Source organism: Podarcis gaigeae, assembly GCF_964106915.1.
Source record: "Podarcis gaigeae genome assembly, chromosome: W".
In the NCBI taxonomy this organism is placed as follows: Eukaryota; Metazoa; Chordata; class Lepidosauria; order Squamata; family Lacertidae; genus Podarcis; species Podarcis gaigeae.
The window spans coordinates 5,028,757-5,172,935 of NC_139695.1; positions in this window are offsets into that span (position 1 = coordinate 5,028,757).

A 144,179-nucleotide genomic window follows, 5' to 3' on the forward strand; every position below is an offset into this window, starting at 1 on the left:
TGAACAGTCACGAAGTGAAGGGCTGTCCAGCCAGGAAAGGTTTAACCAGGCTACCTAGCCAGGAGTGGCGGCAACTTACGCACGAGCAACCCCATATAACCATTACATTTATTTAATTGTGCTTTCTCTTCTTCTTTTAATCCTTTTATTCTATTTTCTTCTAGATATTTCTTTATTCCTGTCATATCTTCTTTTTCTTTTTTGTATAGCTTTTCATAAAATTTAATAAAGTTTTCCTTTATTCTCTTGGGGTCTTCCACAATTTGTTCTTCTATTTTTATTTTGTTGATCACATTTTGTTTTTTGCTCTTTCTTAGTTGCCACGCTAATAATTTCCCAGTTTTGTTTGCTGATTCAAAGAATTTTTGCTTCCATACCTTAATTCTCCATTCCACCTCTTGGCCTATTAACATTGAATATTGTGTTTGTAATATTCTATAGGTTTGTTTGGTCTGCTCCTCGCTTGGGTTTATTATTAGTTTTCTTTCACATTCTCTTAATTGTTTGAGTATTTCTTCTTTTTTTTTGTTCTCTTAACTTTTTCCTGTAGCTATTCTGATTAATTAGGAATCCTCTTAACACTGCCTTGCTGGCATCCCAAACTATGTCAATGTTTGTTTCTTTATTTATATTCACGTTGAAGTAATCTTTTACAGTTCTTTTGGCCTTCTCAATTATCTCCTCATTTTCAAAAAGGTAATCGTTCATTCTCCATCTATATGTTCCCTGTACTCTACTTTTTAACTCCATTATTACTGAGCTGTGGTCAGAAAGGGTTCTAGGTTGGATTTCACATTTCACTACTCTTGTTGTTAATTCTCTTGAGACCCATATTTGGTCCAACCTAGCCCAGCTTTGATGTGGTTCTGAAAAGTGGGTAAATTGTTTCATTAATGGGTTTTATGTCTCCAGATATCTATCAAGTCTAGATTTTCCTCCAGATTATTAAATGTTCTTGGCAACTTCCCTTGCTTGAGTTTTCTTCTTTTCGCACTTCTATCTAATTCCGGTACTGGCACAGCATTCAAATCTCTGAGTAAAATCATTTTTTTTAAAAGAATATTTATTAAAGTTTTCAAGAAATTATATAACATAGAAACAAAAAGAAAGAAAAAGAAAAAGAAAACAAAGATAACAATAAGATAAACATACATACAAAACAAATAACAAGTATAATTTCAATCCCTTATAGTCATATAACTTACTTTCCCGACCTCCTCATACCTCCCCTCTCTGTATTCCAATCTCTAATCAAGCCAATTCAGCAAATCCTTCCCCTAATTTCTGTTTAATTTTTTATCTTTCTTTTCTTAATTACATAATCATTACAGCTAGAAACCCCTTAATTTCTAAATCAACATCGTTCTAACATTCAATAATCTTACAATGTTTCTTAAGATAGTCCTTAAATATCTTCCAATCTTCTTCCGCCGTCTCTTTTTCCTGGTCTCGGATTCTGCCGGTCATTTCTGCCAGTCCCATATAGTCTATAACCTTCATCTGCCATTCTTCCACGGTGGGTAATTCTTGTGTCTTCCAATACTTTGCGATAAGTATTCTTGCTGCTGTTGTAGCATACATAAAAAATGTTCTATCCTTCTTTAACACAGATTGACCTAACATACCCAGGAGAAAGGCCTCTGGTTTCTTCAAAAAGGTATATTTAAGTACCTTTTTTATTTCATTATAAATCATTTCCCAGAAGACCTTAATCCTTGGGCATGTCCACCAAAGGTGAAAGAATGTACCTTCGTTTCCTTTACATTTCCAACACTTATTATCAGACAAGAGGTAAATTTTTGCAAGCTTGACTGGGGTCATTTACCACCTGTAAATCATTTTCATAATATTTTCTTTTAGGGCATTACATGCCGTAAATTTAATACCGGTGGTCCACAACCGTTCCCAGTCCTCAAACATAATGTTATGACCAATATCTTGCGCCCACTTGATCATAGCTGATTTAACTGTTTCATCCTGTGTATTTCATTCCAACAGCAGGTTATACATTTTTGACACATTCTTAGTTTTGGGTTCTAACAGTTCTGTTTCCAATTTTGATTTTTCCACCTGGAAACCTATTTTCCTGTCTAACTTGTAAGTCTCCACTATTTGATAGTAATGAAGCCAGTCTCGCACTTTGTCTTTCAATTTCTCATAACTCTGCAATTTCAATTTATCCCCTTCTTGTTCCAAAATCTCCCAGTATTTTGGCCATTTAGATTCCATATTAAGTTTTTTAATGGCCTTTGCCTCCATAGGGGACAACCACCTTGGAGTTTTGTTTTCCAACAAATCCTTATACTTGGTCCAGACATTGTACAATGCTTTCCTGACAATATGGTTTTTAAAAGCTTTATGAGCTTTAACCTTGTCGTACCACAAGTATGCATGCCACCCGAAAGTATTGTTAAAACCTTCTAGATCCAAAATATCTGTATTCTCCAGAAGTAGCCAATCTTTCAATCAGCAGAAAGCTGCTACTTCATAATATAGTTTAAAGTCTGGCAGGGCAAATCCACCCCTTTCTTTAACATCAGTTAATATCTTAAATTTTATTCTGGGCTTCTTGCCCTGCCAGACAAATTTAGAAATATCTTTCTGCCACTTCTTAAAACAATCCATCTTATCAACTATTTGCAATGTTTGGAATAAGAATAACATTCTAGGCAATACATTCATCTTTATAGCTGCAATTCGCCCCAACAAGGAAAGCTTCAAGTTTGACCAAATTTCCAAATCCCTTTTCACTTCTGTCCAACATTTCTCATAATTATCTTTAAACAAATTCACATTTTTAGCTGTCATGTTGATCCCCAAATATTTCACTTTCTTAACCACAGTTAAACCTGTCTCATTCTGAAACCTCTCCCTTTCAATACCTTATTCAATTTAAATCCTGCTACTTGACCAAACTCTTGAATTAATTCTAAAACTCTTTTCGTACTAGATTCTGGCTCTTGTAATGTAAGTACTAGGTCATCTGCAAATGCTCTCAATTTGTACTGTTTGGCTCCGACCTGTATACCTTTAACCAACTGGTCTCTTCTAATCATGTTCAGCAGAACCTCCAGGACTGATATAAAAAGTAGTGGGGAGATTGGGCACCCCTGACGTGTCCCTTTTTCTATCTTGAATTCCTCCGTAACCACATTATTTACAATTAACTTTGCTTTTTGTTCAGAATATATTGCACTTATACCATTTTCAAATCCTTGGCCTACCCCCATCCCCTGGAGATTTTTCCTCATAAAACTCCAAGAAATATTGTCAAAGGCTTTCTCCGCGTCCACGAAAATCAAAACTGCTTTAGTATTTAAATTTACTTCTAATTTTTCCAAAATGTCAATTACGTTCCTTACGTTATCTGACAAGTGTCTTATTGGGAGAAAGCCCGCTTGGTCTCTATGGATCTCCTCCATCAATACTTTTTAAAGTCTCTTAGCCAAAATGTCAGCAAATATTTTGTAATCCACATTTAATAACGAGATAGGGCGGTAGTTCTTAAGTTGAGTCTTTTCGGTCTCTGTCTTTGGTATAAGTGTAATGTATGCTTCTTTCCACGATTCTGGTGCTCTTTTCCTCTCCAAAATTTCATTGCAGACTTCCTTCAATGGTTGTAATAACCACTCCTTCAAAGCTTTATAGTATCTGGAAGTCAGCCCATCCGGTCCCGGAGACTTGCCCAGTTGCATGTTTTGAATGGCACCTTCTTTTTCCTGGTCAGATATTTTACAGTTCAACTTTAGTTTACTTTCTTGTGATATTTTTTGTAATCCATTTGACTTCAAAAAGCAGTCAATGTCCATTTCATTCTGAGGCCCTTGTGCATATAATTGTTTAAAATATTTCTGGAAACAGTTTCTAATCTCATTTGGCTTATAAATATTCTTTCCTTCCACTTCTAGATTTGTAACCGTATTCAATTTTTGTCTTTTCCTCATTTGCCAAGCCAATAGTTTTCCACATTTGTCTGCTGATTCAAATGTCTTTTGTCTCATTTGTTTAATTTTCCATTCTATTTATTGGTTCATCAGTTCCATATATTGTGTCTGATATAATTTAATTTCTCTCAGGATCTCTTGAGATTTTGGTTTTGATCTTAGTTTCCTTTCCCCTTCTTTTATCTTTTCCAAAATCTTGTCTTTTTTCTCATTCTGACTTCTCTTTTTTATTGCATTTTGTTGTATCAAAAATCCACGCATAACGGCTTTACTTGCGTCCCAGATTACTCTTTTTTCAACGTTGGTCTTCATATTTATTTCAAAATAGTCTCTCAAAGCCTTTTGGGCCTTTTTGTAAACTTCTTCATCTCTAAATAAGGTGTCATTCATCCTCCATCTGAAGGAACCAGTTGCTAATTGCTTCATCTCCATTTTTACTGCGTTATGGTCGGAGCAAGTTTTTGGGCAGATTTCCACTTTCTTTATCTTTGGTGCCAGTCCTCTAGTAATCCAGATTTGGTCAATTCTGGTCCATGTCATCTTGGCTTCAGAGAAGAAGGTTCCCTCTCTTTCAAGGGGGTTCTTTGTTCTCCAAATATCAATTAAATCCATATTGTCAGTCATTTCAAAAAAAGTTTTAGGTAGTCTTCCATCTTTAGTGATTGTCTGTCTTTGTGCTTTATCCATATTTGTAGATACCACTCCATTCATATCTCCCATCAATATTAAATTATAATCCAAATAGTCCAGCAAGATCTCATGCAACTTCTTAAAAAAATCAGATTTCCCCTCATTCGGTGCATAAATTCCTACGATCAAAAATTTTTCTCCTTGGACTTGAATTTCAATTGCCAATATTCTTCCTTGTTCAACTTTAAAAATAAATTTCGGTAGCAATTTTTCCTTTGCGTATATCACAACTCCTCTTTTTTTGACTTTGTCAGCTGAAATAAATTCTTGGCCCAATCTTTTATTCACCAATATTTTCCTATGTGACCTCATCACATGTGTTTCTTGTAGACAAATCAAGTCCAATTGTTCTTTCTTCAATATATGAAAAACTGCTTTCCTCTTTCGGGGCATGTTTAAACCATTACAATTCCAGCTTAGAAGTTGCAGAGCCATGATGAGACTATTTACTTACTCCTGTTGCTCCAAGTAGTTGGTCTTCTTCTATCGGTAGTTTCAATCCAAATGATAAGTTTGAAATGTCCAGTGTTCCTTTTCCTGGCAGCGTCGATTCCCCTCCAGATTCCACCTCCTTCACTAAATCTTCTTCGTGATCTCTCAGAAACTTGTCTTTATCACTCACTGTTCTTATTCTTATCTTTCTTCCTTTGTATTTAAAGGATAGGCCTTGTGGAAATTCCCACCTGAAAAGTATCTTTTTTTTTCCAGTAAAACAACCAAGTCTCTATAGTAGGTTCTTACGTCCAAGATATGCTTCGGAATATCTTTAAAAATCTCCACAAAGGAATTTTCAATCTCCAAAGTTTTTTGATAGTGCAGATTCAGAATTTTATCTCTTTCTTCTTTTGATCTTAATGTTATCAAACAATCTCTTGGCTTATTCTTCTTTTGTCTTATGCCAAGCTTAAATGCACTCACTATCTTAAATTCTTCCTTCTCCAAACCCTGTTGCCAAAAGTCCAAAAATTATTTTGTTAAAAAGTCCACCAGATTGTCTCTCTCGTTTTCCGGAACTGACCTGATCCTTAAATTTCTCTCTTTCCTTTGAAGTTCAGTCATAGAAAAAGTCAGGTCATGGTCCTCCAGCTTCTTGATAACCGGTGGTATCCTCTCTTGAGTGGCAACAGCAATTTCCTTTGCTTCCTCAGCAATCTTTCGAGTTGTAGCCGAATCCTCCAAAAGTCTTACAATAGTCTCTGTGTTAGAATTCACCTTCCTTCCTAATTCATCAATGCTTTTCGTATTCAAATCAATTTTTGCTGAGACCTCAGCTACTTGTTTATTAGTTTCCGCAACTTGTTTCCTTGTTTCTGTTCCCTGCTTCGTTAAATGTTCCAAAGATGCATTAATTTTGCCAAGTGCCTGTGCCAAGGCATCCTCTGTTGCCATTGTTCTTACTTTTGTTTGAGAGGCAGCAGCTGTTCCCGTGCCTCCACTTGTTGAAGCTCTTCGCTGGTGGGAAAAGTCAGTCTTGTATTGTCTACCGGATCTTAAACTTGCACTTTTTTCTTCTAGTTTCCCCTTTTCTTTATCCATAACACTCTCATTCAGAACCAAGGTCACGTCCCACACCTGTGCCTCTGTTTTTAAAGGAATTTCCCACTAGATCTTACTTCAAGTGGCTTAGTTGTTATTGTTGCAACAAAGTCTCCACTAGGGGGGAAAGTTCCAACTTCACTTTACAATTTTTAAACAATGTCTCTTTAGAAACCCCCTTTTTCCAATAAGCCACAGTTTCAATTCTATCTTCAATGCTATTTAGTATAAAAGTCTCTCCACAGACAATGTATCTTTACGCAGAGCTATTACTACAAACAGTCTCTTTTTTTAAAATATCTTTTTATTGAATTCTTCGCTACACAAAAAAAGACATAAAACATTAGAGATACAAACATAACAACACACAAACAAAAAAGAAAACACCAAAAAAAGAAAAGACCAAAAACTAACACACAAACAATTTACAAACAAATCTACTTTAAAAACAGTAATTGACTTCCCTCCATCTCAGATTGGGCTGTTCAGACCCCATATCTCTCTGCAGTTTATTTCACTAAATCTTTACGTCACCGGTTTTATATTTCACCTACTGTGATTTTAATGTTTCCTAAATTTGCTTCTGTATATGTTGTAAATTTGTTCCAATCATTAATAAATTTTATATTTTTCTGATGTCTGATTTTCTGTGTCATCTTGGCTAGTTCTATGTACTCAAATAATTTGGTTTGCCATTGTCTGACAGTTGGAATGTTGGGGTTTTTCCAATTTTGCGCTAACAATATCCTAGCGGCTACCGTTGCGTACTGGAATAATGTTTGGTCTTCTTTTCTGATCTCATCTCCTACCATACCTAGAAGAAAAGCCTCGGGCTTTTTGGGAAAGGTATATCCCAGTATTTTTTTTAATTCATCATAAATACATCCCCAAAACCTTTTCACTTCTCCACAGGTCCACCACATGTGGTGGAAACTCCCTTCTTTGGTTTTGCATTTCCAGCACGTCTTGTCCCCCGTCTTATACATTTTATCTAGTTTCACTGGAGTGATGTACCAGCGGTACATCATTTTTTCCATGTTTTCACGAAGTCCAGTACATGCTGTAAATTTCATACCCTTGCACCAGAGTTTCACCCAATTATCGTACTCTAGATTGTATCCGAGGTCTATGGCCCATTTAATCATGACCTCCTTTACTTCTTCATCCTTTGTCTCCCAATCTAACAACTGATTATACATTTTGGATAGGAGTTTGACATCACTTTCTATAATTTCCACTTGGTATTTGGACTTTTTTTCATTCATCCCCATTTTTTTGTGTTCGTTCCATAAGGCATTAATTTGGTGGAACTGTAACCATCCTGTTAATTTATCCTTTAAGTCTTCATATGGGTTTAATTTCCATCCTTTTCCTAACCTTACCAGGAGGTCTTCATATGTCCATCTTTCTCCTTCCATGTTTAATTTTTTAATAGTGAGAATGTCAATTGGTGATAACCACCAGGGAGTATCCTTTTCAATAAGTCTTTTGTTCCTATCCCAAACTTCCAACAGCGAACCTCTAATGATGTGATTAGAGAAGCCCCTATGTACTCTCTCTTTATCATGCCACAGATAGGCATGCCAGCCATATCTGGTATTAAATCCCTCTAAATCCAACAAGTCTGTATTTTTCAAAATAATCCATTCTTTGATCCAGCATAAACACGCTGCTTCGTAATATAATTTCAAATTCGGGACTGCAAAGCCCCCCCTTTCTCTCTTATCTGTGAGTAGCTTAAATTTAATTCTTGCTCTTTTCCCTTGCCAGATAAATCTGGAAAGTGTTTTCTGCCAATCCTTAAAGTTTGTCGTTCCTCTAATCACCGGGATGTTCTGAAATAAAAACAACAATCTCGGAAGTATGCTCATCTTAATAACGGCAATTCTTCCTGACCATGAGAGTTTTAACCTACTCCAGGTATCTAGATCTTTTTTTATCTCTCTCCAGGTCTTTGTGTAATTATCTTCTACTAGGTTTATGTTTTTCGGGAAGATCCATATTCCCATATATTTCACCTTTTTTGCCACTTTGATTCCTGTTTGTGACTCTAGCTGGTTTCTTAAGTTTTCGGCCATATTCTTGGTAAGAATTTTAGTTTTCGTTTTGTTCAGTTTAAACCCGGACAGTTTCCGAAATTCCTCTAATAACTCTAAAGCTTTATCGGCACTTTCTATTGGATCCTCCAAGGATATCACCAAATCATCGGCGTAGGCCTTTAGTTTATACTCTTTTTTCCCTATTCTAATTCCTCTTATTTCTGCTGTTCTTCTTATTTTGTTTGCAATTATTTCCAGGACCATGATGAATAATAGGGGAGACAACGGACATCCCTGTCTTGTTCCCTTCGAAATCTCTTTTTTTTAAAAATAAAAAAAATATTTATTAAAGGTTTTTTAATTATGACACAAAAACAAAACATACAAAAATATCACATTTTATAACATATTTTCTTATCCTCTTTGGACTTCCTCACATCTCCCGCTCCTACGTTCCAAAATTATAAAAAAATTAGTCCAGCAATTTATCACCTTGTCCCCACCTTACAATCTAGTTTTCCAATGTTATATCATAAACTTTAGATATATTCATTTCACTCTTTAGAACATTTAGCTTAGCCTAATCATTATCTAAAAATTGATTTTTTCATCAATTTGACTTATCTTCATAATTCACTTCATCTGATTCGATGGTGCCAAATTGTTTATACTCAAGCATCCTCCTTAACATTCATACAGTTTACAATATTTTTGCAAATAGTCCTTAAATTTCTTCCAGTCTTCTTCCACCGTCTCCTCTCCCAGGTCTCGGATTCTGCCAGTCATCTCGGCCAGTTCCATATAGTCTATCAGTTGCATCTGCCATTCTTCCAGTGTGGGTAGATCTTGGGTTTTCCAATGCTTAGCAACGAGTATCCTTGCTGCTGTTGTTGCATACATAAAAAATGTTCGATCCTTCTTTAACACCCCTTGGCCAACAATACCCAAAAGGAAGGCCTCTGGTTTCTTAAGGAAGGTATACTTAAATACCTTTTTCAGTTCATTATATATCATTTCCCAGAAAGCCTTCACCTTGGGGCAAGTCCACCAAAGGTGAAAGAACGTTCCTTCATGTTCCTTACATTTCCAACACTTATTATCAGACAAGTGGTATATTTTTGCAAGTTTAACTGGGGTCATGTACCATCTATATATCATTTTCATTACATTTTCTTTCAAAACATTACATGCAGTGAAATTCAGCCCAGTAGTCCACAACTTTTCCCAGTCCTCAAACATAATTGTCAGGGGCTCAGGAGCAGAGGCACAGGAGAGGGAGGAAATGGAGAGCGAGGGGGAGGAATCCGAAGGGAGCGTAGGAGGTGACAGTGATCAGAGGGATTCCATGAGCCTCTCCAGCGAATCGGAAGATTCACAGAAGGGAGCGCTGATGGCCAGGGCAAGGGGGGTGCCAAGGGGGAAACCCCAGAAGGAAGGGGCCAGCGGGGACTCCCAGAGCAGCAGTTGGAAATCAGGACCAGCTTCCCCACCAGAGCGCAGTGGGGGGGAGGAGTCCCAGGCATCGGGACCAGTGTTTTCACCACCAGCGAGAGGAGATGAGTCAGGATTGGCCACGCCTCCATCGGAGAGGAAAGTTACCGGCTGGGCGCGCGCGCCAAGTTCAAATGTACAGGCGAGCGGCACAGCAGGTAGCCCGGATAGGGAGCCAGGTCCTAAAGCCCGCCGGAAGGAGGGGCAAGACTCAGGGGGGTCAGCGTCAGAAGAGTTCAGAAAGGAGGAAACCCCAGGGGGCAGAAGGACCCAGAGGAGGAAAGAACAACGGAAGAGGTGGAGTAAGGCTAGAGTCTTAAACTGGCGTGTAGGAGGCGGAGACTCAGATGGAGCTTCGCCGGTCTAGGTTCTAAGACGTAGAGTTGCACGCTGCGGTTTGGAAATGGAAACTAATCTTCAATAAAGACTTTTATACGTTATTACTGACTAGCGTTGGTCCTCTGTGAGCTGGGATCTGGAGGCAATAATATTATACCCAATGTCTTGTGCCCACTTTATCACAGCCGATTTAACCATTTCATCTTGTGTGTTCCATTTTAACAGCAAGTTATACATTCTTGAAAGTACCTTAGTCTTAGGCTCTAACAGTTCCGTTTCTAGCTTCGATTTTTCCACCTGGAATCCTAACTTTTTATCAAGTTTAAAAACTTCTTTAATCTGAGCATAGTGTAACCAATCCCGCACTTTGTCTTTCATTTTCTCCCGACTCTGCAATTTCCAGTTATCTCCATCTTTTTCTAAAATTTCCCAATACTTCGGCCATTTGGCCTCCATATTGGGTCTTTTCCGGGCCTTAGCTTCCAATGGTGAGAGCCACCTTGGAGTTTTATTTTCCAATAAGTCTTTGTATTTTGTCCAGACATTAAACACTGCTTTTCTGACAATATGGTTCTTGAAATTCTTATTAATCTTAACCTTGTCATACCATAAATATGCATGCCAGCCAAACGCATTGTCAAAGCCTTCCAAATCTAATACATCAGTGTCCTCGAGAAGCAGCCAATCTTTCAACCAGCAGAAAGCTGCTGATTCATAATACAGCCTTAAGTCTGGCAGGGCAAAGCCCCCTCTTTCTTTCGCATCAGTTAATATCTTAAACTTAATTCTGGGCTTTTTGCCCTGCCAGACAAATTTGGAAATATCTCTCTGCCACTTCCGGAAACACTCTGTTTTGTCCACAATCTGTAATGTTTGAAATAAAAAAAGCATTTTCGGCAATACATTCATCTTTACAGCAGCGATTCGGCCTAACAAGGAAAGTTTCAATCTTGTCCAACTTTCTAAGTCTCTCTTAATTTCTGCCCAACATTTCTCATAATTATCTTTGAATAGACTCAGATTTTTTGCTGTTATATTTACCCCTAGGTATTTTACTTTTTTAACCACGTTTAACTCTGTCTCTTCCTGAAACCGTTCTGACTCTGTAACTGTCAAATTTTTCCCCAGTACCTTGGTTTTCTGCTTGTTTAACTTAAATCCCGCTACCCGACCAAACTCTTGAATCAGTTGTAGTACTTTTTTCGTACTAGATTCTGGCTCCTGTAAGGTCAAAACTAGGTCATCTGCAAATGCTTTAAGTTTATATTGCTTCGCTCCGACCTGAATACCTTCCACCAACCGGTCCCCTCTGATCATGTTCAAGAGCACCTCCAGGACAGAAATGAATAACAGTGGGGAAATCGGACAGCCTTGTCGTGTTCCTTTTTCAATTTTGAACTCTTTTGTAATCACATTGTTAACTATCAGTTTAGCCTTTTGTTCTGAATAAATTGTGTCAATCCCATTCCCAAAACTCCGTCCCACCCCCATCCCTTCCAAATTTCCCTTCATAAATTTCCATGATATATTATCAAAGGCCTTCTCCGCATCTATAAAAATTAAGACTGCTTTTGTATTGATATTTGTTTGCAAAAGTTCCAAAATATCAATTCTAATAATACTTGTTCCAGTTTTTTAAAGAATTCTGCTTTGTTTGTATTCGGAGCATAAACAGTTACCACATTGAATTTTTCCCCTTGGTAGTTGATTTGTATTCCCAAAATTCTTCCTTCATCCCATTTCTCCTTGACGTAAATCACCAGCCCTCTTTTCTTACTTACATCTGAGTTGATGAACTCCACCCCCAACCTTTTATTTATCAAGATATGTTTGTGTTTTTTAGCCACGTGTGTCTCTTGACAACAGATCACATCATAGTTCTTATTCTTCAAAACCTTCTCAATTTTATTCCTTTTAAGTTTTTCATTCAAACCATTCACATTCCAGGACAAAAATTTCAACGACATTATTATGTTTAGTTTTTGTTTGTTGTATTCGGGTTTCCGGACTTATAACCTAGAACTTCTATTCCCTGTCGGATCCTCCTCTTCTACTTCTTCTCCTCCCACTGCACCTTCTTCCTCTTCTTCAACTTCCTCCTCTTCATTCTCGTCCCCCCCTCCTTTCCCTTATCCTCCATTTTTCTTCTTTCCTCTCTCTTTCTCTCTCTATCTCTTAGCCTGTCTTCACTCTTACCCAGTTCTTTCTCGTACCTTCTCAAAAATTTCTCCACCTCTAAAGTATCCGTCAACTTGAACCTTTTATCTTTATAAAAGAAAGCAATCCCCTCAGGGAACTCCCATCTATATTGTATAGCATTCCTCTTCAAGACTCCTACTATTTGTCTATATCCTTCCCTTTTGCGCAACAGTCTGATTGGTATTTCTCTAAAAATAATAATTGGTTTACCTTCAATTATTATTATTTTTCTATAACTCATTTTCAAAATTAGATTCTTCATCTCTATTGACTTCAGAATTACTAGGCAGTCCCCGGGGATTTTTTTTAACTTACTTTGTGAAGATCTTGTTCTTATTCTGAAAACATTTTCTATAGCATCTACCACCTCTTCTTCTTTTATTTCCAACTATTTAGTTAATTCCTTAATCATTTTTTCCTTTATGTTCTCGTTCGCTTCTTCTCCTACACCCCTGAGTTTTAGGTGAAGCTGCTTCTGCCGCATTTCTGCCATGGCTAAGCTGTCCCACATTTGGTCCTGCGTTTTATTCACCTCTCTCATTTCTTCTTTAATTCTATCCGTCTCCCTCTTCTGTTCTCTCATCTCTTTTTGGATTTTTTTATTAGTTTCTTCAATTATTTTTGACTTGGTTGTCAGATCCTGGATCTTAGTCGAAAGCTCTCCTACTGCACCTTGTATCTTTTTGTCTATCAACTCCTGCACTTCTTCTAGTTTGTTTTCCATATACAATTCGTTTTGTTTAAATTCCTCCTTGATTTTAAACCATAAAATATCTAGATCTTTAATTTCTTCTTGTCGGGATGACTTCCTTTCCCCGGGTGTCCCTACACCCTTTTTACCATTTCCCCCCGACATTATACTCTTAATTACAGTCCCTATCTGTTTAGAAATCAGACTGTTCCCTTGGGGGGCTTATAATCTCTATCTTAGTATTCCCAAAAAAGGAAAACCTTTTATGCTAAATTCAGGAGGCCCCTTCTGCACAGTTGTCAATTCATGCTATTCCGGTCGCCTCCCAAAGGAAAGAAAAGAGGGGGGAAATTAATTATATTATACCCTGGATTGAACCCTTTAAATCCTTCCGAACCCTCAAACCCAAAATTCAGTTCGCCCCTTTCTTCTATTTAGTTCAAATGTCCCCCTATGTTCAATCAACTAGACCTTTCATATTCAAACAACTAGACCTTTCATGCACAGATATTAAACAAAGGCAGTAAGAGTAATTGTATAGCTATAAGAGCATTCTATTCCACTTTTAAATAAAATACTAGTCTATGGTAGTCCAACAGACCAATAGACACCAGGTCTGCGAACCACTCGCCTCTTCAGCCACTTGTCGGCCCAATCCAATATGAATGGTGTATAGAATATATAGATAGTATGTGGAATATCCACAGTCCCACCTAAATAATGTCCAAATAATATCCAATTAATGTCCAGGTGATATCCAAATAATGCCTAAACAATGAAAAGGGGGAAGCCCCACTTCTTTAGGGCTTCTTGTTGGTTCAAGTTATTAAGTTGTTCTCCAAAAGACGAGAAAGGGAGGGGGGGGGAAGGAAGAGAAACCAGCGAGGAAATAGAGTGAATATAGTGAAACAAATAATAAAGTATGTTATCCTCCGTTCAGTTCCCGCTAGTTATATCGCCCCCAAATGTAACAGGAAGAAAAAAAGGGGGGTTAAGGTTCAGAGGTTACTCCCCAATTTTACTTCCAACATTATAAACATCAGAAATAAAAATCAAAAATCCACTATGTCTCTCTCATGAAAGTAGATATAAGACCCGAAAATTCTCCTCTGTTCCTTTATATGTTATATGTTATCTTGTTCTGAGGAAATTAGGTATGGTGCTTAAAAAGTCAGAAAGTCAAAAAAAGGGGGAGGACTAATCCCAAACAGGGAGAAAGGCTGGCGATGTCTTCCCCTCTTCACTCCAACCCCCGATATCTCAGGTTTCATGTTCCATATGCAACGTCCTGGAATTAAGCTCCCTCTGCCTTTTAAAACTCGTCTTCCTGCTCGTCTTCCTGCAGCCCCTGCGGGGGGGGGGGGTTTCTCCTCCAACCGCTGAGTTTAGAATGTTAAGTTAATGCAGTTCCAAGAGAAGAGCGAGGAGCTAAGTCCACAAAGAGATAAAGGCAGTTCCAGTCAAAACGTCTTCTTAGTTGCTTTACTTTGCAACTTTGTTTATTTTGGTTTTAGAATGAGTTACTTTGACGCCACTGCCTTGCGTTTCATTCAGTACTCACTCAGTCAGGCGTACAGATATTTCCTCTCTACTCCAGCGACTTAGTATCCTGCGCCATTTTCCGCCCTCATCCGGATGGAGTCCCGATAAGAATCTTAAAACATCCAGGATTCTCCTAGCTCAAACACCAAATTTTTCCATCATGAAAGGTCAGGACACGCTAGGTAATCCATTCTTGTAATTACGGAGATTGGTCGCCTTTCTCAGCAGAAGTTAGAGGCATCACAACACGGAGTCGGTGCTCTCCCCATTTGCGCTCGCAGTCCCGTCTCCCCCCGGATCTCTTCCGGAAAAAAACCCGGAGAAAGCGGCGGAACCGCTCCCACGCTGCTGGGTAGCCAGTCCCCCAAGGGTCTCCCCCTTGGGATTTTTGGGGGGTGCAGTGCCTTTGCAGCTCCCCCAAGCCCCCGTGTTGCTCAGAAAGCCCCAGCCTGGGCTTTCTGCGCTTCCTCGCTGTCTGCGACCCAAACCGGAAGTCCTACTACAAACAGTCTCAAAATGCTGACAGCTCACCATTCAATTTCCCCATCAAGGCAGTCCGGCTCCAGAGATCAGGCAGCGGATGTCCTTTTAAATTTTAAATTCCTTCCTTCCTGCAGGCATATAAAGTTCAATTTTCCACCCCCCACCGCTCCTGCAAACCAGGGGGGGGGGGGGGAGATGCTCTTCCAAACAATAGACTCCCAACTTCAGGAAAAAGTTCCCTCTTAAGTTACAGCTTACAGTCACTTTGCTTTAGATTATCTGCAGGGCGGAAAGGCAGACTTCCTTTTTGTACCTTTCCCGTGCTGGTGCCAAAATTCTTATAATTTAACTCAAATTAAGTCCCTTAATCCTACTCACGGGTAGTTGCTTTTAAGTCCGAATTCTTGGGAAGAAATCAGCGCTCTCCGATCATGGCGACGCGGCTTCACTCCGCAGGCTGGGTAGACGACCCTCAGCACCGCGCCGCTCACCTGCTACCGCTCCGCAGCCTTTAAAAAGGCTCCTTTGCGGTTTGGGGGGGCGCAAAAGGTGCCCGCCGGGTCTCCTCGTTCATAGGCATCCGCGCCTGTGACTTTTAGGGGTCCCCGCTTCGCCGTAGCTGCGGGACCCGAACCCGTGGAGCAGACTTCCCCTGGAGCTCGGAGGCAAGTCCGCCATTAATCGCTGGCGCTGACCGGAAGTCCAAATCTCTGAGTAAAATCAGCTTGTAATTCTTCAAATCTAATAACATTTGTTCCAGTTTTTTTTTAAGAACTCTGCTTTATTTATGTTTGGTGCATAAACGTTTATTACGTTAATCTTTTCTCCCTGGTGATTAATTTGTACTCCCAGAATTCTTCCTTCATCATCCTTACATATTAATATTGGTTCCCATTTCTCTTTCACATATATCGCTACCCCTCTTTTTTTATTAGTATCTGAATTCACAAATTCTACCCCTAGTCTTTTGTTTGACAAAATATGTTTGTGTTTTTTTGCCACGTGTGTTTCCTGATAACAAATCACATCATATATTTTTTTCTTTAACACCTTTTCAATTTTATTCCTTTTAGATTTTTCGTTCAAACCGTTCACATTCCAAGAAAGAACCTTTAACGTCATTATTCTATTTAATTTTTATTTATATTCTTGTAGACCTCTTCTCTGTTAATTCTTCCTCTTCCTCCTCCTCTTCTTCTCCGCCTATTGCTCCTTCCTCCTCCCCATCTTCTTCTTCCTCTTCTCTCCTTCTCTTTTGTTTCTCTGTATTTTCTTCCTTCTTTTCCTTCTTCCCTTCTGTGTATCTCCCTCCTCCTCCATACCATTCTTTCACTTTTCCAAGATCTTTCTTATATCTTCTCAAGAATTTTTTCACTTCTTGTGTATCTGACAATCTGAATCTTTTATCTTTATAATAGAAGGAAATTCCTTCCGGGAACTCCCATCTATATTGTATGGTATTTCTCTTTAAAACACTTACTATTTGTCTATATCCTTCTCTAATATTGTATTTTTCATCTCAATTGAGTTAAATATCACCAGGCAATCGCTGGGATTTTTTTTTTTTATTTAAGCTGTTGGGATTTCACCCTTATTCTAAAAGCATTTTCAGCTGTACTAGCTACTTCTTCTTCTTTTATTTCCAACCATTTTGCTAGTTCCTTTATCATTTTTCCTTTTACATTCTCGTTGGTTTCTTCTCCCACTCCTCTAAATTTTAAATTGAGTTGTTTCTGTCGCATTTCTGTCATAGCCAAACTATCCTCCATTTGTTCTTGTAATTTATTCAATTCTCTTATTTCCTCCTTCATTTTTTCTGTCTCCTTCTTGTGTTCTTTCATTTCTTTTTGAATTTTCTTATTTGATTCTTCTATTATTTTTGACCTGACTGATAAGTCTTGTATTTTATTAGTGAGTTCTCCTACCGCTCCTTCAATTTTTTTATCTATCTGTTCCTGCACCTCTCCTAAGTTGCTTTCCATATGTAATTCATTCTGTTTAAACTCCTCTTTAATCTTTAACCACAAAATGTCTAAATCTTTAATTTCCTTCTGTCGTGAAGTCTTTCTATCTCCAGGAGTTCCTCCTACCTTTTTTCCGTTTTCCCCTGACATTTTGTGGTTATTTACACAATATTCTATGCTAATTTTCTGTCTCTCCCTTTGAGGGCGCACAATCTATTTTTATTTTTATTATTTTTCTTTGTCTTAACCACTCTCCTTTGATTTATTATTACTCCCCTGCAATTTAGTTTTTCTTATTTTATGTTCTTACAGTTTCCTTTATATATCTTAATGTTATATTTTCCTTGTTTTCAAGCAAAGTATTACCTTTAAATTCGGTTATTTCAACTGTATCCTAACTGTATCCTAACCAACCACCATTATGTATCCAAACACCATCAATATCTGATGGAAAATGTATACTAGTTTGTAGGTCCAGTTAAATAAAATGATGTCCCGAAATAAAAAAGTATAGCTTCGCTTACAATCTCAATATAATTCAACCTTGGTAATTTTAAGTTTTGTTCACACACCTAAATGCCTTCATTAAACTCTTATTTTTCTTCAAATGGTTCTCTCCTCCTAGAATACTATCAATGATGTAAGACAGTATAGTTTGTATTTTACCAAACCTTCCCTTAAAGCATTAAAAAGGGATTGAACCCCAAGGATGGGCTGGCAAGGACATTTAAAACTTCCCACCACATCCCAGGATATAGTTTGAAAACATCATCACTACATCACTACTACATCACTACTACATCATCACTACATCAGAAAAGGGGAGGGTTATACATGATTAACATAAGGGGTATGTGGGGGGGAACATGCAAATACAGGATATGTATTGAGAAGCACATTCTCAGCACCTACAAGAAGAAAACAATAGGACCTTGATTTGCATAGTCTGCCACCTGGACAAACCGGGAGGAAAGGGCTTGGCCAGCGATTTGGCATCAATGAGTCCTTTCCTGTGCGTACATGATCTCTTGCTCGGAGGATTATGCTGGGGACCGAGTGGTTTCCAAGTCCTTAGCCAATGAAGTAGATTGGCGGCAGAATGGAGAGAATCAGTGAAGCCAGTGATTTTCTATGAATTTCTAAGTGTTTTAGGCTTTTTAAATGCAGTTGCTTCGTTTCGGAAGCAACCTGGCCTGATATTGCTACATTGTATCTAGTTTTGATTGGATTAACAAGGTTACAAGGCTTCAATAGACTCAGTGCATTGTTCTCACAGCGGGAGCTGTCAACACCTTATTGGCGGTTAAATGAAGCGTGCAAGAGAGCTCGTGCTGAGCTGCTTCTGCAGAGCCATGGCATTACGGTGATTGGCTGGAGGCTGTATTTGACATGACCTGATTGGCTAGAACACATCTTTATGCAAATACCTTTTTCATTCATAAAATGTAGAGTTTGATGGTTAATGGGTTAACCTCTGGTATGCCCTGTACCTGGGAGGGGCTTCTATGGGAAGCAAAGACGGAAGTCACATCATCTCTTTGTCTGTGTGACTCACTTTCAGTTTTAGGCTGAGAGCTACTCCAGACAGACTGAGAGTGCTTCGGCACGGAGTGGAAGATGTCTGAATGTTCTGATGGTAATTTGCTGCTGTAAATAAACACTTATAGATAGAAGAACTGTCTCTGGACTATATCACTCCCTCTTCTCCTACACGGACAGCAATCTGCTGCATCTCTGCAATTTTTCCTACCTAGGTCATTTTTCTCAGTGTGTGCGCGCAGAGGAAATGGCTGGGCGGAGGAAGACATAAATCTTCAAATAAAATACCCTGGTCTTTCATACGGTCTACCTGGGTATAATATAGTGACGCAGTGAAGAAAAGACACTTTTATTCTTGGGGCTCAGGATTTGTGTGGTGCTTGGTGCAACTTTGTGAGGGGGGGGGCTAGGGGATCTCAGCAGGGCAGGGTTCCCTTGAGGTCATTGCCTCGAGCTCTACGCAGTCATACTCGGGAGTAAGACTTCATTCAGGTGCCCCCCTTCCATTCCATAACAATTATTATTATTATTATTACTATCGCCGTTGACTATTATTTAAGGAAATATTGGAGCAGATTTTTTTTACTTAAATTGGATTTTTAAAAACAAAGTGCTTTGAGAGGAAAAATCTTTCTCCAGATTTTCTCTTTAAGTGACATCAGAGTCCAAAGGCTATTCCTCGGGAAATAAGGATTTAAGTTATTCACGTGTGCTAAAAATCAGTAAAAATAATCATAATTGTTTAACCACATCAGTCTTGCTCTTTCCCCAGGGCTCCTGGCTCTGGCTGTCACCGACGCAGCGCCGGGCCAGTGGTTGTGGCACACCCAGGGCAACGGCACCGCTGCCTGGGAGCACACCACCGTGGCCCTGGGTGCCCCTTTCCAGGTGTTACGGAAATTACAGGGGGGGGGCACATCTTTAAAGTTGTTAAATGTTACAAATATTATGCATAAATGTATCCTTTTGACTTGACAGCTCAGGGAAGTTACCTAGCTTTTTTTATATAAAAATAATTTTTATTGAGATTTAAGATCACCCACCAACACCCACCAACACCAGTAAAACATCAAATCTTATTACATATATCCTACTTTATGCTCCGTAGAGCTGTTGACTTCCGTCCTTCCCTTCCATCAGTTTTCCTATTCTATTCTATAGTTCACAGTTTCTTTGATTAGATATTACGACATGACATAAGATTTACTTCAATCCTGCCAAAGTTTTCAAATTTGTACAGTTCTCACTTATATAGATCAAAAATTTACACCATTCTTTTTGGTACTTTGTCTCCTCCTGGTTGTGAATTCTGTGTGTCAATTTAGCCATCTCAGCGTATTCAACCAGCTTTATCTGCCATTCTCCTATTGTCGGCATCTCCTGTTGCTTCCACTTTTGAGCTATCAGAACTCTAGCTGCTGTTGTTGTGTACAAATATAATCTTTGATCAGTCTTCTTAATATCTTCGGCTTTTTGGGAAAGCTATACTTAAACATCTTTTTTAACTTGTTATAAATCGATTCCCAGAACTCTCTTAATTTATTACATGACCCCCACATATGAAAGAAGTTGCCATCCTTTTCCTTGCATTTCCAGCAAGTTTTACTACTAGTTCTGTACATTTTTGCCAATTTGGTGGGAGTAAGATACCAACGATAGACCATCTTCATAACATTCTCTTTTAAGGCAGAACAAGCGGTGAATTTTATACTCTCATTCCAGAGTTTGGCCCATACATCATAGTCTATTCTGTGTCCTAGATCAGTAGCCCATTTTATCATAGCCTCTTTTATAAGTTCGCCTTTTGTATTCCATTCTAATAGGAGATTATACATTTTTGAAAGTAGTTTAGACTTACTTTCTATAATGTCTATTTGAAATTTCGATTTTTTTGTCTTCAAATCCTAATTTTTTCTCCTCTTTAAAAACATTATTGACTTGATGGTATTGCAACCATCCTGTCAATTTTCCAGCAATACAATCATAAGGCTTCAATTTCCAACCTTTTTCGGCCTTCATCAGAATCTCCTCATAAGTGGCCCCTCTCCCTTCTATGTTCAGTTTTTTAACTGTTAACATATCAATTGGTGACACCCACCACGGTGTTTTCCTTTCCAACAAATTATTGTTTCTGTCCCAGACTTCAAATAGAGCACCCCTTATCACATGATTTGTAAACCCTTTATGCCTTACTATACCAAAGATAGGAGTGCCATCCAAATCTATTGTTGTGCCCCTCCAAATCTAACAAATCTGGGTTCTCCTGGGTTATCCACTCCTTTATCCAACATAAACACGCTGCTTCATAATAGAGTTTCAGATCAGGTACAGTGAACCCCCCTCTTTCTTTCTTATCTGTCAGTATTTTAAATTTGATCCTTGGTCTTCTCCCTTGCCATATAAAACGCGAGAGAGCCTTTTGCCACTCTTTAAATTGTCTTAAACCTCTTATTATCGGGATTGTCTGGAACAAAAATACCATTTTCGGTAATAAGTTCATTTTGATCGCTGACATTCTTCCAGTCATTGACAGCTTTAGTCTGTCCCATATTTCTAAATCTCTTTTAATCTTCCAGACTGGTTGGTAATTGTCACTGAATAAATTAATGTTCTTTGCCGACATCCAAATTCCCAAATATTTAACTTTTTTGACCACCTTGATTTCAGTTTCTTATTCTAACCTTTCTACTTCACTTTTTTCTAATAATAATAATAATAATAATAATAATAATAATAATAATAATAATAATAATAATAAAAAATTTTATTTATATCCTGCCCTCCCCAGCCAAAGCCGGGCTCAGGGCGGCTAACAACAATAAAACAGTACAAAAGTACAGCACAAAAAACATTCTAAAATCATTCATTATAAAATTAATTAAATTCAAGCCACTGGCCACCATTGGGCCAGAGCTCCGTGAAGATTGCCGAGGGAGGGAGTCAGGCTGTGCCCTGGCCAAAGGCCTGGCAGAACAGCTCTGTCTTGCAGGCCCTGCGGAAAGATGTCAAGTCCCGCAGGGCCCTAGTCTCTTGTGACAGAGTGTTCCACCAGGTCGGAGCCACAGCCGAAAAAGCCCTGAATGTGATCTCGCAGTGAAGACCCCATAAGGAGTCTTGCTGCAGCATTCTGCACCAGCAGGAGTTTCTGGGTCAGTCTCAAGGGCAGCCCCACGTAGAGCGAGTTACAATAATCCAGTCTGGAGGTGACCGTCGCGTGGATCACAGTGGCTACGTCAGGGCGAGAGAGGTAAGGAGCCAACTGCTTAGCTTGGCGGAGATGGGAAAATGCCGCCTTTGTTATAGCTGCAATCTGCGCCTTCATGGAAAGGGAGGTGTCGAAGATTACACCCAAACTCTTAACGGACGGTGCTGGCACTAATTGCGCCGCCGCAAGAGATGGGAGTTGCCCCCCCCCCAATCCCATATCGTCCTGTCCCAGCCACAGGACCTCTGTCTTCGAAGGATTTAGCTTCAACCGGCTCCCACGTAACCATCCAGCCACAGCTTCCAAACATCTGGTCAGTGTGTCTGGGGCCGAGTCAGGATGGCCCTCCATCAACAGATAGAGTTGGGTGTCATCAGCATACTGATGGCAACCCAGCCCGAAGCTCCGGACAAGCTGGGCGAGGGGGCGCATAAAGATGTTGAAAAGCATCGGGGAGAGTATCGCACCCTGAGGTACTCCACACACCAAGGAGTGGCACGATGACAATTCCCACCCCAGCACCACCCTCTGTCCCCGACCAGAGAGAAACGAGCGCAGCCATTGAAGGACTGTGCCCTGGATCCCCACGTTGGCAAGGCGGTGGTCCAGAAGTTCATGATCGACCATGTCGAAAGCTGCTGACAGATCTAGAAGAATCAGCAGCCCCGACCCGCCTCAATCCAGCTGTCTACGAAGATCATCTGTTAGGGCAACCAGAGCCGTCTCAGTCCCATGACCAGCGTGGAAGCCGGACTGGAATGGATCCAGAGCCGATGTTTCATCCAGAAACCCACCAAGCTGTTCAGCAACCTCTCTCTCAGTCACCTTACCCAGGAACGGAAGATTTGAAACCGGGCAGTAATTGGATAGATCTAAAGGATCTAATGATGTTTTCTTTAAGAGCGGGCACATCACTGCCTCCTTCAGTTCCCCATGGAATGTCCCCGTGCCAAGGGACAAATTGATGATATCCCCCAGGGGGGCCCGAACCTCATCTGGACACACTCTAATCAGCCAAGACGGGCACGGGTCGAAAGGACAGGTGGTGGGCTTTCCAGCTCGGAGGAGTCTGTCCACATCAGCTGGGGATATCCGGTCGAAGTGGTCCAATACTGGACCCGAGGACAGTCGAGGGGCCTCCAGTTCCTTTATTGTATCCAATTTGGCAGGGAGGTCATGGCGGAGCAACAAGACCTTCTCCGCAAAAAAGCTCACAAATGCCTCACAGCTGTGTGTCAAATTGTTATTTAAATTTGGCTGTCCTTCAAGGGACGTTAAAGACCTAATTATACTAAATAATTGCGCCGGGCAAGAGCTAGCGGAGGCAATGGAGGTCGAGAAGTAGGACGTCTTAGCAGCCTTCACCGCCATCTCGTAGGTTTTCATAAAGGCCCTATAAGATGTTCTTGAGGCTCTGTCACGTGCACCCCGCCATACTCGCTCTAGCCGTCTGAGGTCCCGCTTCATTTTCCGGAGCTCCTCGGTAAACCAGGGAGCCCGGTTTCTGCGGGGTCGCAGAGGGCGCTTCGGTGCGATCTCATCGATGGCTGCCAGGAGCTGGATATTCCAGCCCTCAACAAGCTCAGTCAATGAGTCGCCAGGGGGAGCAAGGTCCCGCAAGGCTTGGCGGAATCTATCAGGGTCCATGCAAAGAAAATGAAGGTACATTTTTTTCACCTTTGGTGGACGTGCCCAAGCATTAAGGGAAATGATTTATAATGAAATGAAAAAGGTATTTAAATATACCTTCCTGAATAAACCAGTGGCCTTTCTCCTGGGCATAGTCGGCCAATTGGTGCCAAAGAAGGACAGAACTTTTTTTATGTACGCTACAACAGCAGCAAGAATACTTATCACAAAGTACTGGAAGACAGAGGATTTACCCACTCTGGAAGAATGGCAGATGAAGATGATTGACTATATGGGATTGGCAGAAATGACTGGCAGAATCCGTGACCAGGGAGAAGAGTCGGCGGAAGAAGATTGGAAGAAATTCAAGGACTATTTACAGAAATATTGTAAAATTAATGAATGTTAGAATGATGTCGGATAGAAATTAAGTGGTTTCCAGCTGTAACGTTTTAAGTGATAGGGGGGGGGAGCTATAGAAATAGGTTAAAACCTATCGATAAGGATTTGCTGAACTAACAATTTGAACTGGAATACAAAAAAGGGAGGTATGAGGAGGTCGGGGAAATATGTTAATGAAAAATAAGTATTGTGAACTTTATGTGTTTTTAACTATTTTGTATTTTTGTATTTTTTGTTATTTTTTCTTTTTTTCTTTTTGATTTTCTTTTATTGTATTAATTTTAAAAACTTTAATAAATATTATTTTTTTTAAAAAAAGGGAATCTATCAGGGTCCATCAGCCTCTGCGGGCGAGCCCAAATCGGCTCGCCACCTAAGCAGGGTGGGGGTGGAAAGTCAATCCTGGCTTTCAGAGCGTAGTGATCAGACCATGGCACCTTCATCGAAGGAGACATGATCACATCTATACCTACGCCAAAGATCAAATCCAGCGTGTGGCCTGCTTGATGTGTGGGGCCCGAAACAAACTGGGAGAGCCCTAGTGTCGCCATGGAAGACACCAGGTCCAGAGTCTGTGAGGAGGGAGTGGCATCAGCATGGATGTTGAAGTCCCCCAATACCAATAGGTTAGGGAACTCCAAGGCCCAGCCGGCCACCTCCTCCAGTAGGCCTGACAGGGTGGCTGCTGGTGCGCTAGGTGGCCGGTACACCAGCCAGACAGCCAAGCTTTCCTCGGAGCCCCACACTAGGCCAACACATTCAATACCGGGGATCGATGGTGATGGTAGAGCCCTGAAAGGATAATCTTCCCGGATTAATAATGCCAACCCTCCCCCCGGCCCACAGTCCGCGACTGGTGGAGGATGGAGAAACCCGGAGGCGCCATCTCTCGTAAGGTAACTGTTGCCCCTTCGCGCACCCAGGTCTCCGTCACACAAGCCAGGTCAACCCCCAATCTCGCAGGGTGGCGGTTTTGTTGCCTATAGACCTGGCATTGCACAGCACCAGTGACGGAGGTGAGTAATCCTTGCTCACCCTAACCTCGTCGCTCGGGATGAGGCGCAGATTGGAAGGGGTACGAGCATATCCATATCTCGATCCCCTTCGCCTATAACATCTGCCCCCACCGCCATACCTCCCTCGCCCCTCCACGGTAGCAATCCCAAGCCTCATAGTAGCCTCCATTGATGGCAATTAATGTTATTCTTTCACAGCCTAAAACAATAAAACCTTAAAACAATAAAAACAAAAAACAAAAACAACCCAGAAAACAATAAAACAATTGTCAGGGGTTCAGGAGCAGAGGCACAGGGGAGAGAGGAGATGGAGAGCGAGGGGGAGGAATCCGAGGGGAGCGTAGGAGATGACAGTGGTCAGAGGGATTCCATGAGCCTCTCCAGCGAATCGGAAGATTCACAGAAGGGGGCGCCGGTGGCCAGGGGTAGGGGGTTCCCAAGGGGAATGCCCCAGGAGCAAGGCAGCAGCAGGGACTCCCAGAGCAGTAGTTGGAAATCAGGACCAGCTTCCCCACCAGAGCGGAGTGGGGGGGGGAAGAGTCCCAAGCATCGGGGCCAGTGCATTCCCCACCAGGAAGAGAAGACGAGACAGGGCTGACCACGCCTCCATCGGAGAGTCAGACAACGGTGGGGAGGTCAGATCCGGCCAGCGTCCCGGAAGGGGGAAGCAGTGACACAAGTAGTGTGACGGTTAGGAGAAAGGTCACTGGGTTGGCGCGAGAGGCAAGTTCAAATGTACAGGAGCGTGGGACAGCAGAGAATGAGGATTGGGAACCGGGTCCTAAAGCCCGCCGGAGGCAGGGGGAGGAGCTAAGCGACTCAGCGTCGGAAGAGTCCAGAAAGGGCAATGCCCCAGCGGGCAGAAGGACCCAGAGGAGGAGAGAGGAGAGGAAGAGGTGGAGCAGGGCTAGGATCTTAAACTGGTGTCAGAGGGGAGGAGACTCAGACGGGACTTCACCGATCTAGGGTTTAAGACGTAGGGCTACGCGCTACGGCTTTGAAATGGAAACTGAACTTCAATAAAGACTTTGTACATTACGACAGCCTAGTGTTGGTCCTCTGTGAGCTGGGACCTAGAGGCAGCTCTGACAGTAAGTCCCGTCTCAGATAAAACCTCGCAACGTCAGTGGGCGCAGCGAGGGGCGAAGATTGGTGCTTCGCGAGCTCACGACAGCAGGGCAAGATGACTACCAAAGAACAGGTGGCAGCCCTGCAAAATGCAGTGACACAGCTGAACGCGGAAATATTAGCTTCCAGAAAGAGAGAAGACGAAGCAGCCGCTGCCTGCCGAGATCTGCAAGCCAGGTTGGAAATGTTGACTAGACAGGGGCTACCGGGAACCAGACCAGAGGGGATTGGTCTAGGAAAGAGAGGGGAGAGCCTTGTGTCTCATTTCGATGGGAACCTGCAGCTGTATCCTAACTTCAGAGCAGACGTGGTTTTTGCACTTAAGTTGCTGGAGAAGGACTTTAGAGATGAGCAGGAGAAAGTAGGCTTCATACTAACTCATCTCCATGGAGAAGCTAAAGCGTGGCTGCACAATCTGTGGAGAGATAATGACCCAGCCCTCCAAAATGCGAATGCCTTCCTTAAGGCGATGGATGCTTGTTTTTTATCAGCGGTGGATGTAGGTGTCGCCAGGAAGAAGATACATGGATTGAAACAAGGCAAAGCCACTGTAAGGCAATATCACTCCTGCTTTTTTGCATTGGTCAACGCACTGGGATGGGAAAAAGATTCAGCTGCCGTCAGGGACCTGTTCTGGGAGGGGTTGAACGGGGCTGTGAAAGACGAAATTGCAAGGGAGGAGAGACCCCAGAGCACTCAAGAAGTTGTCCAGAGAGCGCTGACGATTGGGGTGCGTCTGGAAGAACGTCCTTGCAGCAAAGATGAAGGGCGTTGGGGACGCACGCCAGCGAGAGCACCTCCTTTCTTTCCCAGGGACGCAGCGCGCGCTCAATCCACGCCTCCACTGGGAGGAGGAGAGGAGCCGATGGAGTTAGGTGGTGCCAAGGCTCAGTCAGCAGCCAGAGCCCTAACACCGGGAGCAGTCAAAGCGAAGCCTCCTAGAGGGAACAGGAAGTGTTACATCTGCGAAAGTGCTCAGCACATGGCGAAAGAGTGCCCCCAGAGGCTCCACAAGCACACTGCAGCCTCAGCAACAGTAACAGAAGCAGTTCAGCAGAGAGAACCACAGCAGGGAAACGACGGAGTCTGGCTGGAAGCGCTGGCACTGGGGCCCAGCCAGACGAGTCAGTGAAGCAGTCCCCAGGAATTTTGCAGCCCACGGACCCCCTCCCACCCAAACCAGTGGTGCAGCTCACCGCATCACTCCAGCTTCCCAATGGACTCACCATGGAAGTCCCTATCACCATTGACTCTGGCAGCAATGCAGACTTTATAGGAGTGGAGTTTCTCAAGCAACATAACGTAGCGCTCCTACCAGCCACGATGCCCCTGAACGTCGTCACGGTAGACGGCAGAGAGCTACTGGGAGGACAAGTGCTGCAGCAAACGCCGCCAATGGTGATGCGAATTGGAAATCACCGCGAAGTCATCAGCTTCAACGTCACCCACCTGTCGGACACGCCCATAGTGTTGGGCATGAGTTGGCTGGACAGGCACAGCCCGGCATTAGCATGGTACCAGCGTCAATTGACCTTCTGCTCATCCTACTGCGCAGAACACTGCATCCTCGCTAACCAAGAAGATGAGGGGCACGAGGATGGACCACAGCTACAATTAGGCATGTTGCAAGCGGTACCCAACAAGTACAAAGAGTTTTTGGAGGTCTTCTGCGAGAAGGAAGCGGACAAGCTGCCTCCCCACAGGCCATACGACTGCAAGATTGACCTCCTGCCGGGGGCGACGCTGCCGACGGGGAAACTGTATTCCATGTCTGAGGATGAACTGCAGGAACTCAGGGAGTTCATAGATCACAACCTGAAGCGGGGATTCATCCGAGAATCCAAAGCAGTGGGGGGCAGTCCTGTGTTCTTCGTGAAGAAAAAAGACACGCCCCAAAAGAGGCTGGTAGTTGATTTCAGAATTTTAAATTCGAAAACCAAGCCCACGGCCTTCCCCATGCCCAAGATCGACGACCTGCTCGCGACGGTGAGGAAGGGGCGCATCTTCACCAAGTTGGATCTACAAGGGGCGTACAATCTTATACGCATGCGGGAGGGCGACGAGTGGAAAACGGCCATGTTTACACCCCTAGGCACCTATGAATATAGAGTTATGCCGTTTGGCTTACAAAATAGCTCCCACTGTTTTCAAGCCTTTATGCACCACGTCTTAGCGGGACTCCTCTACAAGAAGTGCGTCTGCTTCCTGGACGACATTCTGATTTTCTCGGAATCGCAGGAGGCTCACGAGAGAGATGTCAAGGAAGTCCTGCAGAGACTACGGGAGCACAGACTTTACGCCAAACTGGAGAAGTGCCAGTTCGACGTGACGGAGGTGGATTTCCTGGGCTACAAGCTGTCCGACAAGGGACTCGCCATGGACAGCGCCAAGGTCCGCTCGGTACTGGACTGGAAGAGCCCGCGCAATAGGAAGGAGGTCCAGAGGTTTGTCGGCTTTGCCAACTTTTATCGCAAGTTTATCAAGGGTTTCGCTATGCAAACGGCGGCCATCACGGACACCCTCAGCTCCAAGAAGAAGAGGTTCATCTGGACGGAGCAGGCGGAGCAGTCCTTTCAGAAACTCAAGCGTCTCTTCGCGTCTGAAGACCAACCCCATGTGAACCCCAACAAACCCATGAGGGTTGAAACGGATGCCTCCGACAGAGCCGTGGGAGCAGTCCTGTTGCAGCAAGATCCGCAAGGGGACTGGAGGCCGTGCGCTTTCTACTCCAGGAAACTCAGCAAGTCAGAGCAGAACTACACCATCTGGGACAGAGAGTTGCTGGCCATTCATGCAGCCTTCAAGGCGTGGAGGCACTTCCTCATCGGAGCCAAACACACAGTGCAAGTTCGCACGAACCATAAGAACCTAGAGTACTGGCGCACGGCGAGGTTCCTGAACCAGAGACACATCCGCTGGGCGGAGTTCTTTGCGGATTTCGACTTCAGGATAGAATATATCCCGGGAGACAACAACATCATGGCCGACTTCCGGAGGCGGCGCGAATGGCAATGGCTGCCCTCTTCTAACCGGGAGAGGGAAGCTCCGCTGACAAAGGGTCGTCCGCTGCGGCGAAGCGGAGACCCGTTTTGGAAAACCACAGGCGGCAGAAGCCTGTGGTCTTGAGACCCAGCGGGCGCCAGGAGCGGCCCCCAAAACGTTGAAGGAACCCCGTAAGGGGCTCCGGATCGCGGAGGGGGTAGCGGCGCTGTGGGTCGTTTCGCAGTCAACGGAGCGAAGCCGCGTTGCTGTTGCCGGTGAGCGCTGACCTCTCTTCCTGAAACTTCTGATTCGGAAAACAACAACCCGTGAGTAAATAAGGACTTTACAAAATTTTGAAGACTCAAAACATTGAATTTGGCTGAAAGCGGAGTGACGAAAAACAGGAAGTCCGTCTTCCGCTGACACTGAACTTTAAAGTAAAGAGCTGGAGGAGTGGAGGCAAAGAGTGAACTTTTTACTTAACTGATCTGGGCACTCATGGAAATTATTTCTAAGCAGAATAAGGACTTTAAGCAATTGATTTTATGACTTTCACTTGAACTGTGATACCTTTCTTCTATTTGGATTACAACTTAAGCAAGAAACCCAGGTGCTGGAACTGCCTGAGGAACTGAGCAGCCAGTCTGCAGGGTTGGATACTTTGAACTTAAACTTTGAAACAATCTGAGGGAGTTTGAACTGGCTACTTTGAAGCACTTTTTGGAATACCAGTAAGCACTGTCTGAAACATTGTGGCTTTTTAAATGCTAACTCTGCTAAAACCTATTTTATTGAAGGTTCCTGGACATCAAATTAGATTTTTACAAATTTTATTGGAATTGATCTCTTCCCCAAAGACATTTTAAGCTCCCCCTAGAGGATTTTGGGATTTACAGCAGTGACATTGTTTTACTTTCCTTTTCCCGGCCTCCTGTTTGACTGCCACCATCTGGGCCGTTGTTTTCTCATGGGAACAACTCAGCTTGACCTTGACTTTTAGATAACTTTGGAATGAGTGGCGCTAGAAAAAAGGGACCAAGAACTAGACAAACAACTTTAACAACTTTAACCGCAGCCTCTCAGGCACGTAGATCATCTGTGCCTACTTTGCCTTCTGAGGAAGAAGCTGCTTCTCTGCCACGGGCAGGGGAGGGAGAAACTGAGGAACTACAACTGGAAGATATGGCCTCAGGAGCAACTGGCTCTATTTTGGAGAAAATTCTTGAAAAATTGGAATCTTTGGATAAAAAAGTCGATCAGCAAACAACTAAAATCGATCAAAACACAGAATGTTTGAATAGATTAACTGGACAAGTTGCACAGAATGTACAAGCAATTGGAGAATTGAAGGAGACTGCAGGTGAAAACCGGAAATTGGCTGAGGATACCAGCCAAAGACTGGGAAATTTAGAAAAAGAGGTTAGACCACTCAGTAAACAAGTAGGCGAACACCAGACCTATCTTTCCATGATAGAACTGCGGAACAGGGAGACCAACTTAAGGATAAGGTCGGTACCAGAAGTGGAAGAAGGCAACCTAGCTGAGTTTTTGACTAAAGAATTTTCCAAGTTTTGGAACTTAGAGGAAAAAGATTTCAAAATCATATCAGCCTTCAGGCTTGGAAGACTTATAAAGAAAGAGAAGCCCAGAGACTGTTTAATAACATTGAGATCAAAGGAGGAAAGGGACAAGATTCTGGGCCTGCATTACGGAAAGTCACTGGATATTTCGGACAAAAGAATTGAAATTTACAAGGATATTCCTAAACAACTGTTGGACTTTAGATCTGACTATTTGGAACTAGTAAGACTGTTGAGGAGCAACTCAATCATCTTCAGGTGGGATTTTCCTCAAGGATTATCTTTCACTTTTAGAGGGAAGAAGATTAAAATCAGATCATTGGAAGATAGAGACAAATTTCTGATCGCGTACGGAGAGGACCTTCAAAAAGGACTTGAACTACCCTCGGGGCCTGAACCACCAGGGGTACCTGCACCCTCGGATCCTGAAGACCCGGAGAATAAAGTACCACCCCAAGGAAAATAACCAGATTTATTCAGGATGTCTCTGCAACTTTTGAGCTGGAATATAAATGGCTGTAACATCCCGGAAAAAAGGAGGAAAATTTTTCATATACTAAAAAGGGAACAATTGGACATTATTTGTTTACAAGAAACACATGTGACTAGGCTCCACAGAAAAGTGTTAATAAACAAAAGACTTGGCCAGGAATTTATATCTTCAGACATAGTAAAGAAGAGAGGCGTTGTGATATATGCAAAAGAGAGCCTGTTACCTAAATTTTTATTTAAAGATGAACATGGAAGAATTCTGGCAATTGAAATACAACATCAAGGAGAGAAGATTCTGATATTAGGAATTTATGCACCAAATGAAGGGAAATCGGAATTTTACAAGAAGTTGCACGAGATCATGCTGGACTATCTGGACTATGACAACATCATTATGATGGGAGACATGAACGGGGTCGTATCAACCAACATGGATAAGTCACAAAGCCAAAATGTTACAAAAGACGGCAGACTACCAAAGACCTTTTTTGAACTGACAGACAATATGGACTGGATTGACATTTGGAGAACGAAGAACCCCTTGGGAAAAAAAGGAACATTTTTCTCTGAAGCCCAGCTGACTTGGACAAGAATCGACCAAATATGGATAACTAGAGGTCTGGCACCCAAGGTCAGAAAGGTGGAAATCTGCCCAAAGACATGCTCCGACCATAACGCACTGAAAATGGACATGACACTATTACCAACCGGCTCCTTTAGATGGAAGATGAATGACAATTTGTTTAGAGATCAGGAGATTGTTAAGAAGGCCCAGAAAGCTTTGAAGGACTATTTTGAGATAAATATGAACACTACGGTGGAAAAAAGAACCATTTGGGATGCAAGTAAAGCTGTGATGAGGGGGTTCTTGATACAACAGAATGCTGTAAAGAAAAGGATACAAAATGACAGAAAAGACAAGATTTTGGAGAAAATAAAAGAATTAGAGAAGAAGTTAAGATTAAATCCGAAGTCACAGCCGATTTTGAGAGAAATCAAACTCCATCAAGCACAATATTCCAAATTGATAAATCAGGAAATAGAGTGGAAGATTAAATTAATGAAACAAAAAACTTTTGAATCGGCAAATAAATGTGGGAAACTGCTAGCTTGGCAGTTAAAGAAGAGACAAAAATTAAATACAGTTACAAATCTGGAAATTGAAGGAAGAAACATTCAGAACCCCACGGAGATCAGGAAGTGCTTCCAGAAATACTTCAAAAAATTATATACTCAAGGGCTGCAGGACGAGGCTGAGATTAAACAATTTTTGGAGAAAAATGGACTTAAAAAATTGTCACAAGAAAATAGATCACTCCTGAACAGCAAAATAACATGTCAAGAGATTGAAAAAGCCATTCAGAACATGCAACTGGGCAAATCTCCAGGGCCAGACAGCTTGACCTCCAAGTATTATAAGACATTAAAAGACTATCTGATCCAACCAATGATGGAGGTCAGCAACGAAATCATGGAGGGGAAGAGGGCGCCGGAATCGTGGAAGGAAGCTTTCATCACATTGATACCAAAATCGGAAACTGAAAAGACACAACTCAAGAACTATCGTCCCATCTCCCTTTTAAATGTGGATTACAAAATATTTGCAGATGTTTTGGCAAGCAGACTTAAAAGAGTTTTAAATGAAGTAATCCATAAAGACCAGGCAGGCTTTCTCCCAGGTAGACACATGTTTGCTAATACAAGGAACATTATTGACATCTTGGAACTTTTGCAAACAGACATAAATACAAAAGCAGTGTTAATTTTTATAGATGCGGAGAAGGCCTTTGATAATATCTCTTGGAAATTTATGAAGGGAAATCTAAAAGAAATGGGAGTGGGACGGGGTTTTGAGAATGGGATTGATGCAATATATTCAGAACAAAAGGCTAAATTGATAGTTAACAATGTGGTTACAGAAGAGTTTAAAATTGAAAAAGGAACACGACAAGGCTGCCCGATTTCCCCTCTGCTATTTATATCGGTTCTGGAGGTGCTCTTGAATATGATTAGAGGGGACCGGTTGGTGGAAGGGATCCAGGTCGGAGCGAAACAATATAAACTTAAAGCTTTTGCAGATGACCTAGTTTTGACTTTGCAGGAGCCAGAATCTAGTACAAAAAGAGTATTGCAACTGATACAAGACTTTGGTCGGGTAGCGGGATTTAAATTAAATAAACAGAAAACCAAGGTGTTGGGGAAAAACTTGACAGATATAGAGTCAGAACGGTTTCAGAGAGAAACAGAACTAACTGTGGTTAAAAAAGTAAAGTACCTAGGGGTAAACATTACAGCAAAAAATCTGAGTCTGTTTAAGGACAACTATGAAAAATGTTGGTCTGAAATTAAGAGAGACTTGGACAGTTGGACAAAATTGAAGCTTTCTCTGTTAGGCCGAATTGCTGCTATTAAGATGAATGTATTGCCAAAAATGTTGTTTTTGTTCCAAACATTACAGATTGTGGACAAGACGGAGTGCTTCCGGAAGTGGCAGAGAGATATTTCTAAATTTGTCTGGCAGGGCAAAAAGCCCAGAATTAAGTTTAAGATATTAACTGATGCGAAAGAAAGAGGGGGCTTTGCCCTGCCAGACTTAAAGTTGTACTATGAAGCCGCAGCTTTCTGCTGGCTAAAAGACTGGCTACTTCTCGAAGACACTGATGTACTGGACTTGGAAGGTTTTAATAATGCTTTTGGTTGGCATGCATACTTATGGTATGATAAGGTTAAGAGCAATAAGGCCTTTAAGAACCATATTGTCAGGAAAGCAGTATTTAATGTCTGGATAAAATACAAAGACTTATTGGAAAATAAAACTCCGAGGTGGCTTTCGCCTCTGGAAGCTAAGGCCCAAAAAAGACCCAATATGGAGGCCAAATGGCCAAAATATTGGGAAATATTAGAAAAAGATGGAGACAATTGGAAATTGCAGAGTTTGGAGAAAATGAAGGATAAAGTGCGAGACTGGTTACACTACACTCAGATTAAAGAAGTCTTTAAAAATGATAAAAAGTTAGGGTTCCAGGTGGAGAAATTGAAGTTGGAAACAGAATTGTTAGAACCAAAGACTAAGGTATTATCAAGAATGTATAACTTGCTGTTAAAATGGAATACACAAGACGAAATGGTTAAATCGGCTATGATAAAGTGGGCTCAGGACATTGGGCATAATATTATGTTTGAGGACTGGGAAAGGTTGTGGACCACTGGGCTGAACTTCACTGCATGTAATGCTCTGAAGGAAAATGTAATGAAAATGATATATAGATGGTACATGACCCCAGTTAAACTTGCCAAAATATACCATTCGTCTGATAATAAATGTTGGAAATGTAAAGAAAATGAAGGAACATTCTTTCACCTCTGGTGGACCTGCCCTAAAGTGAAGGCCTTCTGGGAAATGATATATAATGAGTTGAAAAAGGTGTTTAAGTATACCTTCACTAAGAAACCAGAGGCCTTCCTTCTGGGCATTGTCGGCCAGAAGGTGTTAAAGAAGGACCGAACATTCTTTTTGTATGCAACAACGGCAGCAAGGATACTCATCGCTAAGAGTTGGAAAACTCAAGATCTACCCACGCTGGAAGAGTGGCAGATGCAGCTGATGGACTATATGCAACTGGCCGAGATGACTGGCAGAATCCGAGACCTGGGAGAAGAGAGGGTTGAAGAAGACTGGAAGAAATTTAAGATTTATCTACAAAAATATTGTAATTTGGTTGAATGTTAAGAAGGATGCTAGATCATAAATAACTGCCTACCACTGAATTAGATCCGAATTTGACGATAAGTGAGACTAAGGAAAATATAATTTTTTTGGAGAACTGCTAGATTTTATTTAAATGAGCGGATGTAAGATTGTAAACAAGATGGTAATTTGCTTAGAAAAACCTTTTTTAACGATGTAAGTGAGAGCGGGTGACGCGAGGGAGTCCAAAGAAGTGATGAAATTATGCTATGATATAAATAATGTTGTTTATTATTTATGCATTTGTATTTGAAAATCTTAATAAATATTTTTTTAAAAAAAACAACAACAACATCATGGCCGATGCGCTATCCAGGAAGCCGCAGTATCTCGAGGAAGAGGCACCAGCGGCGGCCAAGCACATTTTCACGCCGAAAGCGTGGGCATGCGCCTCAGCCACGGTGGACCTGGACGCGGCACATCGCGCGCTGCAGACGGATCCCTTCGCACGATCCAAGATGGAGGAGGTGCGAAGCGGCACAGCGAAGGACGACGAGTTCCAGATACGCGACGGGCTGCTCATCCGCAAAGGGGCCCTCTACGTGCCAGGAGACGACCTACGCGCGAAGGTACTGCAGCAGTTACACGACGCGCCCAGCGCGGGGCACTTTGGCAAGGATAAGACGGTGGAATTAGTAGCCAGAGACTTTTGGTGGCCAAAGATGAGGGGAGAAGTCGCGGATTACGTCACTAGGTGCGACACATGCCAGAGGGCCAAGCCGGTACACAAACCGCCGGCGGGACTGTTGGAACCACTACAGACCCCGCTCGAACCGTGGGAGAGGGTGGCCCTGGACTTTGTCACTGATCTGCCCAGCTCGAGGGGCAAAACAGCAGTACTCGTGGTCGTGGACATGTTCACCAAGATGGCCCACTTCATTCCTTGCGCGAAGGTGGCCACAGCGGAACAGACAGCCAAGCTGTTCATAGACCACGTGTTCAAGGTGCACGGTCTACCACGGTCTATCCTGTCCGACCGGGGGTGCCAGTTCGTCTCGAGTTTCTGGCAAAAGCTGATGGGCAGCCTGAACGTCAAGGTCAACCTAGTGTCAGCAAGACACCCGCAGACCAACGGACAAGCGGAGAGGGTCAACGCCATCATGCAGCAGTACCTGAGATGCTACGCGAACCAGCAGCCCTCGACCTGGGTGGACTACCTGCCGCTGGCCGAGTTTGCCTACAACAACACGAAACACGTGTCCACGGGGGTAACACCGTTTTTCGCCAACAATGGGCGGCATCCCAGAACCTTCCCGGGGTTAGAGAAAGTGAGGGAGGGGGAGCCGCAGGGAGCAGAGGCCTTGGCAGCGGAGTTACAGGAGGTCCACGAACAGCTCCGAAGGCAGTTAGAGCTAGCAAAACACGCTTACAAAGTGCAGGCAGACCGACACAGGAGAGTTGGGGAGGACATACAGGTGGGAGACTGGGTCTGGTTAGCGGCCCAGGCAGTACCGACCAGATCGTTAGCAAAGAAAAAGCTCGGACACAAGCAGCTAGGGCCTTACCAAGTCGAGGCACAGATCAATCCAGTGGCCTTCCGGTTGACACTCCCGGAGGGATCCAGAATGCACCCGGTCTTTCATAGATCAGTGCTCACGCCCTACAAGGCACCTCACAGGTTTCAGGCGCCAGAGACAGCACCAGACCCGCTCAGGGAAGCGCCCACGAAGGGGGGGTCGTCGAGGGTGGAGCCACTCAACGAGGCCACAGCGATTTTGGACTCGAGATGGGGGGAGGAAGGGATTGAATATCTACTCGCCAGGGAAGACACCCCGGCCAGCGCCAACAGCTGGGTACCGTACTATGCGGTAGAGGAGCACTACCTCAAAGACGAGTTCCACGCACTTTTCCCACACAGGCCCATGCCGGCAGATTATTTCGACGAATATCTTTTCACACCCACACTCTCAGCCAGCACTTTCCAGGGTTTCCCTTCAGCTGAGGAGACGGCGCCGGAGACTAGCTCCCCAGAGGGATCACTCTCAGGGTTTGGCACAGGCGGATCTTATTGGTGGGAAGACCAACCTGAGGCACAGGGGAGAGAGGAGATGGAGAGCGAGGGGGAGGAATCTAAGGGGAGCGTAGGAGATGACAGTGGTCAGAGGGATTCCATGAGCCTCTCCAGCGAATCGGAAGATTCACAGAAGGGGGCGCCGGTGGCCAGGGGTAGGGGGTTCCCAAGGGGAACGCCCCAGGAGCAAGGCAGCAGCAGGGACTCCCAGAGCAGTAGTTGGAAATCAGGACCAGCTTCCCCACCAGAGCGGAGTGGGGGGGAAGAGTCCCAAGCATCGGGGCCAGTGCATTCCCCACCAGGAAGAGAAGACGAGACAGGGCTGACCAGGCCTCCATCGGAGAGTCAGACAACGGGGGGGAGGTCAGATCTGGCCAGCGTCCCGGAAGGGGGAAGCAGTGACACAAGTAGTGTGACGGTTAGGAGAAAGGTCACTGGGTTGGCGCGAGAGGCAAGTTCAAATGTACAGAAGCGCGGGACAGCAGAGAATGAGGATTGGGAACCGGGTCCTAAAGCCCGCCGGAGGCAGGGGGAGGAGCTAAGCGACTCAGCGTCGGAAGAGTCCAGAAAGGGCAATGCCCCAGCGGGCAGAAGGACCCAGAGGAGGAGAGAGCAGCGCAAGAGGTGGAGCAGGGCTAGGATCTTAAACTGGTGTCAGAGGGGAGGAGACTCAGACAGGACTTCACCGATCTAGGGTTTAAGACGTAGGGCTGCGCGCTACGGCTTTGAAATGGAAACTGAACTTCAATAAAGACTTTGTACATTACGACAGCCTAGCGTTGGTCCTCTGTGAGCTGGGACCTAGAGGCAGCTCTGACAACAATACAAATAAAAACTGCAAAAATTACAAATTCATCAAAATCTAACAGATTCCCAAGCCCACCCAAACATTCATCCCACCCCCATATATAAAAAATCTAAAGGGAAAGGAACATTTTAAAACATGTTAAAAAGAACTCTGCACCCCTCCGGGTCCTCCTGGGCAGTAGCAGCATCAGTAGCAACAACCGTCCCTGTGAGGCCCCACCTGGGCCAGATGGTAAGTGGCAAGAGCAGGGCCCTCAGACACTCACAGGGGAGTCCTCCTGGGCAGCAGAACAGACCTTTTGAGGCTTCAGGCCCCGCCCCAGGCCAGATGGTAAGTGGCAAGAGCAGGGCCCTCAAGCACTCACTCAGGGGAGTCCTCCTGGGCAGCAGAGCAGACCTTTTGAGGCTTCAGGCCCCGCCCCAGGCCAGATGGTAAGTGGCAAGAGCAGGGCCCTCAAGCACTCACTCAGGGGAGTGAGTGTATCTGAAGAAGTGTGCATGCACACGAAAGCTCATACCAAGAACTGACTTAGTTGGTCTTTAAGGTGCTACTGGAAGGAATTTTTTTTGTTTTCACTCAGGGGAGTCTTCCTGGGCAGGAATTTTTTTTTCCTAAATTTTTGCCTAACATTTTCATCTTTGTCTTATTCAATTTAAATCCTGCCAGTTGCCCAAATTTTCCCATTTCTTCCAATGCTATTTTTACACTTTCTTGAGGTTCTTCTAAGGTTAATACCAAGTCATCCGCGTAGGCCTTAAGTTTGAATTCTTTGGCGCCTATTTTGACCCCTTTTATCTCTGTTCTTCCTCTCAGGCAATTTATTAGTACTTCTAATACACTGATAAAAAGCAGCGGAGATAGTGGGCAGCCTTGTCTGGTACCCTTTGTAATGTCAAATGAGTCTGTTAAGGTGTTGTTCACAATTAATTTTGCTTTCTGCTCTGAGTAAATTTCTTCAATTCCTCTTAAAAAGGTGCCACCGATCCCCATCTTTTCTATACTCTTCTTCATAAATGACCAGGATACATTATCAAATGCTTTTTCAGCATCGATGAACATCAGTATGGCTGGCTTATCATTTCTTACTTCCAGGTATTCCAATATATTAATAATATGTCTCACATTATCCTTCAATTACCTACCTGGCAAGAAACCTCCCTGGTCTTTATGAATTAAATCATTTAATATTGTCTTCAATCTGTTGGCCAAGATGTCCACAAAAAGTTTATAGTCATTGTTTAAAAATGATATCGGTCTGAAATTTTTAACACTCTGATGGTCTGTATCTTGTTTGGGGATCAACGTTATGTAAGCCTCCTTCCAGGAGTTTGGTATTTTCCCTTTTCCTTGTAAAATAGCATTCATTACTTCCCCTAGAACTGGTACTAGCTTCTCACCAAGTGATTTATAATACTTAGAGGTTAACCCATCCGGTCCTGGGGCTTTACCTTGTTTCATCTTCTGTATTGACTTTTGGATTTCTTGATTGGTTATTGGGGCGTTTAATTGTTCTCTTTCCTCCAATGATATCTGTTTTCCTTTGTAAATTTCCAGATATCTTTCTATCTTTTTTATATCTTCTTTTTCTTTCCTGTAAAGTTCCTTATAGAATCCTTGAAAGGCTCTTCTTATTTCTTTTGGATTTTCCGTCAGCTGTTCCCCTATCCTGATTTTATTAATTAAATTTTGACTTTGACGTTTTCTCAGCTGCCATGCCAGAAGCTTCCCAGTTTTATTTGCCGATTCAAAGATTTTTTGTCTCATTAACTTTACTTTCCATTCCACTTCTTGATTCACCAACATGGAATACTGAGTTTGTAGCATTTTGATAGTCTGTTTAATTTGTTCATCTTTAGGTTTTATTATCAATTTTTTTCTCATTTTCCATAAGTTGAACCAGAATTTCTTCTTTTTTTCTTTCTCTTTCTTTCTTTTTATGGCTATTTTGCTGGATTAGGAAGCCTCTCATGACAGCCTTACTCACGTCCCATACAGTGTCCAGACTGGTTTCTTTATGTAAATTCCATTCAAAATAATCCTTAATTGTCTCTTTCGCTTTCGCTACTATTTTTGGGTTCTCAAATAAAGTGTCATTCATCCGCCATCTAAATGAGGATTGTTCTCTACCTTTTAGTTCCAGATAAATCAAATTGTGGTCCGATAGAGTTCATGGAGTGATCTCAATTTTATTTACTCTGGAAACCAGTTCTTTAGAGACCCAAACATAGTCTATCCAATTCAAGCTTTGGTGAGGTTCCGAAAAAAAGGTGAACTGTTTTGTAATTGGGTGTTTCCACCTCCAGGTATCTATTAAGACAAAGTTTTCAACCAATTCAAAAAAAAATTTGGGGAGTTTACCCTCATTTATATTTTTTCTCTTTGACAATCTATCCATTTCTGGCCTGACCACCCCATTACAGTCCCCCATCAGAATTATTTTCTGATCTATAAATTCCATCAATCTTTCCTCTAATTTTCCAAAAAAATCAGCTTTATTTCCACTAGGGGCATATATTCCCACAAGAATTATCTTCTCACCCTGTAATGAAATTTGCACCACAATCACTCTCCCCTCATCATCTTTGGAAATCAGTTTAGGATCTAATCTCTCCTTTATATATAGCACCACTTTTTTTATTAACATCGGAGGTTGCAAACTCTTTTCCCAATCTTCTATTAATCAAAACATGTCTTTGTTTTTTAGCAACGTGAGTTTCCTGTAAACAGATTACATCAACATTCTTTTTTTTTCAAGACGTGTTCAACTTTATTTCGTTTAGATTTTTCATTAAGCCCATGAATATTCCAAGTAATCAGTTTCAACGTCATTTCTCTCTTTAATATGTAGAGAGAGAAAGTTAAATTCGAGTGGTTTTGCTAATGTCCTGTTCGTCCTCTTCCTCTTCTTCCTCTTCTTCCTCTTCTTCTCCTTCTCCTTCTCCTTCCCCTTCCTCTCCCTCCCCTTCTTCTTCCTCTTCTTCTTTATTTCGTGCTTTCTTTTTCTTCTTTTTGTTTTCATCTTCCCCATAGAGGTCTGCTCTGGTAAATCTGGGCTCAACAAGGCTTCCTTCCATCTTGCCTAATTCCTTCTCATATCTTCTGGAGAATTTCTTCACCTCTTGTAGATCTGTTAATCTGAATTTTTTATCCTTGTAATAAAAAGAGATTCCTTCAGGGAACTCCCACCTATGTTGGATTCCATTTTTCTTCAGTGAAGTCACCAGTTGATTGTATCCAACTCTTTTTCGAAGGAATCTAATCGGGATCTCTTTAAATATGATAATTGGTCTTCCATCAATTAATAACCTGTTATTATAACTCATTTTCAAAATTGCATTCCGCATCTCTAATGAGTTAAAAATTATCAAACAATCTCCAGGTAATTTTTTGGTTTTGGCTTTTACAGAGCTCACCTTAATTCTAAACACATTCTCTATTGTGTACTCAATTTCTTCTTCCTTCAGATCCAACCATCTTGCCAATTCCTTAATCATTTTTGTTTTAATATCCTCATTTGGCTCTTCTACAACACCTCTGAATTTTAAATTTTTCTGTTTCTGCCTCATATCCATCAGAGCCAAATTGTCCCAGATCTGTTCTTGCATTTTACTGACCTCAACCAGGTCCTCTTTTATTCTGTCTGTCTCTTTTCTATTTTCCCTAACTTCTTTCTGAGTTCGTTTGACTAGCTCTTCTGTTGTTTTAGATCTAACCGTCAAATCTTTAATTTTACTTGACAATTCCCCCACCACTCCTTCTATTTTCTTATCTAGAGTTTCTTGCATTTCCACCATTTTTTTCTCCATATATTGTCCATTTTGTTTAAATTCTTCCTTTATTTTTAACCAGAGAATGTCTAAATCCTTAATTTCCTCCTGTTTTGACTGTCTTCTATCACCTGAAGTTACCTAGCTTTAACAATCATATAAAACCAACTCCTTTGCCAGTTTCCTCCATTTCAACACTATTTTGCCCTTGGAAAAAGGACTCTTTTCCCTGCCACCTCCCCAAGCACGAGAACATGTATACACACCTCCTACCCCAGAAAGTGCCCAGAGGTGACAATTGCTGAGCTGTTTGTTGGCCAAGGAAAGCCTAATCCCATCACCAGATTTGCCAAGGGGTCCAGACATGCAAAGGAAGTTATATTGTACTTTGGGTGGTGGGACTTCAGAGGTGTTTTCCTATGCTAATCTTATACCTGGGTCTTGCCCTGACATGTCTGCTTATGCTAATCTTGTACCAAGGACTTGTCTGGACATGTTTGCCAAGGTTAAACTAGTGTAACCCCTGTGTACCCCTCCCCTTTTGTGACATGTCAGTGATGTAGCAATGATGTATCAATGATGCTGTATGAACTGTATTCTGGGATATGGTGGGAAAGTTTTAAAAGCCCTTGTCACCCCATCCTCCGGGTTCAAAATTCCTCTTTGAAACTGTTGCGCAATAAACTTTGGTCTACAGTTATTTGCTCCGGTTGGTGGCTCGACTCCTTCCTTTATTCCGCAGGGACCCGCGGGCTCTGCCTGATGAGCTGGGTGGCTGAGGAGCCTCGCACCTAGATTTTTCTGTAACACCAGGTGAGCCAGCAGCTCCCCCCCCAGGTGGGTGGCAGCGGGTTGGGCTGGATGACCCCTGGGGTTCCCTTTTCTGTCTCCCTGAAGCTGGAGACGGAGGAAGATCTTGCCCTGGCTGTCGGGAACGTGGCCTTTCTGGACTGCGGCGCCTGTCTCTCTCGCCCCTCAGGTAGGTTGCCACTGGGGGGGCACTGATTCCCCTTCATCTGTCAGAATCATTCTTCAACATTTTCCAAATTTGGGGCCACTAATACTACTACTACTACTACTACTAATAATAATAATAATAATAAATGTTATTTATATCCCGCTCTCCCAAGCCGAAGCCGGGCTTAGGGCGGCTAAAAACAATAAAATAGTGCAACATTCTAAAAACATTTCATTATAAAAATTAATTAAAATCCAATTGATGGCAACCATTAAGCTTAAGTTCTGTAAAGATTGCCAAAGGAGGGAGTCAGGCTGCGCCCTGACCAAAGGCCTGGTGGAACAGCTCTGTCTTGCAGGCCCTACGGAAAGATGTCAAATCCCACAGGGCCCTAGTGTCTTGTGACAGAGCGTTCCACCAGATTGGGGCCGCAGCCGAAAAAGCCCTGGCTCTAGTTGAGGCCAGCCTAACCTCTCTGTGGCCTGGGACCTTCTGTATGTTTTTATTTGAAGACCGTAAGTTCCTCTGTGGGACATACCAGGAGAGGCGGTCCTGTAGGTACGAGGGTCCTAAGCCGTATAGGGCTTTAAAGGTTAAAACCAGCACCTTAAACCTGATCCTGTACTCCATCGGGAGCCAGCGCAGCTGGTATAGCACTGGGTGAATGTGATCTTGCAGCGAAGACCCCGTAAGGAGTCTCGCTGCGGCATTCTGCACCCGCTGGAGTTTCTGGGTCAGTCTCAAGGGCAGCCCCACGTAGAGCGAGTTACAATAATCCAGTCTGGAGGTGACCGTCGCGTGGATCACAGTGGCTATGTCAGGGCGAGAGAGGTAAGGAGCCAACTGCTTAGCTTGGCGGAGATGAAAAAATGCCGCCTTTGTTATAGCTGTAATCTGTGCCTCCATGGAGAGGGAGGTATCGAAAATTACACCCAAACTCTTAACGGATGGTGCTGGCACTAATTGCACCCCCGCAGGAGATGGGAGTTGCCCCCTCAATCCCATATCGTCCCGTCCCAGCCACAGGACCTCTGTCTTCGAAGGATTTAACTTCAACCGGCTCCCACGTAACCATCCAGCCACAGCTTCCAAACATCTGATCAGTGTGTCTGGGGCCGAGTCAGGATGGCCATCCATCAAAAGATAGAGTTGGGTGTCATCAGCATACTGATGGCAGCCCAGCCCAAAACTCCGGACAAGCTGGGCGAGGGGGCACATAAAGATGTTAAAAAGCATCAGGGAGAGTATCACACCCTGAGGCACTCCACACACCAAGGAGTGGCGCGATGACAATTCCCCCCCCCAAGCGCCACCGTCTGTCCCCAACCAGAGAGAAACGAGTGTAGCCATTGAAGGACTGTGCCCTGGATCCCCACGTCGGCAAGACGGTGGTCCAGGAGTTCGTGATCGACCATGTCAAAGGCTGCTGACAGGTCTAGAAGAATCAGCAGCTCTGACCCACCTCAGTCCAGCTGCCTGCGGAGATCATCTGTTAGGGCGACCAGAGCCGTCTCGGTCCCATGACCAGCGTGGAAGCCGGATTGGAATGGATCAAGAGCTGATGTTTCATCCAGAAACCCACCAAACTGTTCAGCAACCGCTCTCTCAATCACCTTACCTAGGAATAGAAGATTCGAAACCGGGCGGTAATTGGCTAGATCTAAGGGATCTAATGATGTTTTCTTTAAGAGTGGGCGCACCACTGCCTCCTTCAGTTCCCCTGGGAATGTCCCGGTGCCAAGGGACAAATTGATGATATCCCCCAGGGGGGACCGCACCTCGTCTGGACACGCTCTAATCAGCCAAGATGGGCACGGGTCAAGAGGACAGGTGGGTAGGCTTTCCAGCTCGGAGGAGTCTGTCCAACTATCCAACTAAAACTATCCAACTATCCAACTAAAACTATCGCTTTATCCAGGCATCCCCAACCTTCAGACCTCCAGATGTTTTAGACTACAATTCCCATCATCCCTAACCACTGGTCCTGTTAGCTAGGGATCATGGGAGTTGTAGGCCAAAACATCTGAAGGGCCGCAGGTTGGGGGTGCCTGGATCCATCAGTTGCTGGAAGTCTGGGGGGGATGTATACTATTAATAATAATAATGACATTGATGATGCTTCAATTTGAAGAATCGTTGTTAGTTTTGTAATGATTTCCCCATCCTTAATTTCTCTGTAAGCTGCCTGGGAGGAAGGCAGGGTATAGTATAATATATAGACAGACAGACAGACAGACAGACAGATAGATATAGATATATACTCACACATAATAAATATATACATAAATATACATGATAAATATAGGCATCATATCAATTTATACATAGCAATAACAATAATAGAATAGTGCGCCCAATAACAATCGTAAGAACAATAACATGATATTGGGCCCAATATAATACAGGGTGAGTCCTTTAAAAGATGCCCCGTGGAGCAATCTGGGACGCAAGTAAAGCGGTCGTGAGAGGGTTTCTGATTCAACAGAATGCAATAAAGAAGAGAGCCCAAAATGAAAAAAGATAAAATTTTGGAGAAAATAAAAGAAGGAGAGAAGAAATTAAGAGTGAAACCAAAGTCGCAAGAGATTCTGAGAGAAATAAAGCTATATCAAGTACAATATATGAAAATGATAAATCAGGAAATAGAATGGAAAATTAAACAGATGAGACAAAAGACATTTGAATCGGCGAACAAATGTGGGAAACTGCTAGCTTGGCAGATGAAAAAAAGACAAAAATTAAATACTATCACAAATCTGGATGTGGAAGGAAAGATTATACAGAATCCATTGGAGATTAGAAAGTGCTTCCAGAGATATTTTAAACAACTATATACACAAGGGCCACAGAAAGAGACTGACATAGACCAGTTTTTATTTTTTTTTAAAGATATTTATTAGAATTTTCAATATTAATACAATAAAAATCAAAAAGAAAAACAAGAAAAAAATAACAAAAATACAAAAGTAAAAATAATTAAAAACACACAAAGTTTCCATAACTTATTTTCCTTTAACTTATTTCCCAGACCTCCTCATACCTCCCTTTTTTGTATTCCAATTCAAATTGTTAGTTCAGCAAATCCTTATCAATAAACTTTAACCTGCTTCTAAACCTTTTTTCCATATTCTCTTAAAACATTACAGCTGGAAACCACTTAATTTCTATCCGACATCGTTCTAACATTCATTGATTTTGCAATATTTCTGTAAATAGCCTTTGAATTTCTTCCAATCTTCCAATTTCTTCCAATCTTCTTTCCAACATTTGTTATCGGGCAAATGATAAATTTTTGCAAGCTGGACTTCCGGGTCAGCGCCAACGATTAATGGCGGATTCCCTCTGAGGGACCAGCTCCGTGGGATCGGGTCTCGCCGCTGCGGCAAAGCGGGGACCCTTCAAAAATCGCAGGCGGAGGAAGCCTGCGAGTGTGGGGACTCGGCGGGCACCATTTGCGCCCCCCCCAAGTTGCAAAGGAACCCACTTAAGGGCTCCGGAGCAGGAAGGTGGTTGAGACGCGGTGCTGAGAGTCGACTGCTTCTTCCGCGGAGCGAAGCCGCACAGCCGTTATCGGAGAGCGCTGACTTTTTCCTGGGACATTCGGACTCAAAAAGCAACTACCCGTGAGTAGGTTTATTGAACTAATTGGAGAAAAATCAGAGAAATTTTGACTAAATTGGACGCCGAAACGGGAAGGCATAAACAGGAAGTCTGCCTCCCCGACTTGTAAATAGATCAAAGCAAAGAGACTGTAAAGCAGAAACTTTGAAACTTTGAAAGACTTTTTAAAATACGCAAATCTAGATATCAAGAAGGTTGATTCCCCTCCAGATTGCAGGAGTGGAGGGGAAAAAGAACTGAGAATATTTACCTGCAAGAAAAGGGGGGGAAAGAAAGTTAATATCCGCTGCTTAAAACCTGGGGACGGGCTGCCCCCAGACAGGGAAAGCCGGCCAGTGGAAAGCCTGTCTGCAAGTTAAGAACCTGAGAATTGACTCTGCGAAAGGGATACAGTGTTTCTGGACTTCTCCTGATTTTAAAGTAACATTGAATTACGTTGAAACTGTTGTTTTTCAAGGGAGTTGGGGGACTTTAAAGGACTATATTTGTTTCAAGAAAGCTGCAAATTTTGGACTGTAACTGTGTCCCCCTAGAGGAACATTGCTATTGTTGCAACAACAACTGGGCTTTAGGAAATTTTCCATTCAAAACAATCTCCACCAGCCATGGGAGTGACCTTGGACTCTCATGAGAGTGTTATGGCAAATGATAAAGGAAAATTAGAGCTGACACAGGAAAAGACTACGAGGACACTACACATCAGCGCAGGGCTTCAACATCTGGAGCACCTGGTACATCAGGGGCTGCACCTTCACAGGCTAAAATAAAAGTTATGTCTGAAGACGTTTTGGCACAGGCACTTGGAAAAATTAATGCATCTTTGGAAAATTTGGCTAAGCAAGTAGCTGAGACAAACAAACAAGTAACTGAAGCATCTGCCAAAATCGATGTGAACACTACAAGTATTAATAATTTGGGACAGAAAGTGAACTCCAACACACAATCTATCGAAAAATTACTAGAAGAATCTGCCTCGACCCGAAAGGTAGCTGAAGAAGCAAAGGAAATTGCAACGGCTACTCAAGAGAAGATACCACCAGTATACAAAAAAATTGGAGGACCATGATCTGACACTTTCTATGATTGAATTAAGAGATAAAGAAAGGAATTTAAGAATCAGGGCGGTACCAGAAAGTGAGAAAGATAACTTGGCTGACTTTCTTACACAGGAATTTACAGACTTTTGGCAACAGGAATTAGAGAAAAAAGAATTCAAGATAGTGACTGCATTTAGACTTGGCAAAGGACAAAGGAGGAACAAAGTAAGAGACTGTTTGATCACTTTTCGAACAAAAGAGGAGAGAGATAAAATTCTGAACCTGCACTATCAAAGAGCTTTGGAAATTGGAGATTCGAGAGTGGAGATTTTTAAGGACATTCCAAAACAACTTTTGGACTTAAGTTGCCCTGCTGAGAAGAAACGGAATCCTCTTTAGGTGGGAATTTCCTCAAGGCCTATCTTTTAAATATAAAGGAAGAAAGACAAGAATAAGAACAGTTAAGGATAAAGACAGATTTTTGAATGACCACGGAGAAGACCTGCAAAAAGAAGTAGAATCCAGAGAAGACCCAGGAGCATCGGAAAAAGAAATAATTGATATAGCAAACTTATCTTTCGGACTGCACAGTCCAAGGAAAGAGGCACCACCAACAGAACAAGAACAGTTACTCGGAGCAGTAGGAGGTAAAGTGAAGTAACCCCATCATCATGGCTCTGCAACTTCTAAGCTGGAACTGTAATGGTTTGAACTCACCCCGGAAGAGAAAAAGTGTTTTTCATATATTAAAAAATGAACAATTGGACTTGATTTGCCTACAAGAAACACATGTGATGAGGCTACATAGAAAAATACTTATTAATAAGAGATTGGGACAAGAATTTATTTCATCTGATAAAGTCAAAAAAAGAGGAGTTGTGATATATGCAAAGGAGATATTGCTACCGAAATTAATCTTCAAAGATGAACAAGGAAGATTTTTGGCAATTGAAATTCAAGTTCAAGGAGAGAAATTCTTGATTGTAGGAATTTATGCACCGAATGAGGGGAAATCTGAATTCTTTAAGAAGTTGCATGAGATTTTACTGGACTATATGGACTATAACTTAATTTTGATGGGGGATATGAATGGAGTAGTATCTATAAATATGGACAAGGCACAAAGACAGGTAGTCACTAAAGATGGAAGACTACCAAAAACTTTCTTTGAACTGACTGACAATATGGACTTGATTGACATTTGGAGAACAAAGAATCCCCTTGGGAGAGAGGGAACCTTTTTCCTCTGACGCTAAGATGACATGGACTAGAATTGACCAAATATGGATTACTAGAGGAATGGCACCAAAGATAAAGAAAGTGGAAATCTGCCCAAAAACTTGCTCCGACCATAACGCTGTAAGGATGGAGATGAAGCAAATAACAACTGGTTCCTTCAAATGGAGGATGAGTGACACCCTATTTAGAGATGAAGAAGTGTACAAAAAGGCCCAAAAAACCTTGAGAGACTATTTTGAAATAAACATGAAGACCAATGTTGAAAAAAGAGTAATCTGGGACGCAAGCAAAGCTGTTATGAGAGGGTTTTTGATTCAACAGAATGCAATAAAGAAGAGAAGCCAAAATGAGAAAAAATATAAAATATTGGAGAAAATAAAAGAAGGGGAGAAAAAATTGAAAGTAAAGCCAAACAACAAACCCTGTTGCCAAAAGTCCAAAAATTCTTTTGTTAAAAATTCCACCAGATTGTCTCTCTCATTTTCCGGAACTGACCTAAGCCTTAAATTTCTATCCTTCCTTTGAAGTTCAATCATAGAAAAAGTCAGGTCATGGTCCTCCAGCTTCTTGATGACCGGTGGTATCTTCTCTTGAGTGGCAACAGCAATTTCCTTTGCTTCCTCAGCAATCTTTCGGGTTGTAGCCGAGTCCTCCAAAAGTCTTACAATAGTCTCTGTGTTAGAATTCACTTTCCTTCCTAATTCATCGATGCTTTTCGTGTTCAAATCAATTTTTGCTGAGACCTCAGCTACTTGTTTGTTAGTTTCTGAGACTTGTTTGCTTGTTTCTGTTCCCTGTTTAGTTAAATGTTCCAAAGATGCGTTAATTTTACTAAGTGCCTGGTTTTAATAATGTCTTTGGGTGGCATGCATACTTGTGGTACGACAAGGTTAAAGCACATAAAGCATTTAAAAACCATATTGTCAGGAAAGCATTGTTTAATGTCTGGATAAGATACAAGGACTTACTGGAAAATAAAACCCCAAGGTGGCTGTCAGCAATGGAAGCGAAGGCTCAGAAAAAGCTCAATATGGATGCCAAATGGCCAAAATATTGGGAAATATTGGAACAAGAAGGAGACTAAGTGTAATTGCTTAGTTTTGAGAAACTAAAAGATAAAGTGCGAGACTGGCTTCACTATTATCAAATAAGAGAGGCCTATAATTTGTATTAAAAAAATGGCTTCCAGGTGGAAAAATCAAAACTGGAAACAGAACTGTTAGATCCCAGAACTAAGATGCTTTCAAGAATGTATAACTTGCTGTTAAAATGGAATACGCAGGATGAAACGGTTAAATCAGCTATGATTAAATGGGCACAAGACATTGGTCATAACATTATGTTTGCTGACTGGGAACAGTTGTGGACCACCGGTATGAAATTCACGGCATGTAATGCCTTAAGAGAGAATATTATGAAAATGATATATAGGTGGTACATGACACCAGTCAAGCTTGCAAAAATATATCATCTGCCAGATAATAAATGTTGGAAATGTAAAGAGAATGAAGGTACATTCTTTCACTTTTGGTGGACGTAGTATGTAATGAATTTTAATATTTTTAACTATTGTAGTGTTGATTTTTGTGCACAGGCATGGTCCTCACAATAAACGGATTTTGATTTTTTTTTTAGCACTTTGTTGTGAGTAAATTGCTTTTATTCCTTCAAGGAATGTGCCCTCTATCCCTGTCTTTTCCAAACATTTTATAAGAAAACGCCAGGATACATTGTCAAAAGCCTTTTCGGCGTCAATGAACATTAAAGCTGCGGGGATTTCATTTTTGCATTCTAAGTATTCAATAATGTTTATTGTATGTCTTATGTTGTCTTTTATTTGCCTATTAGGTAAAAAACCAGCCTGATCGGTATGGATGAGGTTAACTACACACTTTTTCAGTTGGGTCGCCATTACGTCTGCGAAGATCTTATAATCATTATTCAATAATGAAATCGGTATGTAGTTCTTAATAATCAGTCTATCCGAGTCAGGTTTCGGTATCAACATAATGTATGCCTCTTTCCAGGACGCCGGCGTTCTTCCTCCTTCTAGAATCTCATTCATTACTTCACATAGCACCGGTGTTATAAGTTCTTCTAGGACTTTATAGTACTTGGCTGATAAACCATCTGGGCCTGGGGCTTTCCCCAGTTTCATCCTCTTTATCGCCTCTTGAATTTCCTCTGCTTTTATGGGTTTATTTAATAAACTTCTTTCCTCTTCCGATATGCTGTTAATTCTGTTTTCTTCTAGATATTTTTCTATTTCTATGGCATCTTCTTCTTCTCTTTTATATAGGTTTTCATAGAATTTGAGGAAGCTCTTTTTTATTTCATTAGGGTCCTCCAAGATTTGTTCTTCTACTTTTATTTTATTAATAACATTTTGTTTTTTCCTTTTTCTTAGTTGCCACGCCAGAAAATTTCCAGTTTTGTTTGCCGATTCAAAAAATTTTTGTTTCATTAACTTAATTCCCCATTCTACCTCTTGATTTATTAAAGTTGAATATTGTGCTTGTAATATCTTGTACAGTTGCTTGTTCCCTTCATCACTCGGTTTTTCTATCAAGTTCTTTTCACATTCTCTCAATTGGGTAATTAAATCTTTTTTTTGTTCTCTCACTTTCTTCTTTGACTATTTTGTTGTATCAGAAAACCTCTTAGCACTGCCTTACTGGCATCCCAAACTATGTCCATATTTGTCTCCTTATTGATATTTAAATCAAAATAGTCTTTTAAGGTGGTTTTAGCCTTTTCAATCACTTCTTCTTTTTCAAATAAATAATCGTTCATTCTCCATCTGTACATACCCTGGGTTTTCCAATTTAAGTGTAATATTATTGGGTTGTGATCAGATAGTGTTCTAGGTAGTATCTCACATTTCAACACTCTTATTGTTAATTCTCTTGATACCCATATCTGGTCCAACCTGCTCCGACTCTGGTGAGGCTCTGAGAAATGAGTGAATTGTTTTGTCATGGGGTTTTTGTATCTCCATATATCTATTAAGTCTAAATTTTCCTCGAGGTCATTAAACGATCTCGGAAGTTTCCCTTGATTTAAAATCTTCCTCTTTGAGCTTCTGTCTAGTTCTGGTTTCGGCACTCCATTTAAATCTCCAAGTAGGGCCAATTTATTATTCTCTAGATTTAATAAGACTTGTTCCAATTTTTTGAAAAACTCCATCTTATTTGTATTTGGCGCATAGACCGTCACCACGTTGAGTTTTTCTCCCTGATAGTTGATTTGCACTCCTAAGATTCTTCCTTCCTCGTCCTTACATATTAATTTAGGTTCTAATTTCTCTTTCACATAAATTACTACCCCTCTTTTTTCTTAGAATCTGAATTAATGAATTTCTATTCCCAACTTTTTATTTATTAAAATATGTTTGTGTTTCTTGGCAACAGATCACATCACTATTTTTTTTCTTTATGATTTTCTCAAATTTATTTCTCTTGGGCTTTTCATTAAAGCCGTTCACATTCCACGACAAAAACTTAAGGGTCATTTCAACTAACAACACTCTATCCTAGTTTCTGGTTTAAATTCTGGTAATTCTGTTTCCAATAGTCTCCACCTCTTCCCCCTCCTCTTCCTCCCCCGATCCTGTATCCTACAGCTCCCCTTTTCATTCCTACAGCTCCCCTTTTCTATCTATCTGAGCGTAGATCCCAAGTCCGCCTGTGCGCTGTGTGTGGAGCTGGGCATAATCCGAATTGGAGAAGTTCATAATGCCGGGAACCAGGCGTCAAAGCCAGATATGATCAGAAGCAGAGAGGGCCATGACGCGGGGACTGGAGCGAACTTTGCAGAGTTGTAAAACAGTGGGAATACATTGCATACACAACAGCCGCAAAAAAGGCAGGCTATAATCATAACAGCATAGGCGAAAACTTGTTTGAGCCATAGAAGATCAGGAAGTAAGTTAGTGAGCCAGTTCCGCAGTTCATCAAAGCCTTCATTGGCAAAAGCACCCATAACATGAAAAGAAACAGCATGGAGTTGGCAGTAAGTTGGGAAAATATATTGCAGCAATTGGTGAGTTTAATGTCTCTGGTTGCTCAGGCTTGAGGGAGCTGATGTTGTCCAGCGGGAACAAGGGCTTGATGTCACCCCAAGTGACTGAAGCGGCTTCTTCCCGGTCTGCACTTGGCGGTACTAAATCTCTCTCGGGTGGTTCTTTACTGGCATCTCCTGTAGTGTTCTGTACTGAGTGAATAGGATCCAAAATGCAGCAGTCTGATTGGTCCTAGAACAATAGGATTCAGAATGCAGCAGTCTGATTGGTCCTAGAACACTGCAGCAGTATGATTGGTCTGCAGGAGCCACCCAATTCGGCTCCAGATGGAAGTGAATCCACAACCTGATTGGCCTACAGGAGAATTCTGGAATTAGCCAATCACGTGCAGCCCATTGTGTAAATAACGTATATAAAACAGATACTTTGAGGGGACATTCATTCCTCCTCACCACTATGAGCTGAATAAAGAGCATGAAATCCACTCTCAATTCAGAGTATATTTCATGTAGAAAGCTGCAAGTTTGGAGTCGGATTGGTCATGCCATGATGCCAGACCATGCTGGAGAGCGAGTCGCACACACCAAATTGGAACTCATAACAGACCTGTAGGGGTAGAAATAAAGCATAGCCCTGCCCCCAGGTGATCAGGGTGTTGGAAATTCAAGCCCTTCTCACGAGAAGCTGGCAGCAGTCCAGGCACCCGGCTTGATTCCCTGTTGACCTCCCTGGCTGCATTCCCCAGCAGACGCAGGCAAGGTCTCGATCGGCGATTCTTCTCAAACATGAGAAGAACACACCCCTCTTTCCTGCCTCCCCCAGGCAGGGGAAAGAGATAGACAGAAACGTATTTACATGATTTTATTTCTGTCTTTGCAGCGTTACAAAAAACATGACTGCTCTCTTCAAATTCCAGCAGTGTTGTAACTAAAACTTCCTGTACATCCTGTACAGCTCATATTACACTGTGAGGTAATTCCGGTGCTGCGCACTGTGAAATGACTGCCCCTCTGTTCCCACAGCAGTCCCAACATTCCCATCATGTTTACACTTCAAGCTAGGACTTTGCAGCTGCATTGCTTCATTATCGTAACATACTCCCCCATAAGAATCAATGTGCGCTGCGAACATAGCTTGATCCAGAGAAGAAAACAAACAGTTGTTATACATATAACACTCCCCTGTTGTTTCAGTTCCACCCTTGGAACTACCCGCCACTGGTTTCCCCAGTGTACCTCTCTGGTTGTCTGACTTCCAAGGAATGAGTGCATCTGCATTACCTTGGCTAGGGAATGTAGTGTTACGCTTAGCAACTCCCTGTTGTGTCTTTGTCTCTGACTTAGACACAGCTTCAACCTGTCTTGAGTTGTTAACAATAGTAACACATGCAACAGCTGAGTTAGCAAACCCTTTTGAATACCTCTTGGGTGGTACACCCTTTGTAACTCTCTCGGACCTGCGTATGAGGTGCTGATCCTCTCTGCTCACTGGTTCAGTCTCAGGACTCTTTGGAGAACCAGTTCCAATAGTAAACAGTGGTTCGTCTTCCACCTGTGAAGGTCTAGCCATTGTGTGAGATTTCCTCTCAATGACTGTGTCAACTGAGCTCCTTGAGCTTTCACTGTCACTCTCAGTACCACTGTAATCAGTAAAATCATCATCATCATCTGAATTGTCCTCAGTGGGAAATGTGTGAACAATTACTCTCTCCTGTTCAGGAGCACTCTCTAGAAATTTTGTGAGAATCACCTGACCAGATTCAGACAAAATTACTCTGTAGAGACCCTTTTCATAACCCACAAAAATGCCTTTGGCATTCTTTACACCACCTGGAGCTTCAGTCCTGACTTGGGACCCAAAAACCTTAAAATGGGCTACAGAAGGTTTTCTGTGAAATAGCTTTTCAAAAGGAGAACATGCCAAACCTTTTGAAACCTTTCTCAACCACGTGTAACAAAAACACAATAGCGATTCCGCCCAAAACTCATGTGGCAAATGTGAACTCAGCAATTGCGCCTTCATCCCATTTTGCAATTCTTTGTTCACTTGCACACAGACACTTTTGTTCCATGCTTCTGCAGAAACAGCAGTCTTGTGCCTTATCCCTTTCTTATCCAGGAAATCCTGAAAATCCTGTAAAAGAAAAACTGGCTTTTCATCTGTGAAAAGACAATCAATGTTAGCATCATGAACAGTTTTAACCTTGTCACAAAAGTCTTTAAACCTTTCTAAGGCTTCTTTTGGTTTCTGCAATATGTATATCCATACATAATGAGTAAAAATAACCCACACATACAAGATAATATTTTGCATTGCCTCTAGATGGGGCTAGAGGACCAATCACATCAGCATACACTCACTGAAATGCACTGGTAACTCTCGTCGCCTTCTGGACGTCTTTCGCCATACCTGCAAGAGAGATCATGTTAGATTCAGATGCATTACACTTTATGCAATCACTTTGATCAAAAGTCAACAAATACAGTCCATCTTTCTCTTTGGCAGAAAGATACAGCTCTCCATCTTTGTAGATTTTGTTTTTTTTTTATAATATTTTTTATTAAGTTTGTAAAATACAGAAAAAAGAATAAAGAGCATGTTATAAGAATAAAATAAGAAGATTACAAATTTTCTTGTTCTTTTTTCCAAATCTACTGGACTTCCCCACATCCTCCCAACCCTGCATTCTCTGTGAACATAACATCAGCAATTTGTTAACTTATTTCATTACTTATTGTATCCTTCGTTTTATCATGTTACCCAATTTCAAATGTGTTATAACCCAAATCATATACATTTTCATTTAAACACAATAAAGTTATTTCCTTATTCTATCTCAGACTTCTTGTGCCTTAATTTCCATTTCTTTAGTTTAACATTACTGAAGCTAGAGTTTCCTAAAAGGTGCATTTTTTAACATTCATACAGCTTATAGTGTTTTTCCAAATAGTCCTTAAATTTTTTCCAGTCCTCCTCGATTGTTTCTTCTCCCAAGTCTCGGATTCTGCCAGTCATTTCGGCCAGTTCCATGTAGTCCATCAACTGCGTGTGCCATTCCTCCAGTGTGGGTAAATCTTGTGTCTTCCAATGTTTTGCAATCAGGATCCTTGCTGCTGTAGTGGCGTACATAAAAAAAGTTCTGTCTTTCTTAAGCACTCTCTGGTCCACCATGCCCAGGAGGAAGGCCTCTGGTTTCTTAGGTAAGGTAAATCTAAGTACCTTTTTTAGTTCATTATGAATCATTTCCCAAAAGGCCTTCACTTTCGGGCAGGTCCACCAGAGGTGAAAGAATGTCCCTTCCGCCTCTTTACATTTCCAACATTTATTATCAGACAGGTGATATATCTTAGCAAGCTTGACTGGGGTCATGTACCACCGGTATATCATTTTCATAATGTTTTCCTTCAAGGCACTACATGCCGTAAATTTCATTCCGGTGTTCCATAACCTTTCCCAGTCCTCAAACATAATGTTATGCCCCAAGTCCTGCGCCCACTTTATCATGGCGGATTTGACTGTCTCATCCTGAGTATTCCATTTAAGCAGCAGGTTATACATTCTCGAAAGTAGTTTACTTTTTGGTTCTAACAGTTCTGTCTCTAGTTTCGATTTTTCCACCTGGAATCCAACCTTCTTGTCTACTTTAAAGACCTCTTGAATTTGTGCATAATGCAACCAATCTCGCACCTTGTTTTTTAATTTTTCCAAGCTCTGCAACCTCCAATTGTCTCCAATCTTTTCAATTATTTCCCCATATTTAGGCCAATTGGCCTCCATGTTAGGTTTCTTACGTGCCTTGGCCTCCACCGGTGAGAGCCACCTCGGAGTCTTACTCTCCAATAAGTCTTTATATTTTGTCCAGACCATTAAAATTGCTCTCCTAACAATGTGGTTTTTAAACAATTTGTGCACTTTAACCTTGTCATACCACAAATATGCATGCCACCCAAAAGCATTGTCAAACCCTTCCAGATCTAGGACATCAGTGTTTTCCAGCAAGATCCAATCTTTCAACCAGCAGAAGGCTGCAGATTCATAATATAACCTCAAGTCTGGCAGGGCAAATCCCCCTCTTTCTTTCGCATCAGTTAATATTTTAAACTTTATTCGGGGCTTTTTGCCCTGCCAAACAAACTTAGAAATATCCTTCTGCCACTTTCCAAAACATTCCACCTTGTCCACGATCTGTAGGGTCTGAAACAAAAATAACATTTTTGGCAATACGTTCATCTTTATAGCTGCTATTCGGCCCAGCAAGGAAAGTTTCAATCTTGACCACGTTTCCAAATCTCTTTTGATTTCTGACCAACATTTCTCGTAGTTATCTTTGAACAAATTCAAATTTTTGGAGGTCAGATACACCCCTAGGTATTTTACTTTTTTAACCACATTTAGTTCTGTTTCTTTCACGAACTCATCTGTTTCTGTAGTTGTCAAATTTTTTGCTAGAACCTTAGTTTTTTGCTTGTTCAACTTAAATCCCGCCACCCGACCAAAATCAGAAATTAATTCTAACACTCTTTTAGTACTAGAGACTGGCTCCTGCAATGTTAATACCAGGTCATCTGCAAATGCTTTCAATTTATATTGTTTCACTCCGACCTCAATTCCCTGTACCAACCGGTCCTTTCTAATCATGTTCAATAGCACCTCCAGAACTGAAATAAACAATAGGGGGGATAGAGGGCACCCCTGCCGTGTCCCTTTTTCAATTTTAAACTCCTCTGTCACCACATTGTTTACTATCAATTTCGCTTTTTGTTCTGAATATATTGCTTCTATTCCATTTTCAAACCCCCGCCCCACTCCCATCCCTTCCAAATTTTTCTTCATAAACATCCAGGAAATGTTGTCAAAGGCTTTCTCCGCATCAATAAAGATTAGCACCGCTCTAGTGTTGAGCTTTGTTTGTAAAAGTTCCAAAATATCGATGATGTTTCTTGTGTTGCCAAACAAATGCCTACCAGGGAGAAAGCCAGCCTGGTCCTTATGGATCACTTCATTAAGCACTTTTTAAAGCCTACTTGCCAAAATGTCTGCAAAAATTTTGTAATCCACATTTAGGAGTGAGATGGGGCGGTAGTTCTTAAGCTGGGTCTTTTCAGTTTCTAGTTTAGGTATCAATGTGATGTAGGCTTCTTTCCACGTTTCCGGTGTCTTCCTCCCCTCCATAATCTGATTACAGACCTCCAACAAAGGTTGTGTCAAATAGTCTTTCAGAACCTTATAGTATTTGGAGGTAAGTCCATCAGGGCCTGGAGATTTGCCTAATTGAAGGTTCTGAATGGCACTTTCAATCTCTTGCTGTGTGATATTACTATTCAGGATTGTTCTCATTTCCTGAGGTATTTTCTGTAATCCATTGGTTTTGAGAAATTGGTCCACCTCCGAGTCTTTCTGTGGCCCTTGTGAATAAAGTTCTTTGAAATATCTCTGGAAGCACTTTCTAATTTCCTCGGGTTTCTGAACCATTCTCCCTTCAATCTCTAGATTTGTAACTGTATTAAGTTTTTGTCTCTTTTTCAACTGCCATGCTAGCAGTTTCCCACACTTATTTGCTGATTCAAAAGATCTTTGCTTCATTTCCATCTTTACTGCATTGTGATCGGAACAAGTTTTTGGGCAGATTTCTGTCTTTTTAACCCTTGGTGCCAGATTGCTGGAAATCCATATTTGGTCAATCCTGGTCCATGTCATTTTTGCTTCAGAGAAGAAGGTCCCCTCTCTTTCTAGAGGGTTCCTTGTTCTCCAGATATCAATCAAGTCCATGGTGTCAGTCAGTTCAAAAAAGGTCTTTGGCAGTCTCCCATCCTTGGAAATCGTTTGTCTCTGCGCTTTATCCATGTTTGTGGAGACTACTCCGTTCATATCGCCCATAAATATTATTTTAAAGTCCATAAAATCCATTAACGTCTCATGCAACTTCTTGAAGAACTCGGCCTTCCCTTCATTAGGTGCATAAACTCCTACAATCAGAATTTTTTCTCCTTGAATTTGAATTTCCACTGCCAGAAATCTTCCTTGTTCATCCTTGAAAATTAATTTTGGTTCTAATTTTTCTTTCACATAAATCACAACTCCCCTTTTCTTAACTTTGTCAGAAGAAATGAATTCTTGTCCCAATCTTTTATTTATCAAAAGTTTTCTGTTTATCCTGGCAATATGGGTTTCTTGCAAACATATTATATCTAGATGTTCTTTCTTTAGTATATGAAACACCTGTCCTCTTTTTCGGGGATGGTTCAGGCCGTGACAGTTCCAACTCAAAAATTGCAGACATTTCTGTTATTGGGCTGCTTTTCCGCCGACTGCTCCAAGTTCTTGTTCCTCGTCAGCAGGTGCTGGGGCAAGTCCAAATGATAGATTTGCTATATCTGGTATTTCCCTCTCTTCTACAGTTCCTTTCTCAAAGTCCTCAAAGTATTTCTCCAAAAATTGGTCTTTATCTTGAGTTGTTTTGATCTTAATTTTCTTCCCTTTGAAGTTGAAGGACAATCCTTGTGGAAATTCCCACCTAAATGGGATATTGTATTTTTTCAGCAAATCTGCTAAAGTCTTAAATTGAGACCTCACCTCTAGGAAGTGTTTAGGAATATCCTTGAAGATCTGTACCTGGGAATTCTTAACAATCAGGGCCTTCTGGAAATGTAGGTTCAGTATTTTATCCCTTTCTTCTTTGGATCTTAAGGTGATTAAACAATCCCTTGGTTTCTTGCCTTGTTTTCTGCCAATCCGGAAGGCTGAAGTGATTGCAAATTCCTGCTCCTCTTCCCCTCCTAGTTCATCAATCCAAAATTCTTGGAATTTATCTGTCAAGAAGTCTCCCAGGTTACCCTGTTCTTCCTCTGGTACTGATCTTAATTTCAAATTCTTATTTTTCCTCTCTAGTTCCAAAAAGGCCAAAGCTGAATCATGTTCGTTGACTTTCTTTGCAATGGGTACAAACTTTCCCCTGGTGTCCTCGGCTGTGCTCCTTGCGCTCTCGGCTATTTTTCTCGTTTCTGTAGATTCTTGCACAAGACGGTTTATAGAATCTGTGTTATTTGCAATTGCCGTCGTGTTCAGGTCTAGTCTTGTTGTCAGCTCTGTCAATTTCTTAGAATTATCTGTCAGTTTCCTAGAGTTCTCTGTGGACTGCTTGGTAAGTGCTTCTAAAGACTTGTTTATTCTAAGCAGTGCCTGTGTCATAGATTCCATTGATGCTGTTGTTCCTTTTTCCTGTACAGCTGTAGCTCCTGATGTGGAGCCTCTTCTTTGGGTCTGCTTTTGAGTTTGTTTTGATTTGCTTCTTGTTGTTATTTCCTCCTGTGGAGTGCTCATAACTCAAGGTCGTTCCCACAGGAAAGTTGCAAGTGGAAAATCCCACTTCTCTGTCTCTATCACAGTGCAACTGTTTCTCTCTTTTAGTCCTCTAGAGGGGGAAATTGTATCCAAGTAATGGCGACAATAGCAACACAAAAGACAGGGAAACAAGTAGCCAATGCAAAGTTCCACCAAGCAAAAGTCCAGCCAAAAACCTTATTTGTTTCAAATCCAATATCTTATAAGTTCAATTACCTAAAGTCCCGATATTTTATTTCAATTAAGTTTGGCCTCTATATCCACCAGCTTTTTGACAGCTCATTTTCTGACAGCTCACTTTCCTGGCGCTTGTTTTTTCCCGGCAGCCTGATCAGAGGCTTCGGCAGCGGAAGACTTTTTTTTCCCAACCCCCTGTCCTCTGGCAGATTAGATTTACACAGTCCTCTTCCCCCCTTCACCTGCCTGTGGGGGGGGGGGGGATTTCTTCCAATATCAAGAGTTCAATAAGGTTTCTTAAATAGAAAGGTTCCCTTTAAAAATAGCTTGTTTTTCCATTGCTCAATCGGTCGTGCAGTTCCGGGAGGGCTGGCTTCCTTATTTTCTACCTCTCCCGTTTTCAGCCGAATTTTCTTAAATTGCTTTTAAAGTCCCGTTTAGTTTGCAGATCTTACTCACGGGTAATGTTGCCAATCGGTTGTTTCAGGAAGGAATCGGCGCTCTCCGTCAATGGCGACGCGGCTTCACTCCGTAAGCTGGGTTGCGATCCTCAGCACCGCGCTCACACCCGATGCCGCTCCAGAGCCTTTAAAAAGGCTCCTTCACGATACCGGGGGGCGCAAAGGTGCCCACCGAATCTCCTTGTTCACAGGCTTCAGCGCCTGTGATTTTAGGGGTCCCCCGCTCGCCGTAGCGGGTCAGACCCGAACTTACGGAGCAGTCTTGCCTCGGAGCTCGAGGCTAAGACCGCCATTAAACGCTGGCGCCGACAATGCAGTAAAGATGGAAATGAAGCTGACAACAACTGGAACCTTCAGATGGAGAATGAATGACACCCTGTTTAAAGATGAAACAATCTACAAAAAGGCCCAAAAGACATTGAAGGACTATTTCGAGATAAATTTAAGATCAGAGGTGGAAAGAAGAATAATATGGGATGCAAGCAAGGCCGTGATGCGAGGCTTCCTGATTCAGCAAAACTCCATAAAGAAGAAACAACAGAATGAGAAGAAGGAAAAAATCTGGAATCAAATAAAAGAAGGAGAGAAGAAATTGAGGTCTAAACCTAAATCTCAGGAGATTCTAAGAGAAATAAAGTACTATCAGACTCAATATATGGAACTGGTGAACGAGGAGATAGAATGGAAAATAAAACAAATGAGGCAAAAATCATTTGAATCAGCAGATAAATGTGGGAAATTGCTATCATGGCAACTGAAAAAGAGACAAAAGCTGAACACCGTGACATCCCTAGAAGTGGATGGTAAATTTATCAATAAACCAAACGAGATTAGCAATTGTTTCCAAAGTTATTTCAAAAAGTTATATGCTCAAGGGCCAAAGAAAGAACAAGAGATTGAAGAATTCATTAAAAAATATGGACTCTCAAAGATTTCTGAAAAAAGCAAGAGGACTTTAAATGAGAAAATTACAGACCAAGAAATAGAGGGTGCCATTCAAAAAATGCAACTGGGAAAATCACCAGGACCAGATGGACTGACGGCCAGATACTACAAAGCATTGAAGGAATGGTTAATACAACCATTGAAAGAAGTATGCAACCAAATCTTAGAGGGGAAAAAGGCTCCCGAATCGTGGAAAGAGGCATTCATCTCACTTATACCAAAGACAGAAACTGAGAAACACCAAGTTAAGAACTACCGCCCTATATCACTCTTAAACGTGGATTATAAAATCTTTGCAGAAATTTTAGCAAAAAGATTTAAAAAAGTGTTATCAGAGGAGATTCATAAAGACCAAACAGGCTTTCTCCCAGGCAGATATATGTCAGACAATGTGAGAAATATTATAGATATATTAGAACTCCTGGAGATGGAGATAAATAGAAAAGCAGTGTTGATCTTTGTGGATGCGGAGAAAGCCTTTGACAATATTTGTTGGACCTTTCTAAAGAGGAATCTCCATGGGATGGGGGTAGGCCATAACTTTGAAAATGGTATAAGTGCAATATACTCTGAACAAAAGGCTAAATTAATTGTGAACGGTATGGTTATGGATGAGATTCCAATAGAAAAAGGGACACGACAGGGATGCCCAATATCCCCTCTATTATTTATATCTGTCCTGGAGGTATTATTGAACATGATCAGAAGGGACCAGCTGGTAGAAGGGATAAGACTCGGAACTAAACATTATAAGTTAAGAGCTTTTGCAGATGATCTAGTTTTAACTCTGCAACAACCAGAAGCCAGTACGAAAAGAGCTTTAGAACTTATTGAAATATTTGGTCAAGTGGCAGGTTTTAAATTAAACAAACAAAAGACGAAGGTGCTGGGGAAAAATCTAACGATCGAGGAAAAAGATAGCTTTCAAAGAGAAACCGGTTTAGAAATAACAAAAAAGGTGAAATACCTGGGGGTGAACTTAACATAAAAAAATGTGAACCTATTTAAAGATAACTATGAGAAATGTTGGTTGGAGGTGAAGAAAGATCTCGACATATGGTCTAGGTTAAGACTCTCCTTGTTAGGCCGAATTGCTGTTATTAAGATGAATGTATTGCCGAGAGTGTTGTTTTTATTTCAGACATTACAAATTTTGGACAAAATGGACTGTTTCAAGAAGTGGCAGAAAGATATATCTAATTTTGTCTGGCAGGGCAAAAAGCCCAGAATAAAATTTAAGATTCTAACTGATGCAAAGGATAGAGGGGGCTTTGCCCTGCCGGACTTAAGACTTTATTATGAAGCAGCAGCTTTTTGCTGGCTGAAGCAATGGCTACTTCTTGAGAATACAGACATTTTAGATCTAGAAGGATATGATAACAACTTCGGTTGGCATGCATATTTATGGTATGACAAGGTAAAAGTGCATAGAGGCTTTAAAAACCATATTGTCAGGAAAGCATTGTTTAATGTATGGAATCGTTATAAAGATTTGTTGGAAAATAAAACCCCCAGGTGGTTGTCACCCCTGGAAGCTAAAGCGGTAAAAAAACTTAATATGGATTCAGACTGGCCAAAATACAGTGAAATTTTGGAATATGACGGTGAAAAGCTCAAACTACAGAGCTTGGAGAAATTAAAACCTAAAGTCAGAGACTGGTTACATCACCAGCAGATTAATGAAACGTTTAAGCAAGACAGGAAAGTAGGATTTCAGAAGGAGAGGTCAAAGTTAGAAACGGAACTATTGGAGCCCAATACTAAGAATTTGTCTAGAATGTATAATTTGCTGCTGAAATGGAACACCCAAGATGAAACAGTTAAATCAGCAATGATTAAATGGGCACAAGATATTGGTCATGACATCATGTTTGCGGACTGGGAAAGGTTATGGACCACAGGCATTAAATTTACGGCATGTACTGCCTTAAAAGAGAATATAATGAAAATGATCTATAGGTGGTACATGACCCCAGCCAGGCTAGCAAAGATATATCATTTGCCCAATAATAATTGCTGGAAGTGTAATGAATGTGAAGGAACTTTTTATCACCTTTGGTGGACCTGCCCAAAGATTAAGGCCTACTGGGAAATGATCTATAATGAAATGAAGAAAATTCTTAAGCGGACATTTGCTAAAAAACCAGAGGCTTTTCTCTTGGGCATGGTCGACCAAATGGTACCAAAGGAAGACAGAACATTCTTCATGTATGCAACCACAGCAGCAAGAATTCTACTAGCAAAATATTGGAAGAAGCAAGAACTACCCACTCTGGAAGAATGGCAGACCAAGGTGACAGAATTTATGGGATTGGCAGAGATGACCGGCAGAATCCGTGATCAGAGGAGAGAGACGGTGGAAGAGGACTGGAGAAAATTTAAAGTTTATCTTAGGAACTGTTGTAAAATTTCGGAATGCTAAAATGTCAAGGGATATAAGATAGAGAATTATAGCTGTTAAATCTTAAATTTAAATAAAATATAAAGAGAATCAGTTATGAATTGGAATGAAGGATTGCTAGAAATGCTGTGAAGGGAAGGCTTGGGGAAGTCGTGTTATGTATGTTATTGTATGTTATGTTTTAGTATGTTATGTTATGTCATTGTATGTTATGTTATGTTTTTATTTTGTTATATTTGTGAAAATGAATAAAAAATATTTTAAAAAAAACAAAACAAAAGATCTTTGCTTCATTTGTTTAATTTTCCATTCCACCTCTTGATTTATCAATTTCAAATATTGTGCTTGGAAAAATTTCACTTCTCTCAGCACTTCCTTCGACTTGGGCCTGGATCTTAGTTTTTTTTCTCCATCTCTTATTTTTTCCAATATCTTCTCCTTCTTTTCATTCCAGAGCTTTTTCTTGATCGTATTTTGTTGTATTAGAAACCCTCTCATGACTGCTTTGCTTGCGTCCCAGATTATTCTTTTTTCCACAGTGGTATTTAAATTTATCTCAAAATAGTCCTTTAAAGTTTTTTGGGCCTTCTTAACAATCTTCTCGTCCCTTAGTAAGGTGTCATTCATTTTCCATCTGAAGGATCCGGTTGTATTTAGTCTCAATTCCATTTTCAAAGCATTATGGTCGGAGCAGGTTTTTGGGCAGATTTCCACCTTTCTAGTCTTGGGTGCCAGTCCTCTAGTTATCCATATTTGGTCGATTCGTGTCCATGTCAGATGAGCTTCAGAAAAGAAAGTCCCTTCTTTTCCTAGGGGGTTCTTAACCCTCCATATGTCAATTAAGTCCACATTGTCAGTCATTTCAAAGAAAGTTTTAGGTAGTCTGCCATCTTTCGTTATGTTAACACTTTGCGACTTATCCATATTTACAGACACAACCCCATTCATATCACCCATCATAATGATGTTGTTGTAGTCTAAGTAGTCCAGCATAATCTCATGCAGCTTCCTGAAAAATTCCGATTTTCCTTCATTTGGAGCATATATTCCTAATATCAAAAATTTTTCTCCTTGTGTCTGGATTTCAATCGCCAAAATTCTGCCGTGTTCATCTTTAAATAAGAATTTCGGTGACAGGCTCTCCTTTGCATATATCACCACTCCTCTTTTCTTAACTTTATCCGAAGAAATAAATTCTTGGCCTAATCTTTTATTAATTAGCACTTTTCTGTGGAGCCTTGTCACATGCGTTTCTTGCAGGCAAATAATGTCCAATTGTTCTTTTTTCAAAATATGAAATACTTTTCTTCTTTTTTCCGGAGAGTTTCCGCCATTTATATTCCAACTGAGAAGCTGCAGAGACATCCTGGTCTAATTGGTGGGTCTACAGTGGGGTGTCTAGGTTTCCCTCCGATCCCGGAGGTGGTAATGCTGGTCCAGATCCAGACGGTGTAGGCTTTGGAGATGGTCCCGGTGGTGGTGGTGGCCAAGAAGCTGCGGCTCCTTTCTGGAGGTCCTCCTCGTGGTCGTGTAAGAACTTCTGTTGGTCCTCAGGTGTTTTAATTCTTACTTTCCTTCCTTTGTAGGTAAATGATAGTCCTTGCGGAAACTCCCACCTATAAGGGATTGTGTTGTATCTCAACAGTTTGGTCAAATCTGTATAAGTGGTCCTAAGATCCAAAAGGTGTTTGGGTATGTCTCTGTAAATTTCAGCCTTTTTACCTTCTATCTCCAAAGATTTTTTTAAATGTAGGCCTAGTATCTTGTCTCTTTCCTCTCTTGATCTCAGAATAACCAAACAGTCTCTGGACTTATCCTTCTTTATTAATTTTCCCAGTCTAAAGGCCGTCACAATTTTAAAATCCTTGTCTTCCTCAATCCCCCAGAATTTGGAGAACAAAAGTGTTAAAAATCCCTGTAAATTTCCTTCCTCCAGTTCTGGGATGGCCCTTAACCTGAGATTATTTTCCTTACTTTTCAATTCAACCAATGACAGGTAGGCTTGTTGTTCCCCTACCTGTCTTTTCAGAGGCCTTACTTCCCCCTTAATCTCATCAACCTTTTTGTTCGCCTGTTCTGCTTTTTGGCTGGCTTCCACAGCAAGTTTATAGTTTTCAGTCGTTGCCCCTTGCAATTTTTCAATTGCCTGAGTGTGCTGGGAAACCTGCTCAGATAATTTACTAATAGAGGATGTAGCTTGGTCAATTTTTGATGATTGATTGTCCACTTTTTGGTTTAAAATTGCCAGTTGTTCCAAAATTTGTTTCAGGACTATTTCAGATCCTCCAGTTGCCATATCTTCTGCAGCAGGCTCTTCAACTTCCACCTCCTGTGCTGTCAGCACAGTTGGGACGGATGATCTTCGTTGATGAGATAGGGTTGTTTGAACAAGTTGCACTGGTTTCTTTTCTTTTTCTTTAGCTTTAGCTGCTCTTGTTCTCCCTGAGCCGCTCATTCCACACCTGCCTCTGTTCAAGGTCAAATTTTCTTTTGTTTCATAAGTCAAACAAGTCCAGAGTGTAAACAATTTAACCACAGAGAATCACAATAAAGTACAGTTCCCAGGCCTCTATGTCTCCACAATCCTCTAGGTGGGGGTATTTCAAAGTTTCAAGGAAGGAGAGAACTCTTATCCGCCATTGAAGTTCTTATATTCCCTATGTTAAATCTTTAGTAGTTCCAGAGCACAAAAGGAAGGTTCCCCGGGCTTTCTTTTTCTTGAAGAAAAGCCACAAGGTGTCAAGAAAGGTCCCAGCAACAATGTTTAAACGTTAGTGTCTCAGTCTATGTATCAGTTTAAGCTCCAATAACAGTATCAGCAGTTTGACAGTTCTCTTTTGCACACTGACAGCCCGACAGCTGGGTTGTCCCTTTTAACTCCGCATAGCTCAAAATTAGGAAGAAAGTTCCAAGAATAAAATCCACAGATTTTGCAAAGATTTCCTGCTTGTCTTTTCACTACAAAGTCTATCAGATACACCCTCGTTTTGCTTTTACAGTCCCTTTTAAGCGCTTCAGCGCTCTTCTGAACGGTTGCTTTAATCTGGTTAGCAAGATCGGGAGACGGACTTCCTGTTACTCGCCTCCCGTTTTCAGCCGAATTTCAACCAAATTCCCAAATTTTAATCCGATGTTTAGCTCCCCTTACTCACGGGTATGTTGCAGCCAATTTCGATGTTTTCAAGAAGAAAGGTCGGCGCTCATCAGCAGCAGCAGCGCGGCTTTGCATCCACGAAAAGAGCGATGAACTCACAGCGCCGCTCCCCCTTTCGCGTTCCGGAGCCCCTTACGGGGCTCCTTCTTCGTTTCTGGGGGGGCTTTTGGCGCCCGCCGAGTCCCACGGCCACAGGCTCGCTCTGCCTGTGGTTTTTCTTGATGGGTCTCCGCTTTGCCGCAGCGGACGACCCTTTTTCGCGGAGCCCCTCTTCACATAGTAAAGAGGACCGCCATTGCCGTTTTGCGCCACCTCCGGAAGTCCCATCTTTGTAGATTTTGCAGCTTTCTCTATCATAGGACAAAGTCAGTCCTTTCTTCGTGATCTGCGAAACACTCAGCAGATTGAACTTTAAATCAGGAACCAAATACACATTGTTAATAGTCAAGTTCAGACTTTCAAGATACACAGTTCCAAATCCGGTCGCTTCCAGCTCCTGGCCATTGGCCTGTTTCACAATGAAGCTTTGCTTCTTAAGCATTGAAAACAGTCCTTGATGTGACGTCATGTGTTGCGTGCAACCCGTGTCAAGAACAAAAGCGTTCTCCACTTCTGGTGTGGCTTTTAGTGACATCAAAGCCTTTGCAGGTTTCACCTGGGACTTGGTACGACTTTTGCCTGATGCCTCAGGCTTTGCAGAGCTCCCCTTTGCTCCTTTCTGTTGACGTGGCCTCTTACAGTTCCGCTGAAGATGCCCAGTCTGTCCACAACTGAAACAACTGACAACGTTCAAAGCAACAGCCTGTTCTTCACTTGCACTAGCAGTGGGGGTGTCAGAACTCCGAGCTTCTCTCCCCCTGTCTTTGACATCTATTGCAGCAAGTCTGTCTCTTTCATTCAGAATCACGGCACAAATTCTCTCCGTCGTTAGATTTCTGGCTGGTAGAGATCCCAGCTGACTTGCAACCGTTTTATAAGTCCAATTAAGGCTGTTAATAATCATGAAACAAAATATCTCTTCCTGTAGAGGAAAATTGTGTTGCGCCATCTGCTGGCGTAAGAATTTCATCTCTGTCAGATGCGCTTGCACATCTCCATCAGGCGCTAGCCTAAGATTGGTCAGCTTTTCAAAATGCAGCAATGCTGAAGAACCAGCATCTCTTTGCTGTATTCTATGCAGCGTTTGCCAAACCTCTTGCGTGTATTGCAAATCCTGAATATGCACAAGTTGATCATCCGAGACACACAGAATTATGGCCGTCCTGGCTTTCACATTCTGTGAATTCCAACCTGGTGTTGGTGCAGGAGGGATGGGGATATCAATCACCCCAAAAATCCTCTGATTCTGAAGCAGGGCTTTCATCTTTACAGACCATGAGGCATAATTGTCATTAGTCAGTGGAGGTGGGTAAGGTAAGCCTCCCCCCTTCTTGGTATCCATTTTGAATCCAAGTCTGAGCTCTCACTCTCGAGCCTTCTAAAATCCAATAGCTGGCTGTTTACTTTTTGCACCTGGCAGCTTAACGCTGGCTGCTTTGGAAAGTCCCTCCAAGAGCAGTGAGATAGCAGTCAAAACAAACGTTGTTTTACTTGCCTCTCACAGTCCCAGCCTCACTTCCGTGTTTGCCAGTAACTTTCCACGTTCTTTTCAAGCTAACTGGCTCAGAGGTAGCTGGAAAGCATACTTGTCTTGTTGCTTAGCAACTGGACTTGCCTGACCGGCTTATCAGTCCTAAGAATGCGAGGAATGTGGCTGTCTCTCAGTGCTGTTTTTCTTTATCCAAAAAAACCAGCTTTTGTGAACCAGAGAAGTCTCAATCTGCGTTCACTCTTTTAGCCATAAAACAGCATACCTTGGGGGTTCCGTTGCTCCTTGCTTATCAGCAAAAACGTCTGCTCCGGTGTTCAGTCGTTCGATGTAGCTCCATCCGCACGCTACCACAAACTCCTTTATCTCCTTGCAGAGGATGAAGTACGATCCATCAACCTCTTTAGCTGCTTTCATGGATCAATGCCATTTGCTCGATGCTACCATATGTTGGAAATTCAAGCCCTTCTCACGAGAAGCTGGCAGCAGTCCAGGCACCCGGCTTGATTCCCTGTTGACCTCCCTGGCTGCATTCCCCAGCAGACGCAGACAAGGTCTCGATCGGCGATTCTTCTCAAACGTGAGAAGAACACACCCCTCTTTCCTGCCTCCCCCAGGCAGGGGAAAGAGATAGACAGAAACGTATTTACATGCTTTTATTTCTGTCTTTGCAGCGTTACAAAAAACATGACTGCTCTCTTCAAATTCCAGCAGTGTTGTAACTAAAACTTCCTGTACATCCTGTACAGCTCATATTACACTGTGAGGTAATTCCGGTGCTGCGCACTGTGAAATGACTGCCCCTCTGTTCCCACAGCAGTCCCAACATTCCCATCATGTTTACACTTCAAGCTAGGACTTTGCAGCTGCATTGCTTCATTATCGTAACACAGGGGCCACAAGGCCATGCCACTTCAGGTCCGCTGCAGATCCAGTAGCTGTTGATAAAAAAGGTTGTTAGCTCAAGGTCCTTGGATTTGTGGAGATGTCTGTCTGCAGGTGCAAGCCTGTCTGAATTAAAAGCAAGATGGTTAATTGAAAACAGCAAAGTGTTTAATTTACACTGGATGTTGCCTAGGGTCCTGAACTTCTCCCCATTTCCCAATCGTTTTTCCAAAAGTGTCTTCAGGGAGCAATTGCCACGTCCAACAAGCGCTTTAGAAGCATAGGGAATACTGTGGGGCAGAGAAATCCCACTGGAGGCCGGATTGCTGGAAAAGATGGGAGCAATAATCTGGGGCATTGTCAGTTTTCAGGCGTTTGGCCTGGCCCGTAACAGCAATGCAGGCAATCATGTGCTGTATAACCTTTGAGCTGTCACTCAAATGAGCCCCGAAAAAGTTTCAATTATGACATAGACTGCGGAATATGGTTTAAAATACGCAGTGTGCATCTCGTCCATTTGCCACAACTGCAGTGCTTCTGTGCCTCTAGAAGTCACAGCATGTGGAAATGCCTGTGAGGTCATGGAGCAATGTGGGCAAGCCCTGAGTTTAAGAGTCTCATTGTCAGCTTCGTTCTGAAGCTGACAGAGGCTGGGAATGAGAACAGACAAAGAGAGATAAGGACACTGGAATGTGAGCTGGAATGTGAGAGGGAGGAGGGGCAGCCTAGCGGCATGTCTTCAGAGAACAGAGAGCAGGCAGCAGATAGCAATGGTAATCATCATCAACAACAACCTTTTATTCGACCGTCAGTCAGAAAAAAAGTACATTTGTTAATACACAGTTAAAACATCCAGGAAGATTTTAGAGCTTAGCCAACACTAAAATGGGCCAAACAGATAGCCCCATATCAATACAGTCAATTATAGTCTTGCGACGCTTAAAAGCTAAAAAAAGAAATTTGGCCACCAAGGAAGGTATAGCTCTAGTGACATTATTCAGCAAGTGTAAAACCTGGTTTTCTCCGGGTAGGAAGCTAAATTGACATAGGAGTGGATCTATAAAATTTTGTCTAAGCTCTGCATAAGAAGGGCAAGTCAAGAGAATGTGTTCGGTGGACTCAACCACACCCATGGCACAATGACAGGTTCTCTGGGCGTATGGTACTCCCCTGTACCTTCCCCACAATATCGCAGAGTCAAGGACATTTAATCTAGCCGCTGTAAGAAGTCTGCGGTATTCCACATAGTGGATTTCTGCAAGGTAGGAGGCTGGTATGGTCCGATAAATCTGGTCCCCCAGGAACATCCCTGGTTTTACCTGGGCTATGTCCTCTTGTCTGGCAATGTCACTCAGTCTCCGGGAGTTCACAGCTCTAGCTTGATTGTACGTCATAGACTCAAAGTAAAGGTGAGACAATCTGCAGGATTGAACTTCGTTAATGACCTCCCTTTCCCACGATGATTGGAAATCGTCCCTCAATATCAAGGGGGCAATACCCACTGGTTTAAAACAAAGCTTGAGCCATAGCCAGAGCTTCGTCTTCAAGGCCACATACCGTAGAGCTTGCCAGCCGACCTCTAATCTCATAACCGCACCCGCGGATTCCTTAGGATGGCTCTAAGGAATCACGTTTGAATAGAATCCAGTTTCAAAAAATCCCTACGGGAGCCTAAAGAGATGCCCACCAAAAGAAGGGGGAGGACTTTCATTTGAAAGAGTCTCAAAGCTATCTTCACTGATTGAGCCTGATTCTTAGCATATAGAGATCTAATCTGGATGGCTGCTTTAGATGCATTAGTTGTTATATAGTCTCTATGGGCCAGAAAAGACCTATTTGACCGTATTACTTGTCCCAGATATTTAAAGCAGTTAACCTGCTCTAGGGGGATCCCGTTCAGCGACCATCGATGGAGTCTCGGTCGGGCAGAGAAGACCATGATCTTGGTCTTAGCATAGTTGGGTTGGAGCTCATGCTGATCACAGTATTCATGTAGAGCTTGCAACATTCTCCTCAGTCCAATAGGGGATCTGGCAAGAAGTGCGGCGTCATCCGCATACAGAAGAACATTCAGAGATCGGCCTGCTAATTTGGGGGGGTGAAATGCATCATTGGCCATGTGAGTCACCAGTGAGTTAATGTAAAAGCTGAACAATGCTGGGGCCAATAGACAACCCTGTCTTACCCCTCTAGTGGTGGTAACAGGGTTGGAGACTAGGCCTTTATTGTCTAGCCTGATTCTCAGAAAGGTGTTTGTATGGAGGCTGATAATCAGATGAAGGAGATGACGATCGATCTTTGTAGCAGCCAGTTTTGTCCATAGCTGCTTTCTAGAGATTCGATCAAATGCCTGCTTAAGGTCAATAAAAGCCACATGAAGAACCTTTGGGGCTTTGCCGGCATACTTTTCCGCCAGGTGATTCAAGGTTAATATTTGGTCTATGGTAGATCTTCCAGGGCGAAAACCCGCCTGTTCATCGGCAATGTTATTGTCGTCCTCCATCCATTTTGATAGTTTGTTTAGCAGGTACCCCGAGTAAATCTTCCCAATAACATTTAGCAAGCTGATTGGCCTAAAGTTGCTCGGCTCTGTACGTGGGCCTTTCTTATGTATTAATACAATCAACGCAGAGCTCCAGCTTGAGAGAAATTTTGCTGTTTTGTTTATATGCGTGTAAAGTGCTGCTAAAAGTGGGATCCACCAATCTTTATTTGCTTTGATGGCATCAACGGATATAAGGTCATCACCAGGGGCCTTGCCTGCTTTAAATCGATCTATGAGAGTTTCAACTTCAGGGCATGTAACTGGGTCCCAATCGGGCAGTACTTCCGGCTCCACCATATCTCCGCAGGCATCATGGGCTGCATACAGATCGGCGAAGTATCGTTCCCAAGTGTCCGCTGAGATGTGGGGTTCTATTCTTGCAAGCGGCCTACCCAGGTATCTGGAAATTAACTGCCAAAAAGAGGCTGGATTTCTATTCTCTGCAGCTATCAAAAGGTTGTTCCAATTGTTTCTTTCTGCCTCGAGCTTCTTTTCCTTTAATAGGGCTTTGTAACTTCTCCTGAGAGTGATAAGGCGGTTATTTGGCATGGGGTCATTTGATGCTCTGTATGCCAACCATTCATTATATAGATGATTCTTGAAGTTTTTGCTCTCCTCATCGAACCATTTTTTATGGAAAAACTGTTTACCATGCTTTGTGGGGGACCGAGCTAGTGTTGGTTTTAGAAGTTCTACTAAATCGTCATATATTGGTAGGGGCTCATCCGCCTACATAAGGGAAGCCCTTTTTATTTGGAGCTGATCAGACCAGAGAAGTTCGTTCAACTGCTGGGCCGAGTTGGAGGTCCATTTAAGGGCTGTAGGTCTTATCTCCAGATGATCATTTGATAGGTGCACAAAAGAGTGTCTGTCAAGTTCGTCAGCCAGAGTCAAGGAAATTTCTAGAGGGAAGTGATCACTCTCCAATCTTGTAGCCACCTTAAAGCTGGATATTTTGGGGGTAAGGTCAGGAGATATCCATACAAAATCAATAGTGGATGCACGTGAACCTGACCAATAGGTGAATTCGGCAGGGTAGTCCGAGCTGACTGCCCCATTTAGCAGAAGGAAATTGAGGGCCAGCAAGGTTTGCCTGCATTTGAAACCTGCGTAAGTGGCTATGTTATCTTTGAATTTCCTTGGTAAAAGATCTGTAGTCATAAGAGGTGAAGAAGGGTACTTGTTAAATTTAGAGAATAAGATTTGGTCAGTATGTGACAGGCGTCCATTAAAATCTCCCGCCAACAGAAAAGTGGCTTCTGGGTATTTATCAAAAAGCGTTTCCAATGTCACTTGGATTTCCTGCCATCTCAGATCAACCAAATTTCTCTTATAAATTGGACATAAGTAGGTATTGATCACTACTATCGTTTCCTCTGCTGTTTGCAACTTTATAATCAGCATGAGTGACGACTGGATGTCGATTTTTTCGGCCTGAAGATTTATGGCTATGGAAACAAAAGTAGCCAAGCCTCCTTGCGGTCTACCATGTGATGACAAGTTCTGTGTGGCATTCAGGTAGAAGCCCTTGTATCCTGTTAGATAGAAGTCCTCACAGGCCCATGACTCTTGAAATAGAAGGATGTGGCTGCCATTTATATAGGCAACAAATGATGGATCTGTCAGTTTGGATTTAATACCAGCCACATTCCATGATAGTAGTGTAAGAGTCCACTTTGTGTTTCCCTCAAGTCATGATTTCTCTTGTGTGGTTAATCCTGGAGAATCCAAATAGAGGTGCACGCTGCGTGAAGGGGCAGTAGGGTGAAAAAAGGCAGTGATTTTTGATTGTTTGCATTTCAGGTTCAAGTTGTCACATGTCACAGGAGCAGCCAGTGGCTGGGGCAAATTTATAGATCGCTGTAAGAGAGAATCTTGATACGAGGGGGTGTTACTAGCCGACAAGTCCATAGACTCGTCGTTTGCCGTATGCTCTGTAGTTGCAGGAGTCGTGCCTTGAGGATCGAGGTTTGTTGATGGGAAAGCACTATGTAAGACAGAAGAAAGACATCCTTTTCGGTTAGCTTCCAGCAGCTTATTTAGCCTTGCCACTGCCTCAGTGTTTGTCCAAAGGGCTACTGGATCTCCCAGTGTCTCTTGCCTCGTCATGGTATCAGCACAAGGAATGCAGCCATTTTGAGGATTGGGGATCGTTATCGCTGCAGGGGGGTCCACATGGGCTTGTGTCTGCCAATCTTTAGATGCATCTATAATGGCCAAGGCTGGACCCGTCAAGGCTCTACCCCTTAAGGCAGTCCCTTCTTGCCGGTGGCATGGTCGACTAGTAAATTGTAGGGAGGGGTTCATAGGGAGGGTCCGTTGCTGCGAATTCCGGTCATAATCCACAATCCTCCTTGTAGGCCGGCTAACCAAATTTGCTGAGTTTGGGGTTTTCCCAATAATGCCCCTACAGTTGTTAAAGAAGCATCTTTGTGGGAAGATTCCATACCAGTTGAGGCGATTTTGAAGTTTGCTCAAAAGTGCAGGAAGCCTGGGAGAGTCGAACTTGAGCAACAAGCGCTTAAATTTTGGAGTCTCTGGCAGCCATTCTAATGATAGGAGATCACCCTGAGCCAAGTAGGACCTGGTCAACTTTCGCAATGAGATCACAGCAGCTTTACAATTTCTCCAGGCATAGTAGGGGAAGCAGGAGTGAGCGCTGTTCAAGCATATATTGTTAGGGGTGAGTTGGAGGTTTACTAGCTGCTGCCCCCTACTTAGGCTCTGTGCCTCATGATTATCAGGTCCCTGATGATTTAATGATGGATTCAAAATCGAGGCAGGGGTTTTGATGAAGGCATTTAGTTTTCCCTCTAACATATTGATGGAAGCTGATAGCACCTTTATTTCATTAGCCAAATGCAGGCAATATTTCTGCAAAGTCCTCAGCTCCACTGATTGTACTATATCACATAAAGATTTGCAATGGGAGAGGCCATCTGGGCTGGAGGTTATATCCAACAGCGATTTGTCTCCTGGCAAAGGAGTGTTTGAAGTCGTTGCAGGGTCATATGGACAATCTACCTGCTTGGAGGTGTTTACAAGGTTGTTTGGAGTCGTTGCAGGATCATGTAGGCAATCTAACTGCTTAGAGGTAACAGGCGAAGGAGGCACAAGATTGCAGAAAAACTCCTCCAATGATGAGATAGAAGGCTCTAAGGTCTTAGGTGGTGAATCCAGCCCAGTAGGCTTCGAAACCTTAGACATAGGTTCTGAGGCATTAAAGGAAAGGTCTTCCACAGAAGAGGTACGGCCACGTTTTAGGTTCGTCATGCTATACCCCTTGAGCGGCTTGGTTATCTAAGAGTCCTTCAAAGACCAAGCAAGAGCTGGTGGAAGGCCAAGGAAGCGCGGCCGGTGGCTGCCCAAGTTACAGCTAATCAGGTTGTTAGTGAAGCTGATTAAGGAGATTTATGGCACTGACTTTGCAAGCTTCCACAGAGTGAATTCCTGGCGTTATCATCAAAGCATTATCGTGCCAACTTCCAGAGAAAAATAGGAGCGGAGTAACTTACAGAATGAACTGGAAAGGGGAGCTCCGGCAAGCACGTCTTACTTCGTCACCATCTTGGCCCCTCCCCATGCAGTATATTAACTTGAGAGATTAAACTCACCTAAATCAATGGGACTTTCCACTGAATGTATATGGTTAGGATCAGGTTGCAATTCTGTAGCACCCTGCTTGTGGTTAACGCTTAGCTGGAATGAAATATTCAACGCAGCAATAGAGAAATTAAAATAGTAATTTATTTGTCAGACAAATAAATGAGAGGCACAGTGGTATATGGTTACCAAGCTCTGGCCTGGCCTCCTGCCATTCTGGCCAGCATTTATATTTCCTTAATCCAGCCCCCTTGCTCCTCCTGTGGCTGCCTCTGTCCAATCAGCCTGGTTGAAATTCCTATTGGCTGTTTGCTAGAACCAATCACAAAAGATACACCCATTTCCTTCTGTCCTTTTATGGAAAATAAAAGCTATATATTCTTCTATCTATAAATGACAAATAAGTAGTAATATATCTTACATGTGTCTCAACAAGGAATCTTAATTACCAGCTCACCTATTGCCCTCCTTGCCCTATTGCCTTCCAAAACAGATGGTTAATCTTAACTTTTTATCTTCAAGGATCTTGAGTTCACATCAACATTGAAAGATCTCCTTCATTTGGAGGTTTCTAAACAAAAGGCCTGACAACCATATATCAGGAGTGCTCGATGGCGTCTCCTGTCTGGCAGGGGGGCTGGGCTGGTGGCTGACTTAATTTCAGGATAGTTACAACTCTTACAACTATATGAAATAAGAATCTAGCATAAGGATTTAACAGTTCTTAGTTTCTAAATCCTTTACATAATTACATTTAAGCCAATATATTTAATACATAAATAACCTTTTAAAAGGAAAAGAAATCTTAAAAGGATCTCAGTTTAAGAAAGAAACAGCTTTAGAAAAGACTTCCCAAAAATGCTCTCTTTCTGCCAGCCAGACCAGTTGCTTTTCAATTTGCTCTTTACCTTTCAACCTTAGGAAAATATGGCTCAAGTTTTAATGGGAGGCACATGGTGTTATTTTACTATTTACCAACCCTTAATTTGTAGGGTCAGTGTAACCTTGGCTCTCAGCCTGTAATTCCCTTTTTACAACTTTGAGAATTGTTTTCTGCTATAAATCAGGGGGCCCCCTTGTCTAGGAGGAAAAACATTGTCAAGGTTCTTAGGCAGCTGGTCTTTTGCCTGGCATGAAACATTTGAAAATCTTTAAGCTCATTTTAAAATACAAGCCCTGATCAAACATATAAGTTTTGATAAAAAATGCAGGCTTATGATTAGATGCCTCATTCCCCCCTTTCAAGCTCAAGGACCTTCACCCCAAGTGTCCTTGATAGCTTGACCTTCATCATATTCCTGAGGTAAAGCTCTGTATAGGGTCATGATATGAGGTAAAGTTTCATTTGAAATCATCTTGCTAATTGTACTTCTAAAACACGAAATGATACATGGCATCATACATAAAACCATTACTACTACTGTCAAGAAAAACAAGCAAGACAATAGTATCCCTTTGAGTCCTGCAACATTAGGTAACCAATTGGTGAGCCATCCCATATCCCATCCTTCCCATGTTTGTACTGGGACATGTGCTATATTCTCCATCTTTGTGGCCAACACACGGATTGCCTCACCATTATCAGAAATGTTAAAGCAACAGGCATTCCCTGTCAAGTTCAAGACTCCACATAGGCCTCCCTGCCTGGCAAGTACATAATCCATTCCCATTTTCAGCTGCAAAATGGCGGCTCTACTTTCATCCAACTGTTGTGCAATAAGTCTCAAACTCTGGGCCGTTGCATTGGTTACAAGTTCCACTACTGCTTGCAATCGAATTATTCTGTTTAGATTATAAATAGGATCCCGTGCCCCTTGTATGAGCTCACCAGGATTCCAGGAGGCAGGATCATAATAGGCTATAATGCGTTCTGGTGGCCAATCATCAGTACCGCTCCAACTTTGGGTACTTCCTCCTGCTATATGAGAAATATCAGCGTTTCTTCGTGTACACTTGGCCGAACTAGTGGGCATAATCCACATTGGTGGTAATACCCATCCCAAGAAACAAGTCCCACTCCATTTGGAAGGGAGTTTCTTGTATGCCCATTCTCCACATATCCACCACAACCATCGAGTCTGAGGTTTTTGGTGCGTGGAGTGCATAAGGCGAAATATCAAAAGGGGTAGAGAGTTCACAGTGCAGTATGTTAGATTGCCTTTTTCTGTCACAGTTATGTTCCATACCACTTTCCATGCATGAATAAAAGGAGGTGCACAGGGCAAGGTATTCCGAGTTCGATACGTAGTACCGTTTGCCCAGGTTTGACTATTCTTAATATAATCCCAAGTATAGTGGCAATGAGAAGAGCCTATCATGGTAGGATCAGCTGCATCTGATGATTTATGCACACAGATTTTCCCTTTGCACAGGTATAACCCGTATTGGTTTAGTTGAGTTCCATCCGGGGAAATTCTGTACTTCTGTTTGGTGTGGCATTTCGCTTACCATACCAATGGCACTTAATGGTATTGGTAATAAGGGCATACCTCCCTCTGAATCATCTGGCCCAAGAGAGCAAACAAGGCAATTAGTCCTATTTGCAACATTGGCTACCATCTCAGCTAAGCCTACCCACATATTGTGGTCATGGCGGAATCCATATTTAGCAAATTTGGTCAGATTCAAGGACCCTTCCCCTTCCCAAGGGATCAGGATTAATAATAAAATCATGTTGATGTCTAGCATATGCATTCCTTCCACAAAAGATTACCTTATGGTGATAGCAAATAAATATTAGCCCCAATATAATTCCCCCAGTGACAGAAATGGGGAACCACCAAGACCAAAACATATATCCCGAGGATCCCCAATTAGTAATATCCCTTATAATTGTTCCACAAGGGGGCAGTCAATCAATTGTATAAGAGAATCTTCCCGTTCACAGTCGCTGGTTCAGACGCTCCTCAAGCTTCAGGCGTGCGCAGGTCAGCCAGCTTCCAGGTTGTGGCTGCAGCAGGCCGGTCGTCTAAATGTTGCCCGTGACCTAGCCCGTTCCCGGTAGGGCTAGATACAGGGGTTTTTGGAGAGAGTCAGTTTTAAAGGATTAGAGGGGTCACCTTTGCAAGTCCAACTGCCTTCGGACTTCTTCAAACGGGAGTGATGAATCCAGGGGGTCACCTCAGCTACCTTCACCGCTGTTGGAGTAGAGAGCAAGACGGTGTAAGGTCCACGCCACTTAGGTGCAAGTGGATCGCGTTTCCACTCTTTCACCCATACGCTATCGCCAGCCTGGAACTGATGAATCGGCTCGGCAATGCTGCACGGCGTGCGTTCGAGGGCCCACCTGTTAAGAGAAACAAAAACACGGGAGAGAGATTGCACTTGTCCCTGTGTCACATGGTCTCCTATTTGTTTAAGGTCAGCTGGAATATCCTGAACAAAGGAGGGCAGCCTCCCATACAGGAGCTCAAAAGGTGACAACTTAAGTCTTTTTGTGGGTGCACACCGAACACGAAACAGTGTTATGGGTAACACATCTACCCATCCCAATCCCGTTTCCTGGGTTAATTTTGCCAATTGGGTTTTCAGAGTCCGATTCATTCTTTCAGTTTTCCCTGAACTCTGAGGCCTATATGCTGCATGCAGTCTCCATTTCACTTGTAGGACTCGACATACTTCTTGTACTACTTGATCAATGAACGCTGGCCCATTATCACTTCCAATGCATCTAGGTAATCCAAACCTCGGGATCAATTCAGTGAGGAGTCTCTTAGTTATCTCTCGTGCCTTTTCAGTTCGGGTGGGAAAAGCTTCAACCCATCCGGTAAGAGTATCTACAAACACAAGGAGATACTTGAATCCCTTAGAAGGGACCAGCTCTGTGAAGTCCACAATTAGGCTTTCCATGGGGACGTATCCCACATGCTGAATTCCAGGAGGTTGTACTGGTCCCTGCCTGGGATTGTTTTTAGCACAAAGAACACATTTCTGTGAAATGCAAGTTGCTAATTGTGATAGATTAATAATATACAACTTCCGACTGAGACTCTCTCTGGTTGCAGTACCGCCAAGGTGAGTAGATTCATGATAATTTCTTACAATTGTGCCTGCTAGATGATGAGGTACATAAATCCTATTGTCCGGCAGGATCATCCAACCGTCCTTCACAACCGCTCCTTCCTGTTCAGCCCACTTCCTCTCTTCTGGGGTATAGTGAGGTTTAACTTCTTCTGGGACTACCTCTGGTATGAGGGCTGCTATAAATCCTCCCACAGGCTTTTGGGCTGCCTCTCGGGCTGCTTTGTCAGCAGCATGATTTCCTCTGGTTATTGGATCCCTTCCTTGTCCATGACCTTTGCAGTGCATTACAGCAATCTGTTCTGGAGCCCATACTGCTTCCAACAGGATTTCTACTTCAGGTCCATATTTCAAGGCCTTCCCGTGGGCTCCGATTAGACCTCTTTCTTTCCATAGAGCTCCATGTGCATGCAGGGTTAAGAAGGCATATTTAGAATCAGTATAGATGTTTGCCTTACATCCGGCTGCCAATTGCAGAGCTCTAGTTAAACCTATAAGTTCAGCTTTTTGTGCTGAGGTGCCAGCAGGCAAAGCTTCAGCTTCCACAACTTCCTCATTGGTGACTACAGCATATCCTGCTCGTCTGGCACCTTCATGCAGGTAACTGCTACCATCAGTATAATATACAACATCTGGATTTTTCAATGGCTCATCTTTCAGATCAGGTCTACTGGAATAAACTTCATCCATTATTTGGAGACAATCATGTGATTCTTCATCATCTACCTCTGGTAGGGGCAGCAAAGTCGCTGGATTGAGCATATTCACTACTCGTAGATGAATCCTGGGATTTTCACACAATAGGCCTTGGTATCTAGCCATCCTTGGGTTCGTTAGCCAATAACTACCCTTATATTCCATGAGTGTCAGAACAGCATGAGGTACATTCACATACATCGTCTGGCCGAAGGTAAATTTATCAGCTTCTTTGACAAGGCTTGCAGTGGTCGCTACTGCCCTTAGGCATGGAGGCCATCCTTTTGCTACTGAGTCCAATTGTTTAGACAAATAAGCTACTGGACGGTTCCAACTTCCTAATCTCTGGGTCAGGACTGCCGCTGCAATCCCATTCTGTTCATGTACATACAGCTGAAAGGGTTTTTCCGAATTAGGCAATCCAAGGGCTGGGGCCTCCATAAGTCGTTGTTTGATAACTAAAAAGGCTTGTTTCTGTTCAGGTCCCCATACAAATGGGTCCTTTTCTGCACCTCGAGTGCTTTCATGTAAGGGCTTGGCCAGACTGCTGAAATCAGGTATCCATAGTCTACAGAACCCTGCTGTTCCCAGGAATCGTCTAAGTTGTTTTCTTGTGGTAGGTTCCTTGATAAGGCAAATAGCTTCTTTCCTCTCTGGTCTCAATGCTCGTTGTTGGTGTGAGATGTCAAAGCCCAAATATTTGACCTTTTCTAAACATAACTGTGCCTTTTTCTGGGAAACTCGGTAGCCAGCTTCCCAGAGCAAGTGGAGCAGTTCCTCTGTCCCTTCTTTACAGGTATCAAAATCCTTTGCCGCTAGTATAAGATCATCCACATATTGCAGAACCACCTTTTCTCCCGGTATTGAGGGGTAACTTGTTAGATCCCTCGCCAAGGCAGTGCCAAATAAAGTTGGGGAATTTTTGAATCCCTGGGGCAATCTTGTCCAGGTTAGCTGGCCTTTTGTTCCTGTCAAAGGGTCTTCCCACTGGAAGGCAAATATAGGTTGGCTCTGTGGTGCCAGCCGGCAACAGAAGAATGCATCTTTCAAGTCCAATACAGTAAAAAATGTTGCTTCTGGTGCGATCAAACTCAGCAAGGTATATGGGTTTGGTACATTTGGGTGCAAGGTCTCGATAGCCTGGTTTACGAGCCTCAAGTCCTGTACTGGCCTGTATTCATCTGTCCCAGGTTTTCGAACAGGCAAAAGGGGTGTGTTCCATTCTGATTGGCAGGGCTTAAGCAGACCATATTTTAATAGGCGGTCCAAATGTTTCTGGATGCCCTCTGCTGCTCGCCGGGGTAAGGGATATTGCTTTACAGATACAGGGGTAGCCATAGGTTTTAGGGTTACTACAATTGGAGCTATATTCTTAGCCATTCCTGGTGGGCTATTTTCGGCCCATACTCCTGGTGGCACCTGTAGAGTTCGGAGGAGCTTGTTTAATTCTGTATCCAATGTGGGTTGGACTTGCAAGGCTGACATTAGACGCCATGATTGTTCCTTAGGTACTGAGAGGGTAATTATTCCTGCTGTTTTTGATGGCAGTTTCATTTCTGGACCTCGAGGAGTGAAGGTGATTTGGGCCTGCAATTTGGACAGCATATCTCTGCCTAAGAGAGGTATTGGACACTCAGGTATATACAAAAACTGATGGGTTAAACGATGTCCCCCAATCTGGCATTCCAAAGGTTGGAGGAAAGACCTCTTAGCTGACTGTCCAGTGGCACTTTTAATGACTACACTTTTGGATGCCTTTTTCTGCAATAGTTCTGGGAGTACTGAGTATTCAGCCCCAGTATCTATCATAAAGTCTATTAAATGGCTCCCTAATTGAATCGTGACCGTGGGCTCCTGGAAGCCTAACTTTATGGAGTCCGGTCGTTCCTAGTCTTGGGTAAAATCCTCTTCTGCCAGTCCAATGAAATTGTCTCTACTCCATCCTTGTCCAGGTCTCTGATATCTTCCATCTCGGATCATTCCCCGTCCCCGTCCCTGGTTTCTTGGGCCGGAGCCTGGGCCTGGGCCTGGGCGTACTTCTTCCAACCTCAAGGGTTCAGGACACTCCCGCTTCCAGTGACCCTCCTTCTTGCAATTTGCACATTGATTCCTTCCCAGTGGTGGATTCTTTCCTCGCCCTCTCCCTCCATTTAAGGGGCGGTAGTCTTGCTTCACTGCTGTGGCTAGCATTACCATCTTTTCCTTCTGCCACTTCTTCTTCTCTTGTTTCTCAGCCTCATCCCTATTCCGATAAACTCGGCGTGCAATGGCCATAATTTGGCTCATCAGCATCCCTTCCCATCCTTCTGATTTCTGAATTTTCTTACGAATGTCAGAAGCGCACTGGGCCACAAATATAGCAGTAATCATTCTGCTGTTTTCAGGGGCTTCAGGGTCAAAAGGAGTCCATATACGATAGGCTTCCTGCAGCCTCTCTAAAAAGTCTCCCGGACTCTCATTTGGTTTCTGTTCTACTTCTGAGACTTTAGACATATTAGTGGGCTTCTGGCATGCCCTGCGGATACCTTGCACAAGTGTCTGGCGGTAGGTGGTAAGTCTGGCCAGGTGAATTGCATTGTTTGGATCCCAATTAGGATCTTCCAAGGGAAAGTTGTCCTGAAGATGACGATCAATATTAAAAATATTTCCCACTCTGGCCTGCTCACGCAAATATATCTGTGCCTTTTCAATTATGTCTCTCCTTTCCTCAGTGGTGAAAAGAGTATTTAGGAGCTGGCGACAATCTGTCCAAGTAGGACTATGAGTATTTACTATTGAAGTCACCAAGTCCATCATAGCCTGAGGTTTTTCTGCGAAAGATGGGGTGTGTGTTTTCCAATTCATCAGATCCGTAGTCGTGAATGGAATATATTGCAGGGTCGAAGTTCGAGGTGGCCGTGGTCCGGGTTGCCCATTAACCAGCACAGGCTCCTCAAGTGCATCAAATACTCTTCTAAGAGGGGCTACTACATGACCTTTCTCTCCACTTTGCTCTAGGGGCCTCAAATCATAGGGGATGGTATCTGTCCCAAGGCGTTCTTTTAGCAGCTTTATACGCCTGGCTGTATTGCTTGCTGACCGATCAAGGTCTCCCTGTAACTTCTGTAATATTTCTCTGGGACTTGGATGTACAGGGGTTTGGGGTGGGCAATCAGTTGTTCCACTAAAGGAGACTGTAGATGGAGGTCTATTAGGAGTCACAGGTGGAATAACCACTTCTGCTTGGGCTTTATTATAGGACTCCAATGCCTCCTGAAGATATTTATCATAATCTATCAAGGAATCAAGCTCTGTGACTCCACCCCCATTATTCATTCCAGTTTCTTGCCTTTGTTGGAAGAAGAGGAAGGGGTGGAGTTTAGACTCAGCAACTGCGAACTTGGAGTCAGACATGGAGTGAAGGAGCTCCGGAGTGATTTATGTGTTTGAGCAATTACTGCCGGTGTCTCGCTTCTGTGGGAGAGCCAAGCCATTACACTCCTGCTCTACCGGCTGAGCTAGCCGGGCTCTGGGCTTACAGTAAAGGTCATGGAATTGTTCAACTAACGTTTTTTGCTTTCTACCGGGTCTGTAAACAAAGCATTGGTTGCCAAGTTACGCAGAGGTGCATCTGCCCACTCATTTCCTGTGGGTAGAGGCCCATGCAGGTTGTGTGAGCACGGATGTGGTTAACCACAAACTTACAGCACGCTGGCTGATTAGAAACTGCAGGGAGAGAAAAAGACTCAATAAATTTCATCTATTTGAGGTGTGATTTGAGCTATTGGCAATTGATGAATCAATTGATAGGTACATCATGAGTCCAGCTCCAATTTGTAGGGTGTGGCTGTAAAGAGATGGAAAACTAAAATCGAAGCAGCAATTTCCGCTCTTTGAGATGAAGATTAGGAGTGAATTTAATACACCACTCTGCAGTTCCAGGAAGTTGGTATGTCAGCACCCCCCTCCCCTGTGCTCCATCAGTAAAGAGAGTGATGGCTTGGGGGATGGGTGCTGAGCTGCAGAGTTGGCGAAGTCTGAGAGGAATACACAGGTGACAGGCAGGCAAGCATCCTTGGGTGAGTTAAAAAATTAACTCTCTTACAAACTCTGCGAGAGTACAGAATATTGCAACATCTGCTTTGTGGAAGGGTAATGCAATAGACTCAAGATCAGAGCCAGTTAGCTGTAATGCTCGAGATCGTCCTTTCCTAATGAGATCTGCCACAGCTTCGATGCAGGAGCATTTTTGGGAAGAGTAGTGGCAAGGTACAGCCATTCTATAATATAGACTGCTTTTTGTGTTCGTGGAAAGTAAAGCGTGGCTGTGGGAGTGTGTGTGGTGTCTAAGACCACTAAACGCAAAGGTCTAACTGTGTCTGGTCTATCTACAAAGTTCTGTGCCAGTGAGGCATTTAGTTCAGCAGAACATGTGCACTGGCTAGCAGTTATGGAAATACCCTCTGAGGGGGCTTTTTGCTTCTCTTAGCAATCGTGCAGAGGCTGTAATTGTACAGTGGATAATTTATAAAGGTTTGGGGAAACTCCAATTGGGGCAAGCAGGAGCAGATTCCAGGGCTAGTTGTAACCTCTATATGCTGAGAGACAAGCTGCTCTGCTACCAGGGCATGTAAAGCATTTAATTTTCACCCTGAGATTGGCCAGTGGTCCATCCAAATAGGCTCTTGCATCAGCCACTTTAAAGGCAACGCTGAGACAAAATGAGACACTGATTTCAAGGGTGTATTTGGTTTCCTGTCATAAATCTCTACCCCGACGTTCTGAGGCTTTCCTACATGATGCAACTAAAGGAGAAGCCGAAAGGGCGAAATTTAACCCCCCTTCTCCTCGCAGGCACAGAAAAAGGAAGTAGCTGTGCAACAGACTCCCTTTTGCAGAGTCTGTGGCCATGCTTGCATTCTGAATGCCTATGCAGTTAGAATCAATTGTCCCTTTTGCAGAGACTGCGTGGGACCCATGGAGGATCAAGCCCACAGTTTCAGGGGGAAAGGGCCCCCTGACCTGAGTGGGAATGAGATGAACCTCCCCGGGCAGATGGAAAATGGTATTTTTCTGCATAATTAAATCCAGCCCCGTACTGCCTTTGGTGGCAGATTTTTCAAAGATGTTACTGGCTGTTCCCTGCTACTGGCTGTGGGGCTATCTGAGCAGGAAAACATCCCCCATTTTGGTCCTGGGTCAGAGGGTGACCCGATTACTGGCTGTTCCCTGAGTGATACAAAGTACCTGCAAGCACACTAGTTTTATGAGCTTGAAAGGCATGTAGGGCACGTGCAGAAATCACAGGAAAATGTTCCTGGGGCAATTGAGTCTGCAGGTTCACAGGGACTTTCATCAGGGCTTCCCAATAATCAGGAATCAAAGCAAAGCCTGAGGCCTCATCCTTTACCAGTCCATGTACATAGGTACTGGTCAAAGCCGATTCATTATCAGCTTTCTTCACCTCTCTGATAACAGAATAAGGCAGAGGGTCCCAACGGCTAACCTGTTGGCCCTGACCATCCGGTGACCATGTAACCGGACACAGCATAGTTAGGTCAGCAAGCTCTTCCACAGTTAGGTGAAAAGATGCTTTTGCCTCCTTAACCACTTACTGAACAGCAGAGAGGGTTGCCTTCTGAGCCTTTACCGACTCAGTAGGAACTGCTATGCCTGCTAAGTCAGGCTGAACTTCTGCGGATGGTGGCCTAACAACCAAAAGCAAAGCCTTACTTTCTATGGGAGCAAAATGCTGAATGAAAGTGAAATGCTGAATGGGAGCGAAATCTGAATGGCATCTTGGCAGAAATGCCAAACCTGCAGGACTCGCACTCGGACTTGGGGCTCTGAGTGCAGGGTCCGTCCTATTTGTTCCCAATCCTGGAGCCTAAAGAAAGCAGCAGGGTACCACGGACATTGGATATTAATTACTTGCAATAGGACATTTAAGTCTGCACACGAACAGCAGTGCTGTGCCTTTAAAAGTAGGCACTGCAACTCCTTACGATGTTTCAGTTGCTTCGCAGAAAGGGAACTCCCCATACTCACATTCCTTCCTTCCTATACTCACTGGGATCCTGTAAGGATGCAGGGACGCGTCTGTAGCTCTTGCTGAGCGAAGTGAGTAAAACCGGCCCCACGTTGGGCGCCAGATGAAGTGAAGCACATGAGGCAGGAGTTGATAAAGCTACTTCCGGACCTGGCCAGGAGGTGGGGTTGCGGGCTTCACGCCCACTCCATGTGAGTGGGGGCTGGTTTCAGCCCCCGCGAGAGCAGGGGAATCCCGGACGCGTCGTCCCCCCAGCCAGCCAATCGGGTGGCTGGGGGGCGTGGCCTGCCCTATTTAGGGCCTGCGCAGCCGGGGCTCGCCCTCTTTTGCCGGCTAGCCCCCACGTTTTTTCTTTCGGGTTTGTATTTCTTATTTGCAGGTTAGTGGGCTTTGTTTACTTATGCTGTTTTTCAGGTCTGTTTTTCAGGTTTGCTCGGCGGCGGTTTCTTCTCGATCTCCTCAGTCCTTGTTCCCCAGCTAGCTGTTCCTGCCGTGCGCGGCCGCGCCGTTGAGACGTTCCCCGTCTTCTTCTCACTCCCGGAAAAAGGCTGTGGGTTCCTGCTGAATTTGCCTTCCTGGTCGCCGATGTTTCGTCGTGTTGCTTGCTTTATCCTTCGGTTTGCTATCGTTGCCGCCGTTCCGCCGCTGAGCCGTCTTTCGGCTCCTCCCTGTGCTCCGTTTTTCCGTCACCTCCTTCCCCCACTTGGATATAGTGCAAATCGATCGAGTTTTCCAGGATCGGGCTTCCGTAGCTGTATCCAGCCGGCTTCTTCCTCGCTATCGCAACGATGCGAGATTGTGTGCTTCAGCTGAGCCGGCTCGCCGATTGATCTCCCAGCGGGATGGGCTTTACCGCTGCGGACAGGCAGCGGAGCTTTGAGGAACACAGCAAAACACGTTCGGCATCAGCATCACAGTTAATTTTCCTTTTACCTGGAAGCACGAATCGCCCGTCAAAACAAGTCTGTTTAAGCCTAGCCGTGGTCGCAGACAGTTAGGGGGGGTCATCTTTAACGTGAATCAGCTGTGCTGTTGCCGGGTTACCGGCCCGCCCTGGCCGCCATTTTAAGCGACCACATGGCCATCTGTGGCGGCCGCCATTTTACCAGAGGCAGCCGCCCGTGGGAAGTGGCTGTTCACGGCAGCTTTTAAAAGTAAAGCAGGCACAGCCGTCGTGAATTTAAGTGTCACAAAAAGAGGACGCTAGCACTGCTTGCTTCTGATTTTAAATTGCCTTAATAAGCGATCGCCCAGCGTTCTGCCAGAAAATATTAGCTCGAGCAACAGTCACCCGGCCTTGTGAGGTGACTGCTTTGTGTGCCGCCATTTTGCGTGGGAACAGTTGTTCACGGTTGCCTTTAAAGTGACGGGGCGCTGCCTCCTTCCTGCTTATATTACCCTTGAACGCCATACTACAGGCCATCTACTTAGCCCCCCTTTTTTAGATAACCCCCTCCCACCCCCTTCCCTTATACAAGGTTTTGCTTCTTGCTGCAGTGTAATCTGAGGCATCGAAAGCTGGATCTCCTCCTCTTCCCTTTCAATTACTGCAGAAATATCTAAGTTAAATCCAAACTAACTTTACAATTTAATTTGAATATTATAACTAAATTCATTGCATTATAAAATAAACAGTAGTTCATAAGGCTTATTTAAATTGCACACAGCCTGCAAGGATCTTTGGTATTTAATTCATCACTTCAAATAAGCAGAAGTTATTAGGGCTATAGAGACTCAAATAAATAATTCATTCAGTAGATTTCATTTAAAGTCCTTAAAGGACTTGCGCGGCTTTTGTGTTAAGTCTGTCATAAGATCAGGAGAATTTATAGTAATTTTATATTTATTAGTGCATGCTGTTTAGGGATTCTGCCTTTGATCTACTCGCTATTCCGTGCTTGAGGTTCTGAAAGGGAATTTTCCCTGTGGTTTTATTTAAATCTTGATTGATCCTTACAGTTCGCGGCTGCCTTGTGGGTCCTTATTACGCTTCTTGTGCTATTAAGGCGATCCACGGAGTCAGGGAGCTCCTCAGCTTAAATATTTAAAACATTTCAATTTAATTGCATTCCTTCACTCCTGGACCTCTGGGTTTTATTTTGGAGTTTTTCTTTATAGTTTCATTTTATAGCTAATACAGAACTAGTCCCACATTACTTGAGGATTGGGTAGGCATCCTTGGCTTTCTTTACAACTGCCAGTGTAGATATTACTGAACTAGGCCCACATTACTTGCACCTTGTGCATTGAAATCTAAACCTGTTAGTGTTGATATTACTGAACTAGGTTATTAAAAGTGCCAAGCTTTGAACATGTCTGCTCAAGAAAACCAACAGAATTCCACTGTATCTGGGGGGGCACAAGGGAACCAGGAGGGGTCTCAGGCCTTGGTAATGCCATGTAACCCTCAGGCATTTGCACAGTTCTTCACTGCCTTTGAAGCCTTTTATAGGCAATGCAGGCCTGCAGGCCAGGTGGCGATGGCACCGGTGGTGGTCACCCAATAATGCATCCCGGATACACCACCTAGTGATTTGGACCGCCCTGGCACCTCTGCTGCCACCGCGGCAGTACTGAGAGCAACCAACAGACCGGCGCAATACGCGATCACAGACCGCCACCTCAGGCAAGTCAAAAGGGGGTCAGAAGGGTGGCAAGAAGGGCAAGGCTAGTACTCAGGGCTCTAGTACTACTAACCCACAAAAGGCCGTAGGTCTCCCTAGTGCTTTTCAGAACCCACCACAGCATGTGGCACCAGCTGAGGGCGCCTCAGATTCCTCTTCGGACGAAGAAGTGCAGGGGCAGCAAGACGCGCAGGCGCCCAGCGTGACGGCACAAGCTACACCGGATAGCCAGTCAGGAAAGAGGAAAGAAAAGAGGAAGCATACATCAAAGAAGAGTAAGAAGAGTAAACGGTCTGAATCGGAGGATGAATCAGGTACCTCTTCATCTGACTCAGATAGCGATGCTCCTATGGAGGAGTACTGGGGCCACGGGGAGGATAGTTCGGGTTTTCTTTTATGGGTCCACGAAAGGAGGGCTAATTCATACCGCAAGTCCTTTAATGGTTCCCTGGAATGGAAGGACGGTGCACTAGTTCTGGATGTAAAAACATCCACAAACTTGCCTACCGATTTTATCCTGGGGAATCATTTATCTCAAAGAAAGAGAAATAAGATTCTTAACGGCGACTTTATCGACATATTCACATTGTTACTGCCAGCCAAGTTGACTGGTAAAGGGGAGAAGAAACGTAGCTATGGGAAGCGAAGGTACAGAACACCTAGAGCCGAGCATAATTTTGAAAACTGGCTGGACGGGTTTCTGGTGTTCATGGGTGTGGTCAGCGCGGCTTATCCAAAACGTGCGATGCATCTAATTGCTTACCTGGTCCATGTTAGGAGGGCATGAGAATTGGCGGGTGAGACCACAGCACTAAATTATGATGAAGATTTCCACAGAAACGCTTCGCTGTTATCTTCTACGCGCTGGGACTTGAGGGACCAGAACTATTGGTCGGAGCACGTTGGTCCCTATGTAGAAAAGAAGTCCCAGGAGTCGTCTAAACCCTGGAGGTCCAATGCAAAACAGAGGCAGCTGTGCTGGGAATTCAACAAAGGGGTTTGTGTGCGGCCTATCTGTAAGTATAGCCACGAGTGCGAGAAATGCCTAGGAAACCACCCTGCCACTGCCTGCATTAAAGGGAGGCAGCCCTTTCGGGGCGGGAGAGGCTCCTTCAACCAAGTAGCCAGAGGTGGCCATGGAGCTCCATTCGGACCTCAGGGAAACCGTCAGTAATTTCGATCTAGGCCTGGCATTTCCCCCCATCAAGCTGACCCCGTTGAAAACCCTTTTGGATCTTTACCCCAACAGAACAGCCGCATTGTATCTGTGGGAAGGTTTTAGTACTGATTTTAGGATCCCAGTGGCTTCCCCCCCAACTCGGGTGACCCACCAAATCAAAAATCAGTGAAGGAGATGCCTGAGGTTGCCCGAAAGAAAATTAGTAAAGAAATTAAAGCAGGGAGGGTAGTCGGCCCCTTTTCCGCCCCTCCCATAGAGGGTCTTCACATATCCCCGTTAGGCATCGTCCTTAAAAAAGCACCTGGTGAGTTTCACATGATTCACAACCTTTCTTACCCAAAAGGAGGGTCCGTCAATGATACGATACCCCAGGAACTTTACTCGGTGAGGTATGCCTCCTTTGACCAAGCGGTCAAACTGATTTGCAAATTTGGAAATGGTGCGCTGCTGGCTAAATGTGACATTGAGTCTGCCTTCAGACTCCTGCCAGTACACCCGGAAGATTTCCAGTGGCTGGGTTTCAAATTTGAGGGGGCTTATTTCGTTGACAAGGCAATGCCCATGGGTTGCTCAGTGGCCTGTGCAGCCTTTGAGGCATTCAGTACCTTCCTGGACTGGGCGCTTCACTTTAGAACAGGCTCTGAGGGTGTGTTGAACTACTTGGATGACTTTATCCTCATAGCTGATAGTAGACTTAAGTGCTTGGAACTTCTCGAAGCCTTCACATCTTTAGCGGGGGAGTTGGGTGTTCCGCTAGCCGCAGACAAAACTGAGGGCCCAGCTACAACCATGGTTTATTTGGGTATTGAATTGGACACTGTCGCTCAGACCTCTAAACTGCCCAGGGAAAAAATGATTGCGCTCGGTGACCTTATTTGACAACTCCTCCCCCTAAGAAAGGTTACCCTCAGGCAGATCCAGTCATTGCTAGGCCATTTAAATTTTGCTTGCCATGTGGTTTCCCCTGGCCGCCCATTCTGGGGCCGCCTTGCGAGGGTGTCAGCAGGTCTGTCAGCAGCTCAACATCCACTTCTCCGCCAAATTTGTGCCTGGTGTTAACAATGACATTGTGGATGCCCTATCTCGTTTTCAGATGGACCGCTTCCGCTTGTTAGCACCGGACGCACAACAGCTTCCTCAGCCGTTCCCGGGGCACTTATGGAGCCTTGGGAACCAGAAGTGATTCAGGGAGTATTAGCCTCGGTGGCGCCTTCCACTTTAAGATCGTATAAGAAAGCTTGGTTGGATTTCTTAAAATTCTGCAGTAAAACCTACGCCGCTAGGACTTCCGGGGGCGGCGCAAACGGCAATGGCGGTCCTCTTTACTTGGTGAAGGGGAAGCTCCGCAGAAACGGGTCGTCCGCTACGGCGAAGCGGAGACCCTTGCTGGAAAACCACAGGCAGCATTAGCCTGTGGCCGTGGGACTCAGCGGGCACCATTTGCGCCCCCCGAAACGTCAAAGGAACCCCGTAAGGGGCTCCGGAGCGTGAAAGGGCTGGCACGGTGCTGTGAGTCGATCGCTCTTTCTGTGGAGTGAAGCCGCGAAGCTGCTGTCGGTGAGCGCTGACCTTCCTCCTGGGACAATTCGGCTATAAAACAACTACCCGTGAGTAAGACGAAGTTTATTGACCTGGGGACTAAATTATTGGAAATTCGGCACTCAAGCGGGAGGTGCAACCAGGAAGTCCGCTTCCCGGCTTTGTACAAAGACCCAGAGCAAAGACGTTTAACTTTCTAATGCCTTGGAAACTACGTCTTTAAAGGGCATTAATCTGAGCATCAACTGAATTTAGCCTACTTTTTTACCCGTGGATTTTACCTTTTACTTGTGGATATATCCTTGCTTTCTTATGGATTTACAAAATCTTTGAGAGACCCCTGCAACCGGGCTGCCAGACTATTAGAGCTACAAAATTGCTAGAACTGTCAATTGGCTAGAATTGCTACAGTGGATTGCTACATTGAATTGCTATGCTGGAAACTCGCACCTTTTGAGACATTGTAAGTATTTAAGGTTCGCTCTGCAAAAGATTAAAGGACTAAGAAGGTTTTTAGGAACTGGAGGCTGTTTGACATTGATATTAATATTTGAGAGACTTTAAACAACTTGGAAAATTGTATGAACAGTAACTTTCTCTCTTGCAAGAAACAGTTAGGTCCCCCTAGAGGAACACTGAAATTGTGCAACTGCTGGGGGATTTTTCCATTCAGGGACTTGTGGATTCCCATGCGAATTACTAATCGTGAGACTGACCTTGGCGCATAGACAGTGGTGGGATGAGTTGGAAAACAAGATCAGGCAAAGCCAAGACACAACAAACTACTATAACTTCACAGCTGCGCAGATCATCGGTTCCTATTGTCTCCGTGACACAACAGGAAGACTTAGAGCAAGAAAGGCAAGAAAGGCCTGAAGGAATGGCCACAGGTGGAGACACATCAGTATTAGACAAAATTCTTGGAAAATTAGATGAGCTGTGTAAGCAAGTGAATGAACATTCATCTAAATTAGACCAAAATACAGCCAGTGTAAATAATTTGTCTCAACAAGTTGGCTTAAATGCACAAGCCATTGGGAAACTCTTGGAAACCACTACTGAAAATCATAAAATTGCGGAAGAGGCCAAATGGAAAGTGGAGGCCGTGGAACAGGAAATAAAACCTATGCGTAAACAGATCGGGGACCATCAGGCACACCTGTCTATGGTGGAATTAAAAAGTAAAGAAAATAATCTGAGATTGAGGTCAGTCCCAGAACTTGAAAAGGGAGATTTAATTCAATATCTGACAAAAGAATTTGCAGAATTTTGGTCTTTGGAAGAAGATAAAGACTTTAAAATAGTAAGTGCATTCAGACTTGGAAAAGGAGGGAGGAAGGTCAAGTCTAGAGACTGCCTGATCTCCCTCAGAACGAAGGAAGAAAGAGACAAGATACTGAGTGCACATTTTCAAAAGACCTTAGAAATTCGGGATTGATTGATTGATTGGTTTATTACGGCCATTGGCCCATATCTAAAAACAATACATCAAAATTTATCCATAAACAATACAATTTAAACAGTTCCAAGTTAAAACACCCCTATAAAACCAATTTTACTTCAATTTAGTAAACTATACACAATAAGCTCCCTCTATGTCAACCGCAATTCAAATCCCTCAGATTTTGGGGGATATGCGTCTTAGTTCTGGCACTTATTGATGGTTCTTAAGTTTGGCTAAGCTGTCAGAGTCATACAGTGATCCATTTCTCCTCTTATGAAATAAGACATTAATCAGGTATCTAGCGACTGCAAGGGATCTACTTGAGTCTTCGTCGTTTAATAAGTATATTATTTGGGCTTCCTGAGGTCTGTCAGCTATTCTCGATAAATATGGGGCCAAAAACTTGGACCGTGAAGCCGAATGTATAGGACAACAGAAGATTATATGATATAACGATTCTGTAGATCCACTTTTACAGTCACAGAGGAGTGAGATCTGTCCGTTGGAGAGTCTATTACCCAACACATTTGATGGGAAAACATTGAATCTAGCCTTTATAAAGGCGTACCTGTGCATCACCACAGATAAGGTAGTTAAATAAGATGGAAGCTTTGTTGGTGGTGTTAAGCCAAGGTTTATCGGCGAACAGGTGCCACCACCTGTCACAATATTAAATTGTAAATCCATCTCCTCTAATTTGTGAGTTATAATTCTCTTGGCAGAAATTAAATCCAATTTTAGTAGTTCAGATGGAGATAGTCCTAAGGACACAAGTTTCCCATGTATTATTTTTGCCCAAGGGCTAGGGAAGTCGTCTCTCCAGAGACACTGTATCAAGTGGAGATTTGGAAGTTTATGCCATAATGCCAACCAGTAACAGAGGATGCATTTCCATAATGTGGTTTCTAGAGATGTAACATTTAGTTCGAGACGTATAGCAGTATTGCCTACACACCTGGGTAATTTTAGCAACCTTCTTAGCAGCTGGTTTTGGATTACCTCCAATTGGGTTAGATTAACAAAGGACCCCCATATTGGAATTGCATATGCTATTGTTGCAATCACCTTTGCCTTGAAAACTTTTAACACTGATGGAATATGGAAAGCCCCATCTGAAAAGAAAAAACGCAGTAGCGCAAAGGAAAGGGCTTTAGCTCTATTTAATACATATGCCAGATGGACCTTCCAGCCCATGTTGTGTTGGAGAAGGACTCCCAAGTATTGAAATTTAAAGACTTGGTCAATGGCTTTTCCGTCTATTCTCCAATTATAGGTTTTTCGACTCTTGGTGAAAATTAGAACTTTGGACTTGGCATGATTGATTGTAAGAAAATTTGATTTGCAGTAAGCATCAAAAATTTTCAGTGCCCTCCTAAGGCCTACTCTTGAGAAAGATAGGATCACTGCGTCGTCTGCGTAGAGTAGAAGGGGGCAACGATATTGGGCAAGGCGGGGGGCATGGATCGTTTCTTGAGAATCTATCAGAGGCGCCCTCATATCACTTATAAATAGATTAAAAAGGGTCGGAGCAAGGATACATCCTTGACGGACACCTCTATTGATGGTTACTGAATTTGAGAGGTCGCCGGCCGGAGTGATTCTCACCCTTGCGGCTGATCCGTCATGCAATTTAGTTATTAGCCACAAAAGTCTTTTGTCTATTCCCCATTGTGCTAATTTTCCCCAAAGTAATCCCCTGGGGATGCTGTCAAAAGCGGCCTTTAAATCAATAAAGGCTGCACAAAGTTGGCCTCTATTTGGGGCGGAATATTTCCGGGCAAGGTGGTATAAAACTAAGACATGATCAACCGCTGACTGATTCGGTCTAAAACCAGCCTGTTCAGGCCCAATCAGGTTGTTCTCTTCGGCCCACTTAGTAAGCTTAGTTAACAAGAACCGTGCATATATTTTCCCAATTATTGACAATAAACTGATATTCCTGTAATTTCCCGGGTCATCTGTCGAGCCCTTTTTATGAATTGGAATAATAATCGCATCCTTCCATATTCTTGGAACCTTCCCACTGTTGTTTACGGCATCAAAAGTAACGGCCAGGATTTTCGCCCACCAGTGTGCATGAAGTTTTATAGCTTCCGCCGGGACTAGGTCGGGACCGGGGGCTTTTCCAACTTTGAGATTGGAAATGAGTCCGTGGATTTCCTCCGGGTCAGTGGGTGGCCAAAGAGGGAGCTGCTCATAGAATCCATCGATTTTATTAATATTAAGGTCTGGTAAGGCAAAATAGTTCCTTAGAAATGATTCCCAAACTGGGGCAGGAATAACGGTTAGTGGGTAACTTTTAGATTTTCTGTTAACCAACAGCCAGAATTTTCGGGAATTACGGGTATTTGAGGCAGCTATAAGTGCATGCCAGCGGTTCAGTTGCCATTCCTGTTTGGCCTTTTTTTGCACATATTTGTAAGCTGATTTTGCCTGATAGTACTCCTTGGGAAGCGTAGTCGCCCCTGAGGATTTGTAATCATTATAAATAGCACAAAGATGTTGTTTGGCTTCTTTGCAATTACGGTTAAACCACAGTGCACCTGTCTTGGAGTGGGCCCGATTTACCTGGTGGGTTGGGACAGTAAAGAATGACGTGAGGTCATTCAACAGATTGGCAAATAGATTAATAGTTTGATCGTGTTCATATGAGGTTATGTCAAGGGCTGAATAGGTTTGTACAATCTCCTGCTGAAAAAATTGAGAATATTTTTGAGCCTGCGTTACAGACCACTTTATACCCTTCACTCGTAATGCCGTATTAATGCCCTCTACCGGGTTTTCTGTGTTAGTGTCTAATTGAGTTGGATGACTGTACTCGTCCCCGTGCCAGTCTAGGTCAAACATAGCAGCAAGTGGAAGGTGGTCACTGAACTGAATATTGTCAATCTTAAAAGAGAGAGCTTTCGGCATCAGATCACTCAAGGCTAAAAGGTAATCTAGTACACTGTTTGATTTTATGCCTAGGTGGGTATACTCCCCCGGTATATTGGGAGGGCAGCAACCATTCAGGGGTACTAGGTTTAAGCGAATAGCCATTTGGTAAAGAAGTACTCCCGCCTCGTTTACTTTAGAGTCTTTTGAGGTTCTCCTCACGGCGTGTCTCAAATCATAGTTGTCGAGGCATGGAGCAGACCACCATTTAGCTTTAGTTAAATCGACCCAATTTGCTGCTATGCGTGCGTTAAAGTCACCCCCAATTAAGGATTGGCTATTGGAATATTTAACTCGGCATGATACTAAATGATCTTCTAATATTTCCCATCTATCATGCAGTTCAAGGGACGAACCCCCTGGCGGGAGGTAGACATTGGAGATTAGCAGTGATACTTCCCCCCCCCCCCGACATCAACCCGGATAAAGCATAGGGGGGAGCAGTCGAAACTAATGAAAATTTGAAATGGAGCTTCAGTGAGAAAGTGATACCACCGCCAAAGGGAGAATAGAAATACTTCAACATGTCTCTGCAACTACTAAGTTGGAACATTCATGGCTGTAACTCCCCGGAGAAAAGGAAGAAGATATTTCATTTATTAAAAAAGGAACAATTAGATCTTATTTGTCTACAGGAAACACATGTGACTAGGCTTCATAGGAAAGTCCTAATTAATAAGAGACTGGGTCAAGAATTTATTTCATCTGACAGAGTGAAGAAGAGAGGAGTTGTCATCTATGCAAGAGAAAGCCTATCACCAAAATTTCTTTTTAAAGATGAACATGGAAGAACTTTGGCAATTGAAATTCAAGTACAAGGAGAAAAAAAATTGATCTTGGGAATTTATGCACCAAACGAGGGGAAGTCGGAATTTTACAAGAAGTTGCACGAGATAATGCTGGAGTACATTGACTACAACAACATCATTATGATGGGAGATATGAATGGGGTGGTATCTACAAATATGGATAAAGCACAAAGCCAAAATATAACAAAAGAGGGCTGACTACCAAAGACCTTTTTTGAACTAACTGACAATATGGACTTGATTGACATTTGGAGAACAAAAAACCCCCTAGGAAGAGAAGGGACCTTCTTTTCTGAAGCTAAAATGACATGGACAAGAATTGACCAAATATGGATAACTAGAGGACTGGCACCAAAGACTAGAAAAGTGGAAATCTGCCCAAAAACCTGCTCCGACCATAATGCAGTAAAGATGGAAATGAGACTAACTACGACTGGTTCCTTCAGATGGAGGATGAATGACACCTTACTAAGAGATCAAGAGATTGTTAAGAAGGCCCCAAAAAATTTGAATGGACTATTTTGAAGTAAATCTGAAAACTACAGTGGAAAAAAGAATAATCTGGGATGCAAGCAAAGCAGTTATGAGGGGGTTTCTGATACAGCAGAATGCAATAAAGAGGAGAGCTCAAAATGAGAAAAAAGACAGAATCTTGGAAAAAATAAAAGAAGGAGAGAAAAAGCTAAGATCAAAACCAAAGTCACAGGAGATCTTGAGAGAAATTAAATTATATCAAGTACAATATATGAAATTAGTAAACAAGGAAGTTGAATGGAAAATTAAGCAAATGAGGCAAAAAACTTTTGAATCGGCAAATAAATGTGGAAAACTGCTGGCATGGCAGTTGAAAAAAAGACAGAAGTTGAACACGGTCACCAACCTCGAGATAGAAGGGAGAAACATACAGAATCCTGTGGAGATTAGAAAGTGCTTCCAGAGATACTTCAAACAACTTTATACGCAGGGGCCGTAGAAAGAGACTGATATAGACCAATTTTTAAGAACTAATGGATTACAAAAATTATCTCAAGAAAATAAGACGATATTGAACTATGAGATAACGGAACAGGAGATTGAAGGTGCCATCCAGAACATGCAATTGGGCAAGTCTCCAGGGCCGGACGGGTTAACCTCCAAGTACTATAAGACTTTGAAAGACTATTTAATTCAACCACTAAAGGAGGTGTGCAATGAGATTATGGAGGGGAAAAAGGCACCGGAGTCGTGGAAAGAAGCTTTCATCACACTCATACCAAAATCCGAAGCTGAAAAGACACAACTTAAAAACTACCGTCCCATATCCCTGTTAAATGTGGATTATAAAATTTTTGCAGATATTCTAGCCAATAGATTGAAAAGAGTGTTAAATGAAGTAATACACAAAGATCAGGCAGGCTTTCTCCCAGGTAGACATTTGTCTGATAACACAAGGAACATTATTGATATATTGGAGTTATTGCAGACGAATACTAATACAAAAGCAGTGTTAATTTTTATTGATACGGAGAAGGCCTTTGATAATATTTCTTGGAGTTTTATGAAAAAAAACCTTAAGGGAATGGGTGTGGGACGAGGGTTTGAAAATAGTATAGAAGCAATCTATTCGGAACAAAAAGCAAAATTGATAGTTAATAATGTGGTGTCAGAAGAGATTAAAATTGAAAAAGGAACACGACAGGGTTGCCCTATCTCTCCATTGCTATTTATTTCGGTCCTGGAGGTGCTCTTGAATATGACTAGGAAGGACCAGTTGGTTAAAGGTGTTCAGGTCGGAGCTAAACAATATAAACTTAAAGCCTTTGCAGATGACCTGGTTTTGACGTTGCAGGAGCCAGAATCTAGCATGAAAAGAGTTTTAGAACTGATTCAGGAATTTGGTCAGGTGGCAGGATTTAAATTAAATAAGCAAAAAACCAAAGTATTGGAGAAAAATATGATTTTTACGGAAATAGAAAAGCTTCAGAAAGAGACAGATTTAAATGTGGTGAAGAAAGTGAAATACCTAGGGATAAATATGACAGCCAAAAACCTGAACTTATTTAAAGACAATTATGAAAAATGTTGGTCAGAGGTAAAAAAAGATCTAGAAATATGGTCAAATCTGAAGCTCTCCTTGTTGGGCCGAATTGCTGCTATAAAGATGAATGTATTGCCAAAAATGGTGTTTTTGTTTCAGACCTTGCAGATTGTGGACAGGATGGACTGTTTCAAGAGGTGGCAGAGAGATATTTCTAAATTTGTCTGGCAGGGCAAAAAGCCCAGAATAAAATTTAAAATACTGACAGATGCTAAAGAAAGAGGGGGGTTTGCCCTGCCAGACATGAAACTATATTATGAATCAGCAGCTTTTTGCTGGATGAAGGACTGGCTACTTCTTGAAAACACTGACATTCTGGATTTGGAAGGGTTCAATAATGCGTTTGGGTGGCATGCATATTTGTGGTATGACAAGGTTAGAGCTCATAAAGCATTTAAGAATCATATTGTCAGGAAAGCAGTTTTTAATGTCTGGACAAGATACAAAGACTTACTAGAAAACAAGACCCCAAGGTGGTTGTCACCTATGGAAGCTAAGGCTCTGAAAAGACTCAATATGGAGGCCAAATGGCCGAAATATTGGGAGATACTAGAACATGATGGAGATACATGGAGATTGCAGAGTTTTGAGAAATTAAAAGACAAAGTGCGAGACTAGCTACACTATTATCAAATCAGAGGTCTTTAATATGGATAAGAAAATAGGTTTCCAGGTGGAAAAATCGAAATTAGAAACGGAATTGTTAGAACCTAAAACTAAGGTATTGTCAAGAATGTATAACTTGCTGTTAAGGTGGAATACTCAGGATGAAACGGTCAAATCAGCTATGATTAAGTGGGCACAGGACATTGGTTATAACATTATGTTTGCTGACTGGGAACGGTTATGGACCACTGGTATGAATTTCACGGCATGCAATGCCTTGAAAGAAAATATTATGAAAATGATTTATAGGTGGTACATGATACCAGTCAAGCTTGCAAAGATATATCATGTGCCTGACAATAAGTGTTGGAAATGTAAGGAAACTGAGGGAACATTCTTTCACCTTTGGTGGACGTGCCCCAGGGTTAAGGCCTTCTGGGAAATGATCTATAATGAACTGAAAAAGGTATTTAAGTATACCTTTCTTAAGAAACCAGAGGCCTTTCTTTTGAGCATTGTTGGCCAGATGGTGTTAAAGAAGGATAGAACCCTTTTTATGTATGCAACAACAGCAGCAAGAATACTCATCGCAAAGTACTGGAAGACACAAGATTTGCCCACCTTGGAAGAATGGCAGATGCAACTGATAGACTACATGGTACTGGCAGAAATGACTGGCAGAATCCGAGACTTGGGAGAAGAACAAACAGAAGAAGATTGGATGAAATTTAAAGACTATCTGCAAAAACATTGTAAACTATTTGAATGTTAAAAAGATGCAGGATATAGAGATAGTGTGGCATTAGTGACAAAACTGAAAGGAACGTGCAAAGATGTTGTATAAGTAACAAGTAAAGAAACATAGCAAAATTAATCAATGATGGGGATTAGAAGATAAGTGGTTAGCAGTGGCAATGGTTAATTTAAAAGAAATTAAGTAACATTAAGATCAGTCAAAATAATGGAAGAGTTTGCTGAAACTAATTTGGAAATTGGAATACAGAAAAGGGAGGTGTGAGGGAGTCGGGAAAGTAAGGTATATGAAATTAAGAATTGAACTTATATATTTTTGTTTGATTTTTATGTGTTATATTGTTTATTGTCTGTTATTGTGTTGTTTTGTTTTGTTTGTTATGATAAAATCTGTTGAAACCCTAATAAAATTCTTTTTTTAAAAAAACAAAACCCTACGCCGCTAGAAGCAATTCACCTCCCGTCAAGTCAGAGGTTCTTTCCTACTTAGTACACTTGAGACGCTTGGGCCGCGCCCCTAAAACCCTCAACCTACAGGTGGCAATATCATTCTTTTGCAAGGCAGTTTATTCCTCTGACCCATGTGCCGATTTTGTCGTGCGGAATGCCTTGGAGGGCTGGCGCAGACTGCAGCCCCCCAGCTGCGATACGAGAAGGCCAATATCATTTGATATCCTTTGCCAGATTAATAAAAAGTTGAGAACTGTTTGCTGGTCTAAGTACGAGGCCCGCTTATTCTCAGCAGCGTATTCCATCACCTTTTTCGGAGTACTTCGCGTTGGTGAGGTGGTATACGAAGAGGGTCAGCGAGGTTCCTCCCGGGGTTTGCTACTAATCGATGTCACGCTATCACGGGAGGATCTAGTCTTGCAGATACGTAGTTCCAAAACAGATCAGTATGGGAGGGGGGCTTTGGTTCGGCTTTTGGCAACCGGAAAATCAGGCCCATGCCCGGTTAAGGACACTAGGCTCTTTTTGTTTTTGATGGCTAATTCAGTGGAACCACTATTGATTCACGCAGATGGCTTACCCCTGACGCGGCACCAGTTCACTCGTGTCATGCGTTTAACAGTTGCAGAATGTGGCTTCCCCCCCGCGGATAGGAGCGGCCACCACGGCAATGCACCTGGGCCTGACTGTCGAGAGGATCAAGGACCTGGGCCGCTGGAAATCAGATGCTTACAAATGCTATGTTAGAAAAAAATTATGACTGGGGTTACCTGACCTTGGCTTGTTCTTTCAATTTTCTTGCAGGAGTTATGAGGGTGCGCATCTGGATAATCGGGCACAGCATTGTGCATTGGGCCAGGGTCCGCGCCATCAATTCCGGTCTCAGGCCGCACTTTAACTTACCGTCTGACATCAATATATCCTGGATCTCTCGGAGGGGAATGCACTGGGCCGAGATGTTACCCGCAATTATGGCCAGAGCGGCAGCGGAGGGGCCCCCCAGATGCTTTAGTTATCCAATTAGGCGAAAATGATTTAGCTTACCGAAAGGCAGTCGACTTGATGTGGCACATCTTTAGTGACTTTGAGGAACTTAAGGCCTATTATCCAAACATTACCATTCTTTGGGCCTCCTTGATGGAAAGGCAGGTTTGGAGAGATAGCAGGTGCCCGATAGCCATAAATAGGGCTAGGAAAGCCTTGGATCGGGCGGTGGTGTGTAGAGTGGCAGCCCTGGGTGGGAGAGTCATTGACCACCTGGGCATACGTTTCAACTGCGAGGCCCTCTACCGGCTTGATGGCGTGCATCTTTCGGATGCAGGAAATGATATTTGGCTGATGGATATAGTAAAGGGGATAAGGGATTAGTTTCAGGCATGAGAGTATTGGCGGCGAGCAATTGCTCGTGTGGCGGTTAGGCATTGGTAAGAAGGGGTTTAGAGGATGTGGGGGGGGAGGAACGCCATCACCTCCCCCCAGAGAATGAAGGGTGGTCCGATAAAAGACTCCGGGGGCGTGGCCCTGTCCGAAGCCTATGGAGGTGTGGGCCTAAGGCACGCCCCCGAGCGGTGACCCAGGGGAGCTCCTAGTTGACGTGCCTCAGCAGGAGACTCCCCCTCTATGGTGTTAACCCTTCCCGGTCTTCAGCAAATGGGCTGGAGCCGGATAGTCGATAGGACCAATGCCTAAGGCCAATGCCTCTCATTCCTGAATTCAATAAAGTTGTGGCCTAATTCACCCACTTAACCTTAATTCTGTTGTCCGATGTCTTTATTTATCCTTGGTGGGGGGCGGGAACTCGCCACGCAATGCAGGTGAGCTGTGCACAAGCAAGCTGCCAGCTAGCTCTGTGGAGGCTCCTTTTATTGACACAATATGCAAACCCAGGCAGATACATTTTGGACTGTGACCTTTACACATCTTCCAGTCCCGAGATCGTGGGGTGGCACAGTTATTTTGGCACCTGTTTCCACCGCGTCATTTTCCCCTTGCACAATGTATGATGAAAGAGACAAAGGTCTCATAGACAAAGGTCACAGACAGGACATGGCAGACTACTGAGACCGCAAAAGGTTAGACAGAGGGCAAGATGTTCAGACAGCTGTGAGGGGGAGTGTGCTCCGCACCCCAAGGTCACGCGTGCAGACAGCTGAGGCTGTCCGTGGGCGGGAGTGTGCTCCACAACCCAGTTGTTGTTGTTGTTGTTATTGTTATTAAACGGTTGGATATAAATCACATTAATAATAGTAATCGTAATAGTAATAACTGCCCATCTCCAAGTCACACAATTGGGTCCATTGGCTCGACCAAATGAAAGCCACTTCCGCCTTAAGAGGAGGTGGGGTTGCGGGCTGCACGCCCCCGCCACATGCGTGGTGGCTGGCTCTCAGCCTCTGCGCGATTGAGGGAATCCCCCGCTGTGTCATCCCCCGGACAGCCAATCGGCTGGCTCGGGGAGTGTGGCCTGCCCTATTTAATGCAGGCGCAGCCGGGGATCTCCCTCTTTTGCCGCATCCACCTGCTCCGGTTTTATGCTGCTCCTGCTTCCTTTCCTGCTTGCGCTGCGCGATTTGCCTTTCAGCTGAAATCACTAGCTGGCCGGGTCCATTCTGTGGACGCCAACGCCAGCCTTTTGGAGCTGCAGGAAGACACTGGTTGTTGCTTACTGCGTTGGCAGGCTACCGAATGAGCTGAAATCACTGGGGGGGTGGTTAACTTTTCAGCGTCTCCTTTAATGTCACGCCTGCAGCTGTCACTGAATTGGGGAGGCTGGGACCTAAGGCGCCTTCACCACAGCTAAAAAACGGCCTGTGCTCAAACCGGAAGTAGCTGCTCGTCAGCTGTTCTCACCGTCTTTCCTGCCGGGGCTTTGTTTTCGTTGCTGTTTTGGTCTTTGGGCACGACAAGGGGCTTATAAAAGCGCCACGGGAAGCCCGCTCTGCTGCTACCTCCTTCCGGACGGAGCCTACGAGCTACGGGGACCTTGACACAGCTCTGGGAAAAGGCAGGCATCAGACACAGCATTCAGGTTGGTCGCCCGGTAATGGCAGTCGGGAGCTCTTTCGGCTGAAAGGGCCCCAGCACTGTGAAGCAGGGGGAGACCACGAGAGCGTCGCGGTTCCCCCAAAAAACCTCAGATCGGGCGTTCTGAGGACCTGGAAATCCAGCGGGTGCCTATTTGTGACTTCCCCACTCCCCGGTAAGCTCGTAAGAGCCCCAAGAGTGAGCAAGGTTGGAGACGCGGCACAGCAGAAATGACTGCTTCCTTCACCATGCGAAGGTCCGAGACTGGCGATCGTGAGTGGCCATTCCTTCTTGAAAAAAGATTAAAAATTTGGAACTGGAAGTAAGACCAAAGCTTTAATTTGAAAAAGATCAGCGGGGGGGGGGGGGGAACGGACTTAAAAACGGAGGTCAGTCCCTTTTGTTGAAAGAAATTAGAGGTGGAGAGCAAAGACCGAAGCCCTAAGTGGAAAAAGACTTTTGAAACTTTGCTAGCTAAACTTTTGCCCCCGTTCTGTAGGGGGAAGAGGGGAAAAATATTTTAAATTGTACAAACCCTGTGGGACTGTGTCATTGAGCAAAGAGGCTTCTCCATTCTGCAGCAGACCTCCCGGGAGGGAAGGCTTTAATACATTGTGATGTCACGATGGAAGAGGAAACATTTAATCTCCGTTCCCACTGACTTTGTTACTTTGTATCCTGTGGCTGTCTTTGTTAGGATATTTCCATTCCACCTTAAAAGGGAGCAGGATGTTTGTGTCACAGCCTGCGTATTTCCTGTTCACAGGATGTTTCTGTTGTTTTCTCTCTGTGCCTGAACACGCAAGGAATGAGACTGGTTGGCAGCAAATGGGTCTTCAAGGCCAAGACAGACCAGAATGGCAAGGTTGTCAGACACAAAGCCAGATTGGTTGCCAGAGGTTTTTCACAGGTACCAGGACAGGGTTACCACGAGACCTACTCGCCCACCGTCAAACATGAGAGCATTCGGCTAATTCTCAAGATTGCTGCAGAGGAGAAACTGCATGTTTCCCATCATGACATTAATACAGCTTTTTTGTACGGGGTTTTGGGGGAGGAGCTGTTTATGCTTCCACCTGATGGGATGCAGATACAGAAGGGAATGGTCTGTAGACTGCGGAAGTCCTTATATGGTCTTAAGCAGAGTGCCAGGTGTTGGAACACAAAACTCACTGAGACATTGCTTTCTCTAGGTTTTCACCAGGGCAAAGCTGATCCATGTGTGTTTGTCAAGGAGGAGGGGCAAAACAAACGGTATTGTTTATGTTTTGTTGATGATCTTCTGATGTTTTGGAAGAATCAGGCTTTGTACCAAAGCACCCTAGCTCAGCTGAAGGAGCACTTTGACATGAAGGATCTTGGTGAGGTATCCAACTATCTTTCTCTGCAGGTGGAGAGGGACCAAGCAGGTAATTTTCTGGTACACCAAACACAGAAAATTGCTGGTGTATTAACCAGGTTGAATTTGGTTGATGCAAACCCAGCAGACACACCGATGGTGACAGGTTACCAGGTAGATAGTACTGCTGAAGCGTTTTCTGACATTACGCTGTACAGATGCATTCTAGGCAAGTTGAATTTCATTGCTAGATGTTCAAGACCTGACATAGCTGTAAGCACTAACCTGCTTAGCAGACATGCTAACAATCCTACTGTTCAGGATTGGAAAGCTCTGAAGCGCATAGCCCGCTATTTGAAAGGGACTTTGCACTACAGGCTGAGGTTCACCAGTCAGAAGACTGGAGGTCTTGAAATCTTTGCAGATGCTAGTTTTGGAAGTGACACCACGGATGGTACAAGCACTTCTGGAGTATGCTACATGTACAACCACTGTCTGTTTGACTGGTTGTGCAAGAAGCAGACGACAGTAAGCCTGTGAAGCAGAACTCAATGCTCTGTCATTTTCACTCATGGATTGTGAATGGTTGATGCAACTGTTTAAGGACATCAGAGTTTCTGTGAAATGTCCTATACAAGTGTATCAAGACAATAGATCCTGTTTGGCTTTGCTGAACTTTACTTGCAGATTAAGCTACATCGTGCAAGAGAGTGTATTCAGAAAAGACTCATTCAGGTGTCCTATATGGCAGGAAGTGAAATCCCTGCTGATCTGTTGTCTAAGGTTCTTAACAGAGAACAACTTAAGGTTTACGTACAGAGGTTGCAATTGGGTTGAACCACAGGTGCTACAGGTTACACGGAAAGGGGGAGGATGTTAGGATATTTCCGTTCCACCTTAAAAGGGAGCAGGATGTTTGTGTCACAGCCTGCGTATTTCCTGTTCACAGGATGTTTCTGTTGTGTCTATGCTTTCGTTTTCTCTCTGTGCCTGAACACGCAAGCAGGCAGTCATGTTTTTTCCTTTGTTCTGACCAACGCTGAATAAACTTCTAAATAATGCTCTCCTGTGTGCATCTTTCGCTGTGCGAATTCTGCTGATAGAGCGTGCATCAGCTCTGGAATGTGGCAAGCTATTTTCTGGAGCTCGTGTCGCTAATTGCTGATAATGTATCTACGGGAGATCGATGGATCGTCCGGAGGCGACGTGGGGGCCATGATGGGCTTTATCTCCCTGGCAGTATCCCAACAGTCTTAACACATTTCAAAGTAGCTAAAAGTGTCTTCTTCCTTCAGGACTGCTTGCAAACTTTAAAAGTGACTTGACAAATTTTCTTAGCCTGTTGTGATGGCCTGGGAATCTGATTCAGAAGCTGAATCTGAGGAGTCCCAGCCTGCACAGGAGTCCCCACCTCCAGGGCCGGCTGAGCTGGGGCAGGGGCTTGAATCTGAAGGGCCTGCACCTGTGCCGGATCCTCAGGAGCAGACACCAGGTGCATCCACTCTGGCTCCGGAGGTGATTGAGGACCCATTGCCTGCAGGTGTGCCTCTCCCAGCCCTGTCAGGGGAAGGTGAAGCTGCTCCTGGGTCCAGTAAACCTCCATCCTTTCCTAAGCTGCAGAGACTCAGGGCAGAGAGGCGGAGGAAACTGGGTTCTCTCAGGAGGAGTGCTCGCCTTAAGGCCAGGAGAGGCAGGTCACCTGTGGGCCGGGACCGCCCCTGGCCTCAGAGGAGATAAAGGCCAGTCAGCCCGGTCCCAGGTTGCGGGAGCAACAACGTTGGAAACCTGTTTCTGCCAGCACCCAGACCTGTTTTTCCGGAGTTCCCAACCACGCCCGGCTTCTGGCTTTGGACCCCGCTTCCCCCTTGATGGACAGTCTCCAGACCCTCGACCCAGGACCGGACTTTGACCACGCCTCATGGTAACTCTCCCTGGGACCAGCACAGTTTGGTCCCGCCACATCCGCACTCCCTCTCTCTTGGGGTGCGTTCGGGAAGAGCCAGAAGCCATGGCTGACCAGGCAGCTGCGTTGGTGGCATTGGCCCAGGAGAACCAGGCCTTGTCTCACACCGTTCAGCAGCTAAGCAATGCGGTTACGGCACTTCAGCAGCGGTTGGACGCCTTACCGGCTCCTTGGGCCGACGCCCCAGCTTCTGGCAAGTACCCAGTGGTCCTGCCAGAGAAATTTGATGGGACCCCGGCCAGCTTTCCCATGTTCCTCACCCAGGCCAAGTTGTATATTCAGGTGCAAGCCCAGAATTTTCCTGACGATCGAACCAAAGTGCACTTCTTGATCAGTTTGTTAAAGGACCAGGCGGCCAAGTGGGCTTTGCCACTGCTCCGGCAAGACTCTCCTTTGCTAACAGACTATGTGGGGTTTTGTAACCATTTGGAGACTGCGTTTGGCAACCCTCTGAAGGGGAGCCAAGCCAATCGGGCGATTCGTCGGTTGAGACAGGACAAGTCCACAGCCGCCACCTACGCCACAGAATTTCGGCTGTTGGCGCAGGACTTGTCTTGGAATGTCTCTGCACTCCGGGACTAGTATCTTGAGGGACTGTCGGATGAGATACTGGACCAGCTGGCCATGATGGATCGTCCCACCACACTGGATGCCCTCATTCAGCGGAGTCTGCAGATAGACGATCGGTTAGAGGACCGTCGCCAGGCCCGGGACCGCCAGCACCCCCAGCTCCTGGCTCCAGTCCTTCCCAGCAGGTCCATGGCCACAGCCGAGTTGCTGGACGAGCCGATGCAGCTCGGGGCAGCGCAACCTCGCCTCTCTCCCTCGGAGAAGACGCGGCGTCGGGAGGGGAACCTGTGTCTTTACTGCAGTGGGAGTGGACATTACGCCCGATCCTGTCCCGAGAAAATGCCGGCCGCAGGGAAACCACCAACCCCGGTAGCCGAAGGCCCTGGAAACCTGGGGTCCTAAACCATGCAAGAGGGGCCCTCACCGGTGGAATTGCGACACCTCATGGTTCCGGTGCGCTTATACCCCCCTGGCAGGCCCTGGATTCTCACCTATGCTCTGGTGGATTCAGGGGCAACCCGCTCGTATATGGACTCTGCCTTTGTCGCCCACCATCAGGTGCCACTTCAGGATAAGTCAGAACCGGTACAGGTGGAGGCAATTGACGGGCGGCTCCTGCGCTCGGGCGCCGTTACTCAGGAGACACAGCCCTTGGTTCTGTGTCACCAGCAACACCGGGAGGTGCGAACTTTGGAAATTGCTACCATGCCCCGGTTTCCCCTGGTGCTCGGGATGGACTGGCTGGAGTCTCACAATGTTCAGCTTGACTGGGTCCATCGGACTGTGCACTTCCCAGACCCATGTCCCCATGCTTGGTCCGATATGCTAGCAGCCGCCCCCACTGAGGACGCTGCGTCAACGCTCCCTGCGGTTTACCAGGACTACCAAGACGTGTTCGAGGAACGGGGGGCAGACCAGCTGCCATCCCATCGGTCTTTTGACTGCGGCATAGACCTCCAGCCCGGGGAGCCCCTGCCTGTGAGTCGCCTATACTCTCTTACAGAGCCGGAGCGTGAAGCTTTGCAGGACTTCGCAAGAACCTGGAGCGTGGGTTCATTCGGCCTTCCACCTCGCCCACCGCTGCTCCAGTGCTCTTCGTTAAGAAGAAGTGTGGGGAGCTTCGTCTTTGCCATGACTACCGGGCCCTGAACAAGATTACTATCCCAGACCGGTACCCCTTGCCCCTCATCTCGGAGTTGCTGGAGCGGGTGCAAGGGGCGCAGGTGTTCACCAAGTTAGACCTCCGGGGGGGGGGGCTACAATTTAATTCGGATCCGACCCGGGGATGAGTGGAAGACAGCATTTGGGACCCGGTATGGGCAGTTTGAATACCTAGTAATGCCCTTCGGATTGTGCAACGCGCCTGCTGTGTTCCAACAGTACATCAACCACGTGTTCCAGGACTTGCTAGACAAGTACGTGGTGGTGTACTTAGATGACATTCTGATTTTCTCCCATGACTCAGCTTGCCACGAGGGTGATGTCCGGACCGTGCTGCAGCGCTTGCGGGAGCACCGCCTGTATGAGAAGCTCATCAAATGCGGGTTCCATCAGCAGTCAGTGGACTTCCTTGGTCACCGACTCTCTCCAGATGGGGTGCAGATGGATCCTGGGAAGGTGGCAGCGGTTCGGGAATGGGCGGCACCTCGGAACCGCAAGGACCTACAGCGGTTCCTGGGGTTCGCCAACTATTACCGGACCTTGATTGCAGATTATGCTCATCGCACCACCCCGTTGACCCGGCTACTGTGCCCCAAGACGCCATTTTCCTGTGACAAGGAAGCAGAGGAGGCGTTTCAGGGGTTGAAATCCTGTTTCCAGAGGGCGCCGATCTTGCAACATCCTGATCCCGCTCGACCTTTTGTGATAGAGACCGACGCCTCCAGTACGGCTCTCGGTGCCGTCTTGTCCCAGCAGCACGGACCTGATGCGCCACTGTTACCCTGCGCCTTCTATTCCCGCCAGCTCCTTCCGACGGAGCGTAACTATACCGTGTGAGAGCCGGAACTACTGGCCATCAAGGTGGCCTTTGAGGTCTGGCGCCACCATCTTGAGGGGGCACGACACCCGGTGGAGGTGAGAACCGACCACCGGAACCTGGAGTACCTCCAGACCACCTGCAAGCTGAACCAAAGGCAGATCCAGTGGGCATTGTTCTTCTCCCGGTTCCAGTTCCAGATCCGCTGCATCCCTAGCTCCCAAAACCAGAAGGCGGATGCCCTGTCCTGGAAACCCGAAGACATTGCAGACACGGTACAGCAAGCAGTACCAACCACGATCCTACCACCGGCTGCGTTCCTGGCCACTCAGGAGGCTGAGCCACTGCAGTGCGGGAACAGCAGCGGGTTGATGCTTGGGCTGAAGAACGACTCCAGGAACTGGCCGAAGGGTCATGCCCTCAGTATCCGGGGCTGGTATTGCACCAGGGCCTACTGCTGCACCACGGCCGCCTGTACATCCCACCAGGGCCACTGCGGGCTGAGGTCCTCCGGATGACCCACGATGCCCCAGCGGCAGGACACTTCGGGCGGTATCAGATGACCCATCTGGTAAGCCGCAAGTTTTGGTGGCCCCGCCTGAAGGCTGACGTGGCTCGCTACGTCGCTGGTCGTGATGTCTGCCGGCGGGCCAAGGGCCCTGCCGGGCGACCCCCCGGCCTACTTCAGCCGTTGCCAGTCCCACCACGTCCTTGTCACACAGTTTCGCTGGACTTTGTGGTGGACTTACCCCCGTCCCGTGGCTGTACCTGCCTCCTGGTTTTCTCTGACCATTTCACTAAGATGGTGCACTGTGCCCCCTGCCCATCCGTACCCTCAGCTAAGGAAACCGCTCAGCTATACCTTCAGCATGTCTTCCGCCTGCATGGCCTACCTGAGCGGGTGGTGTCCGACCAGCGCGTTCAGTTCACATCCCGTTTCTGGCGAGCGTTGCACCAGACCCTCGGGACAGAGGTCTGTCTATCGTCAGCCTACCACCCACAGACCGATGGATAAACGGAACGGGCAAACGCGGTGCTGGAGCAGTACCTTCGGTGTTACTGTGTTACCGTTGGCGGAGTTCGCTTACAACAACGCAGTGAATGCGTCCACCCAGCAGACCCCGTTCCAGGCCAGTTACGGTTACCATCCGCGGTTGTTCCTGGATGTGCTGCCGGCATCCGCAGTCCCTGAGGTGAAAGAGTGGCTGCAGGGTTTCCAGTCTCAGCAGCAACTGTTGATGGAGCAACTACGCCAGGCCAAGGAAGCATACAAGGCCCAGGCCGACCGCCACCGCCAGGTCCCTTCTGAGTCCGGTGGCCCCGCCCAACAAGTACCACCCGAACCGTCCCCGACCGCAGCCAGTTTTGATTCAGGGGGAGCCCGAGTACGAGGTGGAACGCATTCTGGACTCCTGATACAGCAGGGGAAAGCTGCAGTATCTCATAGACTGGAAGGGGTATGGACCTGAGGACCGTTCCTGGGAACCAGCAGCCAACGTCCACGCGCCTGCCTGCCTCCGTGATTTCCATGCGGCGTACCCCAGCAAGCCGGGTCCGGACCCTCAGTTGAGAGGGGTGTGATGGCTTGGCAATCTGATTCAGAAGCTGAGTCTGAGGACTCCCAGCCTGCACAGGAGTCCCCACCTCCAGGGCCGGCTGAGCTGGGGCAGGGGCTTGAATCTGAAGGGCCTGCACCTGTGCCGGATCCTCAGGAGCAGACACCAGATGCATCCACTCTGGCTCCGGAGGTGATTGAGGACCCATTGCCTATAGGTGCACCTCTCCTAGCCTTGTCAGAGGAAGGCAAAGCTGCTTCTGGGTCCAGTAACCCTCCAGCCTCTCCTGAGGTGCAGAGGCTCAGGGCAGAGAGGCGGAGGGAACTGGGTTCTCTCAGGAGTAGTGCTCACCTTAAGGCCAGGAGAGGCGGGTCACCTGTGGGCCGGGACCGCCCCTGGCCTCAGAGGAGATAAAGGCCAGTCAGCCCAGTCCCAGGTTGCGGGAGCAACAACGTTGGAAACCTGTTTCTGCCACTTCCGGTGGAGCGCGACTCTCTCCAGCAAGCGGGGATTTTACCACGAGGTGAATCCCGTGCTATTTTGGATGAAAGGGGGTGCTACAGGGCGCAGTAGCCCCCAAATTTAACACCTAGAGGAATATCTAGGGGGACAGGTTCCCGGCGAAGCCAGAAGCAACCCGCACGGCTGTCAGGTAACCCCGTAAGGGGCGAAGAGAACGGCGGAGCAGGCAGCGGGCTAAGGGAAGCCATTTTCTGTATCCAAATAGCGAAGCCCCAAGCTTGCAAGAGGAGCGCTACATTCTCAAAACAGAAGAAATTCAAACCTAATTGGACTATAAATGAAAAAGAAATTACCTAAGGAAGGATTTGGAGAACAGATATAACAGTAAGGAGTTCGGCTGTCATCTGGAATCAACGCGGACGCAACGCAGCGCACAGGGCTGGAAGCAGCAAGTAAGTTACCACCAGCGGATACTATTTTCCTTCTCTCCTGAAACTTTAAAAGGGTAACTCTTTTAGGAGTTACAAATTGAAACAAAGATTACCTAAGTTGGGGAGCAGAGCGTAAAGATAATTTTTGTTTTAAGTCCTCGATGTAACAGAAGGGAACAGGGAAGACGCGGTGCGTTACTTTCACTTTTAAAAAGAACAAAAAACTCTGAAACGGAAGAGAAAGCTTCCGACTCCATTACTAAGACTCACTTTGGTGTGCCGCTTTTATAGTAAAGACAAAGAATATAAGACCTTTAAATTCTTGGATTTGGAACTTAACTTTAATTAATAAAGAAGGACTTAATTCCCCTGTCACCTAAAGAACTTAAATTTTGGAACCTTTATTTTTACTTTTTTTCCCTTTTCTTTTCTTCTCGTTTACTTATTAAACAGAGTGAGAAAAATTTAGAGACAAAATTAGAATCAGTGGACAATAAAATCGGGAAAATGGATTAAAAACTTGACGAGACAGTTAATGAACTGAAAGGGCAGATAAAAGAGGTGTCTAAGAGAACTCAATCATTAGAGGAAGGAGCTAAGAGAATGAAACAAGAAATGAAGGAAGTGAAGCGAGAGGAGGAAAAAATCAGAGTGGAGATGATGGAACTAAATAAATCCCAGGAAGAACTTAAAGATTCGATCGCCATGAATGAATTGAGACAGAGGGAAACAAATCTTAGGCTGAGAGCTATTCCGGAAATGCAGAATGAAAATATTAAAGAGAAATTGATAACAGAATTAGCCCAATGGATGGAGTTGCCATCAGAGGAAGTAGCCAAAACAGTACAAAATGCATTTAGAATGAGAGCAAGAACATCAAGAACAAAGAAGTTCCCAGGAGATTGTCTAATTACATTTAAGGATAGAGAAATGAGAAATCTGGTACTACAGAAAAACAGAGAGAAAAGATTATACATCGACGGAAGTTACATAATCATCTTCAAAGATATACCGATAAGACTTCTGAAACGAAGGGACCCATACAAGCCACTGGTGCAAGTATTGAAGAAGAACATTGAATTTAGATGGGAATATCCGGAGGGGATTTCATTTTTTTACAAGACAAAGAAGCGCAGATTAACAAGTCCAGAAGAAACAGGAAAATTTCTCAGAAGATACAAGGAATTGAAGGTGGAAGAAGAGGAAACTGAGGAAGTTAAAGGAGCAGGTGCCAAGGATGAATCAGAACAAGAAGAAGATGAGGAAGAGAATGGGAAGAAGACAGAAGATGAAGAGGAAAAGGAGGAAGAAGATACAGGTAAATCATAAAGAGGTAATAACAAATAAAATTTATTTAATTTGGAATCAACATGGCACTAAAATTATGGAGCTGGAACATCAATGGGATCAATGAGAAAAAAAACGGAATGAAATTGAACAATTTTTAAAGAAGAAAAAATTGGACATTATATGTTTACAAGAAACACATGTTGCAAAGAAACACAGGAAAATCTTGATCAATAAAAGGCTAGGGAATGAATATATATCATCGGATAAAGAGAAGAAAAGAGGAGTAGTTTTGTACATTCAAAGCAAAATCGAAGCACAACAAATTTTCAAGGACGAAGAAGGAAGAATCATAGCAGTACAGATCAAATGGCAGGGCGAAAATTTAATAATTGTCGGGATCTACGCACCTAATGGAAATAAGACTGATTTTTACAAAAAATTAGAAGAAAAATTATTTGATTACATGGATCAGAAAATCATAATAATGGGAGATATGAATGCGGTGGTTTCATTGGAAATGGATAGACTAAGAGAGGGCACAAGTAAAGAAGGAAAATTACCAAAGACTTTCTTCTCAATGGTTAAGAACCATAATTTAATAGACATTTGGAGACTAAGACACCCTTTGGACAAACAATACACCTACTTTTCTGAACCCAATCAGTCAATGTCAAGAATAGATCAAATATGGGTCTCGAATGAATTGACGCCAAGAATCCTACAAATTGAGATTCAACCTAGAGTAATCTCGGATCACAATCCAATAAAGATGGAATTGAAAGGATTTGAAGAAAGATCTTTCAGATGGAGACTTAATGATTGTTTTTTAGACGATCAAAAAATTACAGAGAAAGCAAGAAAGGAATTAACTGAGTACTTTGTGGAGAATTGCAACAAAGGCACAAAGATGAGTGTAGTATGGGATGCAAGCAAGGCAGTGATGAGAGGTTTTTTCATCCAACAGAATTCATTGAAAAACAGATATAGAGAAAAAGGTAAAAAAGAAATTCTAAAGCAGATAATGGAAAATGAACAAAAACTTATCAAAAAACCAAATAATGTGAAAATTAAACAAGAGATCAAGATTTTGCAAACACAATTTGCAATGATTATAAACAAGGAAATAGAGCTGAACATCAAAAGACTAAGACAAAAAAACTTTGAATTTGCGAACAAATCTGGCAAATGGCTTGCTTGGCAAATCAGGAAGAGGAAAGAACAAAATACGATCAATAAAATTATTCTAAATGGAGAAGAGATAGATAACCCGAAGGAAATCAGAAAAGGATTATTGGACTTTTACAGAGGTTTATATAAAAACAGAGAAAGAAATAATACGAGGAAAATAGAACGATTTTTGAAAGAAAAAAAGGTGCAAAAGATCCCGACAGGAAAAAGAGACCAACTGAATGCCCCAATAGGAGTTGAGGAGGTAAAAGATGCTATAAAGGAACTGAAAATAGGTAAAGCTCCAGGACCAGACGGATTTACTGCAATATATTATAAAGAAATGAGAGAGACTTTGATGCAACCATTGAAAAAAGTAATGAATAACATTTTAAAAGAAAGAGACATCCCAGAAACATGGAAAGAAGCTTTCATCACATTGATTCCCAAACAAGACTCGGACCTAACACAAGTGAAAAACTACAGGCCTATTTCATTGCTCAACACAGATTACAAAATATTTGCAGGGATATTAGCAAACAGATTGAAAAAAACACTTAAAGAAATTATCCATGAGGACCAAGCTGGTTTCCTTCCAGGCAGACAGATGAAAGATAATATAAGAAATGTAATTAATATTTTGGAATATCTGACTGCAAGGAATGAGAAACAAGCAATACTAATGTTTGTGGATGCAGAAAAGGCCTTTGACAATATTGTGTGGGATTTTATGTTGAAGAATCTGGAGTTTATGGATGTAGGAACTGAGTTCTTTAATGGGATAAAAGCAATTTACTCGGAACAGAAAGCAAAGTTAATTGTAAACAACGTAACTACAGAAGATATAAAAATAACAAAGGGAACCAGACAGGGGTGTCCACTTTCTCCACTATTATTTATAATGGTTCTAGAGGTCTTTCTGAGGTCAATGAGAGAAAATGAACTAATAAAAGGGGTAACAGTCGGCCAGAACCAATATAAAGTAAAAGCCTTTGCTGATGATCTGGTAATTACAATTGAAGAACCATTAGAAAGTGTAAAAGAAGTGCTGGATGAAATTGAGAAATTTGGAAATGTGGCAGGGTTTAGATTAAATAAGAGAAAAACTAAAATAAATACAAAAAATATGGATCAAAGTACAATAGAAATACTGCAACAAAGGACAGTGTCAGGGAACTGCCATCGGAAAGGCAGGAGGTGGAAGGGCTCTCAGACGCTAAGAGAGACTCAGCAGCAGAGGAAGGTACCAGCAGGGGGAGGGAAAGAGTTCAGAGAGAAAGTGAGTCGGAGGGAGGGCTCCGAGAGACTGCCAGTGAAAACAGTGGAGAAGTCTCAGGACCCCCCATAGGTACACCCACTCCTCGCCGGAAACTGTCTCGCCGAGAATCCCGAAGACGTGTTTCCGTTAAGGAACTTTTATGTTGGAGCAGATTCCGCAAACGCCCACTGTCGGATTCTGCTAGCGATTGAGGGAGTCATGTTTAAGGGGGCTCCGCTTAAGGCAGAGTTTGAGAACCATGCCCAAGCTCTGAGGGACTAAGCTTTAACGCACAAGCAGCTCATCATCCCATCACAGACAGAGATTGAGGTGGTGAAAAAAGTTAAATATTTAGGAATTTGGTTAACCCCTAAGAACATTGATTTGTTTCAAAACAATTATATACCGGTTTGAAACGGAATAAAGAGGGACCTGGAAGTGTGGGGAAGAATGAAATTATCGTTTTGGGGTAGAATATCTACGATAAAAATGAGTGTCCTTCCAAAAATGTTATTTTTATTTCAAACTATCCCCATATTAAAGGGGGTAGCTATCTTTAGAGAGTGGCAAAGAGTGCTTTCAAGATATATCTGGCAGGGCAAGAAGCCGAGAATTAAATTTAAATTACTAACAGATGCAAAGGAAAGAGGTGACTTCGCCCTGCCAGACTTGAAACTATACTACGAAGCAGCAGGTCTTTGCTGGTTGAGAGAGTGGATAAAATTAGAAAATAAAGAATTACTAGATCTAGAAGGTTTTGATAACAGATTTGGATGGCACGCGTATCTATGGGCTGAAAAGAAGAAAGTTCACAAAGGTTTTGGGAACCACATTTTCCGGAGTTCATTGATCGAAATATGGGAGAGGTATAAAAACCTATTAGAACCGAAGGTTCCGCACTGGTTATCACCACTAGAGGTTATGAGTGTAAAGAAAATAAATATGAGGGGTAAATGGATTACATACGGTGAATTGATAATTAAAGAAGGAGGAAAATGGAAATTAAAACCTCATGAACAAGTTAAAGAATTTGTATATGACTGGTTGCACTATTTACAGGTAAATGAAATGTTTAAAAAAGACATTAAAGAAAGGGGATATGGTGAAAAAGACTCAAAGTTTCAGATAGAGGTGATAAATAATAATTGTAAAATTCTGTCAAAAATGTATAAAATATTGCTGGAATGGAATACCAAAGATGAGGAAGTTAAATCGGTAATGATACAATGGGCCAGAGATTTTGGATATAATATCCAGTTTGAGGATTGGGAAAAACTGTGGAATGAGAATCTAAGATTTACTACGTGCACAGCACTTAAAGAAAATGTTATGAAAATGTTTTATAGATGGTATATCACACCGGTAAAACTGTCAAAAATGTATAAGACGTGCAACAAATGTTGGAAATGTAAAGAAAAAGAAGGTACGTTTTACCATATGTGGTGGGAATGTAAAAAAGTGAGGGGTTTCTGGGAGTAGATTTATAATGAAATGAAAAAGATGTTAAAATATACATTTACAAAGAAACCAGAGACCTTTCTTCTAGGAATTACAGGGAACGAAATCAGAAGAAAAGACTGTAAACTTTTCCAATATGCAGCCACAGCAGCAATAATTCTACTGGCCCAGAAATGGAAACAAGAGGAGCTACCGACAATAGAAGAATGGAGAATGAAGCTGATTGACTATGCAGAGTTGGACAGACTAACCGGAAAAATTAGATATCTTCAAGACCAAAAGTTCATCAAGGACTGGGGGAAATTTGTTGAATATCTGAAAAGAACATGTGATGTGCAAACAACACTGGTGGGGTTTCAAGAAGCACTGTAAATACAGAGATATATTGTTAAAAACACAAACAGGAGTGGGAGAGAAGTTGAATGGCAATATATATAGAGAAATGCGTAAACTTAGAAGTAAACATGGATGATTCTCAGAGAATCCGAAGGAAGTCCAAAAAGCAACAAATTTATGAAAATTTGTGAAAATTTGATATAATTGTATTTTTCTTGTTGTGTTTTGTATTGGAAAATAATAAAAATTATTTAGATATATATAAAAAAGGAAACCTGTTTCTGCCAGCACCCAGACCTGTTTTTCCTGAGTCCCCGACCACGCCCGGCTTCTTGCTTTGGACCCCGCTTCCCCCTTGGTGGACAGTCACCAGACCCTCGGCCCAGGACTGGACTTTGACCACGCCTCATCTCACACACAAAAACCACCAAAAAACAACATCAACAACAAAAACTAATCGGACAGTTATGATGAGAGTGCATGACGGATCTCGTCTCCAGTTCTCCTTTTTCTGGGAACCGTCCCTTGGATCTTTCCGGGCCCCAAGCTGTTATTTGTCACTGCTCAATGACCCACCCTTGCATCGTGGTGTTCCCCTTCTGTTGTTAGATGTATTGGTTTTTATGTTTCTGTGCTTTTAGGTTTGTACACATTTTATGGGCTAATAGCCGTAAATAAATAAATTTGAAAAAATTTGACCACGCCTCACGGTAACCCCCCCCCCCCGGGACCAGCACACCTGTTTTCAATTATAGAACAGGGGGGCTGCCAGCTGTCTGGGCTGGCACCTGTGGGATTGGTGGTGGGAATCTGTTTTTCTCTCTCACTCCACTAAGCTGTGGGACCAACCTTGAAATTCCTGAGCCATTATGTGTGCAGAAAAAGACAAAGTTTCCACAAGACGTAGCTCTAAAAATCCAACCTTTGAGGAATGACAATACTGAATGAAATCAGAGATAGTATAAATCATAATACAGTGCTTATAGAAAAGTTGGATAAAAAATTTGAAGCTTTAAGTACTGTATTGAAAGAAGTCAAATCTGAGATTACGACACAGGACACAAGTTTGGCACAGCTAGAGACAGTTAGAGTCCCGGATTTGGAAAGATTACAATATGAAAATGCCAATTCAATTGCCTTTCTTCAAATGAAGGAAAAGGAATCCCATTTGAGATTGAGAGGGGTCCCTCAACTGGATGAAGAGAAACTCAGGGAGTCTCTGACGGATTATTTTGTGACGTGGGATTTGAAAAAGGAAGAAGTCGAGTCGTGGATAGAAAAGACCTACAGATTTGGGCCCAAAAAGGATACAAAAATAACCTATGATTGCATAGTGGTCTTTAAAACCAAGGAACTTGTTGTTTAGTCGTTTAGTCGTGTCCGACTCTTCGTGACCCCATGGACCAGAGCACGCCAGGCACTTCTGTCTTCCACTGCCTCCCGCAGTTTGGTCAGACTCATGTTTGTAGCTTTGAGAACACTATCCAACCATCTTGTCCTCTGTGGTCCCCTTCTCCTTGTGCCCTCCATCTTTCCCAACATCAGGGTCTTTTCCAGGGAGTCTTCTCTTCTCATGAGGTGGCCAGAGTATTGGAGCCTCAGCTTCACGTTCTGTCCTTCCAGTGAGCACTCAGGGCTAATTTCCTTAAGAATGGATGTGTTTGTACTCATCGCAAAGTACTGGAAGACACAAGATTTGCCCACCTTGGAAGAATGGCAGATGTAATTGATAGACTACATGGAACTGGCAGAAATGACTGGCAGAATCCGAGACACGGGAGAAGAACAAACGGAAGAGGATTGGAAGAAATTTAAAGACTATCTGCAAAAACATTGCAAACTATCTGAATGTTAAATGTGATGCAGGATATAAAGATAGTGCGGCATTAGTGACATAGTTGAAAGGAATATGCAAAGATGTTTTATGAGTAATAAGTAAAGAAATATAGCAAAATTAATCAATGTTAAAATGATGGGGGATTAGAAGATAAGTGGTTAGTAGCGGTAATGGTTAATTTAAAAGAAAATAAGCAATATTAAAATTAGTCAAAATAGAGGAAGGATTTGCTGAAAATAAATTAGAAATTGGAATACAGAAAGGGGAGGTGTGAGGAAGTCGGGAAAGTAAGCTACAAGAAATTAAGATTTGAATTTATATATTTCTTTCTGTTTTTTATGTTCTATACTGTTTTTTGTCTGTTATTGTGTTGTTTTGTTTTGTTATGAGAAAATTTGTTGAAACTTTAATAAAAATTCTTTTTTAAAAAAAGAATGGATGTGTTTGATCTTCTTGCAGTCCATGGGACTCTCAAGAGTCTCCTCCAGCACCAGAATTCAAAAGCATCAATTCTTCGGCGATCAGCCTTCTTTATGGTCCAGCTCTCACTTCCATACATCACTACTGGGAAAACCATGGCTTTAACTATACGGACCTTTATTGGCAATGTGATGTCTCTGCTTTTTAAGATGCTGTCTAGGTTTGCCATCGCCTTTCTCCCAAGGAGCAGGGGTCTTTTAATTTCGTGACTGCTGTCACCATCTGCAGTGATCATGGAGCCCAAGAAAGTAAAATCTCTTACTGCCTCCATTTCTTCCCCTTCTATTTGCCAGGAGGTGATGGGCCCAGTAGCCATGATCTTCGTTTTTTTGATGTTGAGCTTCAGACCATATTTTGCGCTCTCCTCTTTCACCCTCATTAAAAGGTTCTTTAATTCCTCCTTGAAGAATGTTTATTGCTCAGATAAGCCTTGGCGTCCAGCCCGCTTCGGCTGCGCAGTTACTAGCCAGGCCTCCGGACTTCAAAGGCCACATTCCAAAGGCTCTGAGCAACACGCAGAGATTAAGCAGCAGTAAGAGAAAGCTGGAAACTCAAGTGCATTCTTCAGTGTGCTTAAATAAAGTCCACTCAGGATCTTAGCAGCTAGAAGCAGTTTTTATTTACAGCAGACTATCCATTGTCTATCACAGCGAACAGCATCGTGAAAAACACGTCCTCTCTCCTCAAAAGCGAAAGTAGAGAAAAAGAACAAAGGCTGAAGACTCTCAGAAATGACACATAGTCTCCCCCCTCCCAAATTGTAGGCAGGGCGTACACTCTGAGCTGTTTAACCCTGTAAGCTCAGGTTCTCCTCACACCCCCTCTCGCCCTGCGCTACTGTGGGGAAAGTATGTACAGAACTTACCCCCAACTCCAAACCACCACAAAACTCCCCATGACGCTGGAAGCTTAAAGGTTTGGTAAATCCATCGGCCAGGTTAATGTGACTGGCACAATACTTCAGCCGAATCAAACCTGACTGAACACTCTGACACACATTTTGGAAACGTATGTCCAGATGCTTGGTTCTGGCCTTAAATTGTGCAGATTCAGCCAATTTCAAACAAGGTTGATTGTCTTCCCAAACCGTGATGGGCAAGCTACAATCCCCATAGATCTATTGCACCAAGCATCTATAGAACTCTAGTTCCCGGCACAAATCTGACAGTGCGCTGAATTCAGCCTCAGTAGAAGACAGCGCAATGAGACTTTGCTTCCGGGACTTCCACCCAATTAGTGACTTCCCAAACTTTACCACCAACCCAGACACAGACTTGCGGTCCTGCGAATTTGCCCAGTCACTGTCCGCATAGCATGTGAGCTTTGCCTCACCTTCAGCTGGCAGCTTAAGACAGAAGTCTTTGGTATGCTGCAGGTAGCGCAGTACCCGCTTGATACCGTGCCAAGCACTCACACTGGGCTTTGACGTTTCCCTACTTAGCAAGTTGGTAGCAAAGGCAATGTCTGGTCTGCTCCATTGGGACAGATACAACAGACTACCTAGAGCTGACTGAAAGAGCTCAGCATTCTCAAACTCGGCACTTTCTGCTTGCTGGCTCTCTTTCACGAAGTTCGTCTCCATCGGTGTCCGAACTCCTGCACAATCGGACATTCTGAACTTCTCAAGCAACTGCTCAGTCTTGCCTTTCTGACTGAGCAAGAAGCTACCATCCTCAGTTCTCGCTATCTGCACACCCAGGTAGATCCTTACTGCACCCAGGTTCTTGAGCTGAAACCGTTTCCCAAGCTCTTTGGCAAACTTCTGCACCTGTTTGTCTGCCTTTCCAATGTGGATGATGTCATCAACGAAAAATAACACCAATTCCTGTGAGTCTCCTGATCCTCTAAGGAACAGGCAACTGTCAGCAAGACTCTTCCTGAAACCTAGCTTCTCCAAAGCTTCATTCAGGCACAAGTTCCAATTCCTGGCCGACTGCTTCAGGCCGTAAATTGACTTGTGAAGTTTCCACACAGTACCTTGCTCATTGCCCTCAAACCCTGGAGGAGGAAGCATGTACAAATCCTCCTGGAGGTCTGAGTTCAAGTAAGCAACGTCCACATCAAAATGATGCACCAGCAACCCTCTTTGTGCAGCAATGGTCAAGACCAAATGTAGAGATTCACTCCTACAGGTGGGAGCATAAGTTTCCGTATAATGCAACCCCCTGCGCTGCGTGAATCCTCTCGCCACTAATCTGGCCTTATACTGCGGTTCTCCAGTCGCTGTGGGTTTAAGACGGTAATTCCAGCGGCTACCCCCGGCCTGTTTGCCCACCGGCAACTTCGTGAGGGAGAACACACCTAGAGACTCCATTGAGTTCATTTCCTTCTGCATCGCCTCATGCCATTTCCTGGCTTCTTCCTGAGGCAGTTTCTGAACATCCTCAAAACTCTCGGGTTCACACTGTGCCATTCCAACCCACACGCTAGTGACGGCAAACCTTTCAGGAGGTTTCCCCTTGGTCGTCTGAGCTGAACGGCGCAGCACTACTTCAGGAACCCCCTCTGACCCACTGGGGCCAGCCAGAATGTCCTTGGCATCAGAGAGCTCCCCCTCTGACTTACTGCGCCTTCTGGACTTCTCAGCCGAACCTGTGGGGGAAGGAGCACTGTGTTGCTCAATCTTCACAGCCTTGGGAGAAGTTCTCCCCTCTGCCTGCACTGGGTCTGAACTCTGAGCCTCAGTAGCAGGTTCAACCTCTTTCTCTCCTTCATCGGCAGAGTCAAGCAGACTCTCTGACAGGATGTCAGGGTTCCCATGTATCCTTGCCCAGCCACTCTGCTCACAGAATTCAGCACTGTTGCTGAGCAGAATCCTGGACTGATTCCCTGACGGATAAGCAAACCTCCACCCCTTGGTCCCTGGCTCAAACCCACAGAAAACCATCTTTTGGGACTTGGGTTCACCTTTCTTGCATTTGGCCTTTGGTATGAGGACCCAAGCCTCACAGCCAAAAACGCGGAAGTAGTGCACTTTCAGCTTCTTTCCGTGCAGCAAGAAGTACGGTGTGTCACCTACCACTGAATTGAACGACCTGTTCAGAATAAAGTTGGCCGTTCGACAAGCCTCCCCCCAAAAGCGCTGTGGGAGCCCGGCATCAAACAAAAGAGCTGCAGACATCTCCCCTAGAGTCCTGTTCCGTCTTTCCGCAATCCCGTTCTGTTGGGGACTGTGTGGAGAGGACAATCTGTGTTGAATCCCCTTTTTTTGGAAGAAACTTTGCAGTGCAGACCCGGTGAACTCCCCACCGCAATCGCTCTGAAAGTGTTGCACCCGTGTGGAAATCTGCAGTTCCACAGCCGCAATCCAGTCTTTGATTAGCGGCGCAGCTTCATTTTTGTGTCGGATCGTGAAGATCCAGGAGTTGCGTGTATGGTCATCAATCAGAACCAGCGCATATTTGGCTCCGCCCATACTGGTCACAGACATCGGACCAGACAAATCTGCATGAATTAACTGAAAAGCCCTAGTGGTCACCCTCTCAGACCTTGGGTATGTGCACGTTTTCACCTTTGCAGACTTGCACGCTCTGCAATCTAGAAACTTAGCATATGATTTCATTTTGCACCCTTGCATACACTCTGGGATCTTCTTCACTGACCCCCAGGGCACGTGAGCCATGCGTCGGTGCCATAAGTGAGCACACGCATCATGAACTGGAACGTTGGCACACTGTGCTCGAGCCACCTTCGTGTCACCTGTACCTGCAAAAGAAGTATCTATCACAAACAACCTGTCTTTACATTCAACACTGTTGCTGTCCATTCTTAGAAATAGAACACCTATTGTTCTCAAAACACACTCTGTAGTTCTCAGCAAGAAGGGCGCTGACAGACAGCAACGCGCAGGACAGTCCTGGAACAACAAAAGCCTGGATTGAATCCTGTAAGAAAGAACAAAACAGTGAGCCAGTCTGCGTGAGTGGGTGTCGAGTCCCATCTGCTAAACAGACAGTCTTCTCAGAAGTTACAGAGGTGCAGTTCTCCAGGAATCCTGCAGATGGCACTAAATGATGCGACGCTCCTGAGTCAACCACAAAAGTCAGCACAGCGTCCTGTTGACAACTCTTGACTGCAGCCATAGAGGCTGCCAAATGTTTATGTTCAGTGTCTCTGCCAGCTGCCTTCGGCTTGCCTTTCCCACGCTTTGAAGAAGAGCCCTTTATCTGGTTGCTACGGGAGATGGCCTTCGGCTGTTCCTGTGCCTCCACTGGACATTCTCTCGCCAGATGGGAGGGGAGCCACAGCGATAACAGCGACGACACATAGCAACAGCTCTCACAGCTCCCTCTTCAGCCATTTCTGCGTTCCCAGCACCCCCACCTTTGGGTGCACAGCCTGGGCCTGCACGCTCCCCAGCACTCTGGTTGCGGGCCTCTACATCACATGGCCCCTCGGAGACAAAGCAGCTACTCCCAGCTGTAACTTCAGGAACATGGCCAGCAGCCCCCACTGGGCTCTCGGCTTCCTCCCTGCTTTCGGCTTTCTCCTGGCCCTGGGCTCCTGCTGAGCTTTCACACAGACACCTCAGCACCTGCCAGGCGGCCTGAGCCGACTCAACGCCCTCCAGGTGGGGCAACAGCAAAGCGTCCACGCTTGCTCTCAACATGCAGAGCTCTCTTTGCATTCTCTGCTCTCTATCTTTCAGCAAAGCAGCCTCCAAGTGTGCTGCGCCATCTTCAGTAGCAATTGGCATGGGTGGGGCCAGCTCCTTCTGGGCTATACTCCAGAGCCCTGTGGCCAAAAACCGCCCCCTTACTCTTCTAACCCAGATATCCCAGGACTGGGTTGTGAGCTTTTCAAACGGGACATCATAAAAGTCCTGGAGCTCAGCCATCTCCTCCCACAGTGCTCCCATTGGGGTTTTGAAGTACTCACGCGTACCAGCCAGCTTCAAAGGAGAGGCCTCCAGTGGCTCTTTGCAGCACACAGCATTTCAGCCAGTTTCCCTGCTTTCTCCCAGGCAAAGCCTCAAAGCAGGACTTTTTTCTTCCGGCAGCAAAAACAGCAGCTTCTCAACTTTCACAGCCTCTTTAAGCACACAGCACTTCAAAGCAGCTTCCTCTAATTGCAGTAACTATCGTCCATAACCTGAAGAATGTTTATTGCTCAGATAAGCCTTGGCGTCCAGCCCGCTTCGGCTGCGCAGTTACTAGCCAGGCCTCCGGACTTCAAAGGCCACATTCCAAAGGCTCTGAGCAACACGCAGAGATTAAGCAGCGGTCAGAGAAAGCTGCAAACTCAAGTGCTTTCTTCAGTGTGCTTAAATAAAGTCCACTCAGGATCTCAGCAGCTAGAAGCAGTTTTTATTTACAGCAGACTATCCATTGTCTATCACAGCGAACAGCATCGTGAAAAACACGTCCTCTCTCCTCAAAAGCGAAAGTAGAGAAAAAGAACAAAGGCTGAAGACTCTCAGAAATGACGCATAGTCTCCCCCCTCCCAAATTGTAGGCAGGGCGTACACTCTGAGCTGTTTAACCCTGTATGCTCAGGTTCTCCTCACACTCCTCACTTTCTGCCATCAAGGTTGTGTCATCTGCATATCTGAGGTTGTTGATATTTCTTCCGGCGATCTTAATTCCAGCTAGGGATTCATCCAGCCCAGCCTTTCGCATGATGAATTCTGAATATAAGTTAAATAAGCAGGGAGACAATATACAGCCTTGCCGTACTCCTTTCCCAATTTTGAACCAATCAGTTGTTCCATATCCAGTTCTAACTGTAGCTTCTTGTCCCACATAGAGATGTCTCAGGAGACAGATGAGGTGATCAGGCACTCCCATTTCTTTAAGAACTTGCCATAATTTGCTGTGGTTGACACAGTCAAAGGCTTTTGCATAGTCAATGAAGCAGAAGTAGATGTCTTTCTGGAACTCTCTAGCTTTCTCCATAATCCAGCGCATGTTTGCAATTTGGTCTCTGGTTCCTCTGTCCCTTCGAAATCCAGCTTGCACTTCTGGGAGTTTTTGGTCCACATACTGCTTGAGCCTTCCTTGTAGAATTTTAAGCATAACCTTGCTAGCATGTGAAAAGAGTGCAATTGTGCGGTAGTTGGAGCATTCTTTGGCGCTGCCCTTCTTTGGGATTGGGATGTAGACTGATCTACTCCAATCTTCTGTCCACTGCTGAGTTTTCCAAACTTGCTGGCATATTGAGTGTAGCACCTTAACAGCATCATCTTTTAAACTTTTAAATAGTTCAGCTGGAATACCGTCACTTCCACTGGCCTTGTTATTTGCATTGCTTTCTAAGGCCCATTTGACTTCACAATCCAAGGAACAAAGAGATATTATTCAGGGACTGCACTATAAAAAAGTCCTAAAAATACAGGACAAATCTATCATCCTCTTTAAAGAAGTTCCTAGGCAATTACTGAGTTTGAGATCCAGTTATATAGAATTGACAAATATTTTGAGGAGGAAAAGCATCTTTTTTAGGTGGGAATTCCCAGAGGGCCTATCTTTTAAATTCGAAGGAAGAAAGCAAAGGATCAAGACTGTGGGAGAGAACGACAGATTTCTGCAAAAGTACACTGAGGAACTTGGACTGCAGAGCCCGCAGTTGCAGAGGGCAGGAGTGGCAACCCCTTAATTTAACATCATGGCTTTGAGAATTTATTCTTGGAATGTTAATGGTCTAAACTGGCCTCAGAAAAGGAGACAGGTTTTTCATTTGCTAGAAAAACAGAATTTGGATGTAATTTGTTTACAGGAAATACATATCACGAGACTACATAGGAAAATTTTATTAAATAAAAAACTTGGACAAGAATTTATTTCTTTGGATAAAGTAAAAGAATGAGGAGTGGTTTTCTACATTAAAGAAAAAATGGAATCCAAAATTGATTTTTAAAGATGAGGAAGGAAGACACATCGCAGTTGAAATTATAGTACAAGGCGAAAAATATTTGTTATTAGGAATCTACGCACCTAATGATGGCAAAGCGCAATTCTTTAAAAACTTGGAAACAGGTCTTTTGGATCATTTGGATTACAAATTAATTTTAATGGGAGATTTGAATGGAGTTGCATCTACTTTGATGGATAGGACAACTGACAAATTTGATCTGTCAGATATATGGAGAGTTAGAAATCCAACTGAAAAAGACTTCACTTTTTCTCTGATGCAAACTACTCATTTTCGAGGATCGATTACATATGGATATCTAGAGACATGGTTCCTAAAGTATTAAAAACTGAAATTTGCCGTAAAACTTGCTCAGAACATAATGCAGTTTTTATGGAACTGAAAAGGTTCCTACAGGGTTCCTTCAGATGGAGAATGAATGGTGACTTGCTGAGGAATACCTAAATTGTAAATAAAGCCCAAAGAGCCTTAAAGGATTACTTAGAAATTAATATGAATCAGGGAACAGAAACAAGGGTTATTTGGGATGCCAGCAAAGCAGTAATTAAAGGATTCCTCATTCAATAAAATTCAATTAGGAAAAAGACACAGAATGAGAAAAAAGACAAAATTTTGGAACAATTAACAGATAAAGAGAAGAAGCTTAGAGGATACCCAAAGAATTTGCAGATACAAAAGGAAATTAAAGCCCTTCAGATTCAATATTCACAGATTATTAGTCAAGAAATAGAATGGAAATTAAGGAGGATGAGACAAAGGAACTTTGAATCTGCAAATAAATGTGGGAAACTTTTAGCCTGGCAATTAAAAAAGAGGCAAAAGCAAAGTACCATCACAAATATTGTAACAGAAGGAAAGTCTGTGGAGAACCCTGTGGACATAAGAAAATGTTTTCATAAGTATTACAAACAACTGTATAAAAAGGAGAAAGAGGACCAGGCCAAGATTGAGCAATTTATTAAAACCAATGGCTTGCAGAAGTTTCCTGAGGATAAAAAGATCCTACTAAAGGGTCTAATTACAAGACAGGAAGTGGAATATGCAATAAACTCAATGCAACTTGGCAAGGCCCCAGGACCAGATGGTCTATAAGCAAAATATTATAAGACATTGAAAGATTGGCTTATTCAACCTTTGGTAGAAGTATGCAATTTGATTCTAGGAGGGGGCCAAGCACCTGAAACCTGGAAGGAAGCTTATAGTACTCTGATTCCCAAACAAGATCAAGATAGATCCAATGTTAAGAACTACAGACCAATCTCCCTACTTAATGTGGATTATAATTTTTTTGCGAATATACTGGCTAACAGGCTAAAGAATATATATACATAAGGACCAGGCAGGATTTCTGCCTGGAAGACATATGAAAGATAATATCAGGAATGTTGTGGATACTTTGGAAAAGTTGGAAGTAAGAAAGAACTGTAAAGCAATGTTAATTTTATTGATGCAGAGAAAGCCTTTGACAATGTATCTTGGAGTTTTATGTTGTACAATTTAGAGAGTATGGGGGTTGGTCAAGATTTCTTAAATGGCATTAAGGCGATCTATCATGAAAAAAAAGCTAAAATTATTGTAAATAATGTGGTATCGGAGGAAATTTGAATTGAAAAGGGAACCAGACAAGGGTGCCCACTTTCCCCTCTGCTGTTTATTTCGGTTCTTGAGGTCTTGCTAAGTATGATTAGAAAAGATGAACAAATTAAAAGTATTACAGTAGGATCCAAACAATATAAATTAAAAGCCTTTGCTGATGATTTATGTCAAGGAACTGCCATCGGCTCAGGAGCGAGAGGGGAAAAGGCGGATGGATTACAGAGAGCCCCCAAAGATTGTGGGAAGCAGCACTTCCTCAGAGGAGGAAGGCAGCCACGCCTCTAGTGGGGAGGAGATGCAGGGCTCGGAGGATGCAAGGCGGTGCCAGGACACCTTGCCTGAGCAAAGCGGGGAGGAGGGAGGTCCCCCGTTACCCAAGCCTTCCTTGCGCAGTAAGCCTCCGCGCAGAGAGGGGAGGCGCAGACTGGGGGTCAAGAAACTACTCTGCTGGGGAAGATTTAAGGACCACCCACTCTCAGATTCTGCCAGTGAATGAGCAAGACATGGAATAGAGGCGCTCTGCATTCTAAAGTTTTTTACCACCAATAAGAAAGCTTTAGAACAGACTATTGAGGCATATTGCCTGATTGCTCTCGAGCAACCACCCGATACCTCTAACAGCAATCTGAGAGTCCCTGCCGTTGGTCGAGAGTAGCCGCTTGAAGGCAACACGATGAGCCCAACCGGAGCAGCCGCGGAAACGGAGCAGGAAGCGATGGTGCGAGGGTTAATGGAACGGAACCGAGACCTCGAGGCGCACGTTGCTACGCTGTCAGCCTGGCTGGAGGAGAGGCGAGCACAGGATGGTCAGGTCAGAGCCACCCCAATCGGAAGAAAGGTCCCAGAGCTAGTGAGCAAGTTTGGAGGAAAGCCCCAAGATTACAATGTGTTTAGAACAGAGATCCAATATGCGTTGGAATTGCAAGAAGGGAGGTTTGCTAGCAACCGAGAGAAAGTTGTTTTCGTAATCGGACACCTAGGGGGGGGGGTTGAGAATGGATTAGACCGCTCATAGCAGCCAGGAACGATGCCTTGAAAGACCTGAACTTTTTTTATCAGGCGATGGACGCTATGTTCTCCAGCGAGGCGGAGGGGAGTGTAACCCGAAGTTTCAAACAGGGGTCTCTGACCATCAGAAGCTATTAGTCGCGTTTTGTGATGCTAGTGCACAAGCTGGGCTGGGACTTAGACTCTGAACCCCTGCAAGCTCTGTTTGAGGCAGGTTTGAATCCAGAGGTAAAGGATGAATTATCCAGAGCCCTCCGCCCGCAGTCCATGGATGAGTTAACTAAGACGGCGTTAGCCATTGGGCTGTGGCAGGAGGCGCGGGCTCAGGAAAAGTGGGAAGCCAGAGACAAGCGTTTCCAGGGCAACCGCATTCCTGAGATGCCAACAGGAACTTCCCACAGTCTGCCGCCAGCTGAGTCAATGGAAATTGATGGAGCCTGCAAGAGAGAGTTTTGAAATGCCATTGAGCTCAGGAAGAAAGAGGTGAGGGACTGGAAAGCAGGCAAAAAGTGTTTCATCTGTCAGCGTCCAGGTCATTTCGCAAAGGCCTGTCCCCAGAAGAAAGCCTGGCAAGGCATGATGGGGGCAGCAGGCAAACAGGAGGAGGGAGAGAAGGTTCAGGTGCAGGGAAACAAAGGAGCCTGGCTGCAGACCAACAGGGGCAGCAGGCAGGCAGGCGACCAGTAGAAGGGCCCCTGCCAGAGCCTCCCAAGGCGGACATAGCTGTTGAAGTGGTGCTGGAGCTTCCTAATGGGCACCCCATAGAAATCCAAGCCTTGTTGGACTCTGGGTCTTCTTGCGACTTTTTAAGCAGAGACTTCGCTCTAGCCCACCAGCTACACCTGTTGCCACTAGACTTCCCTTTGCAAGTGACCACAATTGATGGGAGAGAGCTACTGGAGGGGGGAGTAATGCACCAGACACCCCCGATGAGGCTGAGGGTGTCCAGGCACGTGGAAACAATTGCCTTTCATGTGACCACATTGGCGGGACCCCCCGTTATATTGGGAATGACTCGTTGGCACTGCATGACCCAGTGGTGTCGTGGCATCAATGATTCCTCACCTTTGGGTCGGCCCACTGCTTAGAACATTGCCTGGGAGTGAAGGAACCAAGAATGACTATGGCCACTGTTGCGGGGGTGACTCTGGAGGAGAAGGGGGGCGTTCCACCTGAGAATCAAGTGGAAGGGAGTTCCAAAGGAAGAGACTTCCAGATCTCCAGAGGCGAGGCGATTTCTTCATCTCAAGTAGCAGGGAGTTCCCAAGGTGGCAAGTGCTGCAATTCCATCCAGGAGGGAGGAGGCCATTTGGTCAGCTGGCATGCCACCCAAGTTTTCCAAAGGGAGTTTTTCCCACAGAAGAGAGCGGGACTCAAACCTGCAGCTTCAGCTCTAGCAAGGGATTTCAGTGGAGGGAGGGATGCCCTCAAAGAGGTGGCGTCGCCAGAGACTTTTCAGTTGGGAATAATGGGGGTTTCTTAGAAAGAATGATAATAATACATCATGATATTTAACAATAGTGAATGAATAATAGTAAATATTGGTGATAATGTGAGGTTCGGTGGTTATAGGGTTAACCTCTATGTGTCCTGCATCTGGGGAGGAGCTTCCCACATCCGGGGAATTCCACATTCTTTGTCTGTGTGATAGTTTCACTTCTGACCAGAGAAGAGTCAGAGATACACACTATGGCGCCGGTCTCTGACGGAATTGCTTGTATTATCTGTCCGATGTAAATAAAAGCTGTTTAGTTAGCAAGAAACAGCATATGGACTTTTCTCTTCAATCGCACATCAAGCACACGCTGCCGCTCCGGTGCTGACCCTGGGAATTCTGGCACAGGGGAAACGTGCTGGACCCGGGCAGTTATTCAACAGGTTATGGAAGGCCCAGGCTGGGGACTTCCGGAGGCGGCACGAACGGCAATGGCTGCCCTCTTCTAACTGGGAGAGGGAAGCTTCGCTGAGAACGGGTCGTCCGCTGCGGCGAAGCGGAGACCCACTTTGAAAAACCACAGGCGGCAGAAGCCTGTGGCCTTGGGACCCGGCGGGCGCCAGGAGCGGCCCCCGAAACGTTGAAGGGACCCCGTAAGGGGCTCCGGATCGCGGAGGGGGTAGCGGCGCTGTGGGTCATCACGCAATCAGCGGAGCGAAGCCGCGTTGCTGCTGCCGGTGAGCGCTGACCTTTCTTCCTTGAAACTTCTGATTCGGAAAACAACAACCCGTGAGTAACAAGGACTATACAAAACCTTAAGATTTAAGAATATTGAATTTGGCTGAAAGCGGAGTGACGAAAAACAGGAAGTCCGTCTTCCGCTGACACTGAACTTCAAAGTAAAGAGCTGGAGAAGTGGAGGCAAAGAGTGAACTTTCAATTTAACTGATCTGGGCACCCACTGAAATTAATTTTAAGCAGATTAAGGACTCTAAGTAATTGATTTCATGACTTCTATGGGATTGTGATACCTTTCTTCTATTTGGATTACAATTTAAGTAAGAAACCCAGGTGCTGGAACTGCCTGAGTAGCTGAGCACTCAGTCTGCAGATTTGGATACTTTGAACTGAAACTTTGAAATAATCTGAGGGAGTCTGGACTTGCTATTTTGAAGCACCTTTCGGAATTCCAGTAAGCACTGTCTGAAACATTGTGGCTTTTTAAATACTAACTCTGCTAAAATCTATCTTAGTGAGGGTTCCTGGATATTGAATTAGATTTTATTTTATTGGAATTGATCTCTTCCCTAAAGACATTTTAAGCTCCCCCTAGAGGATTTGGGACTCACAGCAGTGACATTGTTTTACTTTCCTTTTCCCGGCCTCCTGTTTGACTGTTACCATCTGGGCCGTTGCTTTCTCATGGGAACAACTCAGCTTGACCTTGACTTTTAGATAACTTTGGAATGAGTGGCGCAAAAAGAAAGGGACCAAAAACCAGACAAACAACTCTAACAACTTTAACCGCAGCCTCACAGGCACGCAGATCATCTGTGCCTACTTTGCCTTCTGAGGAAGAAGCTGCTTCTCTGCCACGGGCAGGGGAGGGAGAAACTGAGGAATTACAATTGGAAGATATGGCCTCAGGAGCAACTGGCTCTATTTTAGAGAGAATTCTTGAAAAATTGGAGTCTTTGGATAGAAAAGTTGATCAGCAAACAGCCAAAATTGATCAAAATACAGAATGTTTAAATAGACTAACTGGACAAGTTGCACAGAATGCACAAGCAATTGGAGAACTGAAGGAGGCTGCAGGTGAAAATCAGAAATTGGCTGAGGATACCAGCCAAAGACTGGGAGAGTTAGAAAAAGAGGTAAGACCACTCAGTAAACAAGTAGGTGAACATCAGACCTATCTTTCTATGATAGAACTTCAGAACAGGGAGACCAATTTAAGGATAAGGTCGATACCAGAAGTGGAAGAAGGCAACCTAGCTGAGTTTCTGACTAAAGAATTTTCCAAGTTTTGGAACCTAGAGGAAAAAGACTTTAAAATTGTATCAGCTTTCAGGCTTGGAAGACTTATAAAAAAAGAGAAGCCCAGAGACTGTTTGATAACATTGAGATCAAAGGAGGAAAGGGACAAGATTTTGGGCCTGCATTACGGAAAGTCACTGGACATTTCGGACAAAAGAATTGAAATTTACAGGGACATCCCTAAACAACTGTTGGACCTTAGATCTGACTATTTGGAACTAGTAAGATTGTTGAGGAGCAACTCAATCATCTTCAGGTGGGATTTCCCCCAAGGATTATCTTTCACTTTTAGAGGGAAGAAGATCAAAATTAGAACATTGGAAGATAGAGATAAGTTTCTGACTGCATACGGAGAGGACCTTCATAAAGGACTTGAACTACCCGCGGGGCCTGAACCACCAGGGATACCTGCACCCTCGGACCCTGAAGATCCGGAGAACAAAGTACCACCCCAAGGAAAATAACCAGATTTATTCAGGATGTCTCTGCAACTTTTAAGCTGGAATATAAATGGCTGTAACATTCCGGAAAAAAGGAGGAAAATTTTTCACATATTAAAAAAGGAACAATTGGACATTATTTGTTTACAAGAAACACATGTGACTAGGCTCCACAGAAAAGTATTAATAAATAAAAGGCTCGGCCAGGAATTCATATCTTCGGACATAGTAAAGAAGAGAGGTGTGGTGATATATGCAAAAGAGAGCCTTTCACCCAAATTTCTATTCAAAGATGAACATGGAAGAATTTTGGCAATCGAAATACAACATCAAGGAGAGAAAATCCTGATATTAGATGTCTGGACAAAATACAAAGACTTATTGGAAAACAAGACTCCGAGGTGGCTTTCGCCTCTGGAAGCTAAGGCCCGAAAAAGACCCAATATGGAGGCCAAATGGCCAAAATATTGGGAAATATTAGAAAAAGATGGAGACAATTGGAAATTGCAGAGTTTGGAGAAAATGAAGGATAAAGTGCGAGACTGGTTACATTACGCTCAGATTAAAGAAGTTTTTGAAAATGACAGAAAGTTAGGGTTCCAGGTGGAGAAATCGAAGTTGGAAACAGAATTGTTAGAACCAAAGACTAAGGTACTATCTAGGATGTATAACTTGCTGTTAAAATGGAATACACAAGACGAAATGGTTAAATCGGCTATGATAAAGTGGGCACAGGACATTGGGCATAACATTATGTTTGAGGACTGGGAAAGGTTGTGGACCACTGGGCTGAACTTCACCGCATGTAATGCTCTGAAGGAAAATGTAATGAAAATGATATATAGGTGGTACATGACCCCAGTTAAACTTGCCAAAATATACCATTCTTCTGATAATAAATGTTGGAAATGTAAAGAAAATGAAGGAACATTCTTTCATCTCTGGTGGACTTGCCCTAAAGTGAAGGCCTTCTGGGAAATGATATATAATGAGTTGAAAAAGGTATTTAAGTATACCTTCACTAAGAAACCAGAGGCCTTCCTTCTGGGTATTGTCGGCCAGAAGGTGTTAAAGAAGGACCGAAATTTTTTTTTGTATGCAACAACGGCAGCAAGGATACTCATCGCTAAGAACTGGAAAACGCAAGATCTACCCACACTGGAAGAGTGGCAGATGCAGCTGATGGACTATATGCAACTGGCCGAGATGACTGGCAGAATCCGAGACCTGGGAGAAGAGAGGATCGAGGAAGACTGGAAGAAATTTAAGACGTATTTACAAAAACATTGTAATTTGGTTGAATGTTAAGAAGGATGCTAGATTATAAATAATTGGCCACCACTAAATTAGATTTGAATTTGATGATAAGTGAGATTAAAGAAAACATAAACCTTTTGGAGAATTGCTAGATTGTATTTAAATGAGTGGATATAAGATTGTAAACAAGTTGATAATTTGCTTGGAAAAACTTTTTAACGATGTAAGTGGGAGCGGGAGACGTGAGGGAGTCCAAAGAAGTGATGAAACCACGTTTTGATATAAGTAATGTTGTTTATTATTTGTGCATTTGTATCAAAAAACTTTAATAAATATTTATTTAAAAAAAAAATATGGAAGGCCCAGGCTACATTTGTGCTGAGTGTGAGAAGGAAACAAAGCAGAGTCCAGCTCTGAGATCCGGCCTGCTGTTGTGAAGGGACAGAGGCGGTCGTGATTTCACTGGTGAAAGCGGAGCTTGCTGCAGGAAGCATCTTTGAAGCAACCGGCCTGCAGAAGCGTGAGTAAGCTATAGCCCCGGGAAAATGGCGCAGCAGCAAACGCAATCACATGAGACTTTTAATGTTTCTTTTGAGCGATTGAATGACCATAATTGGGAAGATTGGTCCAGGAGGATCAGATATTGGCTGATGGGCAAACAACTCTGGGAGTGCACCCAAAATGAGCTGCCAGGAGCTGCTGCTGGGGCAAATGCTGCTGAGCTTGAGAGGGTGAATGCCGCTGTTAAAAAGGACCAGAAAGCTATGTCCCATATTGTGATGGCCCTTGAGGGTTCTCAGTTGCCTCACATCGATGGATTAATGAGTTGCCATGGGATTTGGTCAGGGTTCATCATAGGACCACTGCTGGTGCCAAGATTCATGTGATACACTCTCTGTTTGAGAAGAGGCTGTCTCCAGGGGAAACGGTACATGATCACATTGCAAAGATGCTGACCATTTTCACTAAGCTGCGTCAGCTGAATGTACCTTTTCCTGATGAGCTAAAGGCATACACACTGCTGAGCTCTTTGGACAGGAGTTATGAGAACCTGGTTCTGACAATGGAAGTTATGCCTCCGGACCAGCTCACGATTGAATATATTAGTGGGAGATTGATTGAAGAACAGGAAAAAAGACTGAGAGCTGGGCAAGAAAATACAGACTGTACCCCAAAAGGGAGTGGGGGGGGGGCTATTCGGGTAAATAAAATAAATCCTGCGTCCAGTCACTCTTCCCTGCGTGGGCTCTGCTGGGAAGCTGACCTGGCAGGAGAGCAGAGAAGCAGCGGTCCTGCGTCCGTGTGAGAAAAGGGATAAATTAAGACCAGAGACAGTTCGTTCTTATCTCTAGTAGCGTTTATTTACAAAGCAGTAAATCCATCGGAAACCTCCGCCATTCTCTGTGCTTCCAAAAGCACTCTCTCGCAGCCTCTGATCTGTGCTGCGTGTCAGCCAGAAGCGAAAGCAAGTCTGAACACTGACACACACTGTGACACACATCTCTGCGTCAAGCTCCTCCCAGATACAGGACACCACGGAGTTTTAACCCTGTCAGTTCCAAACTCCACACCCCCTCATGTCCTGCATCTGGGGACAACAGCCAACAATGCTTTCCCCATACACAGACCCTCACAGAACTCCTCGTGCTTCTGGAAGGTCAATGGTTTTGTGAAACCATCAGCGAGGTTCTTTGTTGAGGGACAGTATTTCAGAGCAAGTAGCCCCTCATGAACGCTCTGACATACATTCCAGAAACGTATGTCCAAATGTTTGGTCCTCGCCTTGAATTGCCCCGTGTCAGCCAATTTGAGACACGGTTGATTGTCTTCATGCACCACAACGAGCAGACAATTCTCTCCACAGATTTCCTCAACAAAACACACATAAAACTCCAGCTCTCTGCAAACCTCTGATAGCGCACTGAACTCAGCTTCAGTAGATGAAAGCGCTATGAGACTTTGCTTCCGGGACCTCCACCCAACTACTGAGTCCCCAAACTTCACCACTAGGCCTGACACTGATTTGCGGTCCTCAAGGTTAGCCCAGTCCGAATCCACCCAAGCAGTCAGCTTGACATCGCCGTCAGCTGACACCTTGAGGCAAAAGTCTTTGGTATCTTGCAGGTAACGTAGCACCCACTTTATACCATTCCAGGCCTGCACACTAGGACTTGAAGCCTCTCTACTGAGCAGATTGACAGCAAATGCTATGTCTGGTCTGCTCCACTGTGACAGATACAACAGACTACCCAGAGCTGACTGAAAGAGTTCAGTATTTTCGAACACCACGCGTTCTACTTGCTGACACTCCTTCACGTATCCAGCCTCCATGGGTGATCTGGCACCTGCACAATCAGACATCCTGAACTTCTCAAGCAACTGTTCAATCTTACCTTTCTGGCGAAGCAAAAAGCTTCCATCACTTGCTCTTGTGATCTCTATGCCTAAATAGGACTTGACATCTCCAAGCTGCTTTAGCTTGAACTGCTTTCCAAGCTCCTTAGCAAACTTCTCCACCTGTTCACCTTGTCTGTGCCATGATCAAAATGTTATCAACGAACACCTGCACCACTTGCTGTTTTAAGCCTGAATCTCTAATGTAAAGACAACTGTCTGCAAGAGATCTCTTAAAACCTAGCTCTTCTAAGGCTTCATGTAGGCACATATTCCAATTCCTGGCAGATTGGCGTAATCCATAGATGGATTTGTGCAACCGCCACACGACGCCTGGCTCACTGATTTCAAACCCTGGAGGAGGAAGCATGTACAACTCCTCCTGGAGATCTGAGTTCAGGTAGGCGACATCTACATCAAAATGGTTCACCTTCCAACCTCTCTGTGCTGCTATCGCCAAAAGCGTTCTCAAAGTCTCCACTCTCGAGGTTGGCGAATATACCTCTGTGAAGTGGACACCCTTTTTCTGTGTGAATCCTCGGGCCACTAATCTCACTTTATATTGTGGTTCTCCCGCTTCTGTGGGTTTAAGATGGTAAACCCACCTGCAGCTAACAGCTTGCTTATTGGCCGGCAGCTGTGTGAGTGAGAACACACCAAGAGACTCCATTGAGTTCATCTCCTTCTGCATCGCCTCACGCCATTTGCTGGCTTCGTCCTGAGGCAACCTCTGAACATCCTCAAAGGATTCAGGTTCACATCTAGCCACACCAACCCAGACACTTGTGGCTTCATACCTTTCAGGTGGCTTCCCTTGGGTTGATCTTGCTGACCTCCTCTGCGTGAATTCTGGAACTGTGCCTGATTCACCTGGATCAACCCTACTATCCTCTGTGTCAGAAACATCCCCCTCTGACCTGCTGCGCCGTTTTGGGCATACAGCTGGTTCTGCTGGCGAGGATGGCTCACTCCTTTGCTCAGACTTGACAGAGACCTGTGGAGGGGTCCTGGGACTCCCTTTTGGAGAGATACGGAGCCTCTCCCTTGGAGATCCCTGCTCTGGACTCTGTGGCTGTGGACTGTGCACCTCAGCAACAGGTTCAGCCTCGTCCTCCTCCTCTTCCTCACCTGAGTCTAACAGAACATCCAGGTTCCCGTGAAGACGTTTCCACCCACTCTGCTCGCAAAACTCAGCACTGCCGCTAATAAGCAGCTTAGACTGGTTGCCAGTAGGGTATGCGAAACGCCACGCCTTTGAACCCGGCTCATAGCCTACAAAGATCGTCTTCCTAGACCTTGGCTCACCCTTTCTGCGCATGGCCTTTGGAATGAGAACCCAAGCCTGGCAGCCAAAAACGTGGAAGTAGTGCACTTTCGGCTTCCTCTGATGCAACAAGAAAAACGGTGTGTTGCCTACACTGGAATTGTACACCCGATTCTGCAGAAAACATGCTGATTTATAACTCTCAGCCCAAAAGCGCTGTGGCAAACCCGAGTCTGCCAACATAGCGTTCGCTGATTCCTGTAGAGTGCGAAATTTTCTCTCTGCAACCCCATTCTGTTGCGGAGAGTGGGGGGCCGTCAGTCGATGACTGATACCCTTCTGCCTGAAAAACGATTGCAGCACAGAACCTGTGAACTCCCCCCTGCGATCAGATTGAAAGGAAATCACCCTGGTAGAGAACCGTAGCTCTACCGCTGTGATCCAATCCCTGATCAGTGCAGCTGCTTCTGATTTCTGTTTAAGCGTAAAAACCCAAGAATGCTTTGAAAAATCGTCAATCAGAACCAGAACCCATTTAGACCCAGCTAAAGAAGGTGTTGGCATGGGCCCTGACAAATCTGCATGCACAAGTTCAAAGGGTTTGCTGGTTCGCCTCTCTGACCTGGGGTATGTGCATGTTGTGACCTTCGATTGCTTACAGGCTTGACAATCTAGGTATTTGTCACATGCCTTGAACCTACACCCAATGGTGTTCTCTGCGGCTCTTCTCACAAGTGACCACCCAACGTGCCCAAATTTCCTGTGCCATAAGTGTATACAATCATGGTGTGGTGGGACATTTGCACACTGCACTTGGGCATCTTCAATGGACTCTCCACTAGCCCCATTTTCCACCAGGCACATTCTCCCACCAGGCACATTTTCAATGGGCATCTCCACCAGAAAGAGCCTGTCTTTTCTCTCAACACTGTAGATCTTCTTCCCATCCCTGTAGAAGGAACACAAATTGTTAGAGAACCGAATTTCAAACCCATCAGCAGTGAGCGCTGACACACTTAAAAGAGAGTGGGCAAGCTCTGGAACCACATAAGCTTGCACCCAATGATCTATAAAAGAACAAAAGAAAAACCCAGATTCTGTCAATGGTTTCTGAGACCTGTCCGCTAAAATAACATAACGTCTGGTTTTAACTGTCTTGCAGTTCCTCAGGAGTTCCCGTGATTTCACGAGACAGTGAGATGCGCCCGAATCGATTACGAGAGATAAAGTGTCTCTCTGGCTGTTTTCCAAAGCTGCCATGGCGTTGCTCGCACCCCCACCGGTTGCCATGGCCACAGCCTCCCCCCAACTAAAGCTTTTGCCTTTTCTCAGAGACACCATCGCAGCTGTGATAAGACGCCTTGTCGTTGTTTTTCTCCTGGCCTGCTGCTTTCCCACGTCTTTGCTGGGAACCTGCTTTGTTGACATTCCACGGCGGCCGGTGTCCTTGGCAGCCTGGGCCTCTAGCGGATGCTTCCCAGCGCTGTTGGACGACGCCACAAAGCACAAACAACTTTTGGAGCTTTTGGCTTTCTCAGAGCTCTTGGATCGGCCTGCACCCCCACTCCTGGGTGCACTGCTGCCTGAGGAACAGCTTGCCACTGCTTTCCTCTTCCCAGCTCTCAGCCTCTCTCCAGCACATAGTCCATCACACAGACGTGTTGAAGCATTGCAACAGCTTCCCAACACAGTGCCAGCCCCCACTGGGCTTGGTGCTCTCTCTGGGCATCCTCTAGCCTCTCCTGGGCTTCCAGCCCCCTCTGGTCTGGCTCCCACTTCGGCCCAAGGCTTGCTCCCTTGGCCTTTGGCATCCTCTCGGCCCTTGGCTCCTGCTGAGCTTTCACACAGACTCCTCAGCGCCTGCCAGGCGGCTTGAGCCGATTTAACGCCCTCCAGATGGGGCAACAGCAAAGCGTCCACAGATTCTTTCAACAGGCAGAGCTCTCTCTGCTCTCTCTCACTCAGCAGAGCAGTAGCTTGCGTGGGTGGGGCCGGCTCCTTCTGGACTGGACTCCAGAGCCCTGTGGCCACAAACCACCCCCTTGCTCTTCTTGACCAGGCCTCCCAGTTGGCCCCATTCAGTCTCTCACCGGAGTAGCTGTCTTGGCCCTGCTGTGCCTGTGCAGCAGCCATTCTCCTCCCATCGGGGCTTCAAACGTACTCACACTGCCAGCAACTGGTCCTCCGAAGCAGCCGTCTCTCTTGGCTCTTGGCTCCGATCACCAGCATCTCCCACTGCCCTTCCTGGCAGGAGATCACAGCAACTCAAAGCTGGCAGCCTTCCTCCCTTCTCACACTTGTCAGGAATTGCGGAACTCCCATAACCTATTCGGGTAAATAAAATAAATCCTGTGTCCAGTCACTCTTCCCTGCGTGGGCTCTGCTGGGAAGCTGACCTGGCAGGAGAGCAGAGAAGCAGCGGTCCTGCGTCCGTGTGAGAAAAGGGATAAATTAAGACCAGAGACAGTTCGTTCTTATCTCTAGTAGCGTTTATTTACAAAGCAGTAAATCCATCGGAAACCTCCGCCATTCTCTGTGCTTCCAAAAGCACTCTCTCGCAGCCTCTGATCTGTGCTGCGTGTCAGCCAGAAGCGAAAGCAAGTCTGAACACTGACACACACTGTGACGCACATCTCTGTGTCAAGCTCCTCCCAGATACAGGACACCACGGAGTTTTAACCCTGTCAGTTCCAAACTCCACAGGGGCGGCAAGAAGCAATGAGGACTCTGTAAAGGCTTTTGCTACGAAACGCTGCTATCGCTATGGCTCCCCCTCACATCTTGTGAGAGACTGCCCAGCAGAGGCTCAGGAGCCCAAGGCCAGAGGTTCGGGAATGCAGATAAGGGACTCTTCCATGGCAGTGAGGCGTGGGAAGATTTCCAAAGGCTCCACTCAAGTTGAAAGCAAAGAGAAGCCTTCCCAGTATCATCTTGCAGCTTCCATGGCAATTGTCAGGGGTTCAGAAGGAGAGACACAGGAGGGGGAGCAAATGGAGAGTGAGGAGGAGGAGTACGAGGGGGGCGCAGGCAGTGACAGTGGCCAGAGTTATTCCACAAGCCTCTCTAGCGAATCGGAGGACTCACAGAAGGGAGCGCCGGTGGCCAGAGCGAAGGGGGCTCCAGGGGGGAAGCCCCAGGAGGAAGGGGCCAGCGGGGAGTCCCTGAGCAGCAGTTGGAGATCAGGACCAGCGTCTCCACCAGAGCGCAGTGGGGAGGGGGAGTCCCAGGAGTCGGGACCAGTGTCCTCACCACCAGAGGGAGGAGAGGAGTCAGGTTTGGCAACGCCCACATCAGGAAGCGGGGAAACGGTCAGAAGGAAAGTCACCGGCTGGGCGCGCGCGCCAAGTTCAAATGTACAGGAGCGCGGCACAGCGGGGAGCCCGGGAAGGGAGCCAGGTCCTAAAGCCCGCCGGAGGGAGGGGCAAGACTCAGGAGGCTCAGCGTCAGAGGAGTCCAGGAAGGAGGGAACCCCAGAGGGCAGAAGGACCCAGCGCAGGAAAGAGCAGCGCAAGAGGTGGAGCCGGGCTAGAATCTTAAACTGGTGTGGGTGGAGCAGTGAGTCAGAGGGGACTTAGCCGGTCTAGCGTCAAGACGTGGGTCTGCGCGCCCAGAGCTTGGAAATGGAAACTAAACTTTAATAAAGACTTTTGTATATAACATCCACTGGGCGTTGGTCCTCTGTGAGCTGGGACCTAGCGGCAGTCCTGACAGCTGTAAACAGGAAGCTGGGCTGACTTTCGTTGTGGACAGTGTAGCAACTCACTCTTTAGTTCCATCTGCTGGGCTTCTTCGGAATTTCAAGGCTGTAAAAGGTGGACGATCTGTCACAGTGGCAGATGGAAGCAGATGTTCCCTGACCATGTCTGGGACTTTGTACTGTCCGTTCTTGGAGCATGAGATTCAAGCTTATGTGGTTCCAGAGATGTCCAGTTGTCTTTTGTCTGTCTCTGCATTAGTAGCTGATGGTTTCAGCGTTCGTTTTGAGAATAACATGTGTTCTTTTTCCAGGGGTGGGAAACACCTGTTCAGTGTTGAATGCAAGAATAGGCTGTTCATGGTTGAAATACCTATTGCAGATGACGGTCCCACTGAGGTAACACAAGTGCAGTGTGCGAATGTCCCACCACATGATGGGTGTGCCCACTTATGGCACAGATGATTGGCACAACTGAATTGGAATTATGTCAAGAAGGCCTCGGGGTGCACAGAGGGGTGCAAAATAAAGGGATGTGATAAGTTTTTAGATTGCAGAGCCTGTAAGCAATCCAAGGTAAAAATAAAAAATTTCCTTCCAGTAGCACCTTAAAGACCAACTAAGTTAGTTCTTGGTATGAGCTTTTGTGTGCATGCACACTTCTTCAGATACACTCTTCAGTTTTGACTATGGCAGACCAACACAGCTACCTATCTGTAACAAGGTAAAAATGTGCACATATCCCAAGTTTAGCAGAGAGACAAGCAGGCCTTTTGAGCTAGTGCATGCAGATTTGTGTGGCTCTATGCCAGTAGCCAGTCTGGGTGGATCAAAATTTATTTTGCTTCTTTTGGATGATTTTTCGAAGAACTCTTGGGTTTTCTCGATTAAGCACAAAGGGGAAGCTGCTGCATTGATAAAAGACTGGATAGCAGCTGTAGAATTGAAATTCTCTGCTAAAGTCAGAATCTTTCAGAGTGATAGAGGGGCGGAGTTTACTGGGTCTGTGCTGCAGAATTTCTTCCACCAGAAGGGGATAAGTCACAGGCTGACAGCACCACACAGTCCTCAGCAGAATGGTGTTACTGAACACAAGAACAGAACACAACAAGAGGCTGTGGCTGCTATGCTGTTTGATTCTGGACTCCCACAACGCTATTGGGCTGAGGCCTGGAAATCTGCTTCTTTTGTGCAGAATCGCGTTTTTAATTCTGTTGTAGGGGACATGCCCTATGTTCTTCTGCACGGTAAGAAGCCCAAGGTGCATTTCCTCCGTGTTTTTGGCTGTGAGGCTTGGGTTCTTATACCAAAGGCCAAACGCAGAAAGGGTGACCCAAGGTCCAAGAAGATGATTTTTGTTGGGTATGAACCAGGGACCAAGTGGTGGAAATTTGTCTATCCTGATGGCAACCAGTCCCGGCTGCTTGTAAGCAGCAGTGCTGAGTTTTGTGAACAAAGTGGGTGGACACGCATACACGGTAACCCAGATGTTCTTTCAGAAAGGTTTCTTGACTCAGATGATGAGGAGGAGGTGGAGACTGAACCTGCTGTTGAGGAATGGAGTCCAGAGCGGAAGCAACCTAGCACCTCTCCTAAAACTCTCAAGACAGAGCCAAAGAGTGAGCCATCCTCACCCACAGGTCCAGCTGTAAGGTTCAAAAGACGCAGCAGGTCAGAGGGGGAGCTCTCTGACACTGGGGATGGTCTAGCTGGCCCTAGTGGGTCAGAGGGGGTACCAGAGCTCACACTGAGGAGATCAACCCGAACCATGAAGGGTAAACCGCCTGACAGGTTTGAGACCACAAGTGTGTGTGTTGGGGTGGCTCAGTGTGAACCTGAAAGTTTTCAGGATGTTCAGAAGTTGCCTCAAGAAGAAGCCAGCAAATGGCAAGAGGCAATGCAGAAGATGAGCTCAATGGAGTCTCTAGGTGTGTTCTCCATCACAACGTTGCCGGCTGGCAAACAGGCTGTGAGCAGCAGGTGGGTTTTTCACCTTAAACCCACAGAATCTGGAGAACCACAGTACAAGGCTAGGTTAGTAGCCAGAGGGTTCACGCAGCAGAAGGAGCTGCATTACACTGAGGTGTATGCTCCTACTTCAAGAAGTGAAACTCTGTGCATGCTCTTAGCCATTGCTGCAGAAAGAGGTTGGAAGATGCATCACTTTGATGTGGATGTAGCCTACTTGAACTCAGACCTCCAGGAGGAGTTGTACATGCTTCCTCCTCCAGGGTTTGAGGTCAAGGGGCAAGGCATCGTTTGGTGGTTGCATAAATCGATCTATGGGTTGAGGCAATCGGCCAGAAATTGGAACATGTGTCTGAATGAAGCCTTAGAGAAGCTAGGTTTCAAGAGAAGTCTTGCTGATAGCTGCCTGTACCTTAAGGGGTCAGGTGAGTCACAGGAGATGCTCTTGATCTTTGTTGATGATATAGTCCATGTATCAAAGACACGTACACAGGTGGAGAAGTTTGCCAAAGAGCTTGGTAAACGGTTCAAGCTCAAGAACCTGGGTGCAGTAGATAGCTAGAACTGAGGATGGTAGCTTCTTGCTCAGTCAGAAAGGCAAGATTGAGCAACTGCTTGAGAAGTTCAGAATGTCTGAATGTGCAGGGGCCAGGACACCCATGGAGACCAGCTACGTGAAAGACAGTCAGCAAGTAGAATGCACAGT